The 107479-nt window shown below is 45.8% G+C and overlaps 2 protein-coding genes and 1 pseudogene across 3 annotated transcripts; 2 read left to right on the top strand and 1 right to left on the bottom strand.

The window, feature by feature from the left end:
- Nucleotides 1-10331: 10331 nt before the first annotated feature.
- Nucleotides 10332-30501, bottom strand: ZNRF1 (zinc and ring finger 1). The gene is made up of 5 exons (XM_083165267.1): nucleotides 29804-30501; nucleotides 15586-15681; nucleotides 14370-14475; nucleotides 13417-13506; nucleotides 10332-12533 (listed from the first exon to the last, which is right to left on the bottom strand). Exons 1-4 carry the CDS (start codon nucleotides 30129-30131, stop codon nucleotides 13449-13451), a joined length of 588 nt encoding a protein of 195 aa, XP_083021393.1. The 5' UTR covers nucleotides 30132-30501; the 3' UTR covers nucleotides 10332-12533; nucleotides 13417-13448.
- Nucleotides 30502-34803: 4302 nt separating this feature from the next.
- Nucleotides 34804-82883, top strand: WDR59 (WD repeat domain 59). Of its 2 annotated transcripts, XM_083164794.1 has the most exons (27): nucleotides 34804-34935; nucleotides 36687-36736; nucleotides 41647-41782; nucleotides 42458-42543; nucleotides 42669-42749; nucleotides 43460-43497; nucleotides 45484-45572; nucleotides 45770-45886; nucleotides 48561-48638; nucleotides 49300-49456; nucleotides 50079-50158; nucleotides 50935-51055; nucleotides 52625-52752; nucleotides 53324-53488; nucleotides 54556-54651; nucleotides 54880-55036; nucleotides 55123-55192; nucleotides 61166-61319; nucleotides 61771-61827; nucleotides 65249-65382; nucleotides 65519-65600; nucleotides 66291-66403; nucleotides 66517-66655; nucleotides 66734-66806; nucleotides 80567-80690; nucleotides 80986-81128; nucleotides 81828-82883. In XM_083164794.1, exons 1-27 carry the CDS (start codon nucleotides 34882-34884, stop codon nucleotides 82061-82063), a joined length of 2958 nt encoding a protein of 985 aa, XP_083020920.1. In that variant the 5' UTR covers nucleotides 34804-34881; the 3' UTR covers nucleotides 82064-82883. The 2 variants fall into 2 exon arrangements, with proteins under 2 accessions (XP_083020920.1, XP_083020921.1); XM_083164795.1 differs by lacking the exon at nucleotides 61771-61827.
- On the top strand, nucleotides 43973-44108 carry LOC146046483 (U2 spliceosomal RNA; annotated as a pseudogene).
- Nucleotides 82884-107479: the final 24596 nt, after the last annotated feature.

The raw sequence follows: 107479 nt of genomic DNA on the forward strand, positions 1-107479 counted from the left end.
TGAGTGGATACATATCTGCAGCTAAACACCTGACAAACACTGCAGAGGTTAATTATATATATATATATATATATATATATATGTGTGTGTATGTCTAGTGTCCGTGAGTCTCCGAAATGCTGCCATCTACTGGCAGAGAGTTAAACTACATCTCTTTCTCATACAAACACAGAAGGTAGCAGACTAGCCTTCTAAGCATTTGCTTGGAGTGGGCTTACTAGTGGCTTATATGGGATGCGGTTAGTATTCCGGTGCTCGAAATCCAGACGCCGGAATCCCGGCACTTTGTCACTCTATGGGTGTCCACAATACCCTTAGAGCAGGCATTCCCAACCACGGTCCTCAAGGCACACCAACAGTGCACGTTTTAGTGATATCCAGGCTTCAGCACAGATGGTTTAATCAGAATCCCTCAGATACTAATTAAGTCACCTGTGCTTGAGCCTGGATATCTACAAAACCTGCACTGTTGGTTTTCCCGTGAGGACCGTGGTTGGGAATACCTGCCTTAGAGGGAGAATAAATTAGCGTGGCGAGCGTAGCGAGGCACCCTGCCCGCTGCATGGCAAGCGCAGCAAGCCCGCAAGGGGGGGTGGGGGTGATCCACCTCCCCCTCCTTCCACAGGACCGCCGAAATTCCGACCACCGGGATTTCATACCGATCCCACTTATATGTGCTGCACACACACATCGATTTGCTTTTGATTCGATGTTAGATTCGATATTCTATTAGATCTGGCATTAGATCTTTCCATTTGATTTGGCATTGATCTGCACTTTTGCATTGGATATCGAATTGGATATACATTCATGGTACATTGTACACATTCGATTTACTAGATATTCGATATTTCTTTGGCTGCACAGTAGATTTTTCTGTTCGATTTTGTGAAAACGGGAGCGCGCATCGAATCGAAAGTGATACAAAAACCATTCAATTTAGTTTAGGATTCAATTCAATTTTGCCTCTATAAGCAAATTCTAATAGAAAATCGGGAAAAAACCGATGCATGGGTACAGGGCTATACAGGAATCAGACTGCAGTAACCCAGACTAGTCACATGTGGCTTGTAACAATAAGCACAGATTTTGGTTATAAATGCACATATACAGTCATGATAAAGGAGACCGCTCTGTTCTAGGTCATTTGCAGCCTGACATCTCCATCCGAGTTGGGGTCCAGCAAGTTCACCTCTCATGACGACAGACAATGGCTGATAGCTATCCAGTATGATATAGTCCTGTCAGAGTCTGACATATTGTAGGCCCTGTGGGAACAGAACACTCTGACATGGTCGTCCTGAGCAGGTGCGGCAATTCTCTCTGTACCAGTGATTGATCCACCTCTGTAGAACGACCTGTGCTGGTTCCTACTGGGCTTTTTTTCTCCATCTGTGACCTTTCCTACAACATTATATAGAACATACCTTGTAATCTGTGGGCAGAAGCTGCTGAGCATAAGTCACAGAGATATACACCAGGTTCTGACATATAGCACTTAGGGCACTTGTGGACAGGATGGAGGACAATCACAGGGGCTGGCATCTATGTCACTATTACACACCAGCCATTTGCAGGACTCCTGGCCAAAGCAACACTACAAGATTTAACGGTGCTTCTGTAGTTTCACGGCGGCACTTACGTAGTTAGCGTGGTGTCCCTGTCAGCATCAGCGTTGTGTTCCCATAGTCAGCGTCCCTGCGACTGTGTCAGAGTAAATTCCATTTGACAGTTAACACATGTCATTATTATTTCAGATGGATCACATGACCAGTGTGAATGTGTTACTGAAACACCCCCACTGTCCACGCCAGCCCGTATTACTTGACGTGTATTCCTCACCTCGCTGCGCTCGCCACACTTTATAAAACCAACTCCACGCTGATGTGGATAATGGGGGTATGAACAGGTCGTCATGCTTCGGGCTGGCGTGGATAGTGGGGGTTTGAAATGGAGGCATTTGCCAGTATGTAACATGGAGCACTGGCAAATGCATCCTTTATTGTGCATGAGACGCACTTGCACACCGCACCCCCCTTTGTGCAGGAGACGCACGCGCAACCTTACCCTGGGCAGTGTTGCCGTACCCTGCAGCAAGAATAATGGAGATGCACAAGCATATGAGACGCTCGTGCATCTCAGGCAGATGGAGCATCCGCCTCGCAGCGGATCTGGAAGTTACCGGCGCTGTGTGAGAGGCGCTCACTAGGCTTGTCAGGGACACCGGGGACAGAGCTGCAGCTCACGGGGACAGTACGGTGACTACACAGGGCTGCCATGGTGAGACTGAGTACCCAGAAACCACCCCCCCCCCCTTCCCCCAAGGAGGGAGTCTAAATGCCCTAGGTTGAAAGCTGAAGGTCCCCTCTTTCCATGGGTATAAGAATTTAAAAAATCGGCCCCTGGGAACCGGAGATATCTGACTTCAAATCAGTGGTCCCCATCCAAGCCTATTAATTGCTCTTCCCAGTCAGATATTTCAGGTTCCCTCTGACTTAAGGTGCCCATACACGTACTGATTACCCGGTACTTTTTGTGCTAAAATAGCATCGTTGTGCATGCGATGCAATGCTATTTTAGCACAAAAAGTACCGGGTAATTGGTACGTGTATGGGCACCTTTAAGGCCCCCATACACTAGGGCGACTTGTCCTTGCGCTACAGAGCAGGGCTGCTGGTGGGAGAGCAGGGGGGGCTGGGGACGCTGCGGGGGACACAGGCGGCATAGAGCCGGGCAGAGGGAGCCGGGAGCTGTCAGTGCTAGAAAAAAAAAAGCCTTTACAATGAATGGGCAGCCTGTGATTGGCTGAGCGCTCTCTCAGCCAATTGCTGACTAGCTGAGAGAGCGCTCAGCCAATCACAGGCCGCCCATTCATTGTATGGGCTTTTTTTTTTTATTCAGTACTGACAGCTCCCGGCTCCCCCTGCCCGGCTCTATGCCGCCTGTGTCCCCCGCAGTGTCCCCAGCCCCCCCTGCTCCCTCCACCGCCGCGCCGCCCCACTAGGTCCCAAGTCGGGTGGTCGGACGTGCAGCAGGTCCGACCACCCGACGCAGATCCGATGCGCACGGGACCGCGCATCGGATCTGAGGGGACATCAAAACTAGCCGATTTTGGTCCAATTTCGGCCAGATCCGACTTTAGACTTAGTGGGTGAGATTTAATAGGATGAGAGATTCAGAAAGTGAGAGATTTGGTAAGAATTCTCCAGTTTTTTTAAAGCGGCAATCAAACTTGTTTTGCAGTGTAAATGATTGCTGCTTTAAAAAAACTGGAGAATTTTTACCAAATCTCTCACTTTCTGATTCTCTCATCCTATTAAATCTCACCCAGTTTTTCTGAGGATATATTCCAAAAGCTGGGACTCTCCCCCTCTGATGGACACTAGCAGCTTGTCTCTACTGTTCCCAGAACCAGAGAAATCAGCCTTCCAGCAGCTGGTTACTGCTCCAGCTTCACACACCTGGTATGTAGTTTTATTTTCTTGTTGGCAGATTGCTCTGCCTCCTGAACTCTGATCCCCTAGTCCCAAATACTATTTGGTAGGTGGGATTCTCTAGTTTTTAATTCCATTCAAATCTAAGAAATCTATTTACGGGAACTGGAGATATCTGCAGTCAAGCAAGCTGTCCTCCCACCAGAAAATTATGGATAATAAGCCCACTCCACTATATACCCCTCCTCTGCATATTAAACATCCTCTACCACCCTGGAAGTTATGTATCAGGGCCCCTTCATTCAGCCCAATGCCCTCTTCTCCCACCATCTGTGCAGTAAAGGGGTAATTAGTGGAAATTACTGATCCAGACTCTACATGCTGAGCAGTTGATATAATCCTCCTGGAGGATTGGTAGGTGCCCCGATACATTGCTATGCCCAGGGGTTTACACTGCTGTTGACGCCCATGTATGTATGTATGTATATATATATATATACACACATATACATACTATATACACACACATATATATATATATATATATATATATATATATATTTTTTTTATTATTATTATTTATATTCATTTGGTCTATCTATAATACTTTAGCTGACCCGGCGTATACTGGGTCACCTAAGTATCCATCTCCGTGCTTTGCTCCGCCCCTCTGAAAATCCTGCGTTTGCCCCTGGCACAGCAGAAGGTGCCGCCGTGAAACTACACAAGTACCGATTTAGCTTCCGGTCATTGCTATTAGAACTGCATTTCGCTGCAGCTTGCATTGCACAGGACCATTAGATGTCTGAGCTAAGCCTGCACTAGTTTTATGTGCTGAGCAGAAGTCCCTGCAGCCCTGGTCTTTCTGCCAGCAGTAATCCATCTCAATGGCAAGGCATAGATCAGTGATGGCTAACCTTGACACTTCAGCTGTTGATGAACTACACCTGGAGTGTCAAGGTTAGCCATCACTGACCTAGATCCATGAAAAGCTTCTAGTGACACCTAGTGGTGAGACCGAACAACTACATGTAGGAAAAATTGGGCAAGGCATAATATTTATTCTTCCAGGATGTCTAGCAATGGAAATATTGATGATCTCTCTCCTCTCCAACACAGAAACAAGTGATCCACGTCCAGAGTTACAGTAACGCTATTTTGGACGGTTTTTTTAACCAAAGGTTTAAAACCTTAACCCTTTGAGTGTCAACGTTGCTGTGAGAGATCCTCAAAATATCCGTGAAAAATGCCAGCGCCGCTCACAGAGACTATAGTCACGGCCAAGGCAATGAATTGAAGTTTAGTTAAATATTGCACCCAAAAAAAAAAGTCGCTGTGAGCGGCGCTGGCAGTTTTAACGGATATTTTGAGGATCTCTCACAGCAACGTTGGCACTCAAAAGTGGAGAGAGAGACAGACAGACAGAGAGACAGACAGACAGACAGAGAGAGAGAGAGACAGAGTCACAGTATCCGGCACTCCCAGTAAAGATCAGCTTAGATCAAGTGCTCGGGTGCCTTCATTGAACCAGTGTCCATGTAGTAGAAGAAGAATATGCGGCACTCAGGTGTCTTTTGTAATTAGGAAGAATTTTATTCCAACATGTTTCGGGAGCATATACTCCCGTCGTCAGGGATAAAACACTGGTACAAACACACATAGCTTTATTCACCACAGTCAGTACCTGCACCAATCAGCAGCGTTCCTAATCAGTCTGAGCACCTGCCCTCACCTGTGGATCTAGACTTACATCCAGCCCACCAGGGAGAACAAGGCCCAGGCTGATCACGTTAACTGGTTTAACCCACGATATCCCCTGAAATAATAAAAAATACATACAAAAATACATAACATATAAAAAAGATTCTGCAATACAGAGGAATACCTGCAGCATAGGACAATTTATAAAGATAAAGCATTACGTTATATCAGACAAATCGATATTACATACAGACCTATCGGCAGATAATTGAAAAAACTAAACCATAAATGACCAGAGAGGTTTGTCAAGATAAACCATACATTAAGCAGAGGACTTATAGGAAACAATGCATACCAAGTTTTTCATTCAGGCCACGAGGGGCCAAGGTGTCTAGTTTCCTTATCCACCTGCTTTCGCAACGAAGCAGCAACTTTCCCCTGTTGCCACCTCGCCTCAATGGGGGGATGTGATCGATAATGTTGGTGTGCAGGCTAGAGACCGAGTGTCCTGCATCCAAGAAGTGACGCGGCACAGGCATATCTGTTGTACCGGTCAATAATGCTGATCTGATTGAGGCTTGATGATTAACCATGCGCTCTCTAAAATAGTTTCAGTTTTGCCGACATAGACATATCCGCACGGACAGTATAATAAATATACAATAAATTTAGATGTACAAGTAAGTATGTCTCATACTGTATTTTTTACCACTGTACGGGTGCAAAAAGTGGTTGCCCACCAATAAGGAGCTGCAAGTGGTGCATCCCGTACAGCGGTAGCAGCCTGGGTGTTTGGTCATGAAATGTGCTGGTCTCTCAGGTTTTGTCAAGTCAGACACATCCAACCTGACAAGCCGATCACGTAAATTGGGACCTCTAGAGTATGCCGGCATTAAGCGCACATTGTGCAGTGTCGGCAGATTTTTGTCAGTGTTGACAATTGGCCAAACCCTCTTAACAAATTTATTGAGTATAGGACTACTATTGGTGTATTGATTAACCCATGGGATAGTACTATGTGTTTGAGAGTCAGCAATTGATTTATCAAGACATTCCAATCTGGATAAGGTTAAAACTTGGGTTTTAGCTTTACATAAATCTGTAGCTGGGTAATCTCGTTGACGGAAACGGACAATCATTTTATCAATGGTGCTAATAACCTCCAAATCATCACTCACAATTCTCCTTGCTCTCAACATTTGAGAAAATGGTAAGCCCTTACGTAAGGGCAATGGGTGACAGCTGTCATGTTTTAATAGGGAGTTCCTATCAGTCTCCTTGGTATATAAATCAGTGGAGATTTTCCCTGCTGTGTGATTAATAAGTACATCAAGAAAGGGCACCGATGTGTGGCTGGTTATAAAGGTAAACTTAACAGCGTAGTTCACAGAATTATGTTGATTAAGGACTTGCAACAAAGATTCCTCTTCGCCCTCCCACAAGAACAGTAAATCATCAATAAAGCGGACATATAGCCGCAACTGGCCGTCTATTTTGAGGGGGGAAAAAAGTTGCGTCTCCAATGCCACCATAAATGCATTGGCGTACGATGGGGCCACTGAGGACCCCATCGCAACGCCAAGCAGTTGTAGATAGTGCTGATTGTTGAAAAAGAAATAGGTTCTAGTTAGCACTAGTTTAAGAAGATCCATAAAAAGAAACATATGGCCGGGCCTGGATAATGTGGGTTATCCTTGATGAGATTATGTACTGCCTGCATACCCTCTTGGTGGGGGATGCAGGTGTACAGACTCACCACATCAGCTGTACATAAAACCAGACCCGGATCCACTAGGTTCAAGGATAGTAAGCGTTTCAACAAATCATTAGTGTCCTTTAAATAGGACTCAGTTGCTTGCACACAAGGGTTTAAGAAGCTGTCAAGGTACACAGAGATTGGTTGAAATAAAGAACCCCTGGCAGATATAATGGGTCTGCCAGGGGGGTCAACCAATCTCTTGTGTACCTTTGGGAGAGTGTAGAATAATGGAGTTATCAGGTACTGCACAGACAAAATGTTTAACGTATCCTTACAGATAACACCATCAGAAAATGCTTTCAATAATAAATCATCCAATTCAATTTTGAACTGCAAAGTAGGGTCAGAGTCCAACAATTCATATACACAAGAGTCATTAAGTTGACGTTGACATTCCTGGACATATTTAACTGACGATTGAACAACAACCAGCACCATTGATAAAATGATTGTCCGTTTCCTTCAACGAGGTTACCCAGCTACAGATTTATGTAAAGCTAAAACCCGAGTTTTAACCTTATCCAGATTGAAATGTCTTGATAAATCAATTGCTGACTCTCAAACACATAGTACTATCCCATGGGTTAATCAATACACCAATAGTAGTCCTATACTCTTATTGTTAAGAGGGTTTGGCCAATTGTCAACACTGACAAAAATCTGCCGACACTGCACAATGTGCGCTTAATGCCGGCATACTCTAGAGGTCCCAATTTACGTGATCGGCTTGTCAGGTTGGATGTGTCTGACTTGACAAAACCTGAGAGACCAGCACATTTCATGACCAAACACCCAGGCTGCTACCACTGTACGGGATGCACCACTTGCAGCTCTTTATTGGTGGGCAACCACTTTTTGCACCCGTACAGTGGTAAAAAATACAGTATAAGACATATACTTACTTGTACATCTAAATTTATTGTATATTTATTATTCTGTCCGTGCGGATATGTCTATGTCTGCAAAACTGAAACTAGTTTTAGAGAGCAAATGGCTAATCATCGAGCCTCAATCAGATCAGCATTATTGACCGGTACAACAGATATGCCTGTGCCGCGTCACTTCTTGGATGCAGGACACTCGGTCTCTAGCCTGCGCACCAAAATTATCGATCACATCCCCCATTGAGGCGAGGTGGCAACAGGGGAAAGTTGCTGCTTCATTGCGAAAGCAGATGGATAATGAAACTAGACACCTTGGCCCCTCGTGACCTGAATAAAAAACTTGGTATGCATTGTTTCCTATGAGTCCTCTGCTTAATGTATGGTTTATCTTGACAAACCTCTCTGGACATTTATGGTTTAGTTTTTGCAATTATCTGCCGATAGGTCTGTATGTAATATCGATTTGTCTGATATAACGTAATGCTTTATCTTTATACATTGTTCTATGCTAATTGTACTATGCTGCAGGTATTCCTCTGTATTGCAGAATCTCTTTTATATGTTATGTATTACGTATTTTTTATTATTTCACGGGATATCGTGGGTTAAACCAGTTAAACCTGATCAGCCTGGGCCTTGTTCTCCCTGGTGGGCTGGATGTAAGTCTAGATCCACAGGTGAGGCAGGTGCTCAGACTGATTAGGAACGCTGCTGATTGGTGCAGGTACTGACTGTGGTGAATAAAGCTATGTGTGTTTGTACCAGTGTTTTATCCCTGACGACGGGAGTATATGCTCCCGAAACATGTTGGAATAAAATTCTTCCTAATTACAAAAGACTCCTGAGTGCCGCATATTCTTCTTCGGTACTTATTACCTAGCACGGCCACAATCGCGGGCATCGTGTACCTTTAAGTTAAGGTACACAATGCCCGCAATGGACCCGATTTCCTTTGAAATCAGGTCCATTTTGCCGGCAAAGGGAAAATCGGGGGCATCGCGTCGGTCGCGACCATTTGCCATAGGCTTCAATGTTAAAATATTTTTTAACATTGAAATCGGGAGCATCGCGTCGGTCTTGTGCCATTATAATGGCACAAGATGAGATGGACTTGATTAAGTCCATCTCACATAGTAAAAAAATGTGAAATGGGCCAATATATAATGTGAAATGGGTCATATGTCCCCGTCGCCACCCCACAATTGACATGAACCCGAAGCATGGCGAGTGCAGCGAGCCCGCGAGGGGCGGCGGTGCGCGTCCTCCGACCTTTTCATTCCCCTACTATCCACGTCGGCGTGGAGTTGAGAATATAAAGTGTGGCGAGCGCAGCGAGCCCTGCGAGGGGCCGCGTATACCTGTGAAGTTATACGCGTCCCCTCGCTGCGCTCGCCACACTTTATATTCTCAACTCCACGCCGACGTGGATAGTAGGGAAATGAAAAGGTCAGAGGACGCGCACCGCCGCCCCTCGCGGGCTTGCTGCGCTCGCCACGCTTCGGGTTGGCGTCAATCGTGGGGTGGGGTTTACGGTGCAAAATTGGGGGTCTAGGGAATATTTTACATTGAATCCAATGTAAAAATCGGGTCCCTGGGACCCTATTCACATTTGATTCAATTTAAAAATCGGGTCGGTCGCGTCCAAATCGCATGCGATGCGACAGACGCGATTTTTCCGACACGACCACACCGATGGAAATCGGGGTGGCCGTGCTAGGAAACATATATATATATATATATATATATATATATATATATATATATATATATATATATATATATATATATATATATATATATATATATATATATATATATATATATATATATATACATACATACATATATATATATATATATATACACATATATATATATATATATATATATATATATATATATATATATATATATATATATATATATATATATATACATATATATATATACATACATACATACATACATACATACCATACATACATACAATTTGCAAACAATTCGATCTGTGATGCGATTTAGCAACCCCCCCCCCCACTATCCACGGCAGCCAAAACCATGGCGAGCGCATGCGTTACGCGTCCTCCCAACCTGTTCATACCCCCACTAAACACGTTGGTGTGGAGTTGATTTTTAATAAAGCGTGGCAAGCCCCGCAAGGGGATGCAGAAAACGAGCCCGAAGCGTGTCGATCACAGCGAGGGGACACGGATTACTTAGCATGTATTCCACATCCACTCGCCACGCTTTGGGCTCGTTTTCAGAGGCCCCTCTCAGGGCTCGCCACGCTTTATAAAATCAACTCCACGCCGATGTGGATAGTGGGGGTATGAACAGTCGGGAGGAAGCGTACCGCGTCCGCTCGCCACGCTTCTGGCTGACGTGGATAGTGGGGATGTGCTAAATCGCATCGCAGATCAAATTGCATGCGATCTACTGGAAAGTGCCGCCGTGAAACTAAACAAGTACAATTTTTTCTTCACCTTTTATTCCCAAATGCAAACATTAGCAGTCACCCTATTGTGACAAAGAACAGCACGCCACAGGCTGGGATCTGTAGACTCGTTCTTTTATTTTTCTAACAACCGATATACAACAGTCTGTCTCCACTCCCTCCACATTTTATAAAATAAAACAAATATGGGAAAAAAAAAAAAGGGGAAGTTATGTTTGGCCTGAAGGATTTTCCCCATAAAGTTCTTCGGGTCAGCATAAAATGGTAATTCCAGCAATTATGGGGCAAAAAGGACCAAAGACGGCACAAGTTCCAACCCCATCCCCCCAATCCACCCCAACTGTGAACATCAAATATATATATATAACAGTCACTCTTTCCCCCAATCACATACCGAGGGCAGTAGAAAATGTACAGCTCTGTTCTTTACCATGCAGACATTTTTAAATGCCTCAATAGCATGATTGTTAGATTGGCAATATTCAGAATTCAGTTTACCAATGATAGCAAATACGGTTTACTAGTATAGATGTGCAGCAAGTTGCTGGAGAGGAAACAAAATCTAAATAAAATAAAAAGGTGACACTTCTATGTATAAAAACAAGTGCATAATTGTCATTTTTGGATTAATGCAAGTGAATCACCAATTGGCACCTGTTTACTTAACCCTTTTAGGTGAACCAGGATCTTTGTAATAATATTAATTCACCACTAGGTGGCGACAGAGCACTAAAAATTCCAATAGCTTCCAACAGTGGCCAGGCTTCCTCAGTTAAGCTATTACAAGACCCTTCTTCAAATTCAAAAGGTGAATAACTTTAATTGAGACGAGGCAAGGACAGAGCGCAGAGGCTTGTAAATTCAGGAAGCATTCTTCAAACTTTTTTTTTTTTAACTCCTCAGAGGGGGCAGAGGTACAGCTTAAATTAGGGTTCAATCTCTCAAATGGATATTCTAAGTGATCATTAATAGCCATAAACCTATCCTCGTCTTAACGAGCAGGAATAAAAAAAAAAAAAAAAAAAAATTGTCCAGTTTCAGTTTTGGCACATTAGGAGACTCTGGAGTGAACATTTGTATCCACAAGGCGAACGGGACCTCCTGGTCCTTCATTCTTGCCCATGTGAGATGGCGTCGATGTTCTACCTACATTTCTAGAAGGATGGAGCTAAAAAGGGTTGCATCTACTGGAAATAAGAAAGGGTCCCTTAGGATCAGGTCGCATCGCACTAGCAGCACTTGGGTCCGGTGTGCTTTAATGGCCAAACACATCTATTAAGATTAGTCCTTTGGGATCCAGCACCTGCATGGGACTAAGAATGACGGCAATGTCTTCACTGGCCACATCAAGGGGAAATTCAAAATAAGAGTTTGGTGCAAGTAGAATGGGAACAAAATCATAAACACTAATCAACCTCCCCTCCCCCCGCCCGACACGTATCACCTGACATTATCCAGCAGAAGAAATTCATTTATACTAACTATAATATAAAGGAGATGGTGGGATGTTGGCAAAAAACGAGCTTGTGGGGTTAACAGACCACCACCCTTTATTTCGTAAAACGCTTTAAACAGTCACAACTCCCTCCTCGACCCTGTATCATTACATCTCCATCCGGCAGGAGACGAGGTGATGGCGAGGCGGCCCCTTCTAACCAGTCAGTGCCAAACATCTAGAAGCCGGTGTGTGGGAAGCACTGGGAAATGACCCTGGTTTAGAGAAGATACCTTGGAAGGCTGCCTACCAATCTCACTCCCCATCGCTCCACGTAAAAATACCCCTTCACCTCCACCCCGATATAGGAGGTACTCCGCGTGCGTGGAATCTCCTCGCCACTAAAACTCAACATGTTCAGTGCAAATCGCCAGGAACAAAAGTACATGCCCGTCATGGCATCGCAGTTTCCAACACATCCCAATGTGTTCAGTAGCAGGAAAGGGTTGAAAGTGCATGACATCATCCTCCTCGGCCTCAGCCTATTTGGATCCAGGCCCTCCGCAGACGAGAGGCGTGGTTTTTTAGACCTCTCAGCATCACCAGCGTGGGAGGACGTTAGCGGGCCTGCGGAAAGACACACCTCTTCTGGCTTCTCCCCCTGGCGCTTTCTCCCCACGAGTACGTAAAGATGATGATGGGAAGAGTCTTCAGCTTGGCTTCGGTTACTCCCGGATTCTCCAGCATAAGATAACTGAAGGAGCGCATGAAAGGGGGCGGGGGCGTGTGTAAAGCAGTTCAGACAACCCTGGGGAGGATGCAGAGTCCAGTCTCTGCCATCCTAAAGTGGGCGAAACCCAGTGCTCTGCAAACAACACAGTGTTAGTGTTATGGACATGAGGTCAGGTGACAACCCAGAAAACCTACTTATCACACAGCATTTATACTTGGACACGGAGCATAGCTCTTGCATTTACAGATTAAGTCCCCAACCCTCCTTATACAAGCAACACATTGTATCCTTGTGATGCAGACCAGTGTTATCATGGTGCCATATAGTATTGATCATTAGATAATGGAACCCTTTGTGATCAAGATGCCGCAGAGATGGGTTACATCACACGGCTATGGTACAGGATGGATATACGGGGAATATAGAAAGCATAGGCGCTCTGCAATCTACACATTATACTGGTCCCACAGAGCAAATCTCTGCCTTAAGTCTGCAAATAACCACTCTCCGAAAGGGATAGGTTTAATCTTGTACATGTTCGTACATATGGTAGGTGGGCGACTATTACTGGACTGTGTGTCACCTGCTACAAACTGAACCCGGCCCGCTGGCAACTTAGCCCAAGCCCTGCGTTACAGCACAAGAGAGGAACTCGGCAAACATTTGCTTTTCAGATCCAGTCCCCAAGTACCACCAACAGCTCATGTTTTCTAGATTGCTTTGAGGTGAGAATCTTTTGCTGGGTCAGTAATTATCTCATCTGCTGCCAGACCACAATCCAGAAAACATGACCTGTTGAGAAAGCTTTAGGTTGAGAACCTCTTATTGCCTGCACCTGTGACAGATGCACGTGTGGTCACAGAGCTTGTAGCCAAGTTATAGAGGTCATGTTATATGCCCAGGTAGTGCAGCCAAATATACTGATGGCAAACCAGCTGCTCCATCCCCAGACTCTCTGCATCCGTGCCATTATCCTGGCAAGTTACAGCATCCCCAATGGGTACGCCATACATACCTAAAAAGAAAGTCAGCCAGACCGGCTGCAGGTCAATCCGAAGGGTGTTCTGGACAACACCTGTTCACCTCAAACCAGGAATCTATACAGCTGAGAGGGGGAAACAGAGGAACAGTCAGATACAGCCAACCTAGAATATACAGTGTACAGGTAACTGCCCAACAGCCAGGAGCCGGGCATTACGCCATTAGTGTGTCCAGGTAACTCCCTGGGTCCTAGTGCCCGGATAGGCCGCGCGCTCAGCGACGCCCCTTGGGTCCTAGTGCCCGGATAGGCCGCGCGCTCAGCGACGCCCCTGGGTCCTAGTGCCCGGATAGGCCGCACGCTCAGTGATGCTACAGCCTAGAAATATCTGCCTACAACCTGTGACATTAACTGATCCTCTTTGGAAAGGAAGCAATAAGCAAGATATTGCTTGGGGTAGACCCACACACGCTTATAGAGCAAACAGTGCTGAGGTATCACCTTCCTGACAGACTGCTTTGTCCCAGCCATTGCAGAACCATGGAGCAAGGCTGGTTTTAGCCTATGGTCCTAATCTGCCTGCAGTGACTTATTCCTGGCTCCAGAATCTCCTGAAACATTTGCACCTGCACCCTGACAGGAATAACGGCGAGAGGGCAGACGCCTTTAGCACAGGAAGGGTTAACAGCTGCCCAGCAAGCCCATTCGCTTGTCAGTAATTGCCCCCGGGCCAGTTTGACAGAAGGCAGCTCGCAGAAGCCAGGTTACTACAGTAACATCCATGCACACCAGACCGGGACCCGTGCCAGGTAACCAGGGCAACTAGACACAGACATAGCACAATGGCGTTTACCGGAGTGAGGCGGCGAGCTGCGACCCAATCAGGGGGGCACCCGCACTATGGAGGAAGGGATTACTAGGGGGCCAGCAACGCATGTATATGTATAACTAAGCCAATATACAGAGTGCGGCCTTCCAGGCATCGTTACCTTTTGTGGTAGATACACAGACAGGGTAGTCTGGCTATCGTGTCCCCCTGTGAGAGCTCTTCCAGGCAGATGACACACTCGCCTGCGTCCCTCGTCAGAACGTCATCTGTGGAGAGAAGAGTCGGGAGAGTGTGTCAGGGACGGGCCACAACAGGCCTCAGCGGTCTCATCACCTACCGCGCTACACAAATACAGTTATCTAACAGTATCTCTCTGCTGACATTAGATCTCGTACAGAAGGGACACACGTATACACACACACACACACACACACACACTACATTTGATCATTCAGGGTTGGGGTGTCAAACTTGCAGCCCACCAGCTGTTGTGGAACAACACATCCCAGAATGCAACATGCTTGCTATTAGGGAGTGTTAAACCGATGGCAGATCATGCTGGGATGTGTAGTTCCACAATAATTGAAGGGCCGCACCTTTCATATCCCAGATCTCTTATTTTAGGTGAGACCAGAGGACACGGGGACACTACTGTGGCTCGGACACCATACGGATTCCTCCCCAACACCTTCCATCCCCCCCGCATTGTAGTACAGGAAGAGACAGACAATAAAGGTTAATATTTCCCACGGGATTGATTTGTATTGAGGTCAATGGACATTTTGCTCTTATAGATCCTACTGGTGCCTAGATGAGCATGCCTGCCTTCTGTAATACAGCTCCTCACTTGCTACAGACCCCTCGATATCCCCTCTGAGCTGTACTGTTGTGTGAGCCTGGATCAGTTTCTGGGTCAGGGCGGCCATTACTGCTCAGTACACAGGCACAGAGAGCGCTACCCTGGAATACATTTGTCAGCAGAGCTATTTGTAGCCTCTGAGCAGACAACACCAACACAAGTGACACAGATACAGGTCCGGTAACCAGACTAATGTCATACTAGTCCCTCCGCTGGCAGCAACCCTACTCCTGTCTGCCCTCTACATAACCCACGTCCTTTCCCAGCTCACACGTCTATATACTGCATGCACTAATGTGGCCTGACACTTCAGCCTGTGCTGGGGCTTGCTAATACCTGTAGTTCCATCTACTAGAGCTGGAGGGCGCCATAGCGCTTATATATGGGTCATCGAGAGGAGATCAAACATGTAAAGTCATTTGCAATTGCAAAGCATTTACATGGACAGCCAGGTATTAAAGGAAGAGGGTGATGGGGTTCTTAATTCTTAAGCATCTATTAGTGAAGAGTTTCTTACCGTTGTAGGACAACCGAGGCTTGCTCAGACACATAATAAAGTGCATTTCCATCTCATCGGAGGCCACAGACTTGGAACATATGGGGCACCGAAAACCTAGGGGGGCAAAAAAAATCAGGGTTAGAATTAAATATTGAAGCGCAAATTAAAAGACAGACCGGCTTACATGTACCCGATACAGTCACCATATTGTGTAGGACCAAGGAGGGCTGGGAGTGAAAGTGAGGGATGGGGCAGTACGGATGGTGTAATGGTTACTGCCTCACAGCACTGAGGTCATGGGTTTGATTCCCACCACGGCTCTAACTGTGAAGAGTTTGTATATTCTCCCCGTACTTGCGTGGGTTTCCTCCGGGTACTCCGGTTTCCTCCCACAATCCAAAAATATACAGGTAGGTTAATTAGCTTCCAAGAAAAAATTAACCCTAGAATGTCTGTGTGCGTGTACATGTGGTAGGGAATATAGATTGTAAGCTCCACTGGGGCAGGGACTGATGTGAATGTTTAGATATTCTCTGTAAAGCGCTGTGGAATATGTATGCGCTACATAAGAAACTGTTAATAAATAAATAATGACACTAAGGGGGTGATTAAGGTTGGTTTGCTAAAGCAAACTCCTTTAATGGACAAAAACATGTGCACCGCAAGTGAGGCAGATGTTACATCTGCCCCACCTGCAGTGCACATGTTTTTGTCAATTAAAGGACTTTTGTGCAGAGAGTTAGATTTGGGGGGAGTTATTTTGATTCTGTGCAGGGTAAATACTGGCTGCTTTATTTTTACCCCACACAAATGTAACTCACTGCAGTGCAGCACGGTTTTGTCCATTAAAATAAGGAGTTTGCTTTTGCAAACCAACCTGAATCACCCCTAAATGTGTGCCAAAATAGCGTGCAGCGACGAGAGTCTTCAGGCTGCACCCCTGTAAATATTGGTTCAGCTGCCACCTGTGTGCAGGGGACGATACCTAGAAGGTCGTTTTTATTGATAGGATGAAACAAGGAGAAGAACTAAATCTGCAGAACATAAGAGACATCACAGACAGCAGCAGGTACCTGGGAAATGCATGTGATTTATGCGGCTTCCACCAATAAGCCACCTCTCTAATTACAGGATGTGGTGGTGTTCCCAGATTACTGCATACAAGGGAAAGAGGGATCGCTTCAGGATTACTGCTTACAAGGAAAGGTTTCAAGTTACTAGAAGCCAGAGTATGTGAGCCTTGTGGACGCCCGATGAGAGGGAGGTTGGGTGCAAGAAGGCTTTTTGGGTACAGCAGGTTCAACTACCTGCCCCCATTACATACCATGCATGTAATATGCCTTTTTGATGGTCACATTAGAAGTGCACTTAGGCAGAGCCACCAGTGGAACATTACATAAACCAGCTGATAACAGAGCACAACAGCCTGCAGTGACCTAGGCAACATCACAAGACAAGGGGCAGGATCCAAGGTCTACCACGAGCAGAGACTTTCCCCACAAACTCATTTTAACAGTCGCACCTGGACAGTATAAGGGGACGGCGTCCTCCTGAAGTCCAATAAAGAGACAGCAGTTATAGTGCATCTCATAGGAGACAGCTCTGCACACCCAGAACAGTCTGATTTTTGTGCTGGACAATCCAGTTCAACAGTAAATTTTAGGGGGTTAATTTATTAAGCAGTGGAAAATCATGAAATGCAGACCAGCATAGAAGTTGTCCATAGCAACAGAGCAAATGTGGTAAAAGGCTGTTGCTGTGGTAAAAGACTGTACACCCCCCTATGGGGTTTGGGCTATATACAAAATCTGTGCATTCTGGTACCTTGTGTGCGACATATGTGTGCACTTGCACGCAGGGCAAACAGGCAGCCAATGGAATTAATCACTTAGAGCAGTCATGTCCAAACTATGGCCCCCCAGCTGCAAAACTACCATTCCCATCATGCCTTGCCACACTTTTGCTATTAGGGAATGCGAATACTGTGTCAATGCATGCTGGGATATGTAGTTTACAACAGCTGGAGGGTTATAGTTTGGACAGGTTTGCCTTCAGCAAGTGGCGGAGGGAGGACGGGGACAGGCAGATGAGGCAGCGGAGGCTGAGGAGGTGTGTGCGCCACCGGAGCAAGGAAGAGGCAGAGAGCCGTGGACGCTGGGAGGCACCTAGCTGTGAAAAGCAGTGCGCCGCAGCCCCCTGAAACACCATCAGCCACGGCGGGGGACCCAGGACGCCAGAGAGGCACACGGCCGTGGAAAGCAGTGCGCCGCAGCCCCAGGCAACACCATCAGCTGGGGGACACCCAAGACGCCAGAGAGGCACCCGGCCAAAGAAGGAGTGAGCTGCAGCCCCTGGCAACTCCATCGGCCGGAGGACACCCCAGGAAGGCAGATCACCTCCCCTTCCCTATGGTCGCAGATGGCCTGCACAAGCAGACCCGGTGAGAAGGGCTCCAGCTCACTCGGCGACCCATCCCATCCCTCCCCCCCCCCCCCCCCCCCCGGCTAGGACAGGAGGCACATCAGCCAGGGGGACCCTCGGCATTCACCCAGAGGCCGGTAGGACAACCCCCCCAGCAGGCAGCTTAAGCCCCGAGTAACCCTGCGGTGGCGCTGCACCCCCCCCCCCCCACACTGACTCTCCCCCGGCCTCGATGACTGACTCTTTCCCCCGCACCCCCACCGCTATACAGGAAGATTCAATATGGCCCTGCAATGGCTGCCTAGGAACTGTGCACTCAGCCATATGTCTCCCGTGTGATAACTGTACTGTCTCTGCTGTAACTGTGCTGTCTTTGCTCATACCATTCCTCATACTGTTACCCATCTGGCTGCTGCAACAACCAGCGGTGCCGCTGATGGCTGCCTAGGCGCTGCGCAGCTCGGCGGGCATGTGCCCCCTGCATGTAATGTTTTAATGTAATGTGTCCCCCTCCCCCTTCATCCCCTGTAATCCGCAAAAAATTCCTAGTGTGCGCAAGCACACATGGCCAATAAAGTTGATTCTATTCTATTGAGGTAACTCAATACTTGCTGTTGGATACGATTTACCTTTCTGGAATGACAAATCACACCCATCTGCATCACAAGTGGTTTCATATTGCATCGATGCCTGGAAGCAAATCCTGGGGCAATTCCTCCCTAACACTGCCTAGCGTGGCAGAAATAACCCGGTAATTTCAGTAGGGAAAAGCATCAACCTGGGTTTTCTGCTAGTGGAAATTCTGTCTTGTCAAATAACCCGGTTTGGATTAACCTGCAATCCAACCAAGGTAATTACCAGGGTTAAACCCAGGATGATACCGGGTCAAGGGGTAGTGGAAATGCTCCCAACCCGGTATATTTGAAAACATAGCTGATTGGAGCGTGAGTGCCCGAAAAGGGGTGGGGTGTATGCAAATGAGGGTGCGGTTTATGCTAATTAACCGCAACCTCATTTTCATACGAGAATAGACGCTGTGCGCATGCGAACAGCGTCTATTCTATTAGATTGGGGGGTCTCCCAACTGCCACCCCCCGCAGCGGGACAATGCCTGCCGCGGGTGGGACAGGACCCGAAAATCGGGACTGTCCGGCTGTAATCGTGACAGTTGGGAGGTATGTGGTACTGTTCCCCGGGAATCTGACCCGGCAAAAGTTCAGGGACACAGGGCTTATCTGGGGCTCAGGGTGGTGTAAATGGTCATTATCCGGGTTATTTGGCAGGGTGAAGGCTGCGAAGAGCTGATTGGTGCTTCTGCAGATGAGGTCATCTGCCGGAGATCCGCACAGGGCACATGGAGCAGAGCAGCAGCAGCAGAAGCAGTGTTACCACGCTGTTTGCAGCCTGTACCCTACACTACAGCAACAGTCTGTGCTGGAAGCACTCTCCCCAGTGTGTTTACAGCCTCATCTGCAGCAACACACGCTGGCTGTCACGCAATGTGTCCCACAGCATCACCCTCAGCCTGACAGTGTGTCCCACAGCATCACCCTCAGCCTGACTATTTGGCAGACACCGAACCGGACCTGCACCATCATGTACACTGCAATGCTGGGAGCAGACCCCACCCCCTCCCTTTTCCCTTTCTTGTGACCTCATCTCAAACAGCCCAAAAGGTCAGTTTTTAATGACACCAGCAAGGAAAGACAGGGCTGATCCGTTTTCAGTGTAAAAGGGTATTACACGGGAATAACCCAGAATGAAGTGCAGTGTAAATGGGGTCTGAGGCAGGGCATGCCCTGGCAATTTCCCAGGTCCTACCCAGCATTCTGGTGTAAAAGTGGTATTAATCCCAGGTCCAACCTGGCATTGACCAGGGGACAAATTACCAGGTCTGACCCAGGTTGCTAGTGAAAAAGCGATATAAATTGTGCTGCATTCTGGATGTTCAGGCAGATCGTATAGCAATCTCCACAACTGTACTAACGGGAGGGGATGTGGGATCAAACGCAGGTCAAAGACGGGTTGCCCCGCAGTCACTGCCATCAGCCATAGAGCCAACACAATTGGTCATCACAGATATCCTTAGCTAGTGAGCCCCACTGCGGTGTGTGAGGTCCCAACCAAACCTCTCCGCCGTATATCTATGCATTGTATCTCTGGTACAGTAGGATAAAGCAAACCTTTACATGGACATGCAGTTATATACAGACAACGGTATCCAGGGTGCGCTCAGAACAGCCCTAAACAAACCTCACAGCTGCCCCCCCCCCCTCTCTTCCCCCAGCTGCGCACCTGACACACTTTGCTGGAACACGCTGAGGAAACCACGGTCTCGGTGGGGATTTAACCGACATCCTGCCTGATCAGAAGCTCCGCATGAGGCAGCTGCTATCTGTCCCCGATACAGGGCTGCTGCAGGAAGCGGTGACAGGAACAGCCATCTCTGCTAACAGTACAGAGTCACCAGATTCAGCTCAGCAGGTGAAACCTGCGGCCATCTCACAGGCACATGAAACTATTGGTCAATTACATCTTCTCTTGGTACGGCAGTGCAACGCAAGATGCGGCACGATGCGCTCTGCGAGCTGGGGCGGAGAGGTTCCGCGTGTAAAAGCACACCTGGCGTTAGGCCTCAGACACGCGCTTTATTTACAGTGTGGGAGAGCAGTGTAGGATAAGAGCGGCTGGCATGTATGTATGTACGGTGATGCGCGGTTTAAGTGACAGTCCGCAGATGACTCTGCTGTTGGGTGAAAGGGGATTAATCACCAAAAGAGCGGAAAGTGCTGCAGGGCAGAATTACAGACAATGTAGAAATAAAAAGAAATCTCACATTAGCCGCCTCTCTGGCATGTAAACAATGGCCTGACACCGACAGGATGAGTCAACCAGCGGGATCCGAAGAGACAGCGCCCAATTTAGAAGTTGCGTCTCATTCTCTGTATGAAAGGTCAGTGAGCAGCGTCTGCAGAGTCTATTATCCCTCTACATAGATCTCCATTCTGTCAGCACAGGATCAATCCATAGTTGCTGCTGAGTGGTGACCCAAATACAAGGTCCCTTAGTGCAGGCATGTCCAAACTGTGACCCTACATATCCCATCTTGCCTCGCCACAGTTTTGCTATTAGGGAATGCTAAAACTCTGGCAAGGCATGCTGGGATCTCTAGTTTCTTAACAGCTGGAGGGCCACAGTTTGAACATGGCTGCCTTAGTGTGTTCCGGGCTACGCACAGTGACTGTGCTAATATTGTAGAATATGGATTATAGGTCAACAGGGTCATGAGGTCGACAGGGTTCCCCCCCCCCCCCCCCCCCCCCCCCCCCACCACCCTTTTTTTTTTTTTTTTACCCAAATGTCGACATGGAGACTAATAAAGTGCAACGTGTCCCCTCGCATGGTTTGCTGCGCTCGGCACACTATTTTATTCTCCCACCACACCCTAGTGCAATGGTTCTCAACATCGGTCCTCAGGATCCACCAACAGTTCACGTTTTCCAGGTCACCCGGCAGATGCACTCATTCACGGACACATTTTAAAAGATCCAAAGGTGGAGCTAATTATGTCACCTGTGATTCTGTGTGGAGACCTGGAAAACATGCACTGTTGGGATGTCCTGAGGACCGAGGTTGAGAATCACTGCCCCAGTGGATGGTAGGGCATGAAATACTGCGTGTCGACACAAAAATAAAAAAAGTGGAAAACCATGTCGACCAAATGCTTGTGTCGAACTTCAGTTCCTGTCGACCTAGTGACCTTATTCCATTCTGTGCAGCTAGTCACTTATGCCCCTTTCAGACCGCACATATTACCCGGTATTTTGCAGTTTAACCGTCTCAAAACGGTAATATGTACGGTCAGAAAGGGCCACAGTGATTTTACCGTTTCCAATAAAACCTATTTGGAAACGGTAAAAAAGCAGGGTCCTACCCATTTCAGACAATTGTTTTGCAGTCTGAAACTGTATTTAGGACCCAGCCAATAGTGGTCTCGCTCTTTGCATATCTAATAAGCGGGACCCAGCACAGTGAATATTTAATAAGTGGGTAGGGACTATTTTTAGAATAAAGTACGTATTATACGTGACTTAACAGTATCCACTTGAAACCTCCACGTGTCCTTTCATTCTGTATCATGGTCCATCAAGACATGACCAGGCAGGAACAAGACACCAAAGCAATCACCGTTCCCAGGTCACGTGCAGTAGGTATTAGATCAGGTGATCAAAGGTTTTTTTTAAACAAACCTGGAAGTGGTCTTAATCTAAATCCAGAACCAGCCCAGTGTTTTGGCTACAGCCACCAGTGTGGGTAACTTAACGAGGGGCTCTCCACGAAGAGATTTATTTTTCACTTGAACAAGTGTTGGCCGATCCTATTACTTGAGAAGGGTGCGAGGTTCCGTTCCCACAGTGTGTAAACACCGGTAACGGCATCCTATCTCCAACACTGGACCGAATTTTCTTACAATTGCTTGCAACCCTACGCTGTAAATTGTGCCTGATGTCACCTAATAGGATCGAACCCTTATGTTTCTTTATGTGATATGGAATATAGATTGTAAGCTCTGCTGAGACAGGGACGGATATAATTACTGAATACTTATGTAGAATGTGCGCGCTATGTAAAATATATATGTGTCCAACTCATGTCACAGAACCCAACGCAAGGCTGACACTTTGTCGGAGAAAAAACAACCAAAAAAACCATCAGACGGCTATCATTGGAAACACAACAAGTTCTGTAATTCTGATTCTGCAGGAGGATGCGTGTAATCTGCAGACACCGTTCTGGACCTGCTGTACGGAGGCATCTGGTAATAAGACAAGACTTCCTATTCCACGGCTAGGCCGGGACACAGAGTGACAGGCGGAAGACAATAGCTGCCATTACACCGCATACGCTCAGCTCTGTGGACATATAATTAGATGACAGGCAGTAATATAATCCATGTACCAATACACATCCTATGGCTGGGCTGAGGCTTGGCATTCTTAGATGACGGAATGAACATAACCAGAGGGCAGATACTGAAGATATAAATAGGCCCTGGGTTCCAGTGCTTAATAAGATATTCACAACACAGCCCGAGCTTTGGTATCGAGAATATAAAAGATCTCAGCATGGGGAACAGGCCTGAGAGGTGTGGCGGGACATTATCCGCCCGTGATTAATGCGGTTTACAGAAGAGGCAGCTGCTCCCCAACCAGCAGCGCTACAGACACTGACAGCTACATAAACATCAGAGGGACTACAAACGCCCCGGCCTTTCTTCCTAATGATTCATGTCACAGAGCAGCATTTCCTGTGCAGTCATCCCTTCCAACAGTCCTATCATACTTTCAATTTGAAAATACGACTATAAAAGAGCCAGTAATCCTATACAATAAGAGGCTAACACTGTATGGGGAGAATTCAAGCGTTGTGTGCACCACAGGCCACTAGATGGCGGTTGACGGAGCAATACAAGCATTGTTCTTTGTAGCCACACCTGTGTTTGCCTGACAGTACTAGAAGAGTCTGTAGCAAATGCTACGAGGGTTCTATATAGTTGTTAACCTGGGACAACCACCCCCAGCAGGCCATGACGAGCTCCCAATAGGATGACTAAAAGTTAGATAAACCTGTTTTCTTAGCAGATTAGGTATACAGAAGCTGTGGTTCAGCAATGAAGCAATCATACAACAGAGAGGGAAAGACCTGGGAAAAGCATAAGGGTCTGATGCAGATTCTCCAAACGTTTGCAAAGGACTGTAGTTATTGCACTGTGCCTCTGCTGTAATATCAGGTGACAGGAATAAATGTCAATGATCACAGCTGGGGGGGGAGAGAGGACATTGATTCAAATCACATTATAACCTTGCCCTAATACTGAAGCGCAACATTCAAGATTCAAAACTTTACTCCCCCCCTTCAATAGTTTAGTTATATTTAAATGCCCAGGAAAAGTGATACAAGGGTTTTTACCACAGAGGACGCGGTTGTTTGATTTTCCTATAACACGCCTCCACACTGTCAGTAACCCTATTAAAGGACGCGGCAGGGAGCCTTCACGGCCGAGAGCAGAGAACAATAGCGTCAAGTGATGTAAATAACATGATTAGATACATCGCCATGGTACAGGAAAGGTCACGCTGGAAAGTCTGTAACAGATTCAGGGTCCCTGTATAGGAGGCTGGTTCTGCATCACATGAATATTTCCATGTCACCCTAATCACATGGCTGAAGGTTATTCTGTACATATATGTAACTCGCCAGCTGAGAGCACAGTATTCCCATGCAGATGCGTCCGTGTGCACAAGCCATATGCCGCGACTGAGACGCTCAGACAAGCAGTGACTAAGCCGCATCACAGGTGCAGCGAAACACTCAGATTCACTATCCAGTAACTTAGTGGATTTCAGTGGCTGCATCATTATTTCCTACCATTTCAGGGTGTCCACCTAGTCACTGTTGACAATTAGTGGTCGACTTAGACATGGTCTATCCAGTGACCGCATATCGGCACACGCATAGGCTAAATGGAAATTTGGCTGGAGACCCAGCCCACATAGCCAAGATGGTGGCTGTGACACTGGGGGGGTTCTCTTTCCTCCCCATCCTCACACCAGAAAATGCAAGGTCTAGGTCGGTGTGAAAGTCATCAACCTGAGACTGTCCATGCTTGATCCCTGGACTCTATTCCTGGGTAATGCCCTGCATTTTCTGGTGTGAAAGGGGTATTAGTTTGTGTACATTACAGTTAGTACTAGTCCCAGCACTGTGACCTCTGTGCCATGACCCAGCATCACCCAGAGGCCAGCCTGCAGCTCTCCTGGCTTATTGTCCACTATTTAATTTACAATTGGAGCCTCAGGGCTCTTTGGACCTTGCAAACAAGCTGCTGAAGTACAAGGGTTAACCCTTCCACCACCACCTATGTGCAGCAGCCACACCCAGGTAGCGGCGGCTGGGAGCTTGTAGCGCTATTTGCCAGGTGGCAGGGGTGGGAAGTGCTGCTGAATTTGAAAACCTATTGAAAAGACCGGCTAGACACTGATTGGCTAAACTCAGCCAATCAGCGTACAGCCAGTCTTTTCAAATTCAGCAACGCTTCCGGCCCACCAAATAGCGCTACAAGCTCCCAGCTTGTTGTTGTCAATGTTAACAACTGTCGACATGAACCCTCAATTAGCATAACTCTTCGCTCACCATGCTTCACGCTTCCCACTCTGCCAACGTAAACGGTGAAGAACAAGATGTTTATAAAAATATATTTATAAAAAAAAAAAAAAACTTGCGTGATTGGGCCAACACCATTATGCATTTCTAGAACACCGCTAGTAACAGTCGCACGGAGGAGCACGCTCTACTGCTGGAGTAAAATGAATGAATGTATCATACCGAGGGCTCCAGCAAACCACTCCCCCCCCCCCCCCCCCAAAAAAAAACCTCTTTAAACTCTATAATTAGCTTACAATCCATTAAACGCCCGACAAAAGCCAAAGCTCACGGATTACACCTGAAATCCGTCTTTGCAGCTATTAAAACAAAACCCACAAAAATAGTATGTAAAAGGAACCTGGAATGGGTTGGATAGCTGCTTTTATGGGATGCGAAATGAACACGTACTAAGGGCCTTATTCTAGTTCACTCTGACAAAATCCTTCTTAGATGGACAAAACCATGTGCACTGCAGGTGAGGCAGATGTTACTTGTGCAGAGAGAATTAGATTTGGGTGGGGTTTTACTTCAAAGTGAGATCTATATTACAGTGTAAAAATAAAGCAGTCAGTATTTTCCCTGCACAGAAACAAAATAACTCACCCAAATCTAATGCTCTCTGCACATGTTACATCTGCCCCCCTGCAGTGCACATGGTTATATCCATCTAAGAAGGATTTTGTCAGAAAGAGTGAACTAGAATAAGGCCCTAAGTCCACGTTATTAGACATTTAGCAGTGTTTAGTTCCCAGCGTCAATCCTGTGCCCAACTGCTGCCTGCCATGCTCACTGCTGCACCTCTCGTTTTGTGCCTGGCCGTCCCCTTTACAGCTTTATGTCATACACTTGCAGCACCTCATGTGGGATCTAAGCTAAACCAGCCAGCTCCTGCAGCACATAGAAGGAGCAACGCCTCATTCAGTCTGCACAAGTGTTTCCACAAGAGCCGTGTGTTTGTGTGAGAGGGGAAAGGCCACGTGGCCTGAGGTTTATGGAAATATTCCCCAGCCAAGGACAACAGTTATAATTAGCTATAAGACACCTGTTCATTTAGCAGCCAACAGTACCACGTCTCGCCTCTGGCCTCCAGACCACATAACCTTGGATGTAAACTTCACCTTCCCCAACACCCAGACATACACTGCGTTTGTGCGTGGTCTAGTTTTGTGGTTGCAATATCCTAACCGTGGACCGAACCAGGGCTGGACTGGCCCCATGGCCACTTAACTGCAGCAGAGTTTAATACAAGGATCTGGTGGACTTTCCATGTAACCTACAAGAGGTTTTAATGTGAATCAGAACAGAATTTTTAACAGACTTCCCTGTGGAGGGCGTATGCAGGCGCTGAGCTTTCTATGCTAGTCCGTGGCCCTTATAGCAGGACATAGCCGTCCTTTTCTTCAGAATGTTGCAGTATGTTCTGTGTAATAATGTCAGGAAGCACATAAAGGTGCAATGGAACAGGCCCCTGTGCAGGCCAAATAGCCATGGAGACCGGGGGGGGGGGGGGTCCTTGCATAGAATGCACCTATGGGAGCCCATAGAACGCAAACACTGGATTAAGAAATTTCAGGCAAAAAATACATTTTTTCACATGACCGGGCTTGCTTCCATTGCTACCTCTGTACGAGTTCAAAGTACGCCCCGTCCCCCCACCCCACCATACGCACAATTTATAATGAAATTGTAAAAGAGAAACATGGAAACTATCCCAGATTCTGAGCAAACAGGTCCAGCACGCACCAAAGAGACAGAAAACCATCAGATGGGACTAGAGCAACCATAGGGCTGGAGAATATAATGATGTACGCGTTACCTATGTCAGCCCCAGTATGCGCAGATTCTATATTCCGTAGCTGGCAGAATGAATAACCTCACCCATCATATTAGTTTTGTAGGAAGTTCCTTCCTTATTCGTTACGAAAACAAAACCTATTGCGATTGGCATGAGTGAAACATTCTTTTCCAATGCAATAAAACCCCACTGCACTCCAGGGACCCTCACGGAATTTATGTATGCAGGAAAGTCTGCACAGACCACATGTTCTCAATTTCCCATAACTCAAAGCCCGTGACGCTCATCCCGGATTCCCAGAAAGCAGCAGAAGCGAAACTGCGGACAATGAAGGATAGAGGGAAACCTCAATGTGTAATGCTGCATCATCAGATTAAAAAGGTATACCCCCCTCCATCGTAAGCCACTTGCCAGACTTAGCCACCCTATAACGAGGAACTCCGGACATAATGCAAGTATTTTCCTGCCCAAATCCAGATAAGGCATAACAGCAAATCGAGTATTCCCCTTCATGTAAATAGCAAAGCCACCAATATCCAAGACGCCCGACTTGCCATTCCACCCCACCACACACCAACTCTTCCAAACTGCGCCATGTTGGGTCATCGGCCTTCATCGGTTGGGTCATTGGGCCTTCTATGCGGCCAATAATATCTGGGTCAAGTTAAAGTTGGCCTTTAAACTTTCCTTTAAAAAGGGAACATATGGATTACTAAGTGACATTGTAAACCATATTTTTGAGCATAGCAGATGGGTAAAAATGAAGTGGAGAACACTGTTAGCAGTTACTTTAAACATAGAATATAGAATTTGGAACCTGATAAGATCCCTGCTGTAGATCTGACTGTTCACTAAATCCTCCCAATTAGAAGACTCTCCACCAAGAGTATTACACTAGGCTGGAGAGTCATCCCAAACTAGATCATGCAGTATGTTCTTAATCTGGGGACTTCACCGTAGCTGAACGGAAGATGCTAGGTGTATGTGGTTAGATGTACAAGCACATAAGCCCAGCCGGAAACCACATTGCTATGCATGCATCTAAGGCCTAACCACAGCAAGTTAACAGTGTACAACGCAGAACATGTGGTCAGTACATAGCACTGGAATGGGCAACAAGTATATGTAACATCATATATGACCTTATTACACAAGATGACTTTAAATATTGGGCTGCAAGCAACGAGCTCGAAAGCTTGCACTGTAGTAAAAGCTGTAGTTGGCATCCGAGGACCACCTCCCACTACTGCCCAAAGCACAGCTACATAGTCTGATTTAAAGAGAACATATCACTTCCCAAGGATGGTGTAGGTCAGATTGGGGGCGGAATCAATGCTAAAGGTGGACACTTAAGGGCCCCTTACACTTGTGAGATTTTGTGAGATTTCATCCAATTTGAGTCAATTTATCTGACGAGATCTGATGTGCTGTCTGACAAAATCTTATGTGCCTGATGTGTAGGACACAATCCACAATCCTGTGCCATTGAGTATAACCAAGAGATTGGAAGAGATTGAACCTCCTGCACATAGGATAAATCTCGAGTCAATCAGGTTCAATTTGTTGAGACAATAAGTTGACAAGTGTAAGGGGGCCTTTTGATTTTTTGATCAATCCAATCATTTACCCAATTTCCCCCCTAAAATCAAGACCACTCCTGACCAAACAATATCATGGGCGCGCGCGCACACACACACAAAACAATTGAGTAAAAGATCAGAGTATTAGTGAATCATATACACATCACTGCCACAAAGCTCATCATGCCAACACATGTGACAAATCCTGCATGATACGTCGTCATCTTTCCACATGTTAAAGGGATCAGCAATCTAGATGACCGACTGGAGCGTATGCGCATTGGATGCCCCGAATTAGGGTGACATGCATTGGATCGTTATGCCCACACACTGAAGTTAGATGATTGATCATTTCATTTGGTCTAAAACAGCCATATAGTTTAATATATCTATCCGTGTTTGGGCAGCTCTAGTCCATTAAGTTGGAGGCAAAGAGAACTCTTTGCCCCAGTTCTATCAGTGGTGACTATGCAGCAGCAACAATACTAGTCCACACAATGGCTGCCACCACTGTAGTTACATTGTATAAGACAGTCCAACCAGACAGCCTTGCACCATGACACACACACACATTGCAGGTGATATTTTATAGGTTACTCATCACACAAACGTATGCTCAGGAATAGGGTCAAGCTGCAGGATGCCAATTAGCCAGGTGTGTCTGGAATTAGCAGTGGAGAACATGATGTCACACATACACCTGTGGGATATGGGGGGACACCCACACCCACCTGGAAGTTAGGGTATTTTGGGCAGCACAGGTGGTCACTCACACCAGGAGAAGGTGGTTAGGTGGGTGCTGGGGAATACACACACCAAAGAAGCAGGCGATAAGGTGGGTACAGGCAGTCACACACACCAGAGGAACAGGGGCTTAGGTGGGTACAGGGGGGTGTCACACACATCATAAGAGTAGAAGGTACAGGGGGTGACACACAGCAGACAAGAAATGGGTAAGGTGGGTACAAGGGTTTCACACACAGACTGGAGGGGTTGGGGGTAATTTAGTACAGGATGGGGCAGCTGGGTACATAAGGTAGGGTGCAGCTGAATACAGGGGTAAGGGTAGAGGGGTAGGCCAGTACCGGGGTGGCAGGAGCCGGTTGGATACATTAGGGAGGCACAGGTGGGTACAGGAGTAGCAAGGTGCAGTTGTGTACATGGGGGGGGGGGGGGGTAGCTGGGTACAGGTGTGGCAGGAGATATCTGGGTACAGGGCTCCCCAGCCACTCACCGCTCTGGGCTCCGATCCACCTCGGGGTGAGCTGCAGGGTGTCGGTGAGGGAGGCCCGCGGTCCCAGATACAGACCTCCCCGGCTCTCCTCAGCACCGGAGCTGCCTCCTCTGTCGGGTTCGGGACCAGCCCGGTACAGGCCGAAGGGAAGGCCGGCGGCGGGGGGATCCAGGCCGGACACGGAGCTCACCGAGCGGCTACGTAGCCCCATGGGCCCACCAGGCCGGTAATGTCCGAAGTGTGAGGCCGGGGGCACGGCGGAGTCATCGGAGGACACCCCAGGGAACTGAGCCCGGGAGCGGGAGGCCGAGCTCTGCTTCCCCCCCATGGGGCGGCTTCTGTGTGCGGGAGCCGGAGGGTGCCGGGGCTGCTGCTGGAAGGGCGGCTCAGATCTCCGGCATCCCCCGGATAGAGGGTCCCCTGTGGGCGGCGTTCCGGGTCACTCACTCCTGTGGCCCCGGCTGGGGTGCTACAGTGGCCCTTGCCTTAGCTCCCCGGCCCATCAGACCGGTCCTTCCTTTACGGCCACGGGGTCTCCGCTCTGATCGCTGGCCGGCCCGGGGTATCCTATCCGCCCCTTCCCCGGATACTGCTGCCTCTCACCGACCGACCACAGCTGCCGCCACCGATCCCGGCTCTCAGTCACTGCCGCCGCTGCTTGTTGCTGGGCTGTAACAATTGATACCGGCAGTGCGCATGCGCGGCTCCCTCTCCCCTCCCGGCCTGAGGTTAACCCCTTCCACCCCATGTATTAACCCCTTCCTCACCCCAGTCTCTTCCCTGCCCCTGGTATTAACCTCTCCCTTCTATAGTAACCCCTTCCCCTCTCTCCCTGACCCATATACTAACCCCTCTCCCCACTATCCCTTCCCCATATAGTAACCCTTCTCCCATAATCCCTGGCCCAAATAGTAACCCCTTCTCCCATAATCCCTGCCCCATATAGTAACCCCTTCCCCACCATGTTACCCACCTCCCTCCTCTCTGTACCCTATATATTAGCCCTGTTACCCACCACCCTCCTCTCTGTACCCTATATATTAGCCCTGTTACCCACCACCCTCCTCTCTGTACCCTATATATTAGCCCTGTTTTACTTACCTCCCTCCTCTCTGTACCCTATATATTAGCCCTGTTACCCACCTCCCTCCTATCTGTACCCTGCATATATCATGCTCCTCTGTGTCCTATATATTAACCCTGTTACCCACCTCCCTCCTCTCTGTACCCTATATATTAACCCTGTTACCCACCTCTCTCCTCTCTGTACCCTATATATTAGCCATGTTACCCACCTCCCTCCACTCTGTACCCTATATATTAGCCCCGTTACCCATCCCTCCTATCTGTACCCTATATTTTAGCCCCGTTTTCCACCTCCCTCCTCTCTGTACCCTATATTTTAGCCCTTTCACTCACCTCCCTCCTCTGTGTACCCTATATATGAACCCTGTTACCCACTTCCCTCCTATCTGTACCCTGCATATTAGACCTGTTACCTATCATCCTCCTCTCTGTGTCCTATATATTAGTCCTATTACCCACCTCCCTCCTCTCTGTACCCTATATATTGCCATTACCCATCATCCTCCTCTCGGTGCCCTATATATTAGCCCTGTTACCCTCACCCTGCTCTCTGTACCCTATATATTAACCCTGTTACCGACCTCCCTTCTCTCTATGCCTTATATATTAGCCCTGTTACCCATCATCCTCCTGGCTGTGTCATATATATTAGCCCTGTTACCCATCATCCTCCTCTCTGTACCCTATATATTAGCCCTGTTACCCACCTCCCTTCCCTTTGTGCCCTATGTATTAACCCTGTTGCCCATTCTCCTCCTCTCTGTACCCTATATATTAGCCCTGTTACCACCTCTCTGTACCCTATATATTAACCCTGTTGCCCATCACCCTCCTCTCTGTACCCTATATATTAGCCCTGATTCCTACCTTCCTCCTCTCTGTACCCTATATATTAGCCCTGTTACTCACCTCCCTTCCCTCTGTGCCCTACATATTTACCCTGTTACCCATCACCCTCCTCTCTGTACCCTATATATATAAGCCCTGTTACCTACCTTCCTCCTCTCTGTACCCTATATATTAGCCCTGTTACCCATCATCCTCCTCTGTGTACCCTATATATTAGCCCTGTTACCCATCATCCTCCTCTCTGTACCCTATATATTAGCCCTGTTACCCATCATCCTCCTCTCTGTACCCTATATATTAGCCCTGTTACCCATCACCCTCCTCTCTGTACCCTATATATTAGCCCTGTTACCCAGCATCCAGAGGCGTACCTAGATATTCGTGGGACCCATAGCAAAAGTTTGTAAGGGCCCCCTATTTAGCAACTGATGGTGATAAATCTATGTAAAACATATTACTTAGACAGCAAAGATGGCCCCTCTCAGCTCTGGGCCCCATAGCAGCTGCACCCCTTGCACCTATGGTAGTTACGCCCTTGCCAGCATCCTCCTCTCTGTGCCCTATATATTAGCCCTGTTACCCATCACCCTGCTCTCTGTACTCTATATACTAGCCATGTTACCCACCTCCCTCCTCTGTGTGTGCCCTACATATTATCTGTTACTAATTGGAATACTGATGAATTTCTAGGCGACATGCAAGGTCCGTATTCACTTGGCAATGTGCGTCACGTGACGTGAATGTGGCTAAACCAGGTGGGGGCACAGCTGTAGCGGGCGAGTGTTGGTTGTAGTTTACAGCACTAAGGTCCTGAGGATTCCTAGGGCCCGATTCTGGCGCTGCAGAACCCGTGTCTGCGTCTTGTGCCCATTTTTGTATATGCACCCATCTGCAAATACCACTGGAAACCCTTCTCTGTTGAGCAGCCGTGCGCCTCACTGTGCAGGGACTGGGAAACTCACATATCGCTTGGCGCTCGATCATGGCTATGGAAACTTGCAGGTATTGTATATGCAACAAGCTTTCATTATGTTCAACATATACAAGATATGGTCCATGTCATAATTGTCTACCCTCCCATAATGACCAGGAGGCCTCCAAAAATCGGGTCCCCCTCCTGGCCCCCGGAAGGGTGAGTTAGCCTCCCGCATGCCGCAGGATCCCCTCATTCACCCCTCCCCCCCCCCCCCAACACACATCCTCCTACGCTGCCAGTCAAATACTGACATTTGAGGGTCTATGTGGAGGAGGTGGGGCCAAAATGATGCAAATTGGGAATCATGTCATTTCTACGGATGGTGTAATGGTTAGCATTACCACCTCACAGCGCTGAGGTCATGGGCCCACCATGGCCCTAACTGTGTGGAGTTTGTACATTCTCCCCATACTTGCGTGGGTTTCCACGTAGCAGCAATCTCCCTCTCTCCCTCATTAGTCTAGCAATCTCCCTCATGTCACCTAGCCCACATTACACTGTTAAATTTTGGGGGGAAAAAGGAATGAGAGATAGATAAATTTACATTGAATCTTCAGCACCATTTCCCAGCACTTTAGCAAGTATTGTAGCTCTAACTGCTTTGGGGCTCATCTACATTTGGATACAAGTTATTTTAAAAGATTCCTCTCAGATACAGTAGTACATACCCACTCTTCTAGGTGACACCTTCACAATCTCTTTTCACAATATCTCAATATATGGAACTAGACAAGCCCTTTGGGTGGAGCATGACACGCCCCCTCAATGGGGCTCTGAGCAAAATTCTATTTCCAACTCTAATCTCCCTGAAACTAGTTTTCAAAAGTAGGCAAGTATGGTACTCCGGTTTCCTCCCACAATCCAAAAAATATACTGGTAGATTATTTGGCTCCTAACAAAATTAGCCCTAGAATGAATATGTGTGCGTGTACATGTGTTAGGGAATATAGATTGTAAGCTCCACTGGGGCAGGGATTGTTCAAATATTCTCTGTAAAGCGCTGCGGAATATGTGTGCGCTATATAAGAAACTGCTAATAAATAAATCATTTCTGAAATGGGGCGGGGTTTGATGATGCAGGTCTCCATCCCCGCCCCCTCAGCGCAGCTGAAAGTCTCTTCCATAAAGTGGGACTTCTGTATGCTAAGGCTGGTTTCACACACTCCGACTCCTGCCGGACGGTGAAATCCCGCACGGCCAGGGAGCCGTGCCGCACACAGTACTTTATCATGGAGGGGATGGCCACAGCCCAGCAACCGTCCCTTTCAGTGGCGGGATCCGGCTGCAACCGTGCGGCTGGGCCGTGGCCGTCCCGTGTGAATGGACACAATAGTGTCCATTCACAACTAATGTGTGCGGCACGGCTCCCTGGTCGTGCGGGATTTCACCATCCAGCAGGAGCCGGAGTGTGTGAAACCGGCCTATGAGGATGCTCCAGGTAAGGGGGCGTGACCTATGCAAAAGGTAACATGGCTTTAATGGAGATGACACTCCCACCAGCCACGCCTCTCAATTACATAATTCTGGAGGCATGGCCAGTGCTCTGTGAGCTGCTTGCCATGCCCTCTGTTTCCTTGAATAGACATGCAGGTATGACCTATATACCATGATTGGAGATTGGAGTAACCAAATAGGGCCACATTTATTACTATCCTGTATTTAAAGCACGTATACAAATTCTGCACAAGCATAATAACTATCTGAATAAAACAATTTAGGGTCATTTTAATTATTAACCATGTCTAATTAAATTCAACCCCTCGGTTTAAAAATGAATGAAGAATATGAGGATACAACATTACAGCACATATATCCATCATATCTACTAATACCCTGCCCTGTGAAGGCTAATTGATCCAACTCCTACTGTATAAAGAAACCTTTCACTTTTAAGTAATTCCAGGGCATTTGGAAGGTAGTGGATGGGATTACATTGCAATGATTATCAGGGTCAATTTGGAAAGGAAAAGCCAAGAGGCCACCACACAGCTCTCTGGTGACCCCCAGCGGCGACAAAGTGTATTGCAACAGGGAACAGCGCTTGTGTGAATTAAACTTCCAGAATGCATTGCGCACAGCCTTGCAGAGTTGCCGGGCGACAGCTGCGTGATGATGACGTAAGACGTAGTTTGTTGTTGTCACGGGGGCTCGGTCTGGGAGAGCAAAGATGGCAGCTCACTGGAGCAGTGAGAATGTGGTGGTGGAGTTCCGGGATTCACAGGTCAGTGGGTGCGGCGCCCTGAGTGGTGGCTGCCCAAGTACCCCCCCTCTTCACAGCCACCACGGTACATAACCTGGAAGGTGACAGACAGAGCTGCGGTGACTGTGCCAGTGGGCTGCCCTGGGATTGGCTCCTCTGCTCCTTGTCGTGGGGAGGGGAGACACTCAGGATAAATAACTCCCCCCCCCCCCCCCCCAGTCCTCATTATTTAACAGCAGCTGACCAGTAGCGCTCCACGGGTTGTGGTACTACAAGTCCCAGCATGTCCTGACAGCCTTTCAGCTGGCACTTGAAGCTTTCAGCAAACCTCAACGATGGCTTCAATGGAGCTGATTGGCTGGTACTTTATCACTCTCCAAGGCTCATCTTGAGCCTGTTATTACATGCCGAGTGAACCACTTTCCATAATCTCATACTATAGAAAGCGATCTGTCACTGCCCGTGTTCTCATTAGAGCGAACACAGGCGATGACTATTTATTTAAAGCTTGCTTGAAATATCCAGCCCTGTAATAGCGATGTGCTTATGTTCTAAGCGATCTAGTCAAATCGCTTAGAAAATAGGCAAAATAATTTACACCTCTGATATGTCTGCCATTTGAGAAAAACAAAAAGCACCGGCCAGTCGCACTGTGAAGTTAGGGATTACACATAAGGCTGCGACCCCCAAAGGTAATTTATAATGCTTGTTATTGTTACCTCTCAAGGAGTGTGCTACCACGGGACATTGGTTGGATACACAAAAAGAGGATACAGAAAGATATGTCTGTGTGGTGCACCCAAAGAGAAAGAAACATAAAATATAACCTTTATTCAATGTCTATTTAAAATGTAGCAAAATAAAAGACACAAAACATACAAGGTAAAGACATGGACAAGTGAATTAAACAGGATATTTCTATCCTCACAAAGTGGGGTCCCAATGTCGTGTACACCTTGTATAAATGTTTATTTCATATGTTCAAGATAGTGGTGCTGTCTTTCTGGAGTGTATATATACGATTGACACCGTATTTTCAGAGGTTACAGACTGAATAGGGATATCCTCCGTATGTAGCCTGCTGATTCTCTTAAATTGATTAATAACCAGTGATTCACAATAACTCCAGATAAGTTGGGCAGTGGTTCCCTAGATCACATTCATAGAGTAGGGCAGTGTGTACGTCAGTGTTATCAATTTCACTGGACGGGGTTCGGGGCTGCCTAAACCTGATCCCGTCCCGCTGGTGGCTCACGCTGAGTACAGACTGCAGTCTGATAGCCAGCACGTTAGCTGGGAAGCGGGCAACGGGCGGTGTGGAGCCAGGAGTCGCCTGCCTCTCGGGGAAGCTCACAGTGTGTAAGTGTCAACATCGTGGATCAGCCGGCCACAGGTAATCAGAGGTGCACGGTGTTGGGAGTGAGACACCGCGCCTCTGGTCTTAATGGACTCCAAGGTGTGGAGGACCGCCTGCCTCTTGAGGAAGATTGCGGTGTGTCTGCAACAACACCGTAGATCAACCCAGACACACGTAGTCAGAGTTGAGCGGTGTTACACGTGATACACCGCACCTCTTGATCGGGTGGACTCCAAGGTATGGAGGACCGCGTACGGGCACCACTATCTAGGCAGATCAAAATACATTCAACGGGGAGGGGGACATGGGGCACACACACACAGTGTGTGATGGTCGGTGCATGCTTCGCTATGACGCTTCCTCAGTCCTGGTTTTACTGTTAGATTTTTATTTGTATTTCTTTTTCTAACTCCAGGCAACTGCGATGTCTGTGGACTCCCAGGGACAGCTTGCAGTGCTTTCTGGGTGAGTCTCTTACATTTGTCTGTCCACTGCTCGTATAAACAACAGCATTGTATGGGTTCTCTCAAGTGACAGGTGTCCAGCTTTAGACAAACACAGTTGTAAACCACTCTGGAAAGAAGTACTTCAAGTAGTAAATGTTTTTCCTGTAGCTAGTGACAATATTTGCTTACAATACATAGTATCATATCAGTCTATCAGCTGCAAGGAATATCTGTTCATGGAGGAATAGTTTTTCTGTTCTCTGCCGGCCCTGAACACTCAGAATTTTAACATGTGTCCAACCATATAAACTGCCGGTTTGTCAGTTTATATGCAGAATAATACACATTGCTTATATTTGACTAGGTTAGTGGTCTTTAAAAGTAATATATTATCATATCCATCCATCTTTTTCCTATAGGAATACAACAGCGAAAGTGCCATTTCATGAAAATAAGCGAAACGTCTCATGTGGCTCGATAAAAAAGAAATACATAATCTGTAGCGGGGGGGGGGGGGGGGGCGTATTCAATCTGTGATTCCGACTGTCGGAATTCTGTTCCGTTTTTGTTTCTTCCGACTGTAACTCGACAGCTGGAATTCAGTGTTCCGGCTGTTGTGTCGGAAAGTCCGTGGATCCACAAAAAACGACAGAGTTCGACAATCTGCGGCCATTTCCAACAAAACAGATCCAACTTTAAAAAAAAAAAGTTGGTTTCTGTCAATAAAAAAATTTGGATAAAAAAATTTGGATCTGACAGCCTTCAATGCTGTCGTTACGGCCGGGCGGGTTGGCTGTCAGTGGCTGATGGTTGGCAAAAATCCTGAGTCGGTCCACGTTCACATGCAAAAACCCGGGATTTTTAAGTCGGTGGAAAAGGGGTTTTGGATATCAGCCTAGTGAAGCACTGTGTTATTGCATCCATCTTTTTAAAATAATAACTTCCACATGTTAAGATTTAACAAAAACATTGAGATGTTCTTGTTTGTGAGAGCGCAATGGCCCAAGTAACACAAAGGCTCTGATGTGGACCCTGCCCCAGGCTCCTAATCCCTACTGTTGTGATAAATGCCAGTGATGCTGCATTTCAAACAAGGCTGACATCCACTGGTAATAGCCACTTCCAGTTGGATGTAGGTCAGTTGACGAACCACATCGAAGAGACCAAATAATATTGCAACGGAAATATCTGTAATCTGTGTCCCGAAAAACGCCTTTTCCCGGTAACTCCATATTCATTAAAGATGAGCGTTTAAAATAAAGCTGATGACATCACAGGTGTGTGAAGACTGTGGGGTTTATTTAGTAAGGTGGGATGCTACTGAGAAATTGACGGTAAAACAAGTAGCACTCAATGACCCAGTGTCCTGGGAGGGTGGACAGAAATGTAGGGTACACACCACGACGACCCGCTCACGATGCACATCGTGAGCGGGTCGTCAGTGTCTCGTCCGACCCGCTCACGGTGACGCGGGGGGGCACGACCCGCTCACGATGTGCACCGTGAGCGGGTCCGATCCAATGGCGACCCGCACCCGGCAGTATGGTCGTTATTCAGATCCTACCTGCAGCAGGTAGGATCTGAATAACGACCGACCGACCCGCGGGACCGCGCATCGGATCGGTATCGGTCCACACCAGGACAGAAAAGGGCCCAATCACCACACAATCTACATCCAATTGGTCGGAATTGGATCTAGATTGAGGGGATCGGGCCCTAGTCGTCCTGGTGTGTACCCAGCAAAAGTGTCAGAGTTGCCGATTGGAGCCTGATTTAAGAATTGTATGCAACTCTGATGTTTCTACACAACTCTGTTGTTTACAGATCGGCACATGTGCAGGGTCTGTACTACACGTGCCAATCACTGGCAGGGAGATAGCTTGCAGTACCCCTATATGCGGCAGTGACCATTTTGTAGGCTGGGTTCGGCTTCTTCCGATGCAGAATTCCTGACCCCAGCACAGGGCTCAGAAAACGCTAGACGATCTATCGTTAACAATATGCAAGATAAGGATATTGTTAACACTATATCGTGGATATTGTCTAGTTTGTATGCACTATACCGTTAATAATTAGCGCTCCCGCTGGTAACCACTACTCCACCCCTTCTAACCCTTATCGCCTGTACATGCCCAATCCTGACTGTATCGGCAACAACAGCCTGCTCGGAGCACATCAGTGTGTATGCGTTACATTGTTTTCCTGGGTGTTCAAGGGACAACACTAACACAGCAGGCTTATAATTTATAAGTGGTAGGAACAAATCCATAGGAAATCATTCATCATTTATAATGATAATGTGGATATCAGGGCACAGATGTGAATGAGCCTTAAATTGCGCCACTTTCTGGTACAGTTCCTCTCATCCAGTAGCTGTTCTGGATACCGCATATGAGATTGTCAGGGGTGTTTTCCAGGTAAAGGGCAAATGTACTAAGCCTTTGAGAGTGATAAAGCGGAAAGAGATAACCAACCAACCAGCTCATGATGTTTTACAGTCTGTGTTTGAAATGTAAAGGGCCCTACACACAGAGCGATATTCAGCCACTTTCTGAGCGATTTTACATAATTGCTCATAAAGTGGCTTACTATCGCTGTGTGTGTAGCCCGCACAGCAGCACAGACGCACGGCCCCGCGGGACCACGATACAAAATGAACCTGCTTGTAATTGTCGCTCAGAAGGCCCACACATTTCTAAGTGTGTGGTGGCCTTCTGAGTATTCAGCTGCCCTGAGCTCCCTTGAAGCCGCCACTGGAGACGCCGGAGCCGGCTCATACTGGCGTTTGAGTGCATGGAGCCCGGCACTGCCAGCACTCTGTCTCGGCACTCAAGCCCCAGCGGGTGAGTGACCGCTTAGAGGAGTGGACCACGGGCTCCCGTGCTCCAGGTGAGCCAGTAGAGCGCTCACCGTGCAGTGCACGACTGTCCCGGAACATGGGGCGGGAGGATGCGCTGCTGCGGGGCACTCTGCAGATTAAGCACTGGCACCAGGAAATTATTTTGCAAGTAGGGTCATTATGAAATTTGCATTCTGCAAAGTGGGCGGGCTTTGGGCCTTTTTTGTGGGCTGCAAATGTAGAATGTTCTGACATATATAAAAGTGTTGGGGGATCTCCGCTAAATTAAAAATATTATCACTGTGAAAATAAAACTGGCAGTGTAAGTACGTTACTGGCTAGTATATTCTCCATTCACCAACATTGCACTGTGCACTGTTCTCTATATAAAGCACAATTCTGTGCCCCTTACCCTGTCTTGTCATATACCAGCCTCAATTACAACAGCTGCAAATCATCACAGCTGGTCTGCAGTGTGTCGGGTTTGCATATGCAGCAAGGGACACTATTGCACTAATGTTTATATGTCACAATGATAGTGACGTGTGTTATATGACACTCCCCAAGGCTTTATTCCAACCCATTATTTAAATTGAGAGATTTGAAATCTCTCATGCTGAATCTCCCTTTATGAATCTCTGGCACAAATCTCTCTGTGTGTAGGGCCCATAACAGCTGATTAGTATTTTACCTCTCTTCAAGGCTGAGTACATCTGCCTCACACTGATACATCTCCTGGCTTTTTTGCAGCCGTACTCTTTTGTGATTGGCTGGTCAAAGAGTATTATAGAACGCTGTTAATGCCTTGGTCCGTTTCCTGGACCTTTTTAATCAGCTTATCTGTACAACGCAGTGGCAGTGACTGAAAACCTGGGCACCAGCAATACGTCTAATGCACAATGAGTGCGGGTGCCCATTGCTGGCTCTGCATCTTTCCCTGGATGTATATACAAGGCTGTCGCATCGCCCGCTCTTTGCCCTAATGATAGAATACAGTCTGCCCTGTGTAAATCCCTACAGTAATCCAGCCTTCTGACAGGTGGGGACTTTTGCTCTGATACTGTCCAAATGACAGTTCTTTGTACTTGGAATAGCCACAAATCCTTGGCACACATTTTATACGAGCATTTGCCCACCGGCTGCTAACTTGCCAGGGGATCTGGCTGGGAGCTCACATGCTGCGCACCAGACCTATCCAAATGCCTGATGTATTCTGTAATAATGCGCATAAATGATAAGTTATTATACTTGTTACTTTCTGCCTGGAATACATGCATTTACTGTGAGGCATTGTATAATATATCTCTCATATAATGATATAAAGACCATATGATAATCATTCTCATCCAGACCCTGTAGTAACCTATGTCCCTGATTCCTGTTTCTAATCTTGAGTATGGTGTTTCTAAGGCATATTAGATGCTATTGGCTGGGTCTTTAAAATGATTTGGTGCCATGCAGGGAGTCACTGGCATGTGAGGGTGAGTGACCCTTTCATACTCACCCGCATCACTGATGTCCTGTTAGAGGAAAGTAGAGCCAGTCTTTAGCACCTTGGGGCAGATTTATTAACCCTGGTGAAGTAATAAAGTGGTTGGGATATCGCACCAGCCAATCTGCTATTAACTACCAAGTTACAGGCTTGGTTTGAAAAATAACAGCTAGGTGCTGATTGGCTGATGCGTTATCACCTTTCACTTCACCAGGCTTAATAAATCTGCCCCTATTTGCTGGGAGAAGTGACCTGTTTAGGTGTCAGTAGGCACCAGTAACCGGTGGGTATAGCATTGTCCTATAAATGGCACTTACAGGTGTCTATCCTACTGAATGGTGCTGTGTGTTCTTATGAGGCTATCCCGCCGTGCCTACATTTATTTCTCTCCTGAATACAGCGCTCTCCTGTGTTACTGCTGGGGTAAGGTCTGCATTCTCCTGTGTTACTGCTGGGGTAAGGTCTGCATTCTCCTGTGTTACTGCTGGGGTAAGGTCTGTATTCTGAGCTCTTTAGTAAAATCTTCTGTTACTCCAATATGTTATATTCACCCTCACTGGAAAAGCCCCCTCACGCCAGTCATTTCTGTTGCCAACAGCCGACGCTTTCTGTACATTGTGAACTTGGATACGCCCAATGACGGGCACCGGAAAATCTCTCGGCAAAGCAAGTGGGACATAGGTGCTGTGCAGTGGAACCCTCATGAAAGCTGCTCTCACTTTTTTGCTGCTTCCGTAAGTCGTCGGGATTCTGGGTACTGGGTCAAGACCAGGGCAGGGGGCACAGGTATTACCTGGGGGAGTTTGCTGTAATGGGCAGACTACTATACAAAGTAACTCTTTTACTCTTTTGGGGGGTGGCCTTAAGGTGCCTACACACTAGAAAGATCTGCGATCATAAGATGTGCATATAAATTAGCCTTGAAATCTTTTGTCTGTCCTGGACAAAAGATTTCAGGCAAGCGCACATTTTTACCAAAGATTTTTCTTAAGATCCCGTGTGTGTGTTCCTATGGATCTTTTGTTAAATCTTCTGATCTTTCATGCAGCACGTAAGATCAGAAGATTTAGCAAAAGATCCACGGGAGCATGCATCGTACCAAAATCGGCCGATTTTCGAACGATTATCGGTATCGGATTATCGGCCGATTTATCGGAAATCGGCCAATCAGCCAAAAAAACGTTCTAGTGTGTGGGCACCTTTAGATATAACAGTAAGTAAAACTGACCTGTCATACTTTACCATTTGAGCTGTTTGTCTTAAGTCAACCAACATTTTAATCACTATCCATGTTATGAGATAAGGAATGCAGCAATAATAGAAGAGCCCAAATGTACCAACAGGGAATTTCAAGAAGAAATGCCACATCTAGTTCAGGTTCCAGTTCTATTTTCTTTTCTCGTTTCCAGAGCAACCAGCGGGTGGACCTCTACCAGTGGAAGGATGGCATCGGGGACATTGGCACATCCTTGCAGGGACATACCCGTGTTATCAGGTTTGACATCTCTCATTGAGGCCAGCGCCCTCTTGTGGCCATCTTCATGGTGCATGCGGAACACGTGCAGTGCCCATGGTATAAAGTGTTCCTCTGGTACCATATCCTGTTTGTCTCCCCTACAGTGACCTGGACTGGTCCGTGTTTGAGCCGGAAGTATTGGTCACCAGCTCTATTGACACGTACATTTATATCTGGGACATCAAGTAAGCAGAAAGCCCATTCTGTATATATCATTAAGCTATGAGGACAGGTTAGCCGAATTAGGGATGTTTATGCTGGAAAAGACATTTACGGGGGGGACATGTTTTAACATGTACAAATATATCCGGGCACAATATAACGAATTGTCAGACACTCTATTTACTTTTACGATCGGAGACTAGGACATGTGGGCATGCGCTCAGGCTGGAGGAGAGACGATTTCGTACCCTCCATAGGAAAGGCTTTTTTACGGTCAGGGTAGTAAAAGTGTGGAACTCTCTTCCAGAAGAAGTGGTGTCGGCAGACCCAATAAATACATGTAAATTAAGGATAGACAAGCATTTATTGGATACAAACATCCAAGGGTACAACCGATGAACATGATTTAGCCCAAAGTGGAATCGACATTAAGAAAATCAAAATGGGATGTAACAGCTAGACAACACCCTGTAAGGGGTCCTGTGAAAGGTTGGACTTGATGGACATAAGTCTTCCTCGGCCTAAACTACTTTATGACGATGTATATCTGCTTGGCAATTGGACAAACGCTCATGAATGTTCTTAGTTGCCTTGAAAAGGTTTTATTTATTTGCTTGACATATTCAGAAAGAATAAATCGTTTTAATGTCCTTTCAATGTCCCATTTTACCCAATGATCAGAACTCTGTAATTGAGTTATATTCTATTACATCACTTTTTTTTTTCCCCTTAGGGACACCAGGAAACCGACCGTGTCACTGTCCGCTGTGGGTTAGTATTGCAATTACTTGCTTGCGTTGTCAGAATATACCACAGGTCAGCCAGGTCATCGAGTCACTTCTGTTATGGACTGGTTTGTGCAATATTGTTATAATTATTAGCCATTCAAGTGGTTGGTGGGGGGTGTATATTAACCCTTCCAAAAAAAACCAAGAAGATTGCTCAGTAGATTTTGTGTGTGTATGTGTATGTGTATATGTATATGTATATATATATATATATATATATACGCTTTTAAACAACAATGAAATCACATGAATTCTTCGTTGCCCTCTCTTATGTAAATGACACTTGACTGGTAAAATAGGTGTACTCTCTCCATCACATGTATCCTCCTGGCCTGATATCCGCATCATCTCCTCTTCTGGTTTGTGCGCTCGGTTGCGTCCATGATGTCCTAGCGTTGCCTGGCTTGGCTCTGCTTCGGTTCTACTTGGTTCTAGCACTCACGTTGAGTATTGACCCCACAGCTTCTCGGCCTTTTGGCTAAGATCAAGTGTAGTATCTGTTCTTATCAGTTGGTATGGACTGGCCTCTGGCAGAGAATAGAGAAAGGTGGGACTGAGTAGCTGCTCTGATGGGCGGAGGGTGTGGGACCCCTCTGTTTTTTCCCGGGAGCAGTGAAAAGTCTCACTAAGTATCTTCACCTCTGCCTTTGGTAGGAGGTGTTGTTTCCGTAAATCCACTGGTAAGAGGGGGGGAGAAACACTGGGCCTAGTAGTTTGACTCTCCTGACGGGGTTTGTAGCCCCCGAAGGATGAGGCAGCGAAAGGCTCAGTCTAGTATCCAATCCCAGGGAGCGGAGAAAAGCTGAGACCGAGTAGATTGGTCCAGGTCGGGGGAAACAGAGCCTCCGGCCTGGGCACAGCGAAAAGCTCAGCTTAGTATCTTAACCCTGGGAGCGGAGAAACACTGGGACTGAGTAGATTGCTCTTCCGAGGGGGGTGCAGCCCCTAAGGGAGTCTTTCGAAAAGCCCAGTGGAGTACCCATTCCCATGCCAGAGGCCGGAAAGTGCCTGCTGTTGAGACGGAGAAACACTTGGTCGGACGCTGACTGGCTGGCTGCTTGGAGTCCGAGGCTGCACTGTGCCCCCGGGGAAACTCGGGGGTGCCGAACATGCACGGGTGATCCCAAAATCACCATGCACTAGTAAGCACTAGCACTGCGCACTTTCCCTCTAGGTATGCGCTTCACGTCCTTACCTCGTCCTTTTGGATGGGGTAGGACAATTTTTCACACCCCCACCCTGGCCTTCTGGCTAGGGTCCTTTATTATTTATTTCTCTTCCCCTCTCACGTTCGTCACTTTTCACGTTCCTTGTTTTTTGTAGTTTTGTCACGTTTTTTGGGCAGTGTGGTCGACCCTTTTGGGCCTTCCATTTCCCCAATGTGCCAAAGCTCTCTCCTTTTGGGGAGAGCTGCGGTCCCCCCGAGGACGACCCCGAGCCGCAAGGCGGAGGGAAGTCCACTGCGGGTTCTTCCAAACCACGGGGTGCGGAAGACCCACCGTCCTAACCCTTTCGGGGGTTGAGGAATGAGGGTCTCTCTGAGCTTCGGCGAAGAGGACCCACCGTTCCCTATTTTCCCCTCTTCAGCCTTATGGTTGAGAGGGGTTAGGGGAAAAACGGGGCCCTGTCTCTTCGGAGACGGACCCACTCGATCGCACGGCCTCCTTTGCACGTGTTTAGGCACAGCACTGGTGGTGGGGAGCACACCTCGGGCTCCTGAGTTTTTTCAAACTCATTGACCCCACAGCTGAGGACCGGGCTCTGTGTGGCTGACATTCCTGGGAGAGTATCAGGGAGCCCTTGATTCAGTTGACAGGGGGCATCCAAGAAATTGCATGAGTAATAATGTCCACTGTGTCTGTTAATTTTTAAAAGGAATGTTCTATTTTTAGGTTTAATTATTTTTTATTAATTATTGCAGCTATAAATCCGTTACCAATTTGCATTGATAAGTCTCTCCTTTATACAGCGGGCGCATCACAGGTGAAGTGGAACAAAAAGAACGCTAACTGCCTGGCAACCAGTCATGACGGGGATGTGCGGATCTGGGACCGCCGGGTAAGTCTGTTGTGGGGGAGCAATGTGTATAACCCATCTGGTGCATTATGGTGAGCGGACATAGGGAATTGGCTGCGTGACATACACATTTTGCTGTCTGTGATTTCAGGCATTATTATTTATTCATTTGAAATATGTCCCATTAGCCAGAAAGGATTATCCAACCTTAACTAAAGATTGTTCGGTGTGTGTTCCAGAAACCCAGCACTGCAGTGGAATACATCGCTGCCCACTTATATAAGATCCATGGACTGGACTGGCATCCAGACAATGAGTATGTCCTAGCAACCTCCAGCCAAGACAACTCCGTGAAGGTAATCTTATACTACAGACAATAAACAACACATTGGTCCCAATGACTCTTGTTAGCAAGGGGACAGATGGATTTCTGTAGGGATTAAACACCATGTTCTGAATGTTAAAGCGGTTGTGATCGTTGTGTATATTAAAAGGCAACTGGACACATTATTAAGCATTTACATGAAACCTGCCTCTGCCAGTGTACAGTCTGACTGAACCTTGTGCTTTCCTAGGATACTCTATACAGACTTCATATTGGTGGATCTATGAGGCAGAGGTAGTGATGGCTCAACTAGCCTAATATGCTATTATTTGTAGGTTTTGTTCTATGTCGCCACACACACACACACACACACACACACACACACACACACACACACACACACACTGGCTAGTAGCTGATCATAATTTATTCATTTATTTCGGAAAGATTACACTTAGAAGCAACTGAATATCATCTGGCAATTAAAGAAAAAATAAACTTTAAGTCAAGATGTAAACACAAAAGAGAACTAACTGCACATTTCCAGGCTTCATGTATAAAAGTGTTGTTATTGGGCTTAATTGTCCTCTATTGCTAGGTTAGTCTCTCCCTATGTACTCTGTTTTTTGTTAACGAGAGGACAGGGCTGTATATGTATGTGTTAGTGACATGATGCAAAGAGGGGAATGGAGGCAGCAGAAAACCACATACTGAGAGTAATAGTGGGAGGAGCAGGGTCCCCAGCAGCACAGAGTATATCAGGGAATGAGTGAGATGTCAGTGAGGACAGGGCTGCATGTGACATGGCCAGTGACATGATGAGAGGCAGGAAACCAGACTGAGGGATATATAGTGGGAGGATCAGGGTCCCCAGCAGCACAGAGTATATCAGGAGATGAGTGATATGTCAGTGAGCACAGGGCTGCATGTGACCGGTGCAGTAACATGATGTGAGGATGGGAAAAGAGGCAGCAGAAGGGCGCAGGCTGATAGCTTTATATAGTGGAAGGAGCAGGCTCCTCGTAGCACAGAGTGTATAAGGAGACCAGTGATGTGTTGGTGAGGGCAGAAATATTTTTCGCAGGAGCAGTCACATGATAGAAGGGGTACGGAGGCAGCAGGAAGCCACAGACTGAGAGTTAAATATGGGAAGAGCAGGGTCTCCAACAGAACAGTGGGGGTTATTCTGATTCACTGGGAAAGGCACAATCACTCTCTAATGGACAAAACCATGTGCACTGCAGGTGGGGCTGATGTAAGATGTGCAGAGAGAGTTAGATTTGGGTGTTTTATTGTTTCTGTGCATGGTAAATACTGACTGCTTTATTTTTACACTGCAGTATAGATATCAGTTTGAAGTACACCAGCCCACCCAAATCTAACTCTCTCTGCACATGTTACATCAGCCCCACCTGCAGTGCACATGGTTTTGTCCATTAGAGAGAGATTGTGCCTTCCTGAGTGAATCAGAATAACCCCCACAGTGTGAAACAATTGCAAATACACCCAGCAACTTGTTTCTTTGATAAATATCAGGCCGCTTGATTATGTCCAGTTTACAATCTCACTGCAGCTAATCTTAGAAAACTATTTTCCTGAGTAAAAAAGGGGGTTGCTTGCAAGAAGGCAGGCTAAAGAGAAAACGCTTTTTGGGCGCACTCTTGAAATCTTAGTTAATGTGGATAGTGATTGTTTTAAAATATAACTTTTATTACGACTTCTAAATTATATAGACAGAATAAACAAAAATACAAAATGTATTTACATATACAGTGTTCAGGCTCAAACGGCCTACTTCATGGTTTATCACACTTCAAACGTGATCATAATGACGCAACAATTTAGTATTTCAACCATGTTTTGGAGAAGGCGAATATTTTTTTAACTTATTGTCCCAAGGTAATCTGTTTGTTCTTGGTTATGTTTTGACCTTCAATTAATTGTGGGACTCGTTACTTCGCCGGCCACTTCTCTAGTCTTAATCCTTACCAGGAAAAAAAGAAAGAGATCTAGAATAAAGGATGGAAACAGATCCTGCATAAGGCGACTCCTGAGCTTCTGCTGTCTGATTGTCACTTCCCTTATACCACACCAGGGTTTCCTCAGGGGGTCTCCCTCCTGAGTAATATTCTGGCCCTTCCCATCAACTTGTATACGGGATTCGGAGAACTTTGTCAGCTATAGTGCTATGTTATTGGGTGGATATCACATGAGTGTGTCCGGTTATCTGCTTAGTGAAGCTGTACACAAAACACTTCTGCTTTCAAATTTGCTCACTGCACCTCCCTCTGTAATTGTTGCGTCATTATGCGTTTGAAGTGTGATAAACCATGAAGTAGGCCGTTTGAGCCTGTATATGTAAATACATTCTTTTTGTATTTTTCTTTGTTTATTCTGCCTATATATTTTAGAGGTCGTAATAAAAGTTATATTTTAAAACAATCACTATCCACATTAACTAAGATTTCAAGAGTGCGCCCAAAAAGCGTTTTTTTCTTTCGCCTTCCTTCTTGCAGGCAACAGCCTTTTTTCCTCAGTTATCATACTGAATGCTGGGCGCACCACCAATATACAACTACAGAAATTGTTGTGAGTAGTTTATTACATTGGTTAATTTGTTATTATTATCAATTAGAGGCTACTTTATAGCCGTCTGTGCGGTTCCTTTTACATTCACCACAAAACTATTTTCCTGCCTTATTCAGTTCTGGGATTCCCGACAGCCCCGGAAGTACCTAAGTGTCCTGGCCTGTCAGGTGCCTGTGTGGAAGGCACGTTACACGGTAAGTACAACCCTCAAGCTGGGTATACAGATGCCCATCTCTCTTGTAGTCAGTCGTTTTATCCAGCATCATTTGAATGGCATAGACCCAATCACCAGTATTTGTACATAAGAGCGGTACAGAGATGTCCTCATACCCTTAGCACCAGTATGCCACGCGGGTGCCTGGCGAGAGAGAGATGCACTGAAGCTTAGTGTTGTTTTCTTCAAATTAACATCTTATTTGCATTGCAGATGCTGCAAAATGCCAATAATCTGCATCAGTGACACCGGGCTGTTACTAACCGCACAGTAATTGTACAGAGTCAATAAAGCATAATATAACTGCATAAAAAAAGTGAGGCCACCCTGGTACCATCCTTCATATCTCATGGGCTATTGGTTGTAGTGAGGCCACCCTGGTACCATCCTTCATATCTCATGGGCTGTTGGTTGTAGTGAGGCCACCCTGGTACCATCCTTCATATCTCATGGGCTGTTGTCGGGATTGAGTTTACCCTGGTACCATCCATCATATATCTTGATATATTATTATTATATTTCTTTATATTTTTTTGGGGTGTGGGGATCATTTCTTTGAATATTTTATAACTTTCATTATAACTGTATCTTCGAATTGTACATAGACTTGCAAATGAATGATCATTTATTTTCTCCTTAAGCCCTTTAGCAATGGCCTGGTGACAGTCATGGTCCCGCAGCTGCGTAGAGAGAATAGCCTTCTGCTCTGGAACATCTACGACCTACACTCCCCAGTCCACATCTTTGTAGGACATGATGATGTGGTGCTTGAGTTCCAGTGGAGGAAACAAAAGGAAGGTTGGTGAATGTTTATATATTAGCCATTGTAGGTAGTGGTCATTCCTAGGGTGAGAGGACAGGGATTATGATCGGCGTAGGACAGTTGTTCTGGGCTACGAAAGTGCATTTTGGGGAGAGGGAAAGCGCATTTTACACATATGTGATAAACCAATAACCAATTGCACTTTTGGTTTTATGCAACACACACTAACCAGATAAAAGCCAACTGCTGATTGGTCACCTTGATTTTGGTGCATATTTGCATATGTTGAGCAATGCTGGTAAATAACCTTTAGTGATGGTCATATATGACACACAATGAACATGTGATGCACTCGTGTGTAATCCCACGGGTCTATTTGTGCCATGTGTTCCATCACTGAGCATGGGCGTCCTGGGTGAGATAGACGTACACATTTGGTGTAGTCAGTGGGAAGCATTAAGGGGATTGAGGGCACATATTGGGATTTGTTTGCCTCCCGCCTCACTTGGGGGCACTTCTCCTTAGCAGAGACCTCTCTAGAGCACTGAGACCTATGATGGTACACAGGTTCTATGTTCTAGCTATATTAAAGCACACAAGTTATGTCTTCTGTCTATTCCTATACAGTTTGTTCAGTGAAGCTTCTTGTGTTTTCAGGATTGAAGGACTATCAATTGGTGACTTGGTCGAGGGACCAGACGCTGCGTATGTGGAGGGTGGACGCCCAGCTACAGAGGGTATGATGATTGCCCTTCTCTTTATTTAGCAAAGTGTTCATGGCACACTGAGGTGCTACGTGTCACCTGTTCTCTGTGGCAGCCGAGTACAATAGCCACATGTAGTCTGATGGTTTCCCACTGTGGGGTAAATGTTGGAAGCTTGGAGAAGTGTTATCAACCCCATAAATTCAATTTACATATTGTAGCTGATTGGCTGCTGCATTATCACCTGGCATATAACATTCTTTATACCACTTCTCCAAGCGTCATACATTTACCCCCGTGTAAGAAGAGGTCGCCATTCAATCCTGCTATATAAATGCACCGTTCAAGCATTTTGTAATGGGTAGTAGAAAGGACATAGGGAACAGAGGGATTACCGGTCAGGTTCTATTCTAGAGGGGTCTCACACAGGTCTGCGTCAGTCACAGGGGATATGAGAATTAGCAGTGTAAGGCTGTTAATGTTCCTGCACAAGTTGGCACTGCAGAAGGAATATCCGGTCTGTGTAACTTGTTGGAATGGGCTCCAGAAACAGAGGTAAAGATCCAAACCTGCGGACCTTGGACTTGTCCCTGTAGCGCTCACTTGGCCGAGACAGTAAGCTTGTGCCCCTCTTATACTAGTTATTAGGCTGTGACGTTCTCTCCCTCTGACAGCGGAGTAAGTTACAAGCTCTGCTTGATTGAAACCATATCTGTGTATCATGCAAGATGGGTGACGGTAGGTGTGTGAACTGGCTGAATATCTCCAGTGGTGTGATCCCTATGCTCACTCCCTATGCTCACTTCTAGCTCTGTGCTAATGACATCATGGACCCAGTCGATGAGATGATGGATGGATTATCCCTGATGCCGGAGCAGGAGAAGTCCCTTCAACCTCAAGAGCAGATTCATATCCCCTCGGAAGAAGAGGGTAGGTGATGGCATGGAGCCTGGTGTGATCTATATATTTTTTTTTAGAAACTTTTGTAGAGTTACCCCTTATTCATTCCGTGCCATGATTTCCTGCATGAACGTATCGGCACTCCCATGTCCAATGCTGTCTTTAACGTCAGCAGTGCTGTCATTACGACAGCATTAATGGTGTCAGATCCGACTATTTTCGAAACTGGGATCTGTTTTGTTGGAAATGGCTGCGGATTGTGGAATTCACAACCGTTTTCTGACAATTTAAAGCCGATTTCAGGACTTTCTGCCACTCAACCGTCGGTACTTTGAGTACCAATAGTCGAATTACTGTTGGAAGCCGTCAAAGGGCCAGGATTCCGACTATCAGGGCGTTCCGGATTGAATACCCCCCTTAAATTCTAAATACTTTTCCTGTCCTAGATTGTCACCTATATAGATCTATGTGGTCTGATTTATTTGTTATATAAAACCCTACATCTTATTTAAACCATGCATTCACCCCTCGCTGATGCTGGTGGAAAGGGTGGGGGGGGTGGTGGTATGTGTTTGCTGGTTGGGGGGGGGGGGGGGGGGGTCTGATCTTGTGTACAGAAGAGTGCATTCACATTAATAGGTCCTCTAGTAGAAAACAGTCCTGCAGATGTACCTATGTCTGTAACTGACCACATGTAACCAATCCTCTAGCATTCAAAGGTTTACGAGGATGTTCCAACTTGTTACGGCTCAGTGAAGAACTTACTGCTTTCTATAACCCTTTTTTCTTTAAATAGAAGGTTTACATTGTTCTTACAACTTAATTATCTTGCTGCATCATCTACCTCTGTAAGTGCTTTGTGACTCTTCTGTATTGGAATTGGCTGAGCTGCCCAGCTGTTATCTGAAAGTATCACTAGTAATACTAATAAAGCACCATAGAGATAATTGTCAAGGGATGCCAAGCATGATGGTAAATCAAAAACCGGGCCAGGTGATGCGGGAAGAAAGGACAGAGACGGGGCCGGGTGATGCGGGAAGAAAGCACAGTTGGGGCCGGGTGATGCGGGAAGAAAGCACAGTTGGGGCCGGGTGATGCGGGAAGAAAGGACAGTCGGGGCCGGGTGATGCGGGAATAAAGCACAGTTGGGGCCGGGTGATGCGGGAAGAAAGGACAGTCGGGGCCGGGTGATGCGGGAAGAAAAGACAGTCGGGGCCGGGTGATGCGGGAAGAAAGGACAGACGGGGCCGGGTGATGCGGGAAGAAAGGACAGGCGGGGCCGGGTGATGCGGGAAGAAAGGATAGGCGGGACCGGGTGATGCGGGAAGAAAGGACAGGCGGGGCCGGGTGATGCGGGAAGACATTACAATTTTGGCAAATATTGTTGAACACCTCTTCTGTTAAACAGCTATAAAACATATGTTTATTAAAAGGGTGGTAATGCAATCTATTTAAACAAAGTTTATCTGTTCTAGGGAGTTGGGCAATAAAGTAACAAATACATAGTGGTCCAGACTTCAAAAGTCAGGCTTTAATATATGTAAAGTCAAACAGTGTATGAGATTGTTAAGTAGTAAACCTGTCCATCTTTGTGTTCAGTTGCATTTGCCGAAGAATCCCCATCAACGCCGGTAGTGGTGGGCACCTCTGAGCAGCCCGGTCTCCCTCAGACCCTTCAGCAGGAGTTCTCCTTGATAAATGTCCATATCCGCAACGTCAACATCGAGGTGAGTGTGGTGTGCCGGTTACAGAGAGCTTACACTCTGTCATCCTCTGTTCAATATATATATCACACTGAGACTTGTTCCAGTGGTGTGGTTGGGATCAAGGCCATTTATACCAGCAATGGATCTGCATATCCCAGCAGACTCTGCAACATAACAGCCAGTTTGTCTACGTCCTGATATGCACTGGCTGCTGTACAACTGCTTCTCTGCAGACAGGGGGCGACATAAACCAGTCCTGCTATTGTCGGATCGCAATCACAGCTTATTGATTGGGGAGTTTAGCATCTGTACTATTCTGCAAGTATTTGTTCCGTTTTTGCTCAAACGATGTATGCGACTAAAATGTACGTTTTCACTGTCAATAAAATAGACATGACCAATTACTTACGAAGCAACATTAATTAATCGGTTAGTGCAGGCATGAGCTGATAGCATTACCGTTTACCGACATGCCGGATTATCTTCTGGCGCTATACGTTCTCAGTACTCGTAGTAATATTACGGCATGGGTTCAGTGAAAGCCGATGGCCAGTCTTCTGGATCAGTTAGTAACCTCCTTCCTCCCCTGCAGATGGACGCCATGAATCGGAGCTGCACTGTGTCCGTGCACTGCGGAAATCACAGAGTCCGGATGCTGGTCATGTTCCCAGTTCAGTATCCCAATAACGCAGCTCCGTCCTTCCAGTTTGTCCCTCCCACAACCATCACATCCACCATGAAAATGAAGCTGCTAAAAGTAAGGAAACCTCTGCAAGTGTATGGATTAAAATGTGTAAATTGAAAGCTCCCCCGTTATTTGTATGCACTGGAGACAGCGACTGAACCACTGTCTTTAAGAAAGCATCCTATGAGAAATGTATGTGTTGGTGACCTCACTTGCCACTTTCTGCACATCAGTGATGTCACTTCTTCTCCGTTTAGTAACAGCCAGCCCTCTCCTAGCTCCTGCTCTCTTCACCCCATGGGCTTGTTCCTTCCACTATATGGTTACCTGATGTAATGTCATTCTAGAACCCTCCATCTTCCAAAATCCGTGCAGTTCCTCGTCTCTGCCTTGGGTGTTGGTCTCTGTTGTGCTTCTAGCACAGTGTGGATCTGTATTTCAGCACTGATATACAGACCAGACCTGTGGTAGAAGCACCACATCAGAGAACGACACCACAGGCAGGGAAGAGGAACTGCGCAGGTTTTGAAAGGTGCAGAGTTCTAAAATGATCACTAATGCCGTGTTCTCACTGCGAGTGAGAAAGACACGGCTTTTACCCGGCATTAAAATGCCGGGGACTGACGCGCTGGACCCCCGTTCTCACTGCAAGGAAAATTCCCGGCTGAAGAAGTTCTACCCGGGAATTTGCCTTTAAACACGGGTTTTTCGGCAGTGTGAACGGGTCAACCCATGTCTGCATATCCGGATCTCAGACGGGGGTAAAAAGAAGGCTTTTACCCGTGTATGAAATCAGGATATGCGACCCGTTCACACTGCCAAAAATCCTGTGTCAAAAGGAAAATTCCCGGGTCTACATGCTAGACCCGGGAATTTGGCTGCAGTGAGAACGGGGTATAACTGATGGTAACACCGTACAATTTTGAATTCACAGCCCTGCCTATTATTTTGAAATGGAGCATGCACACCTTACACCGTGCGCATGCGCAGGGTCCCCCTTGCGAACAATGCATATGTGGTTGCACCAGGCAGGTGTGTGTGTGTGTGTGTGTGTGTGTGTGTATGTGTGTGGGTGGGGTTCTGGTCAGCATTTCTATGCTGTAGCGTAATTATACTTTGTTTTATGGCTTCTGTTCCAGATCTTGAGAGACACGTCTCTACAGAAAGTGAAGCGCAATCAGAGTTGCCTTGAGCCCTGCCTGCGACAGTTGGTGTCCTGTCTGGAGAGCTTTGTGGTGAGAGGTGGGGAATGTGTGAAGGTGGAAGCCCTGTTGGGGGAGGGGAGATTAAAATACTCAGGATCAGATGTATTAAGCCTGGAGACGTAATAAAGTGGAAGGTGATAACGCACCAGCCAATCGGCTCTTAATTGAGAAGTTAGTATGGATTTGAAAAATGACAGTTATGAGCGGATTGTCTTCTGCCTTATCACCTTCCACCTCGCATCTCATTTCACCTTCTAGAACCAAGAGTCCAGTCCATCCAGCAATCCCTACACCCTGCAGAACCCTGTCACCCCACCACTGCCAACGTTTGCCCGAGTGACCAATGCCTACGGGTCTTACCAAGATGCCAACATCCCATTTCCTCGGACGTCTGGTGCCCGCTTCTGTGGAGCAGGTGAATGCGGTCTCTGAGGCAACAAGAGAAACCGAGCAGACGGTATAGCAGATGGAATGATACCAAGCTGTCTCTTGTCTCCCCAGGTTACCTGGTGTATTTCACACGGCCAATGACCATGCACAGAGCTGTGTCGCCCACAGAACCCACTCCAAGGTCAGTCGTCCTTACAGAATTTGGCGCATCTGGTTTTGCTAAAATTCTAAAACCATTCAGCCGATTTATGTGTCTATCACAGCTTCATTTTGTTCTGCAGTCATTCAGTAAACAGAAGTCACTGGAATGGATAGCAGGAGGATTGGTTTGCTTTCCTTAGCACTAGAGGGGTTTCTACTAGAACAGTGGTTCCCAACCCTGGTCCTCAAGTACCCCCAACAGTGAACGTTTTCCAGGTCACACGGCAGGTGCACTCATTATTTAGGCACATTTTAAAAGATCACAGGTGGAGCTAATTATCTCACCTGTGATTCTGTGTGGAGACCTGCAAAACGTGCACTGTTGGGGGTACTTGAGGACCAGGGTTGGGCACCACTGTACTAGAACGTTGGAGGGGAACCACCCCTTTCTCTTTCGTGATCTGTAATTGATGTGTGTGAGGTCAGTGGTGCCTCTAGAAGTGTATTGGACAGCAGCCGTCTTACCTGTTGTTGTGCCAACTTTCTGAGCATTAGAACAGTGGCTTACAACTGTTATGTTTTAAACTTTAAACTGCTTACAACTGTTGTGTTCTAAACACAAAGGGCCGTATTATGTGTTGGACCCAATGACGCACTCAATGAGTGATTATGTCCCCGCGCACAGTTGGTCCGTCTTCTGGGTGTGTTGCGGAAGTAATTTTGAACTGAGACTCAATCATTCACATTGGAGGCCATACCCTGGCACACAATCTGCACCTTTCAGGTGCAGGTCACCTTGGTGCAATGGCCGGTGGCATCTAAGGATGCATGAGTCTGTTTTTTAGCATCTTCAGATGCTCAAAGTGGGTGCATTCAGACACCAGGGAAGTGCTTGTAGCAGTATTGGCATACAGATGCAGTAGGGTCTAATTCAGTTAGGCCATAAATAAACCGCATCTTAGTGGAATCATTTACGTATCTGACCGTAGATTGCGTTTTCCCAGGGCTGCGAACAGCTGACTAGTTATGGTAACCCAACCTCACAGATGATCCTGTATAATCTGGTCGTAAGGTGCTGAAGAAACTCCGGTAGTGTTGGCACCTTCAAGCCATTCTTGTTAATTGATCATGTCCCAACTAACTCTCTGTGCGGGGTCCTGCCACCCACTCTATCCTACACTACACCCCAATTTATGCAACAAACACTCTGACACATTGCACTTTGACTCACTGTAATTATAGTGTAACTGGTAAATAAGTTATTCAGCACGATTCTGCCCCTGCGTCGTCTTCATGCTATAAGTTGTCAATGATGTCTAAAGGTGAATTGGTTCTGTAAACCGCTGTTAGGAATGATAAGAAATTGTTAATGACCTTACTGTCAGAAAATGCTCATCCTGCACTTTCAGTTGGCAATTTCCCATGAATACAATGTAAGACTTAAGTATGTCTGTCCTTTGCCATTGCTCTAATGAAACAAATGCAGAGTCATTCTGGGAAATGCAGTGCCTGTGGCTATTCTTGCATGTTCTACTGGGAACACTAGGCATCATTCTGATATATGGATTGGATGCAATCGCACAAGACTGTGTATTTTAGGTTATGAGTGTATACTAAATCGGCCCCCTTATTTCATTTATTTTGATGACCATATATAAAAATAAATTGTAGGGGTGTCCTGCCACTGACCAATATATTCAAGGAGAACAAGGGAAAGAAAAAGCTTTGTTGTGGTGTGGTGCACCAGCAAGAAATTTTAGACCTAAAACATAACTTTTATTCATTTATATTAAAGCAAGCGAAATATTTAAAAGAACACAAATAAACAAACAAGTGGTGGGTAGTGTGTGTTAAAACTTAGCACGTGCGGACGTGTCGTGTGTTCTCCACTTTGTTATATATATTTCAGTGGTTATGGGTCAGACAGCTCAGTCCAGCTTTATAATTCAACCTAGGGATTTATACAAAGCCTTTGAATAGATACTATTCTTATTGTTTGTATTTGTGTTGCTATAACAGCAATCTCTGCAACATTGTATCATTGGATTCAAAGTCTGTTTGTAACGCATCTATTCCAAAATATCTTTAGTTGTATCTATCACCCAAGGTAGTAATTTGACACTAAGCTCTGTGTGTCATAAATCCTGTGGGTAAATAGAAATAAACTGTGCGCTCACGTGGGTGAGTGTTTAAGGGCAAATGATTAAATCTCAATACCCAATAAGCTCCGTCTGGCTAATAGTTCCTCCGCTTCTCTGGATTATGATTTGTTGGACCTTCTGTCACTCCTGTTGGTTATGGGATTGACAAGTGTGTCCTGAGTATGATTAATGAAACGAAGGTAATTAGTCCACATATATTATTGGATTATATGGGAATTAGCTAAATTCGGTACTTGTTTCCTAGCACGGCCACACCGATTTACATCGGGGCGGTCGTGTCGGAAAAATAGGGTCGATCGCATCGCATGCGATTTGGTCGCATGCGATGCGATCGACGCGACCGACCCGATTTTTTGATTGAATGAAATGTAAATCGGGTCCCTGGGACCCGATTTTACATTGGATTCAATGTAAAATATTCCCAACCCCCCCAAATTTAACGGCGTAAACCCCACCCCACGATAGACGCCAACCCGAAGCGTGGCGAGCGCAGTGAGGGGCGGCGGTGCGCGTCCTCCGACCTTTTCATTCCCCTACTATCCACGTCGGCGTGGAGTTGAGAATAGAATAGTGTGGCGAGCGCAGCGAGCCACCGAGCCCGAAGCGTGGCGAGCGCACGCGTATACCTGTGAAGTTATACGCGTCCCCTCGCGGGGCTCGCTGCGCTCGCCACGCTTCGGGCTCGGTGGCTCGCTGCGCTCGCCACACTATTCTATTCTCAACTCCACGCCGACGTGGATAGTAGGGGAATGAAAAGGTCGGAGGACGCGCACCGCCGCCCCTCGCGGGCTCGCTGCGCTCGCCACGCTTCGGGTTGGCGTCTATCGTGGGGTGACGACGGGGACATCTATAATGTGATATGGGTCATATTGGCCCATTTCACATTTTTCACATTTTCTCACGATTTCAATGTTAAAAAATATTTTAACATTGAAGCCTATGGAAAAATCGGGGGCATCGCGTCGGGACCATTGTTAATGGTCCCGACCGACGCGATGCCCCCGATATTTTACCTTTCCCGACACGATTTCAATGTTAAAATATTTTTTAACATTGAAGCCTATGGGGAAATCGGGGGCATCGCGTCGGTCGCGTCGGGACCATTGTTAATGGTCCCGACCGACGCGATGCCCCCGATATTTTGTCTTAGCCGGCCAAATGGACCTGATTTCAAAGGAAATCGGGTCCATCGCGTTAATCGTGTAGCTTAACTTAAGGTACACGATTACTCCCGATTGTGGCCGTGCTAGGAAACAAGTACCCTAAATTCTTATGAAATCCTTTTAGAAATAACTTTGCATTTACGTTTTATTTCTAAAAGGATTTCATAAGAATTTAGCTAATTCCTATATAATCCAATAATATATGTGGACTAATTACCTTATTTTCATTAATCATACTCAAGACACACTCATCAATCCCATACCAATCGGGAGTGACAGAAGGTCCAAAAAATCATGTTCCAGAGAAGCGGAGGAACTATTACCCAGACAGAGCTTATTGGACAAATTCCTGCGAATTCTCTTCAATTTAAACCCCCCAGGCATGTCAGTACGGCTTGCCTTGAAGAAGCGGTTAAGCGAAAGCGCGCGCTCTGCATCTCAGCCGTGCGGACGCAGATCACCGCTGTGCCCTCCGTGCTTCCACTCACTGATACTCATACGGCCACAGCTACTCCGGCTCCAGCCCTTTTCAGGGCTCTGCCTGCTCACACGTGCTATTATGCGCGATATGCCAGCCTGTATATCTATCATTTAATTAACACTGTCTATCCCTGTGGGGAGAAATATAGCATACTTACCTGCCGTTAATAACACTGTTTAAGGCTACCATTAGTGCAGCCTGCTGCAGTGGCTTTATTTAACCTCAGAAACACTGGATTCCTATCTTAGGGCCTTATTTTGGTTCATTCTTTCTGACAAAATCCTTCTTAGATGGGCAAAACCATGTGCACTGCAGGTGGGGCAGATGTAACATGTGCAGAGAGAATTAGATTTGGGTGGGGTTTTACTTCAAAGTGAGATCTATATTGCAGTGTAAAATAAAGCAGTCAGTATTTTCCCTGCACAGAAACAAAATTACTCACCCAAATCTAATTCTCTCTGCACATGTTACATCTGCCCCCCCTGCAGTGCACATGGTTTTGTCCATCTAAGAAGGATTTTGTCAGAAAGAATGAACCAAAATAAGGCCCTTGGTCCGGTGTATGTGAATTATTTATTTATTTAAACTGCAGAAATTGTATGCATAAAAGGGTATTGAGATTTAATAATTTGCCCTTAAACACTCACCCACATGAGCGCACAGTTTATTTCTATTTACCCACAGGATCTATGACACACAGAGCTTAGTGTAAAATTACTACCTTGGGTGATAGATACAATTAAAGATTTTTTGGAATAGATGCGTTACAAACAGACTTTGAATCCAATGATACAATGTTGCAGAAATTGCTGGTATAGCAACAAAAATACAAATAATAAGAATAGTATCTATTCAAAGGCTTTGTATAAATCCCTAGGTTGAATTATAAAGCTGGACTGAGCTGTCTAACCCATAACCACTGAAATATATATAAAAAAGTGGAGCACATCCGCACGTGCTAAGTTTTAACACACACTACCCACCACGTGTTTGTTTATTTGTGTTCTTTTAAATATTTCGCTTGCTTTAATATAAATGAATAAAAGTTACGTTTTATGTCTAAAATTTCTTGCTGGTGCACCACACCACGACAAAGCTTTTTCTTTCCCTTGTTATCATTCTGTGATACCCATGGGTTCACATTGTGGCCATCCAGACAGGAGCGCCGGCCTGGACAGATTATTTTGCTACACTAATGAACGATTGCAAGAAATTCATTGGCAGGTGTATCAAGCCTGACAAAGTGTTAAGTAGTCGGTGAACACGTACCAGCCAATCAGCTCCTGACATTTTTCAAAATCAGCTGGTACCTTAAAAGTCAGGAGCTGATTGGCTCTTCTCACCGACTACTTTTTTACTTCGCCAGGCTAAATACATCTGTCAATCACTGTCCGTTTTGCTAATGTAAGTTCACGGCCCAGTTTGCAGAAGCCTTTACAGATGTGAAATTGCTGTTTTCGCAAAGTGCACTTGGGCAAAACCGCATCTTCCTGTAGGGAGCCGCATGCTTGATTGCTGCTTATTCTGTGTAGGGGGTAGTTGTTATCTGACCCTAGAACAGTAGTGTCCAACTCATGGCCCTCCAGCTGCTGTGGAACTACACGTCCCAGCATGCCCTGCCACAATTTTAGCAATCCAATATAAAATCTGCGTCAAGGCATGCTGGGACGTGTAGTACCACAACAACTGGAGGGCCATGAGTTTGACACCATGGCCCTAGAAGCTGCATTGCACGACCATCTTATTCAGTTTAGCTGAACCTACCAAAGTCATCCTGGGCTGCTGTCATATACAGCATACAGCTCTGTCGGATATCAGGGGGCAAGGTCCTCCTTGGCCTCCTAATTATTTTACATGTGTTTGCAATAAGACGGGAGGCTTTTTCCTGAATGAAATGAACACTTTCTGTTCTAGAGCTTTAACACGACTGGACCAACCGGCGGCTCTCCAGCTGCTCTGAAACTACACAACCCAGCAAGCTTTGCCACAGTTTTAGCATACCCTTATATCAAAACTGTGGCAATGCATGCTGGGGCTTGTAGTTTCACAAGCCAGGCCTGGCTTGGATCTTTATTACTCTGGTGTCACTGGCCTCCGTTTTGCGTAGAAACAAGTTTCCTATTTTGGAAGATGCCGTGTTAGACGTGCACAGACAAATACTGGGCTTTGAAATTTCTAATCACTTTTGTATCCCCATTCTGTTTCAGATCTCTCTCTGCCCTGTCTGCCTATCACAGTGGGATACTCGCACCCATGAAAATCCGCACAGAGGCTCAAGGGAACCTGCGCCTGTACAGCGGGAGCCCAACGCGGAACGAGAAGGAACAAGTGTCCATCAGCTCATTCTATTACAAAGAAAGGGTATGTAGCTGTCTGTGCCGCGTCTTATCATTACAGCATTTTTACTACATACCAAAGTACTTTAAGAGGGTGATAACGTTCATGCGATAGTACCTTATGCAGCTGAGGTAAGATATAAAGTCAATTATCTCTTGTAACGAGAGAGGAACTCTACCTCCTAGTCAATGTGTTACTCCCACCGCAGCGTGCTTTGTGACCGTGTGACATTTTGGCACCTTGCCAATGATCCTACAGTGACGGAGTTTGATGACCATGGTTACGGAGTTCTAAAGTGATCAGGTGCATTTTTTTTATTTCGGTTCTGCACCAGAACATCAGGGAAATGACTGAATTAAGCCTCAGTGGCCAATCAGACAATTTCTAGCTATTTTTTTTGATGATTTTTTTTTTCTTCCTCCCTCTTCTCTCTTGTTTTTTCTCCTCTTCGCTTTCTTTCTCTTCTGATATGCAGACGCCCCCCCTGTCTGCCCGTCGGCGCTGGTCCATCCAAGTGATTAACGACTTCCCGGTACTGTGCCAGCCGCTAAGTAACTACCTCCGCTTCCTGCTCCCCTCTGTGGTTTCACAGGGACCCCAAGAATAAAATTTTCAGACTGTTTACCCCTCTACGGGTAGCCTTGGCATCACACCAGCTTTTCCGCGTACGATAAAGTAGGTCCCTGGTTGCATGTGACTAGACATCACATTGATCGGTAAATCCTTTACTACTCCAGATGTTCCGGGAGTGATCGGGGATGCAAGCATTTTGCATTGGCCTCCCATTGAAACTACCACTAAGTGAAACTTTGCTTTGGTTTAGAAAGCAGAGGGATCTAAGTATGCAGTGCTGTACATTGGCGGTCTATCGTATCCACAGTGTGGTCTAGAGACGTGACCTTACTTTTGTTCTTGGGATCTTTGTAATAACTCATCACGGTCTATCCCTCCCATCTGTTGATATATCGGAAATGTCAGTCTTGTGTTGCTTGCAAAAAGGGCTGAAGCTTCTTGCTGTCTCTTATAGTCCTCTGATACTCTCTCCTACTCTCTGCTGCTTCCTCTGAGTTCCTGTGCCTGGATGCTTGTTCTCTCCCACTTTTGTTTCTGTATCTCTTTGTTTCTGGTGGCGCCTTTTGCTGTCTTTTTTTTATCGTGCCCCTATTTTTCTTTTCCCCACTCTCTGTGCGTGTAAAGTGTCTGACTGGCTCTGGGTTACTAATGCCACAACCACTGGGAGACATCACGCTGATAATGTTTGTGGTCAATACCAAAAGGGTGTTTCTAAATTAGTCACTGGGCTCGAGAGCTATGGGGGCTGTAACTTGTCACCGTGTGGTGTTGTGGGGCCTAAAATCTCACTATCTTTTTTTTTTTTCCTGAACATGAGGTAAGTGACTTTGTAATATGATAAAGGCTAACCCTCCTCACCTCTTATGAGGAGAAGTACCAACACTGACCACTAGGGGGCCACTCAACGGACCAACTTTACTCCTGTGTGCTAAAAGATGTCATAAGCGAAAGCAATATTTGCAGGGACACTGATATGTTTCAAACTTGCTGGATATGGAGAGAGGAAGCAGCATAGACAGATTGGAGGTAGGAGCAGATAGGGGGCCAGCTGTATCAAGAGGCAAAAAGCGCCTACCTGTCATGTTACAGGCTCGGTTTCAAAAATGACAGGTAGGAGCTGATTGGCTGGCTCTTTATCACCCTCCACTTTATCACTTTTTGAAGCTTGATACATCTGGCCCAGGGACTGGGGGTGGAGTGGGGAGTTTCTGGGCTAAAAACTGTCACAGCTTAAAGTTGAAGTACATTGCAGAAGCCGTCATTTGGCAGACTTTTAACTTGTAATTTATATAATCTCCAGGTCACCTAAAGATATTATTAACTTTTATCCGTTAAAACCACCATTAATATGCAGGACATTGCAATAAATGCTTATCAGTCCCTACATCAAGGAGCATACAGTGTAATTTGCACACGCATGTGGTTTTGTGCTATAAGGGGAAACCAGAGGAAGACCACCAAATATGTGTGATAAACATGCACATGGAATAGAATGCACTGGCCCAGTACTAAACACGCTGGACACTCTGGGTTCTATCCTGTGTCATGGCCCTGCAGGGCTAAAGTCCAGTTACATAACAACCTAGTGGTTACATTGGGGGAGATAATAGTTGCAAGTAAATGAGCTTCCTCCATACATGGTGTCTCTTACTGACTGAGTCATTCAGGCAGTATCCATTTTTCTGGGACCAAATTGCATGGAGACCTATAGAAATAATATTTTGGCATAGTTGTTAAAAAATAATAATAATTGTCACGATTGTATCACATATGAACACAAATACACACACATATCCGGAGATCCTAGGTGTGAAATGCATTCGCTTGTCAGGATTTGAAACAACACTTCACTTTGAAGCTATTATGGCTTATTTATTACCCTCTAACACAGCGGTTCTCAAACTGTGGGTCCTGACCCCAAAGTGGGTCCCGATCTTCTCAGCATGGGGCCGCGACTCCATGTTGCTGACCATCAAGCTGATGACTTTTCTAATCTCAGTTAGTGATTCAAGGAGTCTGAAAAATCTGTTGAATTGTCTGTTTCTTCAGACTCCCATCATTTTGTACCTCCACAATGCTTCCATGTATGTGCTGTCTGCTGACTACACATGTCATGTGATGACCTTCTGCAGTAACTTGCTGGGGTCCCGTAATTATTTTTATTGTCTGATGGGGTCCCAGAGCAAAATAGTTTGAGGACCCCTGCTCTAACAGATTACACACTAAGAGCAGTTCAGACTGTACCTCTCCATAAATAGGAATTACATAAATAGCATCAATAGTACCTATACTTCATTGTAAGCAGAAGATTACAGTGTTCTAAGAAATAACAGATGGGCACAGAACAACAAAATACCTGAGAGGGGCCACCTTCCCTCTCGGTTACATGTGTTATATACATGGGTGTAGCTACCATAGCTGCAGGGGGTGCAGTTGCTATAGGGCCCAGAGCTGAGAGGGGCCACCTTCCCTGACACAGTAACCTGTGTTATATACATGGTGTAACTATCATAGGTGCAGGGGGTGCAGCTGCTATGGGCCCAGAGCTGAGAGGGGCCACCTTCCCTGTCACAGTTACATGTGTTATATACATGGGTGTAGCTGCTATGGGTCCCAGAGCTGAGAGGGGCCACCTTACCTGTCACCGTTACATGTGTTATATACAGGGTGTAGCTGCTATGGGTCCCAGAGCTGAGAGGGGCCACCTTCCCTGTCACCGTTACATGTGTTATATACAGGGTGTAGCTGCTATGGGGCCCAGAGCTGAGAGGGGCCACCTTCCCTGTCACCGTTACATGTGTTATATACAGGGTGTAGCTGCTATGGGTCCCAGAGCTGAGAGGGACCACCTTCCCTGTCACCGTTACATGTGTTATATACAGGGTGTAGCTGCTATGTGGCCCAGAGCTGAGAGGGGCCACCTTCCCTGTCACAGTTACATACAGGGGTGTAGCTACCATAAGTGCAGCTTCTATGGGGCCCAGAGTTGTGGCACAATATGAAGTGAAGGCACTGTAAAAGTAATTGGGTCACTACTATGGGGCATAACATTAATTCAGGCACCACTACTGTTCAGAAAATGACCTTGGCCATTATTATGGGGGCCCCAGGATGTAGCATTTCAGTTCTTTGACCACAGGTACAATGTTGCCGGCGTTGAGTGTTGCAGATACATAATGTGTTCCGCTGTCGTCAGAGTTTGGTATGGATCTATGTTGCAGCCTCCCCACCAGTGTTTCCTTACTCCCACTTCTATGTTCTTAGCCGACTCTCCAGCAGTTCCTGTTGTACCCATGATGACATCCAATCTGTGCACTGCAGGGTTACACATGTCCCCTTTGCTGGCATCCACTCAAACAAATGAATTCTGTGTCCCGCAGAAATCTCGCAGGTGGAAATCCAAAAGAGAGAGCAGCGACTCCAGCTCTCGACCAATCAAAGCAGCCGGGAAGGTCATTATCCAGGACATCTCGTGTCTGCTGTCCGTGCACAAGGCCCTGGGGGAAATGTACATGTGCGTATCATGTGTGAACGCTGCTCGCTGTTGTGTGTGCAGGCATCACACAGTGTGCAGACATGCTATTCATTTTTGCTGCTGCTATTTTTGTTATTTCTTACTGTACACTTTACCTCCCCTCTTTCCCGGTCAGACTGAACTGCGGGGACCTCCAGGAGATGTGTCAGAAGAACGCAGCCTCTGCTCTGAGCGTGGGGCGTAGGGATCTGGTGCAGGTAAGTGTCCACTTCTCTTATACTATTTATGGTGCATATCCTTCCATCTTGTGGATTAATGATTCCCTGCAATGCGATTACACAACCAGAGCCAGGCATGAATCCTGTTTTCCTTTTGTAGCTGGTAATTGACACAGACAGATATGAGAGTTCTGCACTCCTGGCTTGGTACACCCTATTTGGCGCCCATTCGTCTCTCAGCACTGCCGTAACTGATGTGCGGTCAGCGATAATTGGAGATCTGTCAGGGATTGGGGAAATTAAGCATATAAAAAAGTGCCCGATTCCCTGTTCACTGCCGGCATCAGAGGATCAGGATTTTTAAACATGGTAGTTCTCCTTCATTCAGCGTCATACAAGATTGGACGATTGTCCCAATGGATAGTAGATAGACACCGTAATACTCTTAGGGGGTGGTTAGGATGCATGTAGGTTAGGTTCGAGCTGTGCAGCCCCTTCATAGGGAGAGTCAGGGGTAGATGTATAGAGAAGTGACCCCTGGCAACCAATCAGCTGTTTTCTATATTATTATTTATTATGCAAATTCTTGATGTTACTTCAGTGCTGATTGGTTGCCATGGGAAACTTTTCCTCTGGCTCACTTCTCCTCCCCTAGTTAATGCTTCATACATCTACCCCTGAGTTATTGTCCATATTATGATGTGTAATAACCCTCTATCTTCCATTAAGGTTTGGGCTCTTGCTGCTGCTGCTAATGACATATGTCTGACACCCAAATCTGACCCCGATATGGAGACCCCCTGGGCCCGTCACCCATTTGGCCGCCAGCTGTTGGAATCGCTGTATGTTTCTCATTTATATTCTGAGCTTATGGTGTGTCGCGGTCTAGTACACCTTGTGTTCTATAATTGGCACATCAAGCCTGCCCATCATGTGACCTTCTCTCTGTCCCCAGATTGGCTCATTACTGCCACCTTCATGATGTGCAGACACTGGCCATGCTGTGCAGCGTATTTGACGCCAGCCTTCATCCGCAAGGCAGCGGCATGTTCTCTTGCCACCCATTTCCTTCCCGCTCTGCCCACAGCCGCTACGTAAGTTCCTTGCTTAACCCTCTGAGTCCCATACACCGCTAATATTGTCTGTACTCAATGTGAATTGTCTCCTTACAGCCCAGCTTCACGTCTTCCTGCTCCGGATCCAGTATGTCCGACCCCGGCTACTGCAACAGTGGCTGGAGCATCGGTAAGAGTTTTCTTATGTGACATCAATTAGATAACTTTATCTAGTCTTCATTCCTCATCCACTACAGGTAGTTGCAACTCCTCACTACATTCTCAGGACTGATGTCCCGATTGGGTTGTATACTGCTCACCAAGCTTAGACTGCAGTCATATGAGCTGCTGTGACATCATGGCTTCCTTACCCAATTCCTGTACCAAAGAGAGCAAAGTTCTGCCAAGCATATCTTCCATGCAGTCACTCCCTGTGTGCTGTTACATAAGCACCCCCTCCTAACTTATCAGTCTGCTACAGAGGCATGATAGTGTATAAGAACGCCAGTTATTTCAAGTTACCTCATTTATAGATTCTGTATACAACTTTAGTGCTTTTTCTGTTATATTAATAAACTATTTAATTGGTTAAGTAAAAAAGAAACCTGTACATTTTATCACCTTTTCTTCTGCGCTCAATTATTGTAATTTAAAAAAAACAACAAATAAATGTAACAATGCCTTAAGGGCCCCATACATCAGCAATTAATTGTGACAATTTTCAGATATGGAGAGGATTGCCACAATTAATTTTAGATGTGTGGGCTCCCCCTTTTGGCAATCCCAATCAAAATCGCCAATCGATTGCTTAATCAGGTTTTTAAACATGTTTAATAATCTGGTATTATCTGCAGATCTTTTTTATATGTGTGGGCATTCCCAATTCGTCTTCTTCATCTATTTACATTGTGAACAGCAATCGATTGGGCAATTTCCAGATATGAAGATGCAATCTTTAGATGGAAAAATCTGCCGATCACTGAAATAAATCTGTAATGTGTGGGCAAAGTCAGATAGATTGTAAAATCCATTTATCTGGCCAAAAAATCCCTGGATCTGGAAATCCATAAATTGTGATTGCTGATGTATAGGGCCCATTAGACCTAACTGTAGACTCATAATAATTAAAATTTGAAGAATTGATGGCTATTTCTCTTTTGCCAACATTCTAGCCATAAATCACTATAGTATGACCATTGGGGGCAGTGTTCACAGTAACATGCTATATGGCAGCTCTCATACATAGTATGTGGGGCAAGGCTTAGGTTAACACAAGCATTAGGTCACCAATGGCAAGGTCGAAGGTCAAAAGATCGACATGGAGTTTTTCACAGGTTTTTTATTTTTTTTGTCCCAAATGTTAAGTCAACATAGACACCGTAAAAATGTACCGCAAGCCATGCTTCGGGCACACTAGTCCATTCTCCCTCCACGCCCCCTAGTGTATGGTAGGGCATGAATTATCGCTTTATGTCAGCTCAAAAAAAAAAACATGAAAAAACTCATGTTGACCTTTTGATGTCAACCTTCCAGCCCTATTTCATGTTTCCCCCTAAGCCATGTTGACATTTAGTGGTCAACCTAACGCATGTAGACTTAAAATGTGTCAACCTAATGACAGTATACCAGTATGTGTATATTATGTGTATGTGTATATTAGACTAGCCATCTGTGAAATATTTCCTGTATATTCCTATGCATCTCACTGCTATTAGTCACGTGGCTGATAGACGGACACAGTGGAGTCAGCCATTTTGTGAAAGGACCCTGACTATATTCACTTAGAACCAGCGGCCTACTGTATTCTCATAACTTTTGCTTCATCCAACATAATTTAGCACGGTCACTGGCTTGTGGCTAGGACTGTAGGTCGATAGTTTTTCAATAATGTCTCCTTTCTCCTTCAGCCCACTAGGTGTCACTGGAGAGAAGACAGTGGGGAATAGAAGGCGACCAGTGGGAGCTTGTGCACTCTATGGAAATTAATGATGTGGCCAACTCCTCCCATTCTACTCCCCCCCCCTCCTCCCCCCCCCCCCCCCCCAACAGTCTTAGTTAGTGCCCGAGGGAGCTGGGCATATTCAACAACTGCTCCTGGGCATGTTATTAATTAGAAAATAAAATACATGCAAGCTGAGGACAGGCAGGTAGCCGGCTGTCCCTACCTGCCTGCGACATGGGCGCTGCCGGGTGGACCCGGTTGCAGCTACCGGCATTGCGCCCGGGTCCCCGGCTGAAGGAACCACCGTTCCTGTGTGGTGCCGCACGCCCTTCATCAAAACGGAGGTAACTCGGCGCTAACCCGGCCAGCTAGGCAGCGGTGAGTATTTTCAGACCCCTCCAACTAGTGGAGTGGGTCGGGCACCTTTCTGGCGGTTAGTAGCAGCGGTTCTTTGAACTTGGCACCCAAAGCAGACTGAGCTGCCGGGGAGGCGGAGCTTAGTGAAAGTTCCGTTCCAGCTACAACTCTGTGCATTGGCAGCCATTTTATGCATCGTGGCACCTGTAGGCTGACGGCTCTCTGGTCTTTGGTGTTCCCTGCTACAGCTGTACCCGGTCTGTGTTCAACACAGTGGGGGTTTAGAGCGGGTGAGGCAGTTCAGGGCTGTGTTTAAATTTACAGGCTGAAACGCTACTGGTAGTTTCGCGACTTAAACCTAGCCACTCCTCTCTGGTATACTGTCTCCCCTGTCAGCCTTTCCCTATCTCTTTACACTGTCTGTGTGTGACTGATTCACAGTATAACTGGGACATTATCGCGGGAGGAGGCTCCAAAAAGGTTATATGCAAGGGGTGTAATACAAAATATTCACCAACTGCGGAGGGCATGCTCCTCTGCGACCATTGCAGGGGAGATTCCACTCCAGCTCAGTCCCAAGGGGACACACCAGTGTGGGCATCTCAGCTCACAGCACACTTCTTTAACAGCAGCTGTGGAGGGTTTAACCAGAGCGTTGACCCCTGTGGCTTCTGAATCACAGGGACAAGCTGCCTCCTTACTGCCCCCTCCTATACAGGGAAAAAGGCAGTTTGCTCAGGAGGGAGAATACTTCCTCCCAGATACTGAGGAACTCCAGGCTACGGCTCTTCCAGAGCCTGAACCGGTCACACAGGGTTTAGAAGATCTTATAGCAATGGTAAAGATTGCTGCTGTTTTTGACCGTGGTACGGAGGCTCCTATAAAGCCCTCCTTATTTGGTTAAAAAAAAACAAGCATTCTTCAACTTTCCCTGCATTGGAAGAGTTGGACGATTTTTTTTTGGTACAAGCCTTGAACCACCCAGACAAAAAGTTTCAGGTCCCCAGAAAATTTTACATCTTTTATCCTCTTCCAGCTGAAGGAAGGAAGAAAGTAGAGACTCCCCCCACAGTGGACCCGTCTGTTACTCGTTTATCCAAGAACACGGTACTACCGGTTTCGGGAGCCACCTCGCTGAAGGATGCTTCAGACCATAAGATAGTACATACTTTAAAATCCATTTTTACAGCAGCCGGGGTTTTGCAACGCCCAGCCCAATTTGGCTGTTGGGTCAACAAGGCCATGGGGGTCTGGGCGTCCAAGATTTCTGAAAATCTGAGGGACAACCCAGTTTCCACTGATGTCATCCTCTGGGCAGAACACATTAGGGAGGCTTCCGCTTACTTAATGGAGGCCTCGGCGGACATTTGTAAAATGGCTGCTCTTATTTCAGCCTTATCCATTTTGGCTCTCAGGGCCTTATGGCTTAGACCACTGATTTTCAACCTTTTTACCTTGTGGCACACTAAATAAGATTTTAAAATTGCCAAGGCACACCATGAGATCCCCACAAGGAAAAACACATTGGCCCCCACAGGAAAAAAACAAACCTATTGGCATCCATATAAAACAACATTCACACTGGTCCCCACAGGAAACAAAACTAAATACATTGGCCCTTTACATGAAAAGAAGAGACCAGTAAATAACAATTGAACTGGTGGTGGCTGTAAACTGGCTTGGGCATCTCTAGATCTGGGGGCTCACTTGAGAGCAGCTCAAGGCACACTAGTGTGCCACGGCACAGTGGTTGAAAAACACTGGCTTAGACAATGGCAGGCTGGATACGGAGCAATAGAGGCTCTGCCCTTCCAGAGGCAAAGTTTTATTTGGAGCTGAGTTGGATAGGTGGATCTCCCAGGCTACGGGAGGAAAATCCACTTTCCGGTACTTATGTAATATCTGGGCTCCTGTTTTTCTTATGAGACCGCGTCCCCTCGCGTGGCTCGCCACGCTTCGGGCACGGTGGCTCGATGCGCTCGCCACACTATATAAAGTCAACTCCATGCGCAGTTGGATAGTAGGGGTATGAAAAAATGGGGTGCATTTAACATGGGAGCCCAGATAATACATAAGTACCCACTTTCCTTTCTACAGCGGTTCCTCCAGCTTCTCGTAAATCCTCATTTCGGTCCTTTCGACCTCCGCCCAAATTTTGTGGCCGCCACAGAGGGGGTTTCTCCTCCCAAAGGGGCTCAAGAGGTAGAGCTAGAGCTCTCCCAACTACCTAACAGGACTCAAAGCCTGCCCCTAAACAAACATGACTACCCTCCCTCCCCATTGGGAGACCAAAGGGTAGGGGCTCGTCTATTGGGCTTCACTCACGTTTGAATTCAATCTTGTCAAGACGCTTGGGTGCGGGATCTGGTAACATTCGGTACCAGATACGATTCCAAAGACTCCCTCCTTGCAGATTTTTTAAAACAGGTTTGCCAGCTTCTTGAGATAAGTCTTATCTTCTACAATAAGCTATTGCACAGCTACAGGCCAGGGAGGTTATTCTCCCAGTTCCGGAGGAGGAGAGAACCCTAGGGTTTTACTCCAGCCTGTTTCTGGTCCCAAAACCATATGGATCATCTTGTATGATCCTCACCTTGAAGAACCTGAACCCGTTCCTTCAACCTCTAAAATTCAAGATGGAATCCATTCAATCTGTTATCACAGGTTTGAACCCAGAGGAGTTCCTGGTATCACTAGATATCAGGGATGCCTACCTGCACATTCCCATTCACCCCTCTCACCAGGAGTTCCTGAGATTTGCTGTACTGGATCGACACTGGCAGTTCCAGGCTCTCCCCTTCGGCCTGTCCTCTGCACCGAGGGTATCCACGAAGGTCATGGCGGTAATGATGGAAGTACTTCAACAACAGGGTGTCACCATTATACCCTATTTGGACGATCTCCTCTTAAAGGGATCACGGGAAAAACTGCTGATGGACATTTCTCTGACAAAGGGGAAGCTCATGGAACACAGATGGATTCTCAATTATGAGAAGTCCCAGCTTCAACCCTCCCAGTCACTACAGTTTCTGGGTATGATCCTGGACACAGTCCAGCTGAAGGTTTTCCTGCCGGAGGACAAGATCACATCACTTTAGGAGCTGGTCAGACTTGTAATTCAACAGAGGAAGGTCTCCGTTCTTCTTTGCACACGTCTTCTGGGCAAGATGACGCATCCTTCGAAGCTCTTCAGTATGGTCGTTTTCATTCACGTCCTTTTCAACTACATCTTCTCCGCCAGTGGTCAGGGTCACATCTTCATTTACATCATCGTGTCACCTTGTCTCCTCATGCTTGCCCATTCCCTATCATGGTGGCTCAATGTGGCCAACCTCAGAGAGGGAAAAAGATTTGCCATCTGGGATTGGACTCTCCTCACCACGAATGCCAGCCTCCGGGGTTGGGGAGCAGTGACTCTCGATCAGCAGCTTCAGGGTCGGTGGACAAACCAGAGTCCCTTCTACCAATAAACATCCTGGAGCTCAGGGCTGTTTACTTAGCACTTCTTCAAGCGCAACCACTCCTTCAAGGGCGATAAATACGGATTCAATCGGACAACACCACCGCAGTAGCCTATATCAACAAGCAAGGCGGAACCAGGAGTCGGGCGGCCATGTAGGAAGTGAGCAGGATCTTGTTGTGGGCTCAGTCTCACGCCCTAGCAATCTCTGCAATTTTCATACCAGGGGTAGAAAATTGGGTGGCAGACTACCTCAGTCGCCAAGACGTACATCCGGGGGAGTAGACCTTAAACCCCCAGATCTTCCAACATCTAACCAGGAGATGGGTTTGTCCCCAAGTGGACCTGACGCCGTTCCGCCTTAACCATCAACTTCCCTTATACTTCTCGAGAACTCGAGATCCTGCGGCAGCGGGGTATGGGTTTGTAAAAGGATGGAATCCTTTTTATAGTGAAAGCTTGGGATTTAAATGAATAACATCTGACTCCATTATCTTGTTAATTTACGGATCATACGAGATCATTTATTCATCAAAGACAGAAATAATACATATGATTATGGAGGCATGGGGAGCCAGGCTGATGGGGATCGCTCCTCATCATGGATTATACTGGGAAGACTGGTTGCATCGTCTCAACTGCATGTCTTCAGCCAGCCCCCTGCCCTCTAGGATATGGCATGGACCACCCAGCGACCAGAGGTGGTCAGCAATGATGGTGTTCGCTTAGGATTTCTGTTACAGTTATATACTTTCTGACTCGGCGACAATCAGATAAGGAGTTATATTAAGAGTCCCCTAACTACTTATTAACATACATTTATAGATTAGTTAGGTAATATTGGTTTTTCCATATACTGAGGCTGCTGCGCCATATGTCTTCTGACAGGAATAGAAAATGTCCTTGATGTCCTAAAAGAAATGTTTTTACAACTGATGCAACAAAATGTACAATTACAATATAATTCATTTTCAATGAATTTAAACGTATTGCTAAATATTGCATATATATAATAAATATTCATCTTGTGCGGACATACAATAATTTTTCATTTCAACAGTCCTTTCTTTTTTTCGAACAAATGAAGATTTATAGTTGACAGGACTTCTTTAGATACAGGTGACATCTCTGGATCCGGATGATCAGTTTGTAGTACTCAGAGGAACGTCTGTAATCTTGGAGCACAATGCATTAATAATCGTGTAACCTATTGTCTTGATTCATAAACCATTTTATTAGAATCTTACTAAGAATAAACCTATGCATTATTCTTTTTCTAGAATCAGTTTCATACCTTAAGATGTATAACACCGTTATTAATTATCGGTCTCAAAAATATAGAATTATCTCTATAAATGAGCATCTTTCTTATGGATACCATATGTAAGTGAAAAGAAAATCTTTAACTATAATCTTATCTTTTCATCGTTGTATCAATTATATCCTTTAGACCAGTGTCATTTGTTTTAAATGACTTTTCTCTTCGTTGAACCGTCAATCATGAATTCACTTATGCTTTAGAATAGTTATGGTGTTTTCTTAATCCAAGATGTTTCTTTTATTTAATGTCAGTAGTATGTTGCACTCCAGAGACAAGGAAGGCCATTGCATTTATAATCACTTAGTGTGATTGAGACAATATAATATCTCAAACTATAGCAATTTAGTCTATATTTAGAGTAAATCTAATTTTGTGTAACATTATCCACGTCAGTACCCCTGACTATGTGTAATAAACACAGACTAGAGAAACCATTAGTAATTATCAGGAAACTTGAACCTAATATCAACAGCTCACAACCCATGATCTTAGCATCAGCTATGGAGAGAACGTGATTGGACAGCCTTTTCTGAATTTTTTTTTTTTTTTTTCTTTAGAGCATGGAGTTCCAAAGTGCTTCAGTACTGGCTCTTACCTCAGATCTCCTTTAAAAAGACCCTAAATAGAATTCCACTTACTATGTGTGCACTGTTATGGTTCTCCATTCTACCCCTTCTGTTATGAAGGTACTGTAACCCAGGCCTGTCCTATTGCACACGTGATCTCCACGGCACACACTATTGTCCTTAGGTGTAGTCTGTGAACAGGTCACAATTTCCACACTTACCAATAGTCGCTCTGGAATAAGACAATATTTCCTTAGTACATACAAAACTACCTTTTGACCATAAGATAATGTTTCACACAATAGATTATTTAAAAAAATGCTGCTGCAGTCTTTATGTCAGCAGATAATCCATTTTCTATTTCATAATGGATACTATTATTACCGACAAACTTTTAATAATTGTCTATTGGCACTTGTACTCTGTTCAGTTCAAATACATACTGTTTTATAACCAATACAGTCTAGATGTTTTCTATGATGTAGATTGCAAGGCAAATCTTTTCCTTTCTGTCTGACCATGTTGTAGATTTAGCTTCATAATTTACGTATTTTGTTTTTTTATATATAAAACATTTATTAACATATAATCAATAATGTCTCACACATGATAAGCCCCAAACCTTCAATGATGGTGGTGCAAATGTTATGATATTCTGGGATGAGCTTGGAATACAAAAAATAAAACTTTGCACATTAACATAAACTTAAAATACTGTATGTTGCGTTTGCAGCCCATACAAGGAAACTTATCAAGGCATATATACTTATTAAATAACACTTAGACATTCATTTTCCCTTTGTGTTATGTAAATAACCATTATTTGAATTTGCATGGTTATTGCATACCAAAGTAAAACTTTGAAAACTGCACATCAGCAAAAACTAAAAATATATTTCTTGTTACATATATCCTCCTGTTTGCAACATGGCTTGCCCATGGAGCAAATAAAACACTTTAAGAAATATGTAAAAATGAATGTGTAACCCAAAAAATAAAGCCTTATAAAGGAATTGCGCTATGAAGCGACAAGGGATTAAAAGAGAAAAATAATTGTGAAATTTGGCCATTTTTCATAATATGGAAAAAGATTATTCTACTAGCATAGTTATAAACCAATTAATCACTGAAGAACTTGAATACCCTGGTTACTGATATAGGCTATGACATGCATTCTAGTATCGATGTTTTGTTAGGGAGCTGGTATTACGAACTAACTGTGAAGCTGTGATTGGTAGTGAGTTTTCTCACAGCTCTCCCTAGTCTAAACCCTAGACTGAGCCCTTTGACGGCATTGCAAAACACTTGTGGTGCCTTATAAATAAAATAATAGTATTATTATAACTATAAAGTCCCCCGATGAGCACACAAGCTACACCTGAGCAGCTGTGCCCACAGATACAAGAACAATGCAAAGTAAATAAGGCAAAACCTAGAAAGCTAATCCAAAACTTGGAAAGCTAATCCGTAGAGAACATATAAACTAAACACAGAATTATAAAAAATACAAACAAAATACCAAAACAGGAATGAGCCACTCTGTGGCTTGTAACAATGTTCCAGTAAGGTATCAGTGTTCATATTAGGCTATGAAGGATAACATAGTCACATACGACAAACAATTTTAATCGTGATTTGTTTTTACATTCTAAGCAATCTGTATACCAAATCAGTACACTAACGATGGTTTAAAAATATACCAATGAACTTCCAAGTGCTGTCATAGTAAGAAGTATCAAGTTCTCAAGAAACACTAAGTTCTTATTACATGAGCACATTATATATGTGTATAACATATACCTATGTCCAGATTCTCTTGCTTTAAGAAAAAATATGCAAGTAGACATAACCAATAAAAAATAATAAATATCGTATCTGCAAACGACAGTAGCTGTACTAAGTTTGCTTCTTTAAAAAGAACAGCCAGTTTGTATTTTAAACTTGCTACTAGGAGACAAAAAAAAACAATGTTACTGTCACATAATGCTTTCAAAAACAACTGAAACATACTATTAAAAATGCTGATCAGCTTTCTAAAAGAAAAAAAAAAATACAATTTCAAATTAGATGTTATAGAATGATTTTAGCTAGCTTTTTGCAATAACAGCTGTTAGACGTCACATGCATTCACACAGATATATCACTCCTTACACACACGTGTGACAAAGTTAGTGCAGCGTCGTGACCTTTATGACCTTAGTCCTGTCATGCAGTTGGTTCCGAAACCATCAACATGCTCAAATGTTAAAATACTGCATTTACTGAATGTTCAAATACAGTTAAGTAGTAAGATTCACCACATGCAAAAGATCACAATTGCATACTTATTAATTAAACCTGCACTTTGCACATTAAACATTACCGAAGATTCAGACACATGTACTGACACATTCTTCATTTCATTTAGTTACGTTTGTTGGCATTTCTGTCTTTGGATTATTATGCTGTCTTTGTTTTAAGATATTTTTGAATTTAATTGTGTTACATTGATCTTTCAAGTTTAAAGCTACTTTAATGTTTAACCTTATATGATTAGCTTAAGACTGTTGTGAGTTACGTTATCCAATTTAACTTATAACTACTGTATACCACATGTTACTTTACAATTAGAATAGGCGTCGATTGAGAAGGTTAATAGATTATTACTGAATTACCGTATTCAGAACAATCCAGTTCAATATCCAGGCACGACGTCTTTTGCTAGGATCTATATGAACCAGAATAATACTTCAAACTGTTGATAGTCCCAAGACATATCTCATCGAAGTTACTTAACGTTAGTCTCTTTTAAGACACAAGAGTCCTAATACTAACGTTTATTCACAATGACACGCACTGTGATAAATACTTATCTATGGTTTTATGAACTGTCTAAACTTAATTTTAGTGTTCCAAAAAACCCATAGAATCGTTAAAATATTTTAAGACACAAAAGCCCTAATATTTAACGTGAACCACAGTGACAATTGACCTTTCGTCACACACTGTGATTAAATTAATCTATTCCTTATTAACAGCCTATAATTTATATCGAAAGTAACTACAGTTTTTATATTAAGTTCAATTTAGACAATGAATAACCAATCTCGTATAATACATATATCTATATGTAGTGTTACATACCGTCTACATCAGTCGACTTGCCCTTCATGACGCAACTTTAATCATATTACAGCACAAAATTTATGCTCACCATATGTCTGTGGGAAGTTGCGCAGAAGATTGTGGCAGGCAGCTGATGTACGAGGTAGGAACGTCGGTCGTCACCAACTGAAAGGCCGGGATTTAAATGAATAACATCTGACTCCATTATCTTGTTAATTTACGGATCATACGAGATCATTTATTCATCAAAGACAGAAATAATACATATGATTATGGAGGCATGGGGAGCCAGGCTGATGGGGATCGCTCCTCATCATGGATTATACTGGGAAGACTGGTTGCATCGTCTCAACTGCATGTCTTCAGCCAGCCCCCTGCCCTCTAGGATATGGCATGGACCACCCAGCGACCAGAGGTGGTCAGCAATGATGGTGTTCGCTTAGGATTTCTGTTACAGTTATATACTTTCTGACTCGGCGACAATCAGATAAGGAGTTATATTAAGAGTCCCCTAACTACTTATTAACATACATTTATAGATTAGTTAGGTAATATTGGTTTTTCCATATACTGAGGCTGCTGCGCCATATGTCTTCTGACAGGAATAGAAAATGTCCTTGATGTCCTAAAAGAAATGTTTTTACAACTGATGCAACAAAATGTACAATTACAATATAATTCATTTTCAATGAATTTAAACGTATTGCTAAATATTGCATATATATAATAAATATTCATCTTGTGCGGACATACAATAATTTTTCATTTCAACAATAGGATTTGCGCTCGTGGGTAGGAGCAGCCTGATTGGGAAGCTTTAGTTGGGTATATATGTTGTGCAGATGCACAGCATTGATCAGGCACTAGGGGGGGATGGGATAGGAAAACAATAAGGGGCAGACCGTGAGACAATTGGGATAGGGATCACGTGGGAGGGTTAGTTTATGAGATTGGGACGAAAAGGTTGAGATTAACTGGAACAGCTAAAGAGAAGTAGTAATGCAATTAAATGAGAAGGGTTATAAATAAAGATAAATAGAAAAAAAAAAAGAAAAAAAATATAAATAAAAATAATTATAAAAATAAATAAAAATAATAATAAAAATAAAATAAAAGTTGACCAAATATGTTTACACTCTTTATGTGAGTAGGTAGAAGCAGTCCAGGTTTTAGACAAAGCACCTTGCGTGTGAAACGTGTTGGATTAAAGCACAAGAAGCCCCCCAGCAGAAGAGGAGAAGCAACCCCCTGCCAGACGATACCGCAGAGCCGCAAACGAAGAAGCCGGCAGGTGACGTCACCAGCTGTACGCTCCGGAGTCCCGCCGTAAGTTTGCAAAGCCGCAGCAAGCGGCATAGCCGTCAGAATAGTGCAGGGCAAGCTTATTCAACCTCCCTAAAACCTGGACTGCTTCTACCTACTCACATAAAGAGTGTAAACATATTTGGTCAACTTTTATTTTATTTTTATTATTATTTTTTTTTTTTTTTTTTTTTCATTTTTTTCTATTTATCTTTATTTATAACCCTTCTCATTTAATTGCATTACTACTTCTCTTTAGCTGTTCCAGTTAATCTCTACCTTTTCGTCGCAATCTCATAAACTAACCCTCCCACGTGATCCCTATCCCAATTGTCTCACGGTCTGCCCCTTATTGTTTTCCTATCCCATCCCCCCCAGCGCCTGATCAATGCTGTGCATCTGCACAACATATATACCCAACTTCGGCAGCAGGGGTAGACGCCCTAACGGCCCCTTGGACATTCAGTTATGTGTACCTCTTTCCTCCGTTCCCCTTGATACCCAGGGTGCTTCAACGACTCCGGAGGGAGAATGTGTCAGCACTTCTGATAGCACCAGACTGGCCACGCTGGTCATGGTACTCCACCCTGAAGTCTCTCATGGTGGACAAACCGTGGCCCCTACCACTACAAGACAACCTCCTCAGTCAAGGGCCATTCATCTTCCCAGATTTAAGACTGCTTCGTTTGATGGCGTAGTTGCTGAGAGGGCCATCCTGAGACAAGTGGGCATACCAAGAGCTGTCATTCCCACCATGATTGGTGCTAGGAAGGAGGTAACCTCAAAGCATTACCATCGCATTTGGAGGACATATATTTCCTGGTGTGAGTCTCAGGGAGTTTCCACCACATTCTTCAAGAAGGCTAGACTTCTTTTATTTCTTCAAACTGGTCTGGCCTCTGGATTGCGGTTGGGCTCTCTTAAGGTTCTGGTATCCGCATTGTCTATTTTTTTCCAAAAACGTTTGGCCCTTTTACCTGAGGTCCAAACTTTCTTTCAGGGAGTTTTGCGGCGACAACCTTCCAGTATCCCACCCACGGCCCGTGGGATTTGGATTTAGTTTTGGACTTTCTCTGTTCTTCAGAGTTTGAACCTTTGGAAGAGGTAGACCTGCAATACCAAACTGGGGGCTCTTTCATGCCGTTCCCCCTTTTTGGTCTTCCATGCAGACAGGGCCGAGCTTAGGACAAGTTTGTCCTTTCGCCCAAAAGTTGTCTCTTCTCACATTAACCAGCCAATTGTGGTTCCTGCCTTTACAGGAGACCCTGAGGCGGTCTATCTGGATGTGGTGAGAGTGGTTAGGATTTACGTGGACAAGACAGCATCAGTGAGAAAGTCTCTTGTCACATATGATCTGGTGCGCAGTGTCTGGATACGGCTTACTATACGGCAAGCCTAGGTGGTGGCGGCCCAACAGCCTCCCTCTTCGATTTTGGCACATTCTACGTGCTCAGTGGGACGCTCCTGGGCGGTAGCCTGGGGGGGTCTCTATTCAGCAGTTCTTCAGAGCAGCAGCTTGGTCAGGTAGGCGGACATTTGTCCGATTCTGTAGGTTTGACATCTTTGCTGCTGCTTCTTCCTCTGTTTGGCCGAGTGGTTTTACGGGGCTCTCTATTTTGTGTGCTAATTGTTTGGCTGAGTAATTACCTCCTCTTCGGAAGTGTGTATGTATCTTCCAGCTCCCTTCGGGCACAAACCTAGACTGCCAAGGGAAGTAGAAAAGGAGTTGGCCACATCATTCATTTCCATAGAGTGCCCAAGCTCCCACTGGTCGCTTTCTATTCCCCACTGTCTTCTCTCCAGTGACACCTGTGACTGTAAATACAAAATCCTCGCTAGCAGAATACATAGTATATAACACAACTGGTTCTATCCCCTTTCTCTCCTCTTCTGGCAGGGGCTCAAGAAATGGATCATGGAGCACCTTGGGGAGACGCTTCTCCAGATGACTATCGATACAGTAATATAAGCTATGTGGATCCTCGTGAAAGAGAGCGGGAGCAGCATGACAAGAATAAAAGGTATTTGTCATCCTGCAGGACCGCTGGCTGAGGGACGAGAGCGTGGGGGAGCTTCTGAGGTTTATGGGGAGGGGCTACAGCAGAGGTCAAATGCCACATAATACTTATATGACCAAAATCAGAACTGTGAACCCCTGATGTGAAAATGTTTGTATTTATTGCAATGTTATATGCAAATAGACTTTATTTATAAGGTGTCACAAATCACTGGAAATGATTTGCTCCTTAGCCTTCGTTTTATGTCCTCGTTCACGTTATCTGCCAGCGTACCGTGACCATTCTGGTATCTCTGCAGGATTTTAGACCCGGTGAATGCTCAGCAGTTTGATGACTTTAAGAAGTGTTACGGGGAGATATTGTATCGCTGGGGTCTGCAGGAGAAAAGGGCCGAGGTCCTAAAGTTTGTCTACTGTCCTCCTGAACCTCATCGGGGTATCGGTGAGTAACGAAGCAGAATCAACATGTAGACATCAGAAAGAGGAGGTGTTAGAGCAGGGATGGGGAACCTTCAGCCCTCCAGCTGTTGAACTACACATCCAGCATGCCCTGCAACAATTGTAGCATGACCACATAGCAAAACTGTAACAAGGCATGCTGGGCTGTGTAGTTCCACAACAGTTGGAGTGCCGAAGGGTCCCCATGCTTGTGTTAGAGCTTGGTTTCCGTTCAGCAGCAGATCAGTATTTGCTTTCCAGATTAAGGGATTGATTTCAGACATGTCCGTAAAGGTCCTAATTAGTCTCCAATGGTGGTGTTGTGCGCTGTGCATAGGAGCGAATGAGCAGGCAGATGTCGTCACATGATATCAGCGCCTGCCCCCAATTCGCAGAACCGCCAAGATAAAAGGAAGTCCAGGCTTACTTTTATCTGCGAAGAGTGGAAAAATCATTCGATGGAGAATAACCATCAAACGATTTCTCCTCTGTGCGGATGCGAGCAGATGTTTTTGTCTTACAAGTGATGATTTACAGCCTCATGTGCAGTCACTGAGATCACAGTTGGAGAATGTATAGGGTTTGCCTTGACTGTCACTTAAACCGTCCTGAAAGGACTCTAGGCGCATTGGTTAGACAGTGACGATGATGCACTTTGAATGTCATGCCATTAGGCCATTACATGTCCTTATTCTCTCATCAGAATTTGGGGTCTACTGCAGCCACTGCCGCAGCGAGGTGCGTGGAACCCAATGTGCCATATGTAAGGGCTTCACCTTCCAATGCGCCATCTGCCACGTTGCCGTCCGGGGCTCCTCCAACTTCTGCTTGAGTTGCGGTCACGGGGGACACACAGCGCACATGCTGGAATGGTTCAGCACACAAGAGGTCTGCCCAACTGGCTGCGGCTGCCACTGTCTATTGGAGAGCACCTTCTGATGGTCAGATCACTCCGTACTGGCTGCTTTATATTAGACTGGCTTGGGCTGAGCCTCTAACGCTGTGAATATCGAGCCTCGAAGACCTCAGTTTCGGATGCAAGGGACATTTTGTGGTGGCTGCTATCAAGGTCTTTACAAGGTGGTTGCCTATGACTACCCACCATGAAAGAACGCGTGGTTATAAAGTGGATGTCTGAAGACAAACTCTTTCTTCAGTGTGTTTGATGGAACTCTGCCCACTACAGTTTCGTTTTTAGGTGAATTCAAGACCTTGGCACCTTTTATAGGACTTTTACATCCCATCGGCTTTTATGGTTGTGAACAGTAAAAAAAAATGTACCCAGTTCGGACGACTAGTAGCCTCATTGAGGCACGTGGTATTGTATACCTCCCTACCTCATTCTATTCCTCATCTCGCTCGTATTCTGGAGGATGACAATTAACGGAGTATATTTCTGGACATAAGTTGAAGTTAATAATGAATGTCACAATAATGCTGCTGGGGTGTGACCTGTCAGACCAAAAGAAAGGTTTAAGCAACACGCCGTGTTTGTGTGACGACAGCGAAGTTTGTGTACAGAGACTAGACAAAAAGCCTCTGGTTACAGGGCCCTCACTGCGCACTGTCGTGAAATTTGGGGCAACTGTGCTGTAATCCCTAGCAACCAATAACAGCTTTGCTTTCATCTCCCGAGCTGTTCTAACAAAAATGACAGACTTTAATTGGCTGCCGCGGGTTACAAGCGTGTTCTTATGCTCCCGTTTTTGTCTTTGGCTCTGGTGTGCGTCCTACACTTGTATTCAACATTGCCGCGTTACAGAGTCCTATTTTGTTATGGAGGTACAGTTTTATATAAATGATTTATTTAAAATGTTTAAATAAAGAAAGTAAGTGATGCCGTTCTGTCTGATTACGGAAGTCAACATGAAACTAGGGAAATAACGATATTAAATGAGATGGAACGGGTATAATATAGCCTATGGGGACGTCCTGGTTGAAGGTTTGTTTTTTTATAGACTTAACCCATTTGAGTGCCAATGTTGCTGTGAGAGATACTCAAAATATTCACGGTTTTAAACGTCCTGTTTTAGTATAAATAAAAACAAAGCCAAGTCAATTCATTGAAGTTTAGTTAAATATTGCACCCAAAAAAAGCGGCGCTATTTTGAGGATCTCTCATAGCAAGGTTGGCACTGAAAGGGTTAACGTGCCGAATTCTGAGTTAGGTGGTTAAAATCCACCTGGAAACACGACAAAGGACGGGAGCAATGGTGGTCATAAAACGGAACCTTCATCTATTAGGTCCCGGAATCCAGGCTGGTTTCTGGTGCATATATAAAGGGAGTTCTAGTATGTTTTATTTTGCCCATTTGGTCGCCCTATGCCGTACAAATATATGTTGCGCGACCGGTCACTGTAACTGCCGGAGGTGGGTGGACGGTCATGCCATAGTTCTCAGGTGATATGACTGTGCTCAGACTTCGCTCCTGTCACCTGCCTCATCCTGTTACCTGTGCTGTGCGACTTATCCAGCTGGCCGGGCTAGGCCTGCTTACTGCTGACGTGACATACAGAGATACGGACTGCAGGGTTTGTGTAATGGTTAGCGTTGCTGTCTCGCAGCTCTGCGGTCTTGGCTTCAGCTACCGCCCTGGAGTTTGTTCTCTATGTGATTGCCTGGGTTCTGTCTGAGTGTTCTGATTTCCTCCCACAAGTGTTAGGGAATATCGGGGTACATTTATTAAGATGGGAGTTCTATTGAAGATGGGATGTTGCACCTAGCAACCAATAAGATTCTTATTTATTTAGCATTTAGAAGGTTATAGAATCTGGTTGCTATGGGAAACATTCATCTTCAGTAGAACTCCCATCTTAGTAAATCTACCCCATAGTGTGTAAGCTGCACTGGGCGTACGTGCTGTGGAATACGCTTGTGCTATATAAATCAGTGATGGATACGTTTGGTTGTATTGCGATAGCCAATGTATTAAGTAGCGTATTTTACACTTGCTGAGCGAACAGTCCCTACATTTTTGTGTTCCGCGTGTGGCTTGTCAACCAAACAGAATGGGCGCAAGTCTTTATTCAGCCTTATCTACTATGTAACTATATGTAGAATAACCTATATATAGATATATCAACCAAGATCGAAAGGAAGGTGTGTTTTGGCGGTACTTGTTTCCTAGCACGGCGCCCGTCGTGGTAGATTGCATACCTTAAGTTAAGGGAACTTAAGGTATGCGATGGACGCGATTTTCTGTCAATTAAGTGTTTTAATTGCCGGCAAGGAGAAATCGCGTTGATCGCATGCCATTATAATGGCATGCGATGTGATCAACGCGATTTTACATAGGTAACAATGGGTAACAATTTTTGATTGTATATGCACCGTCATCGGTTTTAAGTATGTGAAGTGTCCCCCCATTGTTAACGCCACCCCACTATTGACGCCAACCCGAAGCGTGGCGAGCGCAGCGGTACACGTCCTCCGACCTTTTCATACCCCCCACTATCCACGTCGGCGTGGAGTTGATTTTATAAAGTGTGGCGAGTACAGCGAGCCACCGACCCCGAAGCATGGCGAGGGGACGCGTACACGCTTCGGGCTCGGTGGCTCGCCACACTTTATAAAATCAGGCACCATTTTAAATTGATTTCAATGTAAAGATCGCGTCTATCGCATCGCATGCGATTTGGTTGCATGCGATGCGATCAACGCGATTTTTTAGGTCCCGATGCTTGAGATAAAAATCGCTGGCGCCGTGCTAGGAAACAAGTACCGTTTTGGCAATGTGCTCACAACATACATAGACTGATTTACCTGGTATGTTAACTTGGCATTATATAATAATTTTATTTATATAGCGCTCTTTCTCCAGTAGGACTCAAGGCGCTTAACCGATAGAATGAATGTAATACAGTACAGGAACAGTAAGGTACAGAAAAGCTTTTCATAAAGAATACTTAAGGGAATTATTTAAATGCTTGAGTAAACAGGAAAGTCTTGCGTGTTTTTTTTTAAGGATTCTAGAGTGGGGGCTCTCAAACTGTGCAGAAAGTGAGTTCTATAGAGTCGGAACTGCATGACTAAAAGCTTGGGTGTGGTATAAGATCCCGACAGTCATTAGGCCAACGTCGGGATCTCGACTGGCCAGACTTAGACCCCGAGTGTCTGGGTTTTGACAGTCGGGATCTCGACGTTGGGAAACTATCACCCAAAAGCTCAACCCCCATATGAATTATGGAAGATTGTATACACTGCTAAAAGTCCTTCATTTACAGATCGCAGTAAACTGATTGGATAGTAGGGAATCAGAAGCTGCTTCAGGTACCTTGGGCCTTGGTCATGTAGGGATATGAAACGCAGTAAGTTATATACATATATAACATAAAATTTTGGCAGAATATTTATATTGTTTACCATCTGTCGGTGGAGGTTAGAGGAAATAAATGTGGACATTTGGTAGCATAATTATGGAATTATTAATTTTGTTTATTGGTGAGTTGTGTATGTGTAAATATCTTTTGATTTCACTATTCCAAGTATTAGGCCCATTTGAGGGAATTTGTTTCAGCGGGATGGGCGCGGGGGCTCAACAATGCTCAGAGAAATTCCCTCTGTGACAAATCACTCATTGGAGGAACTGAGCCACGATAGAGTACCGTATAACACGGAATTGTGCGCAGCAGTGGTGTCTGACAATGTCACACCTAGAATTGAATTACACCCAAAATGTGGACTGCATGGTGATGTTATCTGACAATGTACAGCCAGAGAATCTTCGCTTGCCCGTGACTACAAGAAGAAACAGGTAACTGCCTTCCGTTATCACCGATATCCTATCATGATGACAGAACCCGGAGTGGCTTTGGCCCCACAGCTGCAGTGTACCAGATCGGGTGTCTGTTACAAATTCCCGGCACTAGCCGTCAGACATTTGCTCACCTGGATGTAACACTTTTGTCAGGTGTAACATCAGTATTTCATGTCAGATCTTATTACTTCCTCCTGATACACACCACTGCCCCACAATCAGTGTTTACTGGTTGCTGGGTCATTACTCCCACGCATCGGCCTCTGTGTCCACTGATCGGATTCTATACTGCTTCCTGGCCCAACAAAGTGTCAGGTAATGTAGCTACTGGAAGAGGAATCATGAATGCCACACTGCCGGCCTCTTGTCATGTAATGCCTGAGATGGACATTAAATCCCCACAATGCTCTCATTACTGTCCTGGTGATACAGAAAATGTCAACCTACTTTTGTAAATTCAGTTTTAATAAAGAAGATACAGGGAGAAAATGAATCCGGGATTCCGACTGTCCGAACGTCCCGACAGTCGGAATCCTGGGACATTTTCATTCCGTTCGACGGGAAATTGACGGTCAGAATTCAATGTTCCAACTGTCGAGTGTCGGAAAGTCAGAGGATCAAGGAAAACCGCCACAGATTGTTGGAAAAACATCCGTGAATTCAACAATCCGCAGCCGTTACCAACAAAACCGATCCCAATTTGTTTTAACGTCGATTCTGTTTTATCTGAAACTGCCTTCAATGCTTTTGGAAACGGCCTCATTTAGTAGGCGAGGGCCGCTATTTCCACTAGTGGAAATTGCAGCCAAAAATACCCCCCATAACCTATTTATTGCTGACCACTCTATAGGTCAACATATGAAATGCTTGACATGAGTTTAAAAAAAAAAAAAAACATTTATTACTAGAGGGGCTGCTGTTTTAGCAGCCAAACTTCTTTTTATTTTTTATTTTGTTTTACACTGACCCTGTCAGTGACAGAGCAGCAGCACTGGTGGTCTGTACAGACCCCTGCGCTGCTGGCTCCATCACTCTGGTCCGGCGCTGCAACCCCACTCATGGTTGGGGACCTGCAGCGGCCCTCGGGCACGGGATATGGTCATATTGTCTACAGCATTTAGGTCTACAAGCATTAGGTCTACACCACTAGGTCGACCTGCATTAAGGTCGACCTGCATTTAGGTCGACATGACTTAGGTCGACAGGGTCACTAGGTCGACTTTTATAAGGTCGATGGGCAAAAGGTTGACATGGGGTCATTTGACTGTTTTAGGAGTCGACATGTGCCAACAGGCGGTATTTCATGCCCTACCATCCACTAGGGCGTGGCGGGAGAATAAAATAGTGTGCCGAGCGTTGCGAGGCACCGTGCCCGAAGCATGGCGAGCCATGCGAGGGGATGCGGTGCTATGTTGACTGTGTCGACACTTGAAAAACCGTGAAAAAAACATGTCGATGTTTTCACTGTAGACATAATGACCCTGTCGACCTAACACATGTCGACCTAACCCATGTCGACCTTCAGTCAGGTCGATCTAAATGCAAGTCGACCTAATGGTGTAGACCTAATGCTTGTAGACCTAAATGCAGTCTGACGAATGATCCCATTCCCCCTCATTTAAGGTAACGCCAGGAGTGCCGGCTGTGCTAACAAGCGGCCAGCCGGTTCGCCGCCCGTCCCGCTGGACCGCCAGGGTACCTTGTTTATGGGCAGCAGCGCCGGTATGCGGGCCGCCCGGCGCGTGCAGGATCCCCACCATTTTACCGGCACTGCATGTTGACTCAAATCCCTGGTGGCCATTTTGTTAGCAGGGGGAGGTGGCTCCCCCCACACCAGCCCCTTCCCCAGGGACAGTAGGCAGGGAACTGTGTTTAGCACACACAGAGTTCCCGCTAATGACATCCCTTTCCTGTCTGCCTGGCTGCACGTGAGTAAGGGACACGGAGAAGCTCCTTGCCACCCGGGGTTCCACTCCTTCACTGCCAGGAGGCTTGGGCAAGTCCCCCCTGTACCTCTCCTGTGGGACACAGGTTACAGTTTCTGAGTGCTCCAGCCAGCCATAGCTGCTGCAAGAGCCTAGTGCCATTTGCCTTTCATTGCATTGTATGCCTATGTATTCTTGCTGTATTCTGTGTACCATATTAACCCTTTAACTGCGTGCAGTGTATTTGGTGTCATATTGTACTTAGCCCTCCTGTATTTCCAGTAATTATGCCCAACAAGGGCAAGTCCAAGAGGGGGGAGGCCCCAGCATTGCTGTCGTGCACAGCCTGTATCCGTATATTCCCTTATCTGGACGAACTGTTGATTCTGGCGCATTCTGCATACCTTCTCCAGGACCACCTGACTATGGTGATACAGCTCCTGGAACGTCATGGCTGGATCATCAATTGGGACAAGTCTTCACTGCTTCTGGCCCAGTCGATGGTTCATTTGGGGGCCAGGTTGGACACTATCCATCAGAGGATCTACCTGCCGGAGGACCGTCATCGGACTCTGTGGTCCAGAATTCGTCAGCTCCTCTCTCCTCGACGGGTGTCCATGCATGCCTGCATGAAGGTACTGGGTTCCATGGTGTCGGCCTTCGACATGGCGGAATATGCCCAGTTCCACTCCCGCCACCTTCAGAAGGAGATCTTCTCCAAGTGGTCGGGATCCTACCTTTCTCTCCGATATTAGGTGATAACCTTATCGCCGACAGTCCGTCTCTCTCTCTCAAGGTGGCTCTTGGACCAGAACCTCAGGATGGGATGGCCATTCTGGATCCGCCAATGGACCCTCCTCACCACGGATGCCAGTCTCCGCGGTTGGAGAGCGGTCACTTGAGCATACACATTACATAGGGTGTATCTGGTTGACTGTATGGTGGTGTCCACAAGTACCCATCTGCCCTCAGGGTCAGTTACATATAGATACATAGTAGGTGAGGCTGAATAAAGACTTGCGTCCATCTAGTTCAACCTATGTTTATAGTAGCTTATCCCTTGTTGTATAGTATGTTCTGATATTTTAAAGACAGATTATGTTACTTATTCGTACCCATGGATGTTTTTAACCAACCTTATTTTAAACGTATTTATAGTGTCCGCCGACACCACTTCTCCAAGAAGAGAGTTCCAAAGTTTGACTGCTCTGACTGTAAAGAATTTTTTTCTTCTAGATGAACAAAATCTTTTTTCTTATTATCTAAACTCGTGCCCTCGTGTCCTAGATTCCTTTCTAGTAGAAAAAAGGGTGTTTGACAGTTCCTTATATTGGCCCCTAATATATTTATACATGTTGAGCATATCCCCCCTTAAACGTCTTTTCTCTAGTGTAAATAGTCCCAAATTGTTTAATCTTTCCTCATACCTTAACCCCTTCCCGACATATGACGTACATTTACGTCATATGTCGGTTGAGGGGGAATCAAGCCAGCTCACGGAGTGAGCTGGCTTGAAAGAGAGCAGGTAATGGCTGTATATTACAGCCAGGTCCCTGCTCTCACGGCCACGAGCGGCGAGTTCGCCGATCGTGGCCGTTTAACCCTTTAAGCACCGCGGGCAAAGCGACCGCAGTGCTTAAATAGCTGATCGGAGGGGGGGCGCCCCCCTCCGGCGCCGATCGGGGACCCCCGCAGCGAGATCGGAGGGTGCCGATCGGTTGCCATGGTAGCCAGGGGTCTAATGTAGACCCCTGTGCTGGCCGTGTCTGCATACCTATCATATCCTGCCTGAGGCAGGATATAATAGGAAGTGCATAAAATCACTACGTTCAGCCATAGAGCTTTATGGCTGAACCTAGTACAGGCGATCGCGCCCCCTAGTGGTCAAGTACACTAGGGGGCCTTGTAGTAAAAGTAAAAAAAAATAAAAAATAAAGTTTAAAAATAAAAAAAAAATAAAAAAATATTAAAAGTTCAAATCACCCCCCTTTCCCCATTTCCCAAATAAAAATAAATAAAAAATAAAAAAAATAAACATATTTGGTATCGCCGCGTTCCTAAAAGTCCGATCTATTAAAATATAACATTAGTTATCCCGCACGGTTAAAGGCGTAAACGGAAAATAATCCCCAACGCCAAAACTACGTTTTTTGGTCGCATCGCGTACCCAAAAAAAAATAACTAAAAGAGATCAGAAAGTCGCCCATATCCCATAATGGTATTAATTAAAAAGTACACTTCAGCCCGCAAAAAATGAGCCCTCACCCAGGTCCGTAGGTGGAAAAATAAAAAAGTTATAAGCCGCAGAACATGGCGACGCAACGCAAATTAGAAAAACCGTAAAAGTTGCGATTTTTTTTTTTAGTGGTAAAACATAACGAAAACTATATAAGTTTGGTATCACCAGAATCGTAACGACCCATAGAATAAAAATAACCCATCATTTTAAACGAACTATGAACTCCAAAAAAACCGTAACCAGCGCAAAATTGTGCAATGGCGTTTTTTTTTTTTTTTTACCCCACATTGAATTATTTCCTGATTCCCCAGAATATTATACGGTATAGTAAATGGTACCATTACAAAGTACAACTTGTCCCGCAAAAAAAAAGCCCTCATGTGTCTATATAGCCGGAAAATTAAAAAAGTTACGCTTATTTGAACGCAAGGAGGAAAAAAAAAAAAAAATTACCATAAAAGGCAATGTCGGGAAGGGGTTAAATTCTCCATTCCCCTAATAAGCTTTGTTGCTCTTCTCTGGATTTTTTCTAATTCTATGATGTCCTTTTTATAGTGCGGGGCCCAGAACTGCACTGCGTATTCGCGGTGCGGTCTAACCAATGATTTGTACAGAGGCATAATTACTTTTGAGTCCCTAGTTTCCATGCCCCTTTTAATACATGCGAGAATTTTGTTGGCCTTTTTTGTTGCTATATTACATTGAGCACTACACCCCAGTTTGTTGTCTATTTGGACTCCTAGATCCTTTTTAAATACTGAATTACCCAATTCATCCCCACTTAGCTTATAACTAGCACACTGGTTATGTCTCCCAAGGTGCATGACCTTGCGTTTGTTCACATTGAACCTCATCTTCCACTTTTTTGCCCACTCATCTAGATTGTCAAGATCATTTTCAAGCTTGGTGACATCTTCTGATGATTTAATTACTCTGCTCAGTTTTGTATCGTCCGCAAATATGGATACATTGCTGAGTCACCCCATTCCAATATCGTTAATAAAAATGTTAAACAAAATGGGCCCAAGAACCGAACCCTGTGGCACTCCACTTAGTACACTCCACTTAGTACTGGTATCATATTTGATACGGCACTGTTCACAACCACTCTTTGTTCTCTATTACACAGCCAGTTCCCTACCCATCTACAGATATTTGCCCCTAATCCCATGTCCTCCATTTTATTTATCAACCTCTTGTGTGGTACTGTGTCGAAGGCTTTAGCAAAATCTAGGAAAATCACATCTACATTATCAAGGTTTTTGCTAACCTCTTCATAGAAACCAAGTAGATTAGTTTGGCATGAACGATTTTTCACGAACCCATGCTGGTTATTACTGAGTAAACTATGAAGGTCTAAATATTCCTGGATACTATCTCTTAAAAATCCTTCAGATAGTTTACCCACTATTGATGTTAAACTAACAGGTCATTAATTAGCGGGATCCTCCTTTTTTCCTTTTTTGAATAATGGCACTACCTCTGCTATTCTCCAGTCTTTTGGTACCTTTCCTGATGATAGTGAATTATCAAATATATAATGTAGAGGGGGAGCTGATTCCTCCCTTAATTACATTAGTACCCTAGGATGAATCCCATCTGGCCCAGGTGATTTATTTGTTTTGATTTTGCTGAGCCTCAATATTATTTCCTCGGTAGAGATTTCAGTATTAAGGTCCGGCTTGTTCATCGCATTTGTGGTACTGTATGTGTGCGTTCCACAGTCTGCTCTCCCTTAGTAAACACTGATGAGAAGAACTCATTTAACAGTTCTGCTTTTCCCTTGTCCTCCGTAAAACTTTTTCCATTGATATCGGTTAGTGGGCCTATGTTGTCCTTAATTATACGTTTACTATTTATGTATTTGAAAAACTTCTTGGGGTTAGTTTTACTTTCAGTGGCTATGCGCTCTTCATATATAGTGTTATGTATCTGTGTCGGGGTGCTTTTAGTCACCAAGATGGCGACCCCCCTAGATTTTGAATTATAGGGAGACGCCGCCAACATAGTATTTAGCTTTAAAGTTTCAGAGGGGGTCAGGTGGGTTTCCTGCAAGAATGCAATCTCCGCTTTTATCTCATGAAGATATAGCAGGGGTTTGTTTTCCGTTTTGCTGGGACATGGAAGCCACCCACATTCAAGCTCGCTATCTTCAGCTCAACCATCGTAACCTACAAAGTGTTGTAAGCTGTATACATTTCAAATTTCTTAAGGTGCCCACACACTAGAACGATTTTTGGGCCGATTTTCGATAAATCGGCCGATATATCGGCCGATATTTACCGATAATCGGTCAAAAATCGGTCGAAAATCGGCCGATGCTCGCTCCCGTGGATCTTTTGCTAAATCTTCTGATCTTACGTGCTGCACAAAAGATCAGAAGATTTAACAAAATATCCATAGGAACGCACACGGGATCTTAAGAAAAATCTTTGGTAAAGATGTGCGCTTGCCTGAAATCTTTTGTCCAGATCGGACAAAAGATTTGAAGGCTAATTTATGCGCACATCTTAAGATCGCAGATCTTTTTAGTGTGTGGGCACCTTAAGAGCATAACAAGTAAACAGTTGTTCGTAACACAAATCAATCTGGTTTTCCCCTGTATCGCATAGCACTGCGCAGGGAAAGCATCCCGCAACAAAAATAAAACTGTATGGGGTCCCATGAGTTTCCCATGATAGTGGGGACTGTCAATGACTCCTGATGAGAAATGGATGTAAATGGAAGGTCCCCCCATAGACGGTGAACCCACACGGGGGTTCTAGCAAGGTTGGAAGCCTCTTAGCAATACGATCCTGGGCATGGGGAAGTCATTCCTGACAGGAGACGCAGTAAAAGGAAATTGAGAAGGTGTAAACCAGGTCCAGAGTCTAAGGTGTTATCTAGAAGGCATAGGTATCAGTCGTCCACTACTGTGTCAGGGCCCGCTGGAGAAAACGAGGCCTGTGCTTGTTCCAGTTAGTAGGCCTCCGCGTCTTGTACTGTGCTAAGCTCCTCGAAGGAGGTTCCTGAGAATATGCGCAGTTTAGCGGGATAGAGCAGTGCAAATTTATTATGGTTCTTTACCAGAGTCTCGCCCTTGTGACCCCTGCGGAGAAGTCTTGGAAAATAAGCCGTTTGCTGCCATTCCACTGCAGGGAACTGTGTCTAAATGCAGCCCATAAGGTCTCTTTATGTTAGAAGTTGAGACATTTAAATATCACTGCCTGGGGACGGTTAGTGCGATCATCGCGTATGGGTCCCAGCCTGTGTGCCATTTCTATAATCATGGCTCTGCAGGCCTCTGTGGTATGCAATAATTTGGGCAAGGTAAGAAAGAATACAAATCAGGTCCCTTGAGTGATTCAGGGAGTCCTATGATGCTGAGGTTATTACTCCTGGAACGATTTTCTAGGTCGTCAATTTTGTTCTGTATAGCAGGGGTTCCCAATCTTTTTTGATTCACGGCACCCTAGAAAATCAGACTTTTTTTCACGGCACCCCTAGGTCAATTTTTTTTTATTTTAATTGGGTTTATATGCGATTCTTAGTGGCAGTTATGTGGTAAAGGGCAGGATTTGCTTCTGTTGGTACACATTCTATGATTGCCAGCTACCAGCACTGGTTTTGCTCATAAATAATTAACCATTAATAATTTGAGTTGGTCCTAGACCACCAAGCCGCGGCACCCCTGCATGTGTCCCGAGGCACCCCAGGGAGCCACGGCACACAGTTTGGGAACCACTGCTGTATAGTATAAGCAGATTTCTGTAAAGTGTCAGTGGTGGCTCCGTCTGCAGTGGCTGTGCTGTTTGCTGCGGGTCTGCGGCCATCTTGGCTTGGCCTCACAGCGGGACACTGTGCTGGCGCTGTGGCTTCCCCTGGGAGAGAAACTTCTCCATCTGCGGCAGCGGGGAGTCGGCGGGACACTCCGGGAGGTATCTGGGGAGGTTTGGCTGCGAGTGTGCAGCATGCTGGTGCTGGCTGGCGCCGGGGCGGTCACGGAGCTCAGCGCTCTGCCTCCTCACTCATGGATACCGGAAGTCTACGGTGATCATTATTTAAATAACATTCAGGACATAAACCCGGATAAAGAGAGGTGTGTGTCAACATACCGAAACAAACGTATCAATCTTTCACTATAACATATGTTGTCTGACACCCTATCCAGTACTTGAATATCTACAGTACACATATATTAAAAAGCTTTTTGACTTGTACCTATATTGCTTACAAATACCCAAGCTGTGATTGGGACATTCATATATCTATGAACACGGCAGTATTTTTGAATTGACAATCATCGGGATTAAATTGCACACAGACACGAATTACTGATTTATTGGTATTTGCGTACAGTGGATCAGCTGACCATTAATCATTGAGACAACCGGGTTTCCCGCAATACTTAAGAGCCATAAGGGCCAAACATTAAAGGGACAGACACACTATTACTAATAATTCAAGAAATAATCGCTAAGAGACACGCACGTGCATTTTTAACATGCACTAAATTCACCAGGTCTTTGTTTCATGTTTCATGTAGTCTGTCATATTTCGAAGCCCCTTTTAACATATAATCCTAATAAAAGGTATATTTTATTTCTCTAATTATTTCTCCCTTGGTGCACCACCTATGTGACAAACTTTTCCCTACCCCCATTCTTCAAATCGACTTTTGTCCATGGTAGCACACCCCTGCATATGTACTGTATACTATTTATTGTTAATGAAGTGAGCAGGGGGCCTACTCTACTCACTATATAGTATACCGCTGTGGTCTTGTGCGAAGGATCCCCCCCTATACCCTTTCTGCCTTCTATATGGTTCTGCTGATGAAGTTGTCAGTTTTCTGGGATCTGTGAAGGTCGCCCCACTTTTTCATGATCTTCTCTCACATAGCATTTGGCTATTCACACCCCACCGCTGGGAGTATACTGCGAACAAGCATTTCTAATTGGATTGAAAAATTCTCGTGCAACTGTTAACTTGCACCTAATTGGATTGACCCAATCCAAAACGAATTGCAGAAACCCAATATCAGTCTCCATTTATATACAAAACTAAGGGAAACAATAGAATACCCTTTATTTATATGGTGCCATAAGGTGGCTGCAGTCACACTATGAACAAAACAATATAAACAGTGATTTATAGTACATAACATTGCATGACATGATTTCTAAACATTGCTGCCTTAGCGGCCATAGTGCCCAAGTAACCGGCAGAGGCCAAACGTAGGTGGAGCTGTTGTCAAAGGGCAGGAGATGATGGTATAAGTGACAGAAGGGAATGCAGGAGGGTGGAGGGCCCTGCTTGTGAGAGCTTACGCATTCACACTGTAGAAATTGTATAAAACCTATGCCTTGGGAACTATTCACATTACATTCTCAATATACTGGTTTATTCCCACTCTTAATTTTTAAAGTACCACAGAACTCTGCAGTGCTGTCCAGTGTTACGTATTGTACACAAAGGACAAGTACATACAAAGCTGGCATGCTCATGAGATAGTGGGACCATGACTCTGAGAGCTTACAACCTATAGGGAGAGCTTACAACCTATAGGGAGAGCTTACAACCTATAGGGAGAGAGCTCTGTGTATTTCAAAAACAATTACTGATGATCGCTTTTCATTTGTTAAAGACTGAAGAGCCAGCAGGAGGTCCTTCTTATCGGTGATCACGCCGGACACGCCTGTCACTATGGAAACCAGCTCCTATTTCTTCACTAGAGAACATTAAATCGCTTCACCGTTAATCTCTCCTAGTCGTACTTGGAAATGTAGACCATGGGAGGTAACACCATTTTTTACCAAGCAGTGCCCTGACATCTGACAGCACCCAGTCCTTGGTATACACGCCATCAGGATGAAGAATCTTGTGAATCATACTAGGTCTCATCCAGCTCGGTTGTGGGGATCCCTGACGCAGGTCAGACAGTGGCTTCCTGAGATCTTGGAATGGCAGGAAGGAGACACGCCCCTCACGGCGGCGCTGCTGCTGTAACACAATAAACATTACGTCAGAATCTGGGCACGCTAGGGTAGCACAGTGGCACCTGTGGCAATGAAGGGAAGGCCAATGTGGGCACTGAAACTCAAGTAGCACTCCTGTCCCTGGCATAGTATGATTTCCCAGACCTTGTCGAGCTCCTGACAGTCGGGATTCCAATGTCGGAGAAACGACCGTTAGCATCTCATACCATACCCGTTACACTATATTAGCAAATGCATCTTAATTCTGGTGCACTCTATACAGTTATTGGGACAATCAGCCAAGTATTGTATGAAGGGACCCATACTCAAGGTGCCCCAATGGTGCAGGTATTAGGGATATCCCTGCTTGTGCACAGGTGGAATAGATGGATTGAGATACTAATTAAGACCGCTGTACCTAAGCATGCATATCATACCAAGTCTGGACTGTTGGGGTGCCTTGAGGACTGCATTTGGGAACCTCTGCGTCAGATCAGGAGGTTGGAAGCTGTTGTGCTGCACACACCATATTATTCCCGACATCCCGATACCATTTAAGGCCGGCATGTCCAAACTGTGGCCCTCCAGCTGTTGTGAAAATACACATCCTGGCATGCATTGTCACAGTTTTAGCATTCACTAATAGCAAAACTGTGGCAAGGCATGATGGGATTTGTAGTATCACAGCAGCTGGGGGGGCCATCGTTTGGACATGCCTGATTTAAGATATACTGTGTGAAGGCAGCACACGCGGAGATAATAATCGCACAGTGCGGGCCGATATGATAATAGTTACACTTTATATGCTAGCGTGTACCCAGCTTAAGCCTGCCCCACAAGTTACGTCAGAGATATTTTCTCACCAGACACAAATAATTGTATTTAGTGGCCATTATAAAACATGGGGGCATATTACCCACAGCAGAGGTTCCTCAAGACACACTAACAGTCCAGGTTGTGGTCACATCCATGTTTGAGCACCAATAGTTAAATCAAAATAACTGAAGTGCTAATTAGGTAACCTGTGCTCAAGTATAGCAATCCTCAAAACCTGAACTGTTAAAGTGACTTGAGGAGCACGCTAGAGGGGATGTAGAGGGGATGAAAAGCAGGGGATACATTTGGTTATTTAGTTGTTGTTTTTTTGGCAGTTTATGTCCAGGGACGGAAGGTAGTGAGGCCAAACTCCTTTAAGCAAACCAAGTAGTAGTGCATTTATAGCATTAAAGGGTAAATCCTATACAGGGCCACCGACAGGGGGATGCTGTGGGTACAACTCTCCCAGGCCCCGGCCTCTGGAAGGGCCCAGACAACTCATTTTTCCCAGCGCAACACTCCGCTGTGCTGCCTGCGCTTCGCTCGGTCCTCCGGACTCAGCCGGTCCAGAAGCACAGGCTTCATCAATGCAGGATGCCGACAGCTAATTAAAATGCTGCACTGGCTTTTGAGCCAATCAAAGCTCATGTACCATCAGAGCAGCTGTTGGTACACGAGTTCCGATTGGCTCACCACCATGAGCCAATCAGTTGAAGTGTTGTGTGCTTTGGCGGCTAGTAGATGGCACCCATCAGAACAATGCTCCAATCAGGCACACATTTTCCAGCTCACACAAAGCCTACACCCGGACCACACTATGGGCCTTATTCAGATCTGAGCTCAGTACAAATTTGTTCGGAAAATGGGCAAAACCATGTGCACTGCAGGTGGAGCAAATGTAACATGTGTAGAGAGAGTTAGATTTGTATGAGTTATTTTGTTTCTATGCAGGGTAAATACTGGCTGCATTATTTTTACACTGCAATTTAGATTTCAGTTTCAGCGCACCCCACTCAAATCTAACTCTCTCTGCACAGGTTTCATCTGCTCCACCTGCAGTGCACATGGTTTTGCCCATTTTCCGAACAAGGCCCTATAGGAGCACAGGGCACTCTGCTGGGAGGGACAAGAGTATGTTCTGGTGAAAGGGTGACCATTCTGTCGCTTTAAACCGTGAAACTCCTGAATCACACAGGCTCACACCCGCATTTCGCCTTTAAGCAGCTAGACAACCTGCGAAATTAACGTTTGTGTCCTATATAAAAGGGGTAGCATGGTAAGCCTACCTATAAGGTGTTTTACCTGGAGCTGTCCATCTGCGGCCCTTTGTAGGGGAGCTGCTGGAGGACCCTGATCATATGGGTGAGCTGTATGAGGGTCAGCTCAGGAGTTGGCCGTGGTCGGCGTCTGCGGCGGTGCATTAAACACGGAGGGGTGCCCAGGAAAGACAGACATCTCCTGTTCATGCCCATCAGATGCAGTGCCGGCCTGTTACCGTTGCAGGAGGCGTACTAGGAGACACAGAGGATTCCTTATAAAGAAATACTGCAATTATTTGCCATAAACATTTTTACCAAGAATCAATGAGATGAACTTTCAGCAGCACTGATTACTCATTACTTCATCAGTGGTGTATACACCACACGACCATGTACACCGCTGTATACACCACACCACCATGTACACCGCTGTATACACCACACCACCAGGTACACTGCTGTATACCCTACAGCAGTGGTTCGCAACCTCGGTCCTCAAGGACCAGGGCCGGCGCCACCACTAGGCAGGTCTAGGCATTTGCCTAGGGCGCCGGCCACTGGAGGGCGGTAATGAGCCGCCGAGGAGAAGTACCATAGAGGTACCATGGAAATCTGGGTGCGAGGAGCAGGTAATACAGTGGGCTTCCCTCTCCCCCCCCCCCCATCCTGCCCATCAATGAATGCTGCCCTCCCCCCTGGACACGGTATCGCCACTGCAGTATTCACTGCGCACCCCCCCCCCCCTTCCCGAAGTGCGGGTGCCCGCTGCGGTATCTCCCGCAAAACAGTCCCCCCCTGCGCCCGGGCGCCCGCCGCAGTATCGCCCGCAACCCAGCACCCCCCCCCTCCGGAGCGCGCGTGCTGGGGGGTGCATCTGGCGTAGGATTTGCCTGGGGCAGGGGGAGGCTTGCACCGGCCCTGTCAAGGACCCCAAACAGTGCACGTTCTCCAGGTCACCCAGCAGGTGCACTCATTAATCACTGACATATTTTAAAAGATCACAGGTGGAGCTAATTATTTCACCTTTGATTGTGTGTGGAGACTTGGAAAACGTGCACTGTTGGGGGTCCTTGAGGATTGAGGTTGAGAACCACTGCCCTACACCACTATGTATACTACACCACCATGTACACCGCTGTATACCCTACTCCACAATATACACCACACCACCATGTTCACCACTGTATACACCACTGTATACACCACACCACCATGTACACCACTGTATACCCTACACCACCATGTACACCACTGTATACACCACACCACCATGTACACCACTGTATACACCACACCACCATGTACACCACTGTATAGCCTACACCGCCATGTACACCACTGTATACACCACACCACCATGTACACCACTGTATAGCCTACACCGCCATGTACACCACACCACGATGTACACCGCTGTATACCCTACTCCACAATATACACCACACCACCATGTTCACCACTGTATACACCACACCACCATGTACACCACTGTATACACCACACCACCATGTACACCACTGTATACCCTACACCGCCATGTATACCACTGTATACAGCACACCACCATGTACACCACTGTATACACCACACCACCATGTACACCACTGTATACCCTACACCGCCATGTATACCACTGTATACAGCACACCACCATGTACACCACTGTATACACCACACCACCATGTACACCACTGTATAGCCTACACCACCATGTAAATCACTGTATACACCACACCACCATGTACACCACACCACCATGTACACCGCTTTGTACACCACACCACCATGTACACCGCTGGATACACTACAGCACTATGTACACTGCCCTACCATATACACCACTGTATACCCTACACCACCATGTACACAACTGTATACACCACACCACCATGTACACCACTGTAAACCCTACACCAACATGTACACCACACCACCATGTACACCACTGTATACCCTACACCACACCACTATGTACACTGCTGTATACACCACAGCACTGTATACACACCACCATGTACACCACTGTATACCCTATACCACCATGTACACCGCTGTATACCCTACACCACCATGTACACCACTGTATACACCACCATGTACACTACTGTATACACCACACTACCATGTACACCATTGTTTACACTACACCACCATGTAGTAGTAGTTTTTTTATTTATAAGGCGCCACAAAGTGTCCGCAGCGCCGTATATAGCAAATAAAATACAAATTACAAGGTAACGTACAGGGTGTGTTGATAAAATACAGTATAAATAGGGGTATAGCTGGTAGGAATAAAATCAGCATCAGTTCTGAAGTAGGTGTCGAAATTGTCGAGGAGACTGAAGATGAAGTAGAGGAAGGGAAGAACAGGACAGGAGGACAGGTGAGGTAAAGAGGTAGGGTGAGTACGTGAGGAAGGAGGACCCTACTCATAAGAGGTAACAGACTAAAAGGAGGTGGGTGGACGAATGAAAAACAATAGGATAAGTAGGATCGGATGGGAACGGATGGAGGGGTGTACACTGCTGTATACACTACACCACCATGTACACCGCTGTATACACCACACCACTGTATACACACCATGATGTACACCGCTGTATACACCACACCACCATGTACACCGCTGTATACACCACACCACCATGTACACCACTGTATACAGCACTATACTCACAGCGAGGAATGTGGCCATTGCACAGACAGGACAGCAGCAGCTGAGCACTAGGATGAGACTGATCTCTGGTGCTTCTCCTCTGGAGTGATCTCTGCAGGTCACTGACAGCTTTATAGGGATGCCCCCACTTCTGCCAACCTGGGTATCTGGTGTCTAGCTCAGGTTATGTGTATAACGCTCACATTACACTGAATGAATCTCATCAATAAAACAGCAGGGAGTGGTCCCACCACACCTCACACCTGGGATGTGTGCATGGTGGGGTCATCACTAGCGCCTAGCATCCACAACAACCCGCTGTCACTCCGTATGCCATTGATGAGAGTTACATTTGGGTGGGGTTTGTACTGATATCTTAATGGCAATTTTAAAATAAAGCAGCCAGTATTTACCCTGCACAGAAACAAAATAACACCCAGATCTTACTCTCTCTGCACATGTTGCATCTGCCCCACCTGCAGTGCAGCATGGTTTTGTCCATTAGAGAGAGGGAATTTGCTTTTGTGAGTGAACCAGAATAAGGCCGTTAATCTGTTGCAAGTTTGTGAACCTAAAATCAATTGGAGAGGGGACCAATTTATAATGACATACATCTTCGTTGCCATCTGGGGGCATTATTCAGCCCTGATCGCACTGCTGTGAATTCGCAGGCCAGGCGATTACTGACTGCACGTGTGTATGGATTGCAGCGCACATGCGTTAGGCCGTCCTGTGATAAAATCCTGCTCTTTCGCTTTTTTTTTTATCGTTGGCTGCGTGCAAGGTGATTAACAGGAAACCGGCATTTGGATGTTTAACATAAATATCCATTTGCAGCAGTGGCGTAGCTACGTTTTGGGCGCCCCCCCCCCCCGCCGTTAGGGGGGGGGCGCCCCCCCTCCGTTGCCGCCCCGCCGAGCACCCCTACCCCGCCGCCCCCCCGCCCATTCAAACCCCCCCTCAATCCCCCACAGCCTTACCTATCGCGCTGGTCCCGGCGGCTCCGTTCTTCTGCTGAGGACCACCAGAAAATGGCCGCCCCCATACAGCAGACAGTTTCAGAGAACTTTAAAATTTTGCGGTGGTCCTCAGCAGAACGCAGCCGCCAGGACCAGCGCGATAGGTAAGTCTGCGGGGGATTGAGGGGGGGTTTAACTATAGCACCGCAGTCCCCGGCGCCCCCACATGCCCAGCGCCCCCCCGCGGTGGCGGGGGCTGCGGTGCTATAGTTACGCCCCTGATTTGCAGCCTGTGGGTGAACACCCACATCATTCGATGGTTGTTGACCATCGAATGATGTGGAACGTGCACGCATATCTAAGTGACTCTCAGGTCCCCGGCCCCCACGTCACGGCCTGATTACCATGGGAATGCCCAGCTCTTTTATATGGGAACGCCCAACGCGTGACTATCCAACACAGCCCCCCCCTCGGGCCACAGCAAGCAGTCTGTTTGCCATGGCCGCATGCTCCCGGCATATGCAAATGCGCAGAAATGCAGCTGCGCATTCACATACGATAAACATCGGTTCCCATGTGAACAAACGCTGGCTGCGAACTGACCAGAATAAGGTCCACTGTGTAAAAATCATTCGATGATGAGAGGCTTGCGTATGGATTTGCAGCTAATCACCAATCCGGCTAATTTGCTAAGCAATTCACAGCTTTGCACTGGGCTGGGAAGTGTATACCTGTTCGCAGGGCTCTGTAAATTAGCAGCTGTGCAATCAGGTCTGAATAACCCCCCAGGATCACATTGCAATATACAGGGGATTCGGGTGACCTGCAGGTACAGGCGCTCTGACTGTCCCTGTGGTGCTTAGTGACCCGCTGGAGCTTCTGCGGCCCCGCTCATTGTTCATGCACGACGGTCATTTCCATGGAGGATTCCAAGGGGACCTTCCAGAACAACATTGCCTTAGCTGCAGGGGCATACGGTCACTAGGTCAACCCTGTTTGGGTCGACATGCACTGACGGTTCACTGGGCTTAAGTCGACACCTTAAATATGTCAAAATGGCAAAGGTCGACAGGGTTGGAAGGTTGACACAAGCATTAGGTCGACAGTCAAAAGGTCAACAGAAGTGTTTCACCTTTTTTTTGCCGACATACCGAAAGGCGTTATTTCATGCCCTACTATCCACTACGGCATGGTGGGTGAATAATATAGTGTGCCAAGCGCAGGGAGGCACCGTGCCCAAAGCATGGCAAACGGACGCTGTGGACCATGTAGACATAATACTTGTAAGTGAAAAACTCATATTGACCTTTTGACCCTCATTATGTCAACCCTCCCATTGTTGACATAACGCTTGTGACGACAGTAGTCGACCCAATGCATGTCAACTCATACCCGCTGCATGGATTCATTCTTTGCATTCTGGCATTTTGGTAAATATGGAAGTATCACAAGCCCTGTAATTTGGGGGATGTGGCTGCCGGCAGGAATGGGGGGTGGGGGCACAGAGTAGTTACAATTCTGAAGAGATAAGTACAGGACGGAACAACCAACTCGTCTTCAATGAGGAAACATCCAATGCGAGTGTGCAGGTTGTTATACTGTGCACGGACCTGGATCACCTGGCTCTGGTTCTGATGAAACGTCCTATGAAGTGGTCAATGCGGGCCTGTGATGAGGGTGACATTGCCAGCTCCAGACATGTGATCTCTGGTTTATCACCTCCGTCACCTGAGTTTGTATATCATACCCCAGAGATTGGCACTTCGCAATTCAGCAGTCTTTGGGGGTTATTCTGGTTGATTTGCAAGGCTGCAATTCGCAGCCTTGCGAGTCCACCAAACCCCTCCCGGCGAATGAACGCCAAAACCCGCCCCCCCCCCTCGCAGTGCGGGTTCGCCCGTACATGCTGCGAATGGATGTTTAGCATAAACATCCATTCGTATGCCTCGGGTAACCGCCCACATCTTCCGATGTTCGGTGACCATCGAAAGATGTGGAAGGTACGCGCATATTAGTGACTTTTAAGTCACTTACATATGTGTGCACGCGGTACGGATATGGGCGGCCAGATGACATCCGGTGATGTCAGCTGCCAACCCCCTACTCCCGCGTCACTGCGTCACCGGCTCATTACCCCTACTCCCACGTCACTGGCTCATTACCATGACAATGCCCAGCGTTGTCATGGGAATGCCCATGGAACGCTGGGCATTCCCATATGGTAATGGGGCAGCCCGGCCCCCCCCCCCCCCTTCTTCATTGGCAACGTGCAATGCACTCCCTCTTGGCAACAAGCCCTTGGCAACGAGCATGAAGCCCCTGCATCGAGCATGATGAAGCCCTTGGCATCGAGCATGATGAAGCCCTTGGCATCAAGAAAGAACCCCCTAGCAATGAGCATGTAGGTAAGCAGCATTTATGTGTCAAATATGTAATGGGCATTATGGTTTGTTATATAGTATGTAATGGGCATCATGATGTGGGGCCATATGTGTAATTGGCATTACAGCGTTTACTAAAATGTGTAATGGGCATTACGATGTGTGGTATAATGTGTAATACCTTTTTGTGATGCCACGCCCCCTTTACATGAGGCCACGTTCTGCCCTTCAGGTGAACATAGAAGCATAGAATTTGACGGCAGATAAGAACCATTTGGCCCATCTAGCCTGCCCCTTTTTTTACCCTTCAGGTAATCTCAACCCTTTTTGATCCTTATTTCTTTGTAAGGATATTCATATGCCTATCCCAAGCATGTTTAAATTGTTCTACTGTCTTAGCCTCTACCACCTCTGATGGGAGGCTATTCCACTTATCCACTACCCTTTCTGTGAAGTTATTTTTTCTAACATTTCCCCTGAACCTACCTCCCTCCAGTTCCAGTGCATGTCCTCGTGTTCTATTACTTCTTTTCCTTTGAAGAAAATTTCCCTCCTGTACTATGGTAAAACCCTTAATATATTTGAAGATTTCTATCAAGTCCCCCCTTTCCCTTCTCTGCTCCAAACTCCTTTAACTTGTACTTCACTGATGTTGGAGGGTATGTAAATATTATGTACTTATAACTGTAGAGTGCCGTTCTGTGTGTTCCCAAGGGAACTGTGGACTATACTAATTATTTGAAGGCACCCCAGGAGCTGACTATTTCATCCAGAGTGCCAAGCTTATCCTCTATATATAATATATATATAATATATGAGAAATACACATTTTATGGCGGATGGGGCATTAGGACCCAGATGACTGGCAAGTGTTATAATTAATGAGGTATATTGTTTTATATGCCTCATTCATTTATTTTATTAATTAACAGTTTCTTATATAGCGGCAGGGGTTAAAGTGAGCCGGAACAGGGCGGAACTGCGTTCGCTCACCCTGCCCAGAGCACTGCAGGTCCATCCGTGTGGCGCGGCTATTTCAAATAACGTGCCGGGCCCGGTTTGCAACTCGCGAACCAATCAGAGCTCGCTGCCCGGCAGCCAATCAGGAGCCACCACTGCTGGGCCTGGCGCGTCATTTCAAATAGCCATGCTGCGGCACGGAACGGATGGATGGACACTTGGACAGATAATCCACAGGGGCAGTGAGTTCCACCACCTCTCAAGGACCACTTTAAGCACTGTATAGCGCACACATATTCCGCAGCAAAGTGTTTCCCCTACAAATAACCAGACGGGTCTATAACAGCCCCTAACTCCAACACAGCATTCATCTGTGCTATAGTCCTCCAGGGATGATATAGGGGACTGAACCGGTGAATATTTTCCGGATACATAGATGTCTGGATAATGTTGATATTATCCAGAGAGTGACAAGTGTCCATGACATTCATCATCAGCGAGTGGCTTATTTTTCCCTCTAGCAGGGGAAGGGTAAAAGCGCCCAGTGTGTAATATCAATGGATCTGTTGTTCGGCTGCTGGAAGACTGAGGCTGGCTAGGGGACAGTCACCAGATCTGGACAATGGCCCCCAGTAAAGGTGCCCCTTGGATCCAGAGTGCCAGCTGCAACTGGCATGACACTCTCTGATTGTCCGTACAAAACACTGGCCTGTGTGTCTGCCCTGCTCTATCTTCCTCTCCCGCAGAGCTTACAGCAGCAGCCACTGGGGGGTGCGGGGAGCCGAGGAGGATATATAAAATATACACAGTATGTAGGTAGTTGTGGTGGCAGCATATTCTGTGGTACAAATAAGTAGTGAATGCACAAAAGTGTTGTCGTTTGGCGGACATAATGTCACAGTTAGGATACACATAAAAGGTTAATATGTACATAAACTGTTTAATACAGATATATATATATATATAAAAACAAGAATGCACTATGTTCACTTAAATACACATAATTAAAGTTTATATGAAACCAAATTAAGACTCTCTAATAATTAAAAAAAAAAATAAAAAAAAAAAAAAAATAAAAAATAAATAAATATATGCTGCGCCATGCGATTCACCAAATCTTTGTAAGATCCCAGCTTGGGATATTAATCACAGGTAATAAGTCACAAGATAATAGAACACATATAAATGTATACGGGGGGTAAAGGAGAGTAGATGGTAGGAAAACCCGAGTAGATAAAAGGAGTAATAGTAAAAGATGGCGATGTGTATATATACCTATAATGTATTAACGATTGCAAAATATGGAATGTACTGTACAAGGAGTGTATGGGTTTGGGCTGTGCTAAGGGTAAATCTGTTCTTTGTAAGGTAAATATTAAATCATGCAGAAAGTAAATTGTACAGATTGATACTGAGGCACAGCATGTATGCGTGTATTGTGGTGTATGTTATTTTATTTTTTGTATATCTCGTGAAAAAATGTAATAAAGATTATATTAAAAAAAAAAACAAATAAGTAGTGAAATGAGCCTGGGTAATAATAACAGGCCTGCGCACACAGGTGTGCCCATGTCTGCTTGGGACTGACTTTTAAAGTGTATGCTTCCTGATGAATTTGGGGCAGGCACTGACATGACATGACATCAGTGCCCGCCCCCAAATTCGTCGGGAAACGTCAGTCCGGGCAAACTTTTCTTTACGAACAGTCCGAAAATAATTCGATGGTGAGCGACTACTGAATGATTTTTCCTCCATGCGACCACATGCACATTTCTTGTCAATTTGGGGGTGTGCCCAGCACTCCATGAGCAGCTGTGCGGCCCCCCTCTCCTTCCCTGCACATCTATTTACCGATCCGCGGCTGCTCTACAGTGGTGATCGCCGGGATCCACCAGCAAGACACTGTGACCAATGTTCCCTCTAAGCTGTGCGTGCGTGCGCACAGACATTACAACAGAGCGCACAAAGCAGCAGTGGTCCCTTTTTGCAGTTGTGGACCCAATTAATGTGTGTTTCACCCATTAACTACATTGTGTGCTGTGTTTTGAAAGTTTAAATATTTAATATAATTTTGAAGTAAAGTTAACACAAATGCTGAACGTCATTTTCCAGTTATATATAAGTGACGCACAAAAATTAAAATTTCCTTCGAAAGTTGCACAGCCAAAATCTTTTGCCACACACAGCCTTCGTAAAATTAGAGGGAACATTAACTGTGACCCGCCAGAGGGACAGCGGGACAGACTGCAATTAGCGGGACTGTCCTGCTGTAATCGGGACATTTGGGAGGTATCACAGCAGTGTCATGAAACCACACTCCTTTTCACAATGTGGTACCCTTTTCCGGGAGCGCGCGACAGGTCCCGGCAGCCAAAATTCAAATTTTGGGAGGTATTCTGTTAGTGTGCCATGAGGACCAAGGTTTTGAACCATTGCAGCCTACTCC

Source organism: Crinia signifera, chromosome 11, assembly GCF_055691185.1.
Source record: "Crinia signifera chromosome 11, ASM5569118v1, whole genome shotgun sequence".
In the NCBI taxonomy this organism is placed as follows: Eukaryota; Metazoa; Chordata; class Amphibia; order Anura; family Myobatrachidae; genus Crinia; species Crinia signifera.

What these genes read in the sequence shown, in the direction of transcription:
- WDR59 (XM_083164794.1), top strand. Translation starts at nt 34,882, where the DNA reads ATGGCAGCTCACTGGAGCAGTGAGAATGTGGTGGTGGAGTTCCGGGAT. An exon ending in CTCACTTTTTTGCTGCTTCC is followed by an intron (nt 41,783 to 42,457) that starts GTAAGTCGTCGG and finishes TCTCGTTTCCAG; the next exon opens with AGCAACCAGCGGGTGGACCT. An exon ending in GGACATACCCGTGTTATCAG is followed by an intron (nt 42,544 to 42,668) that starts GTTTGACATCTC and finishes TCTCCCCTACAG; the next exon opens with TGACCTGGACTGGTCCGTGT.
- ZNRF1 (XM_083165267.1), bottom strand. Translation starts at nt 30,131, where the DNA reads ATGGGGGGGAAGCAGAGCTCGGCCTCCCGCTCCCGGGCTCAGTTCCCT. An exon ending in GCCTCGGTTGTCCTACAACG is followed by an intron (nt 14,476 to 15,585) that starts GTAAGAAACTCT and finishes TTCTCTCCACAG; the next exon opens with ATGACGTTCTGACGAGGGAC. An exon ending in CTGTGTATCTACCACAAAAG is followed by an intron (nt 13,507 to 14,369) that starts GTAACGATGCCT and finishes TCCCCCTCTCAG; the next exon opens with CTGTATAGATTCCTGGTTTG.